This window comes from Molothrus ater, chromosome Z, assembly GCF_012460135.2.
Source record: "Molothrus ater isolate BHLD 08-10-18 breed brown headed cowbird chromosome Z, BPBGC_Mater_1.1, whole genome shotgun sequence".
NCBI classification, from domain to species: domain Eukaryota; kingdom Metazoa; phylum Chordata; class Aves; order Passeriformes; family Icteridae; genus Molothrus; species Molothrus ater.
This window is the reverse complement of record NC_050511.2, coordinates 44,880,879-45,002,774: the sequence shown is the minus strand read 5'-3', so window position 1 is coordinate 45,002,774 and position 121,896 is coordinate 44,880,879. Positions and strand designations below refer to the sequence as shown.

General features: G+C 39.5%; 2 protein-coding genes across 2 annotated transcripts in view; one reads left to right on the top strand and one right to left on the bottom strand.

The window, feature by feature from the left end:
- Positions 1-18,524: 18,524 nt before the first annotated feature.
- On the bottom strand, positions 18,525-86,774 carry GAK (cyclin G associated kinase). The gene is made up of 28 exons (XM_036402880.1): positions 86,511-86,774; positions 80,316-80,377; positions 79,018-79,077; positions 77,095-77,209; positions 76,519-76,661; positions 74,202-74,327; positions 73,007-73,096; positions 66,945-67,080; positions 66,237-66,349; positions 65,592-65,703; positions 63,309-63,432; positions 54,757-54,806; positions 54,522-54,670; positions 50,682-50,804; positions 48,779-48,912; positions 47,562-47,756; positions 46,888-47,005; positions 44,422-44,501; positions 43,889-44,082; positions 41,843-42,001; positions 40,604-41,068; positions 38,464-38,634; positions 31,682-31,816; positions 31,229-31,348; positions 28,449-28,661; positions 26,906-27,054; positions 25,683-25,859; positions 18,525-24,084 (listed from the first exon to the last, which is right to left on the bottom strand). Exons 1-28 carry the CDS (start codon positions 86,650-86,652, stop codon positions 23,983-23,985), a joined length of 3,957 nt encoding a protein of 1,318 aa, XP_036258773.1. The 5' UTR covers positions 86,653-86,774; the 3' UTR covers positions 18,525-23,982.
- A 27,336-nt stretch (positions 86,775-114,110) lies between these two features.
- Positions 114,111-121,896, top strand: part of TMEM175 (transmembrane protein 175) — a 12,241-nt gene continuing 4,455 nt past the window's right edge. Inside the window, exons 1-8 of the mRNA XM_036403540.2 lie at positions 114,111-114,283; positions 114,631-114,669; positions 115,583-115,680; positions 116,775-116,826; positions 117,668-117,703; positions 119,104-119,187; positions 119,847-120,011; positions 121,791-121,869. Coding sequence (XP_036259433.1) covers positions 114,152-114,283; positions 114,631-114,669; positions 115,583-115,680; positions 116,775-116,826; positions 117,668-117,703; positions 119,104-119,187; positions 119,847-120,011; positions 121,791-121,869 — 685 coding nt within the window. The 5' untranslated portion in view covers positions 114,111-114,151. The remainder of the gene's footprint in view (positions 114,284-114,630; positions 114,670-115,582; positions 115,681-116,774; positions 116,827-117,667; positions 117,704-119,103; positions 119,188-119,846; positions 120,012-121,790; positions 121,870-121,896) is intronic.

Below are 121,896 nucleotides of genomic sequence, written 5' to 3'. Positions count from 1 at the left end.
TAGCCAAGTCATCGCCAAGGGAAAAGCTGAAACTATGCAAGGGGCCTTAATAAGATGTGTTAGTGGCTGCAGGGAGGTCAGGAAAACAAGAAACTGTCACCTGCTAAATTATCCAAAGCAAAAGTGTTTGTGAGGGAGGAAGAAACAGCAACTTAGCTGTCTTTAGTCACCTAGGGTAATTAATCAGCCTCATCAGGCCCTGGCATCAGCAAATTCTGAAAAAGTTTTTCAAGTGTTTATAGTTTCGGGATAAATCTCTTCCAGGGCTGTGCACCTAGAATGTCTTGCTCTGATAGTTTTGTCACAGAGTAACAGCCTGCCATGCAGATGTACCCATTTCCTCCCCTATGGAAAAAGTCTAGCTGCTCCTGCATGGATCAGAGTCATCACACCTGGGCCCTCTCTCCTCCATGCCCTAAATCAACTAGGTCTTCAAGACCATTGATTTTGGGGTTTTCCCAGCTTGCTTCTGCAATGGCAGAGTGGTGTGTTTTCTGTGGGGGGGAAGCTGTCAGCCATTGCCTGCCCTGTGAAGGAGCATAGAGGATCAGGGGGAACTTGACCTGCCTGAATGTTCACAGGAGGCCAAGCCTGGTGCAGTGTCACCGAGGGGAAGTAAGATCCTGGGACAGACTATCTGCATTACCACATTTCAATTACCTGTGTTCACACCTGACCACTGCAGCCAGGCCAAGAAAACAGTGCCAGACATAAAAACTAAACCATCTAGGTTTTCCAGAGTTTCCTTTCTTCATATGGCTGGACCTCTTGCTTCCCCCACCTAACTGAGCCAATTATGATGTCTCATGGATTTCTAAGGTCTAATAAGGCAGAATTTTGCTTTAGTGTTTCTCTTGTGCCAACTGTGGGCTCCTTCTGTGTTGTGTAGCACCAACTCACATACCCAGGCAAGGTATTTCTACCTCTTATTCTGGTTTGTGCAAAGGAGGGAGCAGGGTGGTAGCCCACAAAAGACTGGCTCCCCAGTCATCAAAACTTTACATGATTTGTACATTTTAACAAACAAACATCAGCATTCATTGCTTACAGATTACGTGACTGCCATTAATTAGTACTCAACCCCCTATTTGCCATGGTGATTAGTCTGCAGGTGCAGTTCTTCCCTCTGTCTGACTCCGGGGTCTGTTTGCAGTAGGTGGTCACTGAGTTGGTGGGCCACTGCTGGGATTACGTCTCCCCCAGTTACTGCTCAGTCCTGACCTTACTCCTGGTGGAGTCTCATCCAGACAGGCCATTCATCTTGGGATTGCCTTCCCTTCTCTCTAAAACAAACACTAGCCAAGCATATAGTGTTCACAATGCAATTGCTTAATCATAACTGTCTAGTTATGATCTACATCTACTGATTGACAACAACAACAAAATTTGTGAAGTTTGATTCAGCTCTTGAGACGCCCAAATCTTGAGGGGCTCAATATCACTTCCAGCCTTTCATAGGTCCTCTCTACCTTACTCAGCCACCTGTCTCCTCAAGTCATGCAACATTGTTGCCTCTCTGCATGTTTCTTTGTACTTGATAAGAGGAATAAAGTATTAAGATGGACTGACAGTGCCACACAGAGACATTATAAGCCTGTAAATCCTATTTCTAGAGGAAATAAGTCAAGAACTCCTTACATCTAATTGCAGGCTGTTAACCTTATCTGCACTAGTAAACTGAAAAATTTCCTTGTCTGAGCTTTTTATTTTTTTTCATTTCCAAGACAGCTTCTGGCATATCCATCAAATGAGACAAAGCTTAAGCAGGATTTCTCCCTTACTTAGGCTGTTCTCAATGCCTGTGTTCTCAAAATGTAGATGGAGAATGGGACTTGGGTCTCAGCAACACTGGAACCAGCTGAGCTTTTGAAAGATGTTCAAAGATAACCAGGGCTCCTGACAGTAGAAAAAGAAAAAAACCCAGTAGTTTTGTGTCCATTTTAATAAATTTTGAAAGCTTTCAATGAGCACAAGAATTACTATAACCAAGAATCAAAAACTGTCAAGAAGATGAGATTTCTATTCAGCCCTTAGTAAGAAAGGTTTTCCATTCCTTGAATGCTTGTATTATTAGGACAGGTATCTGCGTATCCTCTTTTATTGAAGTAGGAGTCCTCCTTACACACTCTTTTAAACTGCGGCAGACTCTACCGTGAGTTTAATTATCAACATAGGCAGAACACCAAAACCACACCGTGTAATAGGTACAATACCAGGTCAAGATTTTTTTGTTGTTGTTTTATTTCCCCTTCTGGTTTGTTTTTGGAGGGTCTTTTTGTATTATTTTGCTTGTAACAGTGATTAAGCTTGGTCCCAAAAACTCTACAAGGAAGAATGAACTATGAAAAATCTTTTTTTTCAAGAAAATGGCACAGGAAAATAGATGAAGGGGCCACATCTCATCATTTTCCTATCATCTTATATGCTGGCTTCCTTAAACAATCTACATTGTTGTTATTTGGGCTTCTTAGGTTGCCCAAGAGGATGAATTACAATTACTAGGAAGCTGTGAATTTCCAGCCTCAGCATATTGAGGATCCCTTGTTCACATGCCAGAATTTTATGTCATCCAGCTTCTCCTCTCACTCCTAGCAGGTTTTTCATCTCCCTGCACTGGTAACTTTGTCAAGAAAACTGTCACCACACTTTGGCCCTTTTTGGCTGTGCTGCACCCACCTAGGTTATAGTTTCTCACACTGGCCCTCATTTCAATGTTGCAAGTGGCCAGCGCTGCCCACAATGTTTGAAGAAGGCCTCAGTCGGTCCCAAGTAACCCTGAGAGTCTCTTTCCTCTCTGCTGGCAGTGGCCATGATATATCTGAAGATCTTCTCCCAACTGTGCCCCACCAGTTCTCTGATCATTTTGTAACTGGCATGCTGTCATGCATTTTGTTCCACCTACATGACCTCTGATGTATTTCCAGCTGAACACAAAGATTCTAGCTGCTGGTTCTCAGGACCATAATCTTATCACTTTAGATTACTGAAGCTCTTGTTGTATCATTGCTCTCATCTCCTTAAATGATCCAGTTCTAATTCTTGTGCCAAAAATCACTAGTAAAAATGTAAACAAGTTACCATCCACAGGACAGCACAGATCAGTCCTGTCTCTAAATGGGCTATGCAGTCAGCACCTACCATCCTTGACTTCTATTAATCAGCCATTCCTCAGAATCCCCAGCGGAGTACCCATAAATCTGTCTCCCTCATTTTGTTGTGTTAACATGACTTTACTGAATAGACACATTCTTTGCTTCTGAAGCTCATAATTTTCCTTACTAGATGAGGAACTTAATTCTTTCCACCCAAGAACAGGTTTCACTGCCACTATGGATGGCATCCTTCCCCAGATATTTCTGTCCATTGTGCTACCCTGTTTTTATCTGGTTCTGGGTCCCCTTCCTGAGCACTGAATGCAACAAGAAAAATTATTCTTTGGCTTTTTGTCAAACCATAGCAGTTACAATCTTAGTAGTTATTAACAGTTTAAAAGTCCCTTACCAGCTTGAAATTCTGTCTGGAGAAAAATGTATCAAAGTCAACTTGGTTTTCCTATAAGTAGTTGAAGTGTGACTTAACAATGGAAGCAGCCATAAAAAAATACATTAAAAAAAGGAAAGAAACATAAACACCCTTGACAGTATAAGTATGGGAATTTGGAGCTGCAAAGAAGAATGGCAGGTTATGAGTATGATGCTTTAGGATATGCCACCTAGCCAAGTACAGCAGGGCCTTGCTGTCAGTTGCTGGCTGCTTGCAATACTTGAAGAACATTCTAAGGCAAGAGAGGACATCTATCATAGGAAGAAGGGGCTCCTGGAGAGCAGAGAATTGTGGAACACTGACATTCAAAAAGAATGAAGCCATTTCTGAGGGGGAGACTGTAAAAGCAAGAAGAAATCAATAATCGCATCATCAAGCTATGGCTCCTAGGAAGCAGTTCCTCCCTTCTGTATGGAGAGAATCTGTAGCATTTCTTCAAAGACTATATTGCATATGAACTTTATAAAAAGCAGAGAAGAAATAATCATATTAAATGGCCAAACAGTGCCATCTGGGGACTACTCTCATAAGAATAGCATGAGCAAAAGGCAGTAAAGTTAATGAAGGACCTGCTTTTTCACTCAGAATGAGCAGAACTTTATTCTGTGGGAAGTTCTGATTATTTGCACGGGGCCAGTCTTGGGGTCATGCACTGAGTGGCACACAATGCTCTATTAACAGTCAGGACTGCTCAAGGAAAGGAAAACCAACATATCTCTAAATTCAAGAGCTGTGGTCAAGCAGCAGCTTCCTTGTATGTTCTTGATAGAAAGAATTTCTTAATTTGAAGTTTGTAGGAAACAGGAGACTATGTGGAAATCAAGGAAAGGACAATATGATGTAGCACCAATGGGGAAATGCTTTCAGAGCTTCTTGTTTTACTATGCTACACAACAGAAGTTTATTTCACAAAGCCTCAAGGGCACAGTGATCCCCCATTTAAGGCAGTTCTTTTCATATGAGTGCCTGAGATTTTGCTTAAGGACTGCAGTAAAATCACAGAATCATTTCATCAGAATGGTTTGGGTTGAAAGAGACAAGAAAGATCATCTGGCTCCAGTCCCCCTGCCATGGGATACAGTAAGCACTACCATATAGATGTTTGTACAAGCGGTGGGAATATAAATGGCTTTCCAGGCTGGTGCAGATGATACAAATGGAAGCAGAGATCTCTTGTAAGGACAGCTGTGTCATTTCAGAAGTGGCATGAGGGAAAGGAGAACAAAGCACCTGCTGCTGCCTCCAGGCAGGCAGATTCAGTCTGGGCTCCTGCAGGAATGCAAGCTTGATGGTTGCCTAGAAAATGAGGCTTTTCAGCAGAATATAGAAAACCCAGAGATGGACCAAATCTGCTGATTTGGGTGTTGTGCAAACAAAAACCAAGAGCAGCTGCTTTTAATCCCAAGCTGCATATACAAAAAAGGGAAGTAGGAAAGTAGCAAAGGCAATAAATGTTTGCATTTCTTTCAGAGTCTTAGATTTCTTTGAAGGATTATGAGTATTATGTTAAAACCTTCAGTTTAAGCTGGATCAAAGAGGAAAGAGGAACCAGAGAATTTGGTCTTCAGTAAGAAGCTATGGAAGTAATGCAGACTTTTTTTTGCTTTTGCTTTTTGCCCTCAAACTGCCTACAGTCCAGACTAGCACTTGTAAAACCAAAGTAAAAAAATTGAGCTGCATCAGAAGTCTCTGCAATGTTTGGCTACCCATCTGTGGTATTTTAACATTTTCAAGATTTCAAAATGTTCAGTACACAAGTATTCCCTTCTGTTATATTTATAGGATTTAAATCACATGCTATTTATTCTATTTATTATTTATAATGCATTCATTTAAATTCACCTGCTGCGATGCACAGTTCATTTTTAATACATAGTTTCTAAGTTCAGTTTCTTTGCAAAGTCTGCCTTCTCTTGAGCTAACCCCTGGAACTGAGTTCTTATCCAGAGACCAGTGCCTGGGAAATCTGCTAAAACAACAGCACATGATCTGCATCTTCATGAAACTGCCTGACATTTAGGGTCATCACCATGTTGGTGTTAAGCCTGCTGAGACTGGAGTGAGAACAGTAGGCACTAACCTCTCTCCTTCTTACCTATGCAAGGGAAGCAGAGCAAGTCATCCCGCCACTAGGGTGGAGTGACCTGCATTTTTCCACCTTCCTGCTCAGTCTGAACAAACATAAGTGATGTTTTGACCATCTCTCTGTTGTGGCTACACTCGGTATGGTGTGTGAAGATACCATGAACCTTACCGGGGACAGATTTGTATTGGAACAGGCACTGAACAACCTGCTCTTGAGGAAACTCATAATCAGATGAACAGAAATCAAGGCATATTAAATGAATTCCCTCCAGCTTGTAGCAGTTTCCAGGCAGGATAGTTAGTTCCATGGCACACATGTCATACCAGCGCTAATGCCATTCAGCCTCAGCCAGAGTCTCCAAAGGTCCTTGAGGAAGTTTCACTCAGCATCCTCTCTAAGGCACAGCTGTGGGTATGTTCACAGGGGCTCTCAAGCACATGCTTGAGCCCTCTTGCACTCCCCACTGCTCCTCCTTCTTGCACCAACTCCTGGGCAGTTTGACACCTCTCCCCTCCAGCACAGTGATGCTACATCCTCCTTTTCACAAAGGACTGTTGTTTAAAAAGTGTGTTAACCATGGACAAAACAGATACTATACATCAGTTGGCAAAAGATGCTTTTTGCTGGTAGAACTTCTTTGCAGCTATGCCAGGGGAACTAGAATAACAAGAAAGTTTTAGATTGTCCCCAATATACAGTCTCAAAAAAAAAAAAAACCAAAAAACCACCCTCTGTTTTATTCAGTTCTTCAGATACAAAAGAAATATGTATTCAGCTCCTTTAGGAATTGAACTATTGACCTTTCTGAATGCCAGAAAGCCTAGAAGTAGGGCAGAGAGAGAATGATTATCATATTGTTGAGACAGAAGAACTCCCATATCTACTAACTGTTAGACCTGACACTACCTGAGAAAAAGGAGGAAGACAGGATGCTATTGTTAGAGCAGGATCTGTTGGGGGTCGGTTGCACAGATAATCCAGGATGGCAAAGGTTTCTCTGATGTTTTGGAGGGCACTTGACTTGTTTCAGGTGGTACACACAAATAAGTCACATTCTTACAACAGTTGTTTGCAAAATGCAGAAAGCAGCATTGACCCAAATCAGGGGGGTTTCTCCTCAGGGGCACCCTCAGAAATGTGTTTCTGGTAGAGGTGCTCAGGCATATTTTCTTCCAGATGCTGAAAGTGCCTGTGATGGTGGGACAGTGGGAGGGGGACATGTATGTTTTGTCTCAGGGAGTTGCCTCATCTCCAGGCCAGAGAGTTCATAGCCTCTCTCCAAAAAACCCGAAGAACCTGTGTTTATACCCAGTGAGGCAACCCAATTCCTTTACCAGCAGTGGTGGGATGTACATATATTTGGAAGAAACTAGAGTGCCTGAATACATTCTTGCCTGTTTCTGTGCTTCCAGGAGGCAGAATGCAGTGTTTTCAGCATAGGGAAAACTTCTTCCTAGGACTTCTGTGAACACAACTCCCTGTCCAAGCTGCAGCAGGTAATTTGACAGCAGGTGGATGTTCACACTAGGGAACTGCTGTGTCACACTCAAAGGGGCAGAGCTAAGGTTGAATAAATATTCAGACTCCCCTGTGCCTGGTTTAACAACTGACTCTTGCTTTGAAAGGAGTTCTCTGAAATACCAGATCCCCTAGAGGAGTCCCTCCAGGAAACAGCTGCCGAATGCCAGAGTTTAAAATGCCTGAACCCCTGGTGTCCAGATGCATTGTCAAGTAGCTTCTCTCTTTCTGAAAGTTGCTTTGATTAGGATTCAGTGACTCTTGCAGTATCACATACGCTAAGTGCTCAAACACCAACATAAACCAGAGATCTGAGAACAGCTTTTGCACTCCTGGGAGAGTTTCTGTGAATCTGCTGAGGAACCACTGTGTCTCACAGCACTGCAATTTGTCTTTATCTCATCTTCTCACTGCCTTCTACATCCAAGGGAAAAAAAACAAAACCAAGGAAAGCTTGTGATGCAGTCACAAGGGAGAGGTTATCCAGATCATCAGTAAGGTTGCATTTGGGTTGCCAAAGCTGAGGGAGCAATGTTCCCACATCCCAGAGTTCATGCAAAAAGCACTCTGCATTTGGGAGCTGTGGTTCACACACTTCTGTGCATTGTAGGAGAACAGCTTAAGGAAGGATTGGTTGTTACCCAGAGAGGTCTGTTTCCTAAATGAATATCCCTCATTTCTGAGGTCCAGTGGTAGCAACAGCTGAGGGTAAACATCTACCAAGGCATGCTTCAAGGCAGGTTTATGTCTCTGTGCAGCTATAGTGCCTGAGGATGCCCAGGGAGCCTTTACACCTCCCTCCCTCCCTCCCTCCTCTCTCCCTCCTCCCAGCTGCGTTTTTCTGAGCCACTCTGTGCTGCAGCTGCCCAGGGAGAGCGTGGGGCGGGTACTGCCTCCTACACCAAAATCAGGCCAGGAAATTGTGTAATTTTTGTTTCTGCACAACTAACTCCTACCCAGAAACCTACTGAAAAGGGGGAAAAACAAATGCTCTTTATTCCCATCAGCAGAAAGGAGATTTTGTAAGCTAAGTAACAGGTGTGAGGGGATGGTAAGGAGTTACTACCTGCATAAGATTATTCTTTTAACAGCTGTGTGCTTGTGGCATTGCTTGAAACAACTGAACATATGTATGAGCTCTGCCCACTGGGACTCTCAGTGGTTAATCCACAATACAGGGATCCAGAGCATTGCTAAAGATTTGAAAAATTACTTTAGGCTTTTCTTATATGAAGAATAGAACCTATAAGAAAATTCACCTCGGGGACTATTATGCTACTGGTACAACTCTAGACAATTTGAGACGTGCAAACAGGCCTTCACAGCAAGCATCAAAACACCAATTGTGCACACTGGGAGCTCAGAGAAAACAGGCCAAGCTGAGGAGGAACAAGCCTCCAGAGAAATGTTTATTGGTACTGCTGTCAGCTCTCCACTGCCCTCCTTTTATGAATCCCTTCCCAAGAAGAACCGGGTTGTGTTTGATGGATGCAGCAGCTTCTCATGCCTCAAGCACTATCTGAGATGCTGTGTTTGTGAAGGTCCTCTGCCATTCTGCAACAGCGTTTGAGGCGTGTGGAGAGAAGCCTGCTGCCCTAAGTTAGTCACAGGGAGCAGTCTCCTGTTTGGCTGTAAAGCAAACCCAGGTCCCTGGGACTAACCCTTTCATCATACAAGGAAGAGAAGGAATCACTAGATCTCATTGGAGGTTTTTGCTCTGCAGCCTGAGCAGAAACTAGTTCCTAACAGTGCAGGAGCTGGGTCAGGTGCACCTGAGAGAGAAACATTGCTCTATAATGTTAATTAGCATAATGCTAAAAAATTATACCCTGTCTTCCTTTCCAGCTGAGCTAGACTGAGATACAGCTGATGGAGAAGGGGTACACAGCTCCCAGTGAACATCTCTGAAGAGACAGAGGCCCTACCCCAAGTCATCCAAGGCCCATCAGTTCCTTCTGTGTATGTGGTGGGGCTCCAAGAGCCACAGATCCAGTGCAGAGGCTGACAGTGGAGCACTTTGAAGATTAGGCCAGGTGGGAGACCCCCTTTCCTCACTCTGAGAGTATTTAGAGGAAGGGATTTGGCTCCCAGATTGGTGAGTTTTCCATTAAAGACTCTCACAGTGATGAACTTGGTTTCCTCACTTTCCCAGCCACCCCCCTGTTGTGTCATTTTTGTATGTTCTGTTTATCTGAGAGGGGATTGAGCTGTGAAAGGGAAGGACAAGGACAGCAAAGCAGAGGATCAAGTTACAGGATACTGAGCTATGCACTCAGGGCTGTCCAAGGACAGCTTCCACACAGCTGTGCACCTGAGCACCACAGCCAAAAAATAAAGCAAACCTGAGCAGAAAAATAAACCAAGCCTACTCTTTCATACCACTGTGACTGACTGCAGCCAAGAGGGTGAGGTGGAGTGCAGGGAACAAGGGAGCACTCGGGACAGACAGAACAAGGATCACCAGACCCATTCCAGACCTGATGGCCTCAATATCTTCCTAATACCAAATAGTCTCCTAGTTTTATCATCTTAAATTTCCATTTTCTTGTGTGGGCACATCTGCATAAGTGCACACATGCTTTACACCTCCCCACAAACACAGAATCCCTTGGCAGTTTCAAATGCATCTGCAGGGAAGAAGGGAGGCCTTCACAGTGTGAGACACTCTTTAGAGATCTCTGGTTAGGTTGATTATGTCAATGTTGCAACTATATAAAACCATTTCTCACGGGTGTAACTTCAAACTGATATTCTAAAAGCAGGTTCGAAGACAAGCAGCCACTGTTACCAATGTTATCACTGTTATCAGGAAAGCTGAAGCACAGAGAGGGGAGATTAACTTGCATTAACCAGGAACAGAAAGAGCAGATGACCAAAAGGAGACCTGGAATCAGAACTAGTTGATGAGAGAGGAGAGTGATTATTAAGTCTTTCTTGGATCAAAATACAAGCTGAAGCGTTAGCAGCAGCACGCGCCTCTTTAAGTCAGTATGAAATGTTCCTATTTTCATACACAATTAGCCTCACTAGTGCAGTAAGAGCCGCCTCAAGTCTCCTTAATGTATTCATTGCTTGTGGAAAATTTCCTCTTGCATCTTTGTTACAGTTTCTCCCACAACATATCTCTCTGAATAGGTGATCATTTCAGTCAGAGTGTGAGGAAACATCTGGGCCCATCTGGCTCAATTAAAGTGCCTTGTTCTAAAAGCATAACCCATCATTTTCTGCTCATCTTGTTGTATTTTCATTTTTGTCTGAAATTAGGACACACTTGGAAACGCTAATTATTTTATGAATCATCTAACATCAGACTCGATACATCTTTTTTTTTGTTGGTGGTGTTATGCAGAGCCCTTACTTTCAGTTCTTTTGTCTACTGATACCAACACAACGCTGTCTGGCTTATCTCATTTCACAGGCTCTAAATAAAGCCTTCCTAGCACTGAAACTGGCCATGCGTATGGCGACGTGCTCTGCATCCCCAAGGCTTCTTTCTGCTCGCCGGCAGGCTGGGGCTGTGCCCTCTGGAGGAGGCAGACCGCCGCGCTGTGCGATGGCAGGACGGGGGTGCTGTCACCGCCTCCCCTGACAGCGGGCAGCGACCCGGGCTCGGCATCGCTTGCAGCCCAACAAGCCTTTCACACAGACACGCTCCAGGACTCCGAAGGACGCACGTAAAACCCGTCCTGGGGCCAAAGCACAAGCAGTGCTCACTGCTAGGCAGAAACCCTGCGGCCAAAACCCAGCGCCAGGGCAGCTCCTCAGCAGAGGGTGAGAAGCTGTAAAAGGTGTGGGGCCCTGCAGATCAGCATGGCTGTCACAGGCTAGGCAGCCGGAGGGAAGCATGTGGGAAGTGCCTATCCCTCTGTAGTACCAAGGAAAAAACAGGGTGAGTAGCAGGGCCTCTTGTGCTGTTATGTGACACAGAGGTGGGTCTGTTGCAGAAGGTGTGTAGAAGACTTGAGAAGTGCAACTTTGGACTGTAAGGAGAACATTGTGTCCCTTGCCTTGTAGCTGCTGTGACAGGAAGAAGAGCAGGGGCAGGCCTCTCCAAGACATTTGGACAGGATTTCCTGTCCAGGACAGGACAGGCAGGTACCTCTGCCTCCTGGCCAAGCATGAGGTATATCAGGGGGAAACAGCGGGAGAGCATAGAGGGCTGGTTGAAGGCACCCAGTTCCTTTTATTCAGTTCATTGTCCCATGGTACAAAAGGGTTAGCATGACACCAGTCCCTGCAGAAGGACAGATACCCTTTCTGATGCTGGACTCTTAGACCCCCATTTTCATGGTCAGCTGTTCCAATGCTTCAGGCTCACAACACCACAGACACTGTATGAAGCTTTCCAGAAAACCCAGGATATGATAGCCCTGGAGCCAAAAGAATAACCATTCAAAGACCGACTTCCAGGGGTCTAGGCCACATAAGGGAGGGTGGATCTCTTTCAGGATCCCTGAGGAAGCAGTGTGCACATTCCCAGCTATCGTGTGCCTTGTTTTCAAAAAGTTTGCTCTGAAGTCAGAGGTCCAAGACCACAGCAGGTATCCAGAACCCCAGAGCTGCCCTTCTTCCTTCAGCAGCCTCTGTTAGCCCTGGATGAAGCTCCTGCACACAGTTCCCCTGCAGCAATGCAGAGCCAGCTCCCTTGTCAGCTCCTGGTGTTGAGGCTGCAGCAGCAGGAGCAGAACCAGTTCTGCCTAGTGAGGTATTTCTGCCAGACATCAGTCCCTGGCCTGTGTAGCTGCATGCTGCCCATGCAGAGCCTCAGGGTTCAACTGGCCAGCAGTGGCTCCCACTGCTCCTGCTCCTGGTGGCTTTGCAAACTATGATATTACAAGTCGAGGAGCAGGGAATGGCTTGTGCCATCTCATCCTCCATGTCCCCAGGGCTGAAATGTCCATATTAAAAGCAAGAAAGATTTTAACTGCATGTGTTATTTGCTGGAGATCAATTACACATCAGTGTAAACAGCTGATCTCCTACTGAATTCACTTCTTTATTGTACAATTTATTAGAGGATTATTCAGACAGCTCAGCTGGACCTTACTAGCACATCAATATTTATTCTGCCCTTTAGCAAGAAGCAGAAATGGAAAGCATAATTTTCTTACTAAACTCTCCTGCTGGGAAGGCTGCACTTTGCTAATGCCACAGAAATCCTCTTTGTCCTCCATGAAGGCTTGTGGCCTCATGCAGACCCACTCCTGGGCCTGGCTTGGGAGCACAGCCCAGGTGGCACCAGTAACACGGTGTCCACATGTCCCCAGAGACACATCTGCCCAAACCAGGGATCCCACAGCACTGGCCAGTCACTGCTGTGGAAACCTGAGTTAAAGCTAAGGAGATAAGTGGAGGCATGACTGCAGCAGTACTTAATGCCAGGGGAATGCCTTCAGAATTCAAACAATTCCATAGTGAGGAAAATAGATAAATCAGCACTATTTCAGATTACTCTGACATTGGAGTTGCAGAGATAGGTAAGCAGATAATTCTGCAAAAGACGCATACCTGAAAACAAAGCTCTGCCTCAGCACATATTTGCCTAGAGTGCCAGGTGCTTTCTTGTTCATGCTTACTTCTCCAAAAATAAATTGCTTTAGCATCGATAACTGGATGTGTAAAAAAAGGGCAAACATTATTTCAGACACAGTCAAATATCAGGAAATATGAAATACATAGGCCGTAGCACCCTTACTAAAGGCACTAGAATCTAAAAACCTTGGATTTTTTAGAAGCTGCCTAAGTTATCAGAAGCACTGACCTCCCATTGCAAAGTCCACAGTACCATAGGTTGTTTCAAGGACTTAACTCCTCGTAACTCTTGGAAATTCCTTACAGAATAAAGCATATGTTTGTTCTCCACGAACAAATCACTGAAAACAGGATTTCTGACATTTCATACCTTTCATATCAAAGAGGCCTTGGATTTGCCTTTTCTCACCTAGAAATTGTAACCTTGTAGTTCAGCCACACTAACAGCAGATCTTGAGCCTCAAAACATTGCTTTACTAGACCTCAAGTTGTCAGGCCTTAAATCTATCTTTGCTTGATTTTGGCCATCAGTGCAAAATGCATGTTAAGATGCATCACTTGCAATTTACCTTAGCAACTTTTTGCCTAGCTTGTCTTAGCTGCAACACCAAAATTGTCTGATGGTCGGTGCCTGCTCTTGTCCTGTGGCTTAGAGCTTTTTTTTTTGAGATATTGCCTCAAATGCCTTTTAGTGTAAGTTTTGTTTAGCTTGTGCTAATTGTGTTGTTCTTCCTTCCTAAGAAATTGTGCCTTATATAGAGGAAAAACAGACCTGAATAATCATGGTATAATTAACCCTCTGGACCCAGAGCAGACCAGAATGTATAACCTACCAGTATGTGCAAGGTTGATATATACAAAGGTCTCCATAAAAATACCCAAGAACAAGAAGAAAAATAGCAACCATTATCCACAAAACATTTTCCAGGAAAATGCTGTGAAATGCCCATGAACAATGTACAGGAAGGGATAAGGCAAGATATTGATGAAGTAACCAGTGCTATAAACAGAGCATTGTACTTTTAGGACAAAATTTTTGCTCTTTTCCTTATGTTGGAGAAGCCAGCTCAGGAGCAATGCTGTGCCCAAGATAAAGCCAGGATATGTCCAGGTTCTTCAGCTCCAAGAAAATTCCTGTTCCTTGTCCTGTCACTATATGCTCTTTCCACAAGCCTCTTTTCCTCCTTTTTATAAGCCCCCTTTAGGTGCTGGAAGACCACTATGAGGTCACCTCAGAGCCTTCTCTTTTCATGCTGAACAATCCCAGCTCTTCAAAGGAGAGCTGCTTCAGCCCTCTGATCATCTCTGTGGCCGCCTTGGAACTCACTCCCACAGGTCCATATCCTTATGCTGAGGGCTACAGAGATGGACTGAGTCCTACAGGTGGCATCCCAGGAGAGCAATATAGAGGGAAAACTCAAAAGGTAAGGAAAACTTGCTTGATTTTCTTTACCTTGAACTTGAGTGACTTCCTGGAAGAAAATGCAGGGGTGGGTCTAGAGGACAAAGCTGGCACAGAAGGCAGGTCTGTGCCTTCTCCTGTGCATTGTCCAGTGGTGGACATGAAAACTGATGCAGCCTTTTTCCTGTTAGGGAATACAGAGGTACACCCCTGCTCTGCAGAACTGGAGCTGCATTTCACAATTCTGGATAAGAGCATGGTCTTCTAACATCTCCTTCTGTGGATGCTTCTGCAGAAACTGCAAACACTGCCAGGAAATATGTCTTTGGGAAATGTATTTGAATTTCTGTCTGTCTGTGGAAAAGGATATGAAGTATTAAATGCCACCATGGGTCACAGCAACAGGAATTCCAGTCTGTGCTAAAGATCTGCTGAAAAATTCAGCAGATTCTGATCTTCCAGCATCTGGAGTAATCTTATAATACTATTTGCATAGCACTGAAATTAAAGAACAGCATTTATATTTTCTCATTTGAAGCAGATACATTACACTTCACAGCAATGGAATTAAAAGTTGAAAGTCATCTGATTTTATTTACCTTACACAAGGTGCTTGATCATATTAAAGATGCAGTTTCCAGTCATTCATCCAGGTAAAACTCAAACTTTGCTTTTGAGGTCTTGTTGGTATTAAATCCTATTGAATTGTTGTCATTTGGGCTGAGTTTTATACCATCCTGCGCAGGGATTAATAAATGCATGTAAATTTTCCTTTGAACCTGTGGACATTTTTTTTCAGACAGGAAACATTCCAGGACAGAACTTGATTCAGGAGCTGAGTTTGAGTATTCAAGATGCTGACCAGATGAATTTTGTGGCATTCATGGTGGGGCACAGGAACACTGGTGAGAGATGGGCCTTTCTATGAGAGCGGTTGTTAAGGGTGCTAACCCTGGTCTAGTGCTGGGCCATGCAGGCAGGTGCCCTTTGCAGTCACCTGGTAACCTCACACCCAGTCACCTCAACAACCTCCCCACGGGTGAAGCAGCCTGGGTTGAACTGTCAGAGCCTCATTTTACAGCCTCCTGTACTCAGATCAGGTGTTAGGACAGTACAGCTGTTTGCACTGTCTGGAATCTTTGGGTTTCTTCCTCCCACTGCAGCTGTCTGAGTACCTGCACTCTAAATACTGTGTGTCTGTGCTGAGGTTACACCTCCTCACCAGAGGCTGAGCACATGCAGGGCACAGCCCTGGGATCTACCTGGATGCTGACTGCCCAGCCCCTTGCTCTCCTACGCTGTTTCCAGTCTGTGTGTCCATCCCCACCTGAAGTTCCAAGACTCCTGTGGTGCATATCTCCTCTTCCTCATTCTCCAGCATAGATTACTTGCTTCTGTCCACTTAGTGGAGCACCTGCTCTCATGGGTTGCGAGCTCTGCCTCCGGCATTGTCAGCCTGTGAATTCAGACATCCAAAAGCAGCTCTTCATTGCAATATGCACAAACTACACAAACACATTCAAAATGCTTAGTATGAAAAAACCTCTATGTGGCACAAGTGTGAAATGGTGATGAACACATCATTCTGCCAGCAGATGGCAATCAAAATAAAGAAACATGATTACTGGTGATAAATAATTCCACATGAAACCAGGTGCATTTTACTCAGGGGAGCAATGCAGTTGCCACCCACCACAAGGGGGTACCTGGCAGAGAATTATGTCCCTTCTGCCTCTCCCCCTTGCATTAGTTCCTGGAAAGATTTTATAAGAAACCCACAAACATTCTTTTATATATCTGGAGATGGTAAACAATTGCAGTTCAACCCTCCACAGGAGATGTGGTCTTCATGAAGTCCCACACATGGAAAAAGAAATAGAGATCTGACAGAAGCTCATACCTTGCATGTGTGGGGAAGCAGCTGCAATGTGTGCACGGAAGCAGGTGAGGAGTTTCCAGGTCTAATAGATGTTAGGCTCATGGTGGTAGGAGCAGCAGAAAAGCCTAGTGAGGAGAAGTGAGTGAGGGGAGAAAAAGGGAGGGCAGCTCCCATAGTGAAGATAGCTGAGAAAAAACCCCAAATATTGGTAATAAAATGAAAATTAAAAAAACTCTGCATTCATCCCTGGTTCCATGATGAGTCAGTATAGGCATGAAAGGCAAATTTAGCCACAGTATATAAAAATATCTCAGTGTGAAATGAGATAGAATATACACTGGGTTCAACAGCCTTAATTCAATCCATTGAAAAAACATGTAGGAGTCCAGTTCTTGTGGTTCATACATCCCTAGAACAGAACCTGGCACCTCATCTGCCTCTACAGTGAGCCACCACTAGGATGTGGATGGAGCAGGTGTGCAGCAAGAAAGGGAGAGCTAACTGCTGCAGGTCTGGTTTCTAGTTATAGAACAGTTTCTGGCTCTGCTTTGTTGGAAGCCAGTTTCCACATGAAGTCTAGTGAATCCATTGCTTTAGAAACTCCAGAAAGATGAAATCTTGGAGCTGTCAGCAAGAGAGAAGTGTTGTTCTTTCTCTAACAGCTTCTAGGAATGCTGTCATCAGTATTTTGGAATTTCATAATGAGACGGACAGTACTAGGCTAGCAGGGATCAGGAGAGGAGCAGACCCAGCAGGAGTACCAATCTCAACCCTTATGGAACACTCAGTGATTCACAGCACACACCCCAACATCCCTGCTATGCAAACCAAGGCTTGTACTTTAAATCAGCTTCCTGAGCAAGCTGGATGAGCTTTCTTCACATTTCTTCTGGCACGTTAGAAGCATGCTGGACACGTTGCATGCGGTCAGGGCTGCAGTGCACTGACAATCCCATCTCCTGCAGTTGTGCTGTCCTGCTCCTCACCAGAGCCATGCACAAAGAAACAAGCATTGCAGTTCACCAGTTAATAATGGCTGGGTCTGCCAGCACCATTTTATCCCAGAAAATTTCACAGCCATTATTTTGTGTGTATGTCCAGAGCTTTGACTAGGAGCTGAAGCCACACCAGGAGAACAGCCAGCAGCTTTACTAATTAAGGATGAGGAGTTCCTTGTAAGTTTGTACTAGAAGGGATCCTTCTAGATCAAGTCTTCACCTACCTACATGCTTAATTTTCCCATTTTCAGTGTTTTTGCCCAAAAATCTACCAGAAGTCTTTCTCTTACCTCATAAGAAAGGCAGTGCTGAGGCAGGGCAAACCATATCCTCTCCAGCATTACAGTAACCAGGTCAGGTGTCTACAATTGCAGGCTTGGAAGGCTTTGATTGCTACAGGCTGCTCTGCACACTGCAGTACACAGAGCGTTTCTGCTGCCTTCTTTTAATCCTCATTCACTTTGTTTTGTGTGCTTTGCTTGATTTTGAATTTATGGCCCTGCTAACTCTTTGTAATGCATTCTGCTTACCTGGTGTAATTACTGATGCTTGGTAGGTTGACTCTTCAGGATTTCTGTTTGCTGTGTTCTCCCAACTCAAGTCTTTCTAAACTCACATCAGAGTGGCCAGAAGCCTTGCATACGGCATAGAAAGATGCACTTGACTAACATTGTCCTCCTTTGCTGCAGAGGTGAAGGGCCAGAAGTAAGTATCAATACATTTTTCAGCAACTTTGCATGTTCGGAATAAACTGATTAGCAGCAGAAGTTCTAGCATGTTTTGTATGTGATACAAGGAGAAAGGTCTTTAAGCATCTTGGCACTGAGTAATCTATCATAAATTCTTGTAAACACAAGAGATTATTCAAAGTAGTAAGCAGAATATGAAAAACATTATCCAGTAGCAATGGCCTCTGCCTAAGAGTTTACCCTTCTCCTTGGGGAGCACCAATGGTATTCCTATACTTTTATGGTTTTAACTTTTAAAGAAACTTTCTCAATGTCACCAAGTGGCTTGTTCCCACCTATGAAAGATCCTGCTGGCCCATTCTTGTTGCAGAGTAGAGTCAAGATGCTTCTGGGCACCTTGTCAGTATGCTCCTAGCAGAAGCTCACCCTTTGCCATGCCACATTCCCTAAGATTCCTGCCATCTGCAGTTCTTCATTACCAGATGTGTCCCCCCACCATCACTACAGGCTGCTCATATTCTCCTCTCCTGCCTCAGTCCATGTGCTCCTGTTCTCTTCCCTTTTGATCACTGCTACACACTTAGGCCAGAGCTTCCCTTGGGCAATGGAAAAGCACTGCAGCAGCTCCTGTGCAAGAACCCACTCATCGCAACACTGCACTTGGAAAATGCAGCTGCCAAACCCCAGGCACAGCGCAGCAACCCTCTCCAACAGAAGAGACACTTCTCAAGAGCCACTCAGCTCCTAACACGTTCAGTCAACCTGAACACAACGAGAACCACTTCTCTAACATTTGCATACTGTTCTGGAAGACACAGTGGAAATACTTCAGGTGTTCAGGCCGTTTCTCTCTTGGTGAAGAAGGAAATAGACAAAGTTATTTTGTTTTTTTTAATTGATCACTGGTTAAATTGTAATACATTTCAAAGCAAAATATTCTGTTCAAGGACATTGTACTAAACATTAAATCTACTTTTAAACAAGGCTTAATTTGACTATTTTACCTTATATACATACAGGTATAAGTTTCATTTCACTAGTAGCAAAATTACACAGTACATTGCATTTCCTGAAAGATGGCAAAACCAGGAACTGAGTGTCTGTTCTGTCCTTCCACAGACTCCAAATCAGAAAAAAACACAGGTATTGAAAGTACAATCACAACTACAGGTAGATACAACAAGGACCTCAGAGCAAGCCAAGATCTTATGAGAGATGACAATCACTTCTAGAAATCTACATTGCAAATATACAGTACATTCCACTAGAGTTTTGGGAGTTCCCACGATGCCTCTTAATCCCCTTTTGGTAATAAAAGCTTCTATGACAACACCTATCCTTCATAAAAAGTACTGAATTCATATTTTTGGAGCATATATTGGAAGCTTAATGCAGTCTAAGCTGCAGTCCACAATAAGCTCACCCAAAGAGAGAGTAAGAAAGCATTGCAAGATTCATCAAGTTCAGAACCAGAGCTCAGCTCCTCATTATTGAGCTTCTGGGTGCGAGAGCTGCTCTGCACCAGGGACAGACTCAAAGGGTGGGAAATGATACGTTCCTTTTACAGCTTTCGCAGGTCAATCACCTGCAAGTTCTTGACAGAAAATATCAACTGAGTCATACAAGATTAATTTGAACTTATTTACAAAGCAGCCGTTACATTGCAATTGTTAGACAATTAAGGACACAGCTAAGAAGCAACAAGGTTTCCACATTTATGTTATTCCTGAAAACACTTCCGTGAGCAGCAGTGAGTGCAGAGGCCAGCAAGTATGCAAACACACTGCCACTGCTGGGAAAACTGCAGCCTGGCCTCGGGAAGTGGAATGGTGCACAGAACTCAGCAGCCCCAAAAGCCTGATGAGATTTCTGTCATGCTCAAACTCCTTTGCTTTGGTTTGTGCAAAAAATTGACCTTGTGCATACAGCTTTCACAAACTAACTGTTGCTCTGTGCTTGGCAAGACAAAATGGGATGAATTGTCCAGAACTACCAAGAACATGGAGGTAAACGAGGCATTTTTCATGAGCACTAATTACCTTCACAAGTACAACACCAAGGACTCTGCCACTGTTCCAAGAAAATGTACTTCATCAGAAAATGTACTTCACTTTTGGAGGTTTTCTGTTCTGTACTTGCTGAAGAAGCTACCACTGATTAGCAAAATAGCAGAACTTGACCCAACTAACAATGCTGAGGATCTTTTCCTTCCAGGCTTTATGTCTAACTAACCACGAACACTCTTTGCTGCTTCTAAGGAACTCCGACAGCACAAGGAAACACCAAAAAGGCAAGCCTGAGGTTGAAGACACCAACTGATTTCCTCCAGTTAAAATACATCACTTGCTTCTATTAGGCAGACTCCAGCCACACACTCTTAACACCAATTCTCCTTCATAGATCTCTGTTTTAAAAGTTATTTTGCTGGACTCCAGATCCAACAGCAATGTAACACAAGTAATTTGTAATTAAAAAAAAACTAGTGGAAACCTGCCCGAACATTTTTAAAATCTGCTTTATATAAACTTTGCAGGGGCTGGGGGGGAAGCTAAGGACTTGGTACTCCAACTTGTTACAGTCAGTCAGCAGTCTTCTAAAAGGGATGGAAAGGAGGCTGCAAACTAGGTTCTCTCTACTAGTCTACACCTACTCTGTTGCAGAGGTAGGTAGCAATATGTCAGTGGAGAGAGAATTAGAAAACAATATTTCAGAATTTCAGATGTACTTTAGAGCCCTGGTGTTTTTCTCTACTCTTCCTTCAATCTATTTTGTGCTGTTTTCTTTTTCTTGCACTAACCATCTCAGCATACTTAGTTTTGTAAAGTGAGCCCTGGTAGGCTGCAAACAATATATGACATTAGTCAGGTGTTGTTACCAGACAGAGAAACAACCAACACAGGGCAGCAGGCACCATGACTTGCTGCAAGAGTCAAGGAGATGCTTCATAAGAGAACCTCAAGTGCCTCAAGCATATCCTTGGAGCACATGCATGTGTGCAGAGTATCAACGTGCAGGTAACACCTGGTGACCTCACCTTCAAGCTTCACAGGCAGCAGAAGCAGATACAAAGTTCAGCTTTCAGGTTGTGGCTTCAACACTTCAAAACTTAACTGTGCAATGAACAATTAACATGAATGGAAAATAAAGATTTTAAGCAAAGAGAGAATCCAGCTAAATCTCTGATTAATCATTTTTTTCTGAAGCCTGCTCTATAAAAGCTTTTCAATTTGTGGACACTAAGAATACAACTACAGTGAAATATGTGTGTTCTCATTTGAGTGCACTCCTAGCTCATACAGCAGACAGACAATTAAAGACCAAGTACAAATCATAAGGTTGAAAACCCCTAATTCCCAGATTGTCTACCATTCTTTATTACTGTTTTAAGATGAATTCATAGAACTGCTGGACTTTTTTCTTCCAAATTACCATCTCCTACAAAAGCAACATTAATACTCAATAATATTTATATGAAATATACTTTAACTTCCCTCTTCCCAGGTTCTTGTACTTAATATATATGCCTTACACTAAGAAACACCTTAGGTGGTCCTCATGCTGCTTTGTGTTGCACAGAAAACAAAACTTCCATTTATTATGTTCATATTCACCACTTGAACTTTTTTTAATTTCCAAATTACAGTTTGCTTACAGAATCTTAATGAAATCCCCACTGTTTGCACATTCTTGTATGTAACACAGAGAAATGGCACAATTACAAAAAATAAAACCAAAATCGAAACATCCCATCCAAAATAGTTTCATTGTCAAGATTTATCAGTTTCCCAAACCAAGCTTCTCCCAGATTCTTAGCAGCAAAATTGAATTATGTAGAAAGGAGCAGGGCAGATAAATCAGCCAGTTCCCCCACAGAACTAGAGCTGACTAAGCCATAAAATAAACTGAGCAGCTCTGTCAACCTGACTGAAGTTTCAGTAACTATGTAATGGCTCTTGGAAGAATCCATAGCCAAACTTCTTGAATTTCCATAATTTTTAAAAGAGAGAGCTAATTTCAAGAGATCTTCAGTTCCAGGTAAAATACTTGCACTCATGTTTTCCCTGCTAACTTAAAATCCCATCTAAGGTTCTTCTCTGATGTTCCAAGAAAATTTTGCAAGCAAGAGTAGAGAAATTTTAAAAAGCGTAATGTAGACATCATCCAGAAAATGCTACCAAATACAAAAAGCAGAGGAAGATATTTTCCTCCCAACTTTCGTGTTTTAATTTTTAAACACATATTTCAAGAAAAGAGCAATTAAAAATGTATGCCTTAAAATTAAGTTGCCTATACATGCTGAATGAACATGGGTTTTTAAAGCAGTCCTTCCTTATTCTAAGCAGCCCCCTTAGAAATGCTCTATCTCTCAATTGTATATAGCACTACAGTCAAAGTCATTATATATCTGTGTTTGTCTTTTGAAACCTATTCCTAGATAACATTTGCCCTAGAACTGTAAAAAGGTCTCCCACAAACCTATCCTACCAGCAGAAGCCTTTAATTTCCATGGTTGCAGAACACATACACAAGGAATTAATGAAGTATCTGAAGGAAAAAAGATTAACTCTTACTTTAAGTCAGACAGCAAGTTACATACATCTATAAAGAAATCTACTGAGATTTAAGACTGCTTCAAAGCAGTAACTGAAATACAACAGCAGCTATGAATAATATATAACCTTCCTGATTCATAACTGATCTTAGCTTCACCTTAAAAAAAAATCACAGCAGCTTAATATATATGCAAATATACACAAACAAAACCTTTGATCAGAGGCTAATAAGTAACTGTGTTATATCAGAGTTAGAGACTAGACATTTCAAGTGTTCAGCAGTCTCTAACCCACCAGCTCTTGGGCTGGTGCAGCAGTGGAAAATCTCATCCAATGCACCTTTCAGGTGGCATTAGAATCTCATGTTTCCTGTTCAGATGTTGCTCAGCTGAACAGTTACCTCTGCTAATAATACGTCTTCCCTCTCAGTTAAGCATGCAAAACGTATAAAAAGGCAAGTGATCAAAATATCCCCTTGAATGCCCAACTGTCCAGTTTCAGGAGACTGCTGCTGAAGATTTAATAGCTAATTTTCAACATTTTCAAACTGGATATGAAAACTGCATTTTGTTATTACACAGAGTATAACAGTCATTGGTTGTTTTCATCATCCACCCCAGCACTAGTGAAAAAGTGCCTTCTGAACAGGGAATGAGAAAACATGGTAAGTTTTGTTACCAAGCTGTGTCTCTACTCACCTTGCACTAAGAAGTGCATGGAAATAGGTGAGCAGAAAATCAACAGTATACCAAGACACACCATGTTTTCACATGCACTGATGCCATGGGTATCTCAAAAATACACAAGTTCAAACATGCAACAAAATGTTTGTTAAAGCACTTTAAATGCTCACCAGATGATAATGAGTGATTTAATACTCAGACAAATCAAAGTACAGTAAAAGGTTTGTGTTCACGCTTCAAGTTTCAGAGTAAAATTATTTCTGTCAGAGTATTTGAAGTGCAATGAAAGGAACATTCCACTGAATTCAGAAACAAAAGACACCATTTAAAGAACTAGGAAAATAAGCACAGGTCAGACTACTGCAATAAATAAACAAAACAGCAGGAACATGCAGACCTCAGAGTCAAAATTTCTTTTTAGATTCATGATATATTAAAAAAAAAAGAAAAAAAAAGTGAAAAGAAAAAAAAATCAAGAACAACCCTGTCTGACTTTCTCACATGTGCTGTCTTTTTGGCTAAACAACTGTTACTCTATTGTAAAGAACACAGATATTACCAGAAAACATTATTTACAGAATGATTATCAGATTGATTATATAAAATACAGAAAAAAATATACACCCTTAGGTTTGAGATAAGCCAAGCAAATTCACTGCTGCTAACTAAAGCACTTTGAAGAAGGCAACAGGCACCAAATATCAAAATTGAATCACAAAACTACTCAAAGTAACAGACAAATTTGGGACGGTAGAGGTACAGCAAAGATCATTTAAGTTGGAATGATTTATAACTAATACTAGCCTATCACATATTACTTAGCTTCATTCAAATTCTATTTTTCTTATACAAAACTGAAGAGAAACCTTTACTCCCTGTGATTTCTTCAGCAGACTGTGATTTCTTCAGCAGCTTTTTTCTTAATGCATCTATGTAATGCTTTGTACTCTACATCTTACAAAATACATCCCCACATTTAAGTGCATAACTAGAAACTGTGCTGAAATTGTGGAAAAGCGCTTCATAAATCTCAGGCGCAATAAAGTCATAACAATGATCAGCTCCAGTTCCTGGAAGCAGTTCCGTGAAAGGTGAAGTTTCAGAAAAGGGACTTTGATCCCTGGTTTTCAAACTCTGACCATGCATCATTCAATTCCATGAAGATCATTTTGGCATATTGCTCGTAGGGTTGTCCTGTGGCCTGGAAACAAAGAGAATGCACCATAAGCATAAAAGCATTAGAAATTAGGTCTTTAAAAAAGATCCCATCCCTTTTATATTTGCTGTCTTATTCAGCAGCTACAGACTGCTCTGTGAATATAATTTTACAGAGAACTCTCTCCAACCTTATCCAAAGCTTGCCATGAGTATTTTTTAAATGAATCCAAATCCTTGGTTTCCTTATGTTACTTTCAAGCTCTCAGTTCAATTCATAAGTAATTAAAATGTAGCTAAAAACAATTTTCAAAGCTGTTCTTTTCATAAATAGTTTCACATACTATTATTTTCTTATAAAATTAAGTCATTTTTGGAATTGCTTCCTGAAAGATCTTGCAGTAGTCTACAGGGATAAAATCTGCATCCTCTTTAAGACAACTTCTTTTGAATGAAATTCCCTGGAGAAAAATCTGTTGCTGGTTGTGAATGGCACTAAGACTCAGCATGACTCGCATAGCTCTTCCTGTGTGTTTGCTTCCATACTCAAGGATACTCCTGATTCCCTGCCCATTTCACAGCTGCCCTGACTCTGGGCCAACACAATCCAACCCTTGTGGTTAATAAACATCCAGTCCCAAAAGATGGTTCTCTCCAATAAAAAAGAGAAGCCCCAGAGCCCCCTCCAGTATTCTTCCCCTTCTCCTGCTGCTTAGCTTTTGGCACCTGCAGTACTTTATCAACACATAACAGGTAAGTGGTAAAATAAAAGAACAAGGAAGACAAACATGCCTTAAACAGAGATGTGTTCTGACACTGATGCATTAAGGGCCTTACAGATAACACCTAAAAAACCACCACAAAGGTGGAAGAAGTCACATACCCAAAAACTCTGAAGGAGAGGGGGAACCAAAAAACCAAAAACTGTCATGTTTGTTATTGACACAAGACAACATAGGATTTAGACTTGCTCACTAAACCACCAGAGAATGCAAACCTGAAAATTCAAACCAGGTATATCCAGTGCTTCTCTTTCTATCTAATACAAGAGCTCAGAACAAGAAGCTACCTTGATACATTGGGATGCATTAAGTATTTTTAAAAAGACAGATGCAATGTAATACTCATTACATATTTTTCATTTGATAACTTGTTTATTCTACTAAGTTTTCTTTTTTTAGTAAAAATGGTTTAGTAAATGGTTTAGTAAATGGTTCAGCAGGTTTTTCCTACCAGTCTTGCTGTGGCAGCCTCTGAGTCTCCATAGATGGAATCTGTTTCATTTCTGTGAGCTGGTACTTCAAGTTCTAAAAGACTTGAAGTACCAGCTCACAGAAATGAAACAGATTCCACTAAGCAGCATTAAATCTGCCATCTGTCAGTCAGAACCCTCTGGTGCTCAATACAGCCCTCACTGGATCTTTCATTTGTTAACTGTTGAATTCTGTGCTGTGTCAGGACAACAAGAATAATCCTGTACTACCTGAGTGCAATAGGACACCACATTCAGAAGACAATGGAAGCACAGTGAAGAACATCCAGGGTGCTGATTGTGAAGCAATGCATTTGCCAGTAACCTGTATGGTACGGTAAAAGCAGTTTGTATTCCTCCTATAATAAAGAAGATCAGAGGAAAACACTCACCTTATCAGGATGAACCACAAGCACTGCTTTCCTGTAGTACTTCTTTACTTGTTCAGGAGTTACTAAATCTGCCATGCTGACTGGTTTCCACTTATTTTCCCCTTCCCAAAGCACTGTATGTAGAGTGGATATTAATGCTCTGATGTTTCTCTCCTTTCCTTCAATCCATTCAAGAATCTGGGAAAATCAGAATACATAGAACTGAATGCAGCACTGTAAGTATTCTCAGCCTCTAGAAACATAATCTTCACTCTCTGCAATACCATATAATCATGATTCAAGTGCAGTTGTCCTACTGCACTCACTCCCCAAATTCAACTGCCTTAGCCACTCAAAAAGGGATACTTTGCATCTATCACTGGAGAATAGCTCATTGTTACTAGTTTACTGCAGAAATTCAGTCATTGCAAGAGAAATGGTTAAAAACATCTGTTACAATTAGGTATTCTATTAATCTTATCCCTGTCAGGGCCCACAGACAAATTATTATTTGATTTGTACAAAAGCGTAAATATATTTTAAAACTTCCATTGTACAAGCTTTGTACAAAAGATAGTGTCTAGAAATAATTCACATTTACTTAAGCAACCTGCAGAAGTGCACAGACAAAAGTCCTCTTTGAGATGTCCCCAAAGTCAACTGAAGTAATGTTGCTCAGACTTTAACAGAAATATTCAAGCCATAACATAGGGATACAGTGTTATCACCAGTGAGAATGGTAACTAAATATCTGTACTTATTTCCATTTGTGTGATTTCTGTTAAAATGTACCCATGCACTCTCTCTTCAGAAAGGACACTGTGAAAACAAATTTCAGAATTCCTTCAAAGCAGATTTACAAACTTTTCTGAAGCACCATGAAGACTAAAAATCTGGAAGTGTACTAAGATGTGAAGTTATCAATGACTAACGCGTCAAAAAAATCTGAATAACAAGGAACATATTCCAGACTAGTTTATACATTCTGTCTCTGGAACTGCACCTTCTAGTAATTTCTTAGGACAGCAGCAGCACTTGTTAATCAGAAAATGAAGGTACATGATCAACCTGAAGACACCAATAATTTTTAAAGCATATTTTTGTATTATCAGCTACATCCATATTTTCTAAACCATGAGCCCTTAGTTTCTCTGTTGGTCATTGTATCCTTCTGCTCTGTTATCTAAGCAGTTCTAAGCATAAGATCAGATCTTCACTTCAATTAAAATCACTGTTAAACAAACCTTGAGTTTCAAGGGGTCCATATCTTTAGACATCTCTTGTTTTCTCATCTCAGCAATTGTCTTTGGTCCCTTTCTATCAGATTTTGCTGAAAATCCTTGATTAGATAAGAGATCCTCAAAGTCATTTTCTGAAACTTTTGGCTTTTGACCTATGAAAAGAGAAAAAACATTAAAATGAGAAGTTTCACTGGGAATACATTAACAGGGGAAATATATTGCCCTTAGATACACCTGGATGGCACTTATCACTGCCATGATAAATATCCTTCAGTGACACCAAAAGCCACAAAACTAAGAAGGATAAAAATAAAAGGGATCTCTAACAAACCTTCAGTCCAGCAGAGCAGACAACCTAACATGGTAACCTCTGACTAATACTTGCATGTCATCTTTTTTAGAAAAATGGAGTAGATCTGAGGGAGCACACATCTATCTACAATTTTGGAAATTACTCCATTTTTCCATTGTAACTTAGTTTCAAATGCTATGCAGCAGTTTTTCAAGTAACCATATACTCAACAGTGTCATTGAAAGCACGTAGTCAACACCTAAGCATGTTGAAACTTATCCAGAATAATTAACTGATAAAATACCAACGTGAATATTCATTACATAACCAACAAATTTCAGAGAACTCTGAAGAGGCCTCTGGATGTTGTCTAGTCCAATCCCCACTTCTCAAAGCAGGGACAACCAGGTACATTTGTTAGGCCCTTGTCCAGCTGAAGTCCATCTGTTTTTAAGGGAGAGTAATTACAACAACCTGTTTCAGCATTTCATCATGCCAATTGATTTTTTGCCTTGTTCTACAGACTTTCCTGTGCTACAACCTACACTCACTGCCTCTGCATCCTGACACCTTTTTCCAGATATGGACCAACAGAATTATTCCAACTTTAAAAAGTACCTGCTGTTCACTTATACGTCAGTTTAAGGGAAGAACAATCCTAATATCAACACACCAGAAAATAAAATTTTCCAAGAAAGTTCATACAGAAGAGGCCAAGCCTAACCCTATAACTCCAGGTTTGCCTACTCAGTTGGAACACGTTAAAGGACTGTATGATTCCACCTGGTCTGGTCCCCATGTCTCTTTCAAACACAAGAATTTTCAGTAATTTTACCTTGTCTTTCTCAAGACAAGCTACTCTTCTTCAGCTAGGAAAAACAGTGTATCCCTTTATCTTTGTATCACAAACACACTAACATGAAGCAACATTATCAACCATCTCTTCCCAGATGGATCAAATTTACCTTTCTAAACTCACTGATACTAAACCAGTTCCATGTAGGTGAGTAATTATAGCCTTGAGACTTTATGTCCAAACTCATGTATACCTTTGCTATCATCAGCTTGTCTGTTATGTACTGGGATAGGTTTGGGAAGGCAGGATACCAGATTTGGCCAGTGTTTTTCTGTTTTCTACCAGACACAACTTAAATGTAAAGAAAAATATGAAGGTAGAAGAGCTTCTGCAGGTAACAGCACACCCAACTAACTTCACATGGGACATTATAAGTAATACACATTCAAAAAACTTACCAAAGCTTGGGGCTCTGACTCCTCTTTCTTCTCGTCCCCCAATAACACTGAAGTTTACTGTGTAGTTGGGCTTAGCTGCTGTGCTGGACTTAGTCTGGGACTGCCATGAAGTAGTTTGTGGTTTGGAGGATTTCTGCCACTGATTTCCTAGCTTCTGAGATGAAGCAGTCTTCTGACTAAATCCACTACCCAAGAGTCCACCAGTGGATGAACCTAACAAAAAAAATACTCACTTAGTTGTTCAGTTAAGTACCTGTCACCTGTTTAATACAAGTAAGACAGTTTGGTCTTGACATATAACCACATAGCTCACAGTGTAACAGGAAAGCATGGGTAAAATGAAGTTAAGAGTCTCATTAAGAAGTAACTTGGATAGCAGGAGCTGGAGGCTTTACTGAAAGTCTTTTCTTACAACTCAAGGTTTCAAATGTCAGTTTTAGCAAAAACATGCACCCTTATCTGAAGGGTCAGGCACGTGTCAGGCTAGGAGATAATATGGCTGTGACAGTAGTTCTGCTTCCCACTTCTGCTAATAATGCAGTGCATAATAAACAACTAATTACAAAAAATGGTAACAGACTGAGATGATTTTCCAATGAATACGTTCAAAGTCTCTAGTGGTTCCTTGCACTACTGTTTAAGGAAGATGAGGAGAACATTATTCTATAGAAGCATTACCAGGGAATATACTGCACATGAGTAAGAAAAGCACTGCAGGAGATCCTGTAATCAGCCTCCTGTGGCGTAGGCCAAGCCTGTCTGGGTATACACAGCAATGCAAACTTGATTCACTCTTTCAAAAATGGCTCCTCACACTTCAGCTCTCCTGATGCCTCCCTTTGGAAGTGGCTGCTCAGACCTCTAACTTGCACAAGAGGATGTCTCCCCAGGGCCATGTACAGGATACCATACTATATCTTGAAATATCGTACCTGATAAAACCCAGTAATGCAAATAACACGCAGTAAAATCTAGGAATGCACTGCTTTTTCATTAAATCACCCAACTGCAGTCAACTCAGTTTTCAGTCATTGACAATTTGTGAAATTTACAGAAAAAAAAATTGTTACTAGTCAGAGCAAATCTGCATATTGAAAAATTATCTCTTTCAACTACTCTTTCAAAGCATTCTACGTTTATTATTGCAGTTTTCAAGGCCAACAAATTCTTCCTTGTAGGACTAGTCAATGCCTCACTGCTCACAAAAACTTTTCAACACCACACTCCTACTTTCTGATAGAAGACCACTCCTAAAGAAGATTGTGATAACACCAATCAGCACAGAAAACTATTGGTATCCTACCAGTATGCTAATACACCAGTATTCACTACTTTTAGCTGCTATTTTTTGGGGTTTATATAGCATTCATATTTAAGCAGCTTGCACTCTCATAAATTTTCTTTCAGAACAGTGTCTTGTAAGCAGAAGCCAAAAAACTCCTATGAAAAATACAACAGAATGTGGTATTCCAGTTGTATTCCAAAACTGAATTCCAGTTCTTGTGATGCCTTGAAAATTCATTTCAAGCCTGGGAACAATAACTAGGACAGTGACATCTGGCTACTGCTTAATGCAGTCATTTTTCCTATTGAAAGCTAACTGAAAGAGTAATGAATTGACCCAAATCCTGCTAAAATTAGTTTGATTTCTTTCATCTGATTCAGTGTGGGCTATACCTACATCTTCAAGGCAAGAATAAATTGACTTTTTTTGCTGTCACATTATCTGTGCATTCAATTATCTGTGTTAACCTGAATTATTAAACTAGAAAATTTTTAACATTTTTTACTGCAAAGCAGCCTCATTGGTTCTGCTTCAACACCAGAATTTTGCAGTGCTTATGCCCAAGCAACATCAAGAAGTCAAACACTGCATGCTACCTGGTGTTTCTACAAGAATTCCACTCAATTCAATACACAGTGCTAACTGCCAAGGCAACAGGGTAAAACCTCCATGAGCTCCATGAGCTCCATGAGCTCCATGAGCTAAGGGAAAAGCAGGTTTGCTCAATTCAGCGACACTAGGCTGTTCTGAATCATTCCGTGTACTCTGGGCAGCTGGTCACATTTGTTATGGCAGTGTGGGTTCTGAAATGCGAGGACTGCAGCTCATTTGTGAGTGCTACAGGACTAAATTCCCAAGTTTCAGGCCAATAAAACACCTGGGAACAAAAGTTATTCTGCAATGTTTCTTATCTTCCAGAACTCCTTGTGCCCTTCACTGCAAACTGAATGCAAGCATTTATAGTATTTTTGGTACTGGTTTCCAATGTATGGCCCTTGATTTGTGCTTATCTCGTAAACATGGTAGATGTGAGTAGCAGAGCTATGAAAGTCTACTGAATTCAAAGGAAAGTATTGAATTAACTGCTACTTTGCAACTAAAAATAATTAACTAATTCAATCCTGCTTTCATTTGAAATCCTTCAAGAACAGTATTAATCAATGCTAGGTAAGAAACCTCATGTTCGGTTACTGAATCAGCAACTCCTGGCTTCTCTTACCATCTCAACTCTATTCTCAAGCATTAATTACTTTTACTGTTCTTATATCACAGCTGTAGTTATCTTCTGAAATACTATTCTGGATGTTTAAAAATATCTGGAAGATTCAATCTTTTCTTGTTACTCACCAGCTCTCAGCAAATACCTCAAGCTAGATGTTGACAATTAAAAAGAAACACTTCCCTTTATAGGCTGTCAAAACCATTTATAGGTACAAGAAGCAAATCAAACAGTAGAGGCCCTAAAAAATATAGTCTATCAAAAGTAAGATCTTACCTGGAAGACCAGATCCCAGATTGGCAAGATCAGCAAAAGGATCAAAGTTCTGAGCTTTCGCCTGGCTAAAAGACAAACCTGAAGACACACTGCACTGGCTTCCAGTGGTAAAAGCTTGGCCTGTGTAATAAGAATACACATCACATACCTAGTCTGTTTGGAAATTGAGAGAAAGAATAAAAATAGTATCTACACAAGACCTCATGCAAACTTCCCCAATATTCTACTTCACAACATCTTTTCGCATTACAAGAATCACCATTACTACAGAGAATTGAAACACTTTAATTCCTGTGTCTTGAAATTTAATCTGAAAAACTACACAAGTATCTTACTAAAGGAGCATTTAAGCAGCAAAGCAAAAATGCATGAAAACATGATCAGCAGTTTCAGGTGATTAAACTGACCCAGTCTGGAGTATTCCTCTAATGGAAAAATTGAGTTTCAAAATACCTTCACAAACAGGCTTCAGCTGTGGTGATGCTACACTGCTGGTTGTTGAGGAATCTGCCCAAGAATCCCACCCACTTAAGAGATCTGGGTGGCTTGTAGATGATGATATTTTAGGTGGCTCTGGTGTCAAATTGCCTGCAGAAGAAAAAAGAAATGTTTTCATGTTTAAGAAAACCATAATAGTAGCATATATATTTGCCAATACCAACAGAATGTGTATCACATTGTCAGCTACACAGCTTGCTTAAATCTCTTGGTAACAATCTTAAACAGGACTCAGAAGGGTTGTACCACTGGAATTCCTCCATTTCTATTTTAAAACATCCCACATATTGCATAGATAAGGTATTTTCATGCACAGGCAATGCTATGAATTTAACAGTTTAGGTCTCCTGACCAAAAGGACTAGTTCAGGTACAGATCTAAGGCATGCTGCTGCTCCTGACAACACAGCTGGTAAGCAGAAAGCAGCAGTGCTCCATGAATGGTGCTCTTTATCACTCAGCAGTCTGGGTGTTACACAGGTGAATCCAGGTCACTTCAAAATGCAGGTTTACCTAACTCAGGCTGCTTGTGACAAAGGGGCCTCTTGGCCAACTAATACACTCTTTGAGGTGTAACACACAAATGAATGCACACAATTGAAGAGCAGGATACAGGAAGAGTGATTTTTTTCTGGGAAGAGGTTAAGAATCTCTAGCTGCATGGATAAAAACCACTTTTCTATACACCATGACATCTAAATGAAATTGTAGTATTTAAAAGCATGCAAGGGTGCTGCCACCAACTCCTGGAAAATGTCATATCCCATTTAAAGGTATTATAACTGCCATCCCTGACACTTCCGAATTATTCCCCCCTTACACACTCACACAAACTATGAGGTGAGCCATCCTCAGAATGAGAAATGCTATGTACAGAACACTCAAAACTGCATGCCAGCTTAGAGCATTCTCCTTGAGCAGAGCTTGTGGAGACTCATAGTGAGGCAGGACAGCTTTTGAATGTAACTAATGCTATAACAACTGTCAGTGTGACAGGGAAAGGGGATATTTCAGTAAAGCATATTTAGTGGTGGTCTAAGACATTTCACAAACATAGGGTCAACCTTACAAAAGCAGTAACATTCTGAGGCTTTGAAAGTCTCAACTACTACATCACAGCCTTTCACTTGTCTCAGCATCTCAGCTTTACACTCTAAATATTAGTATCAAATCCTCTTAATTAAGGAAATAATTAGAAGCAAATGAAATACCCTTACAGTACCTCAGTCTACTAATATAATTTATAATTAGATCTTATAGCTGCAAAGTGAGCACATCAAATACTGTGCAACAAATATCTGCCGAAAGCCTGTATCACAGCAGTTCTCTCTGCTGCACGTGAGGGAAAACATCAGAATAAAACACAAGTAGGTACCCACCATTTCCAGCCCTTTCTCCACACCCAAGCTTCATCTCCCTGCCTCTGAAACCATGGAAGAAACAATACATATTGGTCTCAATACTCAGGACCCCAGCTATCTGCTAAACCACAGTGTCGCTGGCTACAAATCAGCACCTGTTCATCAGCTTAGGACTTTGTTGTATGATATTCCACACCCAAAAGTTAAGCGGGCCTTCAATTACTACTAATATTAATTTTTAGGCTAGAAATTATTTTGTTCTACAGTCTCTGCTATTAAAGGTCTTTTTACAGGAGCATAATAAAATTAACACTATCATTAAATTAACTACTATGAAAACAAATTGAGAGAAACAAGAACAAATTAAATTACAGATGAATGCATTTGAAGGATTGAGAACATACTATGGGAATGAGCTGTTTTATAACAGTTGGCTTAAGAGAAGTCAAGTTCATTGCCTCCCCCACGCTGAACTAAGCAGGAAGTAGCCTACTGCTACATACAGCAGTAAATTCACTATTAATAGTAAAAGCTCATATACAACCACTACACTTATCAGAAAAATGTGAAAGTGTACAATATACTGAACAGATAACCCATTCCTCCTGAAACTGTTCTTATGCTATCTTCTTTTTAATTCTACAATGTGGGCATTATGTCAGATTTTAACATCAAGAAAAAGCGTTATCAACTTTTTGACTTTGATACTTTGACTTCTACATATTCTGAAGAGGTAAGATGAAACCATGCTGAATCTCTATTTTTGTAGCTGACACCCTGCAATTCATACAAGCACATTAAGAGAAAGGAGCAGAATTCCTAAAGAAATGGTAAAACATGAACTATAGCTCAATATTCCAAAAATGGAAGCAATTAAGATGATGAACATGTAGATCCAAACCTGGTTGTCTCAAATTTTTTAATATGCGTATTGAAAATCCCTAGCCATACAGCAATGAACCACTGGAGGTCTCGGCAAAGAACGTTGTTCTTTACTAGCACTGCTCAAACCAGGCCAAGATGCAAGAATAAGTTCGTGGTAATCAGATCACACTTTCCAGCTTCCCAAAATAAGAGACCTGCGTTTTACAATACACAACTTCACATAAGGTTTTCTTTATTTAACTTGTCATGTCTACAGGAAATCCTTTAATCACAGACAACAGGATTTTCTGTGAACCAAGAGGCTGGTTTAGTATGATGCAAGGTTTTTTTAACCTTATCTAAAGCCTGTCTGAGAACTCAAGTTCACAGAAACTAACTTCTCCTCAGGAGAAAACTACACTGATCACTCAGGTTTCTTTTGACCACCTTCCAAATCTCCTCCTATCTTTGAGGGAAGTATATCTTGACTCAACCTGCATTAAAGATGATCTGCTACTTAAAAATACAGAAGAAAATTAAGTTACCTCGTTAATACACAGCTGTATAGCAGCAACAGCACGACATTTTCCTATTACAGGGTAGAATGCCTTAAAAGACCAGATATTGTGTAAGAACTATCTTTCATTTTAAAACTCCTATGATTTTATATTTTAAGCCAACATCTGAGAAATACAAGGTTAAAGTTCTACGTCTTGAACTTGTGTTCACTGAAACATCTTTTCTCCTGGCATCTATAGCAGTTTAGTAATCATTTACTGACAAACAAAGCTTATCCATCACTAAAATTTGATTCTAGACACAGGTGCCCCAACAGTAGAGTCATCAAATTTCACTACTGCAGCTTACTTGGAATGGTCACTGCCATTACTACTAATTTATTTTTAGTTTAAAATTTTTCTCCCTTTAATGATCTTATGTTTTCACTGTCTTCTGCTCACTTAACACAGTTCTTCTGAATATGTCATTTGAGAACATGTTCTTATTTTTCCTTTTTTTCTCCAGTTACTAGTGATCCTGTCCTTTCAGGACTCAAAAAATCACATTAAGTGCAACATAATCATTAATATGCCTTACTTACTTGATAGAATTGATACCTGTAACTGGATAGAATGCTAAAGGCTCAAATACATACATCATTTCAGCTAAACACACGTAGGAGCTCTCATTTGAAAGATAAATGTAAAGGAGTACGAAATGTTACTCCAGTTCCTCCACTTCCATACAGTTTTTAAAGACTGCATTTCAATAGAGAAATACTGGGAAATCAAAGTAAAACAGCAGGCAGAAGAGAAAATGTGTACATTTTAAGTATCTTTTCCTATGTTGACAGAAAGCTTCAGAAATTACATTAAAATAGCAGGTTCCTAATACACTTACCAGGCTGCAAGTTATCAAATAAAATCAGGAGTAAGCACAAAGCAATAAGCATTGAAGTCAGATGTAAAAATATTCCTTTTTTTTCTCTACTTGCTCAAATGTTATTAACAGCTGACTGTTGATGGTGATGTCCTTAAGGCTGCAGATAAACATTTAGTAAACAGAAATCCATATTTTATTTTTCCCCACTTTAATTTAATACATAGAAGGTTTTTCTGTGTCCTCCCTGATAATAGGGTCTGGTACTATTCAACTTGGAGAAAAGAACTGGGAACATTCTTATAAATGTGTAAAAATATTTAATGTGAAGAAATAAAAAAGACTGAGACAGACTCTTCTCTGTGTTGCCCACTAGAAGGACGAGAGGGAATAGGGCACAAAGTTAAACACATGGAACTTCATTCAAAAATACTTTCTTTCCTCTAAGATCTCCCCAAACCTGGCATAGGTTGCCCAGCTGTGGAGTCTATAGTGTTGGAAATGCTAAAAACCAGAAAGGACATGACACAGACCTGAACAGCCCAGTCTACATGACCCTGCTTTGAGCACATCAGCTAGACAATCTCCTTTTGAGAGGTCCTGCCCCTCCAGTGAGTTAGATTTTGGCTGAGATCATAAAATATGCTGAGCTACCAGGGAACCACAAGGATCACAGTGTCTAGCTTCTGGCTCTGCACAGGACAGGCCCAAGAATCACATCATGTGCCTGAGAGTGTTTTCCAAACATTTCTGGAACTCTTGTCAGGTTGTCAGGCTGGTGCTGTGAACACTTCTCACTGTTCCAGTGCTCAGCCAGCCTCTGGGAGAAAAACCATTTCCTGATCTCCAACCTAAACATCCCCTAACACAACTACAGGCCATTCCCTTGGGTCCTGTCACTGGTCACCACAGAGATCAGATCAGTGCAGACCCCTCCTCTTTCCCTCACAAGGAAGTTGATGACTGCAATGAGGCCTCCCCTCAGTTTCCTCTTCTCCAGGAGAAACAGACCAAGTGACCTCAGCTGCTCCTCATAAGCCTTCCCCTTAAGGCTCTTCACCATACTCATGGCTCTTCTTTGGACAGTCTCTAAGGCTTAGTGTCTATTTTTATATTGTGGCACCCAAAACTGTCCCCAGCACTCAAAGTGAGGCAGTCCCAGCACAGAGCAGTGTGGGACAATCCCCTCTCTAGCCTAGCTGGTGATGCTGTGCCTGATGCTCCTAAGGACATGCTTGGCCCTCCTGGATGCCAGGGCACTGCTGACTCATTCAGGCTGCCACCAACCAGGACCCCCAGGTCCCTTTCCATGGTGCTCCTCCCCAGCATCTCATTCCCCAGTCTGCCTGCATCCAGGTTTCCCCATCCCAGGTGCAGAATCTGGTGGAAATAATGCTCCACAGATCAGTATTGATAAAATCGTCTATTGAGCAAAATATTTATATTTGGTAACCTCACACAGGGACAGCAATAGTGGCATAAAGCTGACAACTATACAAGTACACAACTGAAACATATGGCTCTTACTATCTAGAGGAAAGAACAAAAACATTGCAAAGGAGGCAGCAAGTGGAATCTTCTCAGTAGAATCAATCACAGCTGGAATATAATGATTAATAATATGATAGAGAGGGCAATCAGCTGAGTAGCCTTTATTTCAAAGAGGAAGCCCTTCTCTCAGTCAGACAAATGATGCATTTTTTTCTGTCCAGTTTATCTGTATCTAACACTCAGACTGCATCACTCAGATGCAGGGTCAACTAGAGCAACTGCTAAACAAAGAGGGGCAAGTCAAAGCTGCATGCAATAAGCCCTGGGAAGAAATCACTAGATTCAGGAAAAGGTGTATGATACCACCATTCCTAGCTACCTGCACGTTTGAAGTAGGTGTCTGCATGAGAAGAGACCTGGGCTTCTCTGTTGGACACAGCTAGCTCCAACAGACTCACCACAAGCCACAGCTGAGCTTCCCAAACTAGATGTCTTTGAGAAAACATGTTTTCCCAGAAAATACTGCACAGCAGCTGTAAGAGAAGGGACAGATATGACAGAAACAGCTCTGCAGATGTTAAGGTAGGTGGAGAAGGAACGGGAAGAGGTGCTCCAGATGCCAGAGCAGAGATTGCCCTGCAACACATATAAAAAACCATAGAAGAACAAATATTCACACTGCAGCCTGTGGAGTACCCTACACAGGTGGACATGTCCTCGATGAAGCCACAGCCAGGGAGAGCAGCCCACACAGCAGCAGGTTCCTGGCAGGACCTGCAGTGCCTGGGAGAACCACATCCCTATAGCAATCTCTTCCCAAAGGACTGCATCCTCCACAGAGCTGTGCTCTTAAAAGATTGTATCCTATGGGAAGTGCCTATACAGAAAGAGGGACTGAGAGTGCAGCAGAGAAGAGCCCTCACAGACTGATCACAACCCATACCCCTATGGAGAGAACCCACACTTTGCAAGTCAGATTTTAAAAAACTTAAACACCAGTAGCTCTACCACTCCACCATTTCTGCAAATGTCTGTTTCTCCTTAAAGTATGATGGGAAGACTGAACATATCACAAAGATTTTTGTTTAAAGATTAACAGATTTTAAAATAAGTGCAGGAGGAAAAGGCTTCGCCAAGAATATATCAGAGAAATGAAACAAATAAGATTAGAGTATTACATAATGTACTTTGTAAGTATATTAGCAGAATACATTCAGGTCAGGAAGGTGCAAGCTAGCCTCAGCCTGCACTTTAAGAACTGGCTATATTATAACTTGACTTGTCTTCCAAGGTTTCCAGAAAATCCTTAAAACCTAAATACAGTCAACACAGCATACTATCATCTACAAAGTAAGTTTCCAGATGTTTGCGTACCCTCAGTTATTAGATCATTGAGAGGAAACTACAACTCCTAATATATGGTTAGCAATTCTAGAAATCCTGTCACATCATAAATAATAGCATGACATTATACAGGAAACACTTGCTTCTTGGTGCATTTGCATCTGTACTTCCAGAGTACAAAGCTAATTAAAACAGCAATCACAACAAGTGGATCTATTAAGACACTAATCCACTAAGCTGAAAGACAAATGCACAGAAGAGAAGAAACTGTTGAGAAACAGAACACCAGAAGCACACTTACCTAAATTTAAGAAATCTGAGCTGGAAGAAGGTGGAAGTGAACTTTGTGTGGAAGGAACTGTATTAGCTGTAGATGTTGAGGTTGGATTAAGGAAGTCCCCAAAGAGGTCTGGACCAGACAGGGCTTGATTCTCTGAGCTTGATGACATTGTGAATGGGTCAAATGGATCGGCTAAAAAATAAGCAGAAAACAAAATTATCTCATGACAAACTGTAGAATAAATGAAGTTGAAAAAGCCTTACTCCTCTGATGGCACAGACAAGAAGCAAAGCTCATGCTAGTAACTGCAGCAGCCTTCGGTCAATTTTGTGTGGCAAAGAGTAACCACCTATTCCTTCCTCTAGACAAATGAACTTTCACATCATACAAAAAGGGTCTCAGCCATACATAATATGAACAGCTATGTCTTCTAAAGCATCAAGACTCCATACAATTCAACAACATTGTTAATTTCATCCATTTAAGACACATCTTAAGTTTGCATGACCATCTGACGCACAGAAGAATTACACTTATTAAATACTCTATAATGCCAAATCTGCAACTAGATTTGAAGAAAATGGACTATTACACTATTAAAAAGAATATGAAGTAAAATGTTCATACTACCATTCAGACTTGAAGGCATTGGCGATTCTGGGGCAGAAAGCACGTCAACCCAAGAATGAAAACCAATAGAAGTAAGACTTCAGCAGGTCTCTAGTGATCCCAGTGAAGAAAAAACTAACTGGAAGAGTATTTATAGTCAGCATGGAGTAAACATGTGACAGTCAGCTGGAATCAGGGCATTAGATATTCCTGTTTCTGCTGCCCTCTAGGGTCAAAACCCTTGAAGAGCCCAGGGAGTCCTGCCAGATTCACTCAGAAGCTGAAGAGAAGGAATAATCCTGCTGTAATACCCCAACATATCCTCAGGTAATGACCACATTGTACAGGACACAACAACAGTTCAAGCAAATTTACTACAGCATACATACAAAACCTCAAGTTTGTTGTGCAAGCCAAAATACAACAGCAGCCAAAGAGTCTCACTTCTGCAAGTATCTCTCTTAATACAATTCAATGAAATACACTGAATGGGAATGACTACAAGAATATGATATACACATGACTACTGATCAAATGTTTCATGCAACATCCATGGCTAAAGAAAGATAATGTAACAAAGGTTTCATTTTATAGAATTCTACCTATGTAAAAATGGTAAATGACAATTATTCTTCCCTGACCACAGTAACAAAGTTCAATAGTGAAGTGCCTCAAAATAAGAAAACATCTTAAATCATCTAAATGCTCTGTGAAAAATATTTCTAGTTGTCTATAGATGAAAGCTTTTAGTACCTATGAATTATCTTTGTGCAAACAAACAAAACCTTGTAATGTTTTCCCAGCTTATGTGAGTAATACTCCCAGAAATCTCACCATTAACTTTAGGCAGAGAATTGTTATTCCCAAAAAGTGACAAAGAGATGAGTATCCACTGGTAAGAGGAACAGAATCTCTGAACTAAAAAACCTTGCTTAAATACCAAATAGACAGCACTACATAGCATTCTCTTTAAGGATACTGACTTGCCAACAACATCAGTAAAACCAGCAAGAAAACATCTTTTAGCAGTATCATTATCCTACTGATTTTAACAATAATCTACAGGATTTCCAGTTGCTCAGCAGTCTTATGTGATTAACACTTAAAAATCCCACTCAGACATTTGACCTAAGCAGCATAGTTCTGTACAACTAATGCCATTGCTTTACATAAAGTTCAAGTTATGACAAGTCTATGCCTTAACAAGGAAAGTTATGGATTTAGAAAAGGATCTAGCATGCAACATTCATGTGGGAAAGCTAAGAATTCCTTAAGATACTGAGTTCCTTTGAAATGCAAAATTTGATACTTTTCTATTTACAAAAGTTTAAAGTTAACAGGATACTGGCAACATAACAGAATATCTGGGTAAGGTACAGAACTTCTCTCCTTCATGCAGAAGTAACACCTGTTCTATTCATAGTCTTGCAACAGACTGACATGTCTTCCCCATTCACCATCTTGAAACACAGTACTTATTTTCTAAGCACAATGCAAGCAGCAGTTTTCATGTGTTGCCCAGGTGACAAGTGCTGATATTAAACTCACATACCTGAAGACGCAGCTGCTGCTGAAGATGAACCCTGAGTGGCAGCTGGACGCTGACTGCTGAAAAAGAAATCTGTTCCTTGTCCAAGAAGATCTCCAGTGGGCTCATTTGAAACCTGTGACACACTGCTCACAAACAGACTGTTCAACAAGTCAGCATTACTTGATGAAGAGTTCATTTCTGAGATAGGTTGCTTCTGTTCTGCTGAAATATCAGAGTCTAGTCCCAGCAAGTCTACATTCTCTTCAGGAAGAGATTTTTGTAACGGTGCAGATGGAGCTTCAAAACTGGCTTCAAAAAGCAACTCTCCTTCTGGAGTAGAGTCTTTCTCATCAACTGCACTTCCTTCATCTGGAAATGTTGGGAACTCCTCATCTGAAGGATCACTCTCTTCCCTGTCATTAGACAGCTGAACACAATCATTTTTAGATGAACTGTCTTCTATTCCACTTTCTGGAGTTTTTCCTTCTTGAATAGGAAAAAAAAAAAAAAAGAATAACATCTTAAAATAACCAGCATTATTCTTTTGACTAGGGTAAGAGAAACTTTCACGGTGACATATGAAGTTAATTCCTAACTAACCAAAACTCATATAAGAACTGATGAAAAAGGAACTACATGCTGCCTGCTACCTCTTTGTACAGGGCAGACAAAGGAGCAGCTGACTACCATATTTGCCACTCCACAAAGATAGGCATTACAAATTTTTTCAAAAAGAGAACTGACTTGGACATTCACCTCAGATCACTATGTCTCTTAGAGTTTACAAGATTTCTCAGTAACTGCTGTACTCAATAAAAGCATAAGGAGCTGCTGACATTTTTAACAACAAAGCAGCAATCAGAAAAGGGAGTTACACATGTGCTATAAAATTACATTTTCTTAGCCCTACTTACTGATATGGACCCCACTGTCTAATCTACTTTGTTTCCTCTGTTCCTCAGCCAAAGTGGAGCTGTGGGAGTGAAAAGCTTCCTTGGAGATCTTTAAGGTTAAGATTTTTACAGAAAAAGAAAAATTTAGCTCAGCATTTAAGTTATACTCAACACGAAACCCCCTTACTTGGTGTCTATCCAAATGAAGGAGAATAACCATTTGTTATTCTATAGAGCTCATTCTTTAAATAGCTTTTCCTCATGGTTAGTGAATTAGAGATATTGCTGCCTAAGAAGGCTTAAGCATTCACTGGAAGGCATACAAGACAAACATAAACCACACAATACTTCAGAGGAAAACCTGTACCTTTCCAGTCCAGAGAGTGAAAGAAGTTGTTTGCATCAGTACTACCGCTGTGTGGGGATTCTGTATCAGTAGGTGCACTTTCTGAAGACTGCTCCAACTGGGATGCCTCTGCTTCATACTGTGCAGTTGAACCGGGCTGTCTAGGCAACTCTGGTTTCCCTATAAAAAAGAATTTAATCCAGAGCCCATAGAGAGAAACTTCTCAATCCTCCACATGGCAGCTGATACTTGTCTGTCAAGCTGACTCATGTAGGAAGACAATTATCTCCAATCTATTGCTCTGCAATTGCAAATTCCTGCCCCCACCATCTTTGAAATTAGCATTAACTTCTTTTCAACTGCAAAAACTGGTAAAGCCCAGTTTTGAACTAGGACATTAAATCAGAATCATAAAGTAAAACTCAAGCATTCTATTTACATTTGTAGGAAAATGTAATTAACACCTCACTTGTACCAACCATCCCCTAAAACATTCAAGAGCTATGAACAGTATCTGCAATAAGAGACAGAAAAACGCAAATGCAGCTGTAGAAAAACCCAGAATATGCAAAGCCAGTGAAGAACATGGACTAAAGAAGACTAAAGAAGACTAAAGAAGACTAAAGAAGAACATGGGTAAAAAAGGGCTGGTACACTGTATGATGCTATTAACTGCTTCTTATATTTCTTATTTTACTGAAATCAGGTATCAAGTGATTCTTGTGTAATATTCAGTTGCACTGTTACCTACTGCTGTATGACCTCTAAAAACCCAAGTTTCTTCAAGACAAATGAAGAAGACTTCCTAAATTAGTTAATATTCATCCACTGTTTGAAAAAAAATGGATGGACAGCTGGGATAAACCTATTTGTCTGAATTTAAATTTAGACACACAACTTCGAGAGCACTTTTTCACTCTCCTTCCACATTCTCAGCAGTAGCTTAGAGATGCTGAAAAAATATATGAAAGATCATAACTAATTAAAGAGTAAATTCAATTTTAATGGCAAGTTTATTTAAAATCAGTTCACAGCACTTACTTTTGTCCTATTCTCTTTCCACCAATCTTAAGAAATACTTTCAGTGTAATTTGAAATCCTTACATTCCCTGTATCAATCAGAAAATGGAAGTGACTTAAGAAAATAAGAGTAACTTTTACAGAGCCCCATCATCAATGATGATGTAAAGCTAAACAACTTAGCTTTAGAGATCTGATAATTGTGTTCACAATAGGATTAAGCTAAGTTAAATAGAAAATGGCCTAAATCATAATACAAACAACACATATCCTGCTTGAAAGAAATAAAGGCCAGCAGAAACTATCTTGTATGAAAAAAATGTACTTGAGATGTACCATATTAACAGCACAGGGTGAGATCTCAAGTATCACTAAAGTCACCACAGTAATCTTCGTCATGCTTCTTTATCCTCAAAATACAGAGAAGGCTTAAGAGCCTGAATGAAAATGTCAAAGCTAATCACTGATACCAGGAGAAGAAGAAAGATACTGAACAGCATTAACTGCAACTAATGCAGGCGTCTACAGATAAAGACAGATAATAAAATAGTGTCTGCTGGAACATATTAGGAAAAGTGCAGGAAATTAATTACAACATTACATGGCTATACATAAGAATGTTGATAAGAACATTCTTACCTAAAACCATTTCACTTAAAATTATGCTCACATAATTTTAAGTGAAATGATACTGGTGCCAGTTTAGCCAAATAAATCCTCTTCAAGACATTGTGCCTACAAATACTGACTGTTACAATTCCATTTGCTAGAGGTCCCTCCTGCAAATGGCCTATTCATAGCTTTGTAAGCTATGAAACCAAGCACATGTAAGCACAGTAGAAGTAAGACAAGTATAATTACAATCTTCATTACTGGAGGATAACTTAAGCTCCTCCATACAATGCATATTTTTAACTGATATTTACAAAAAAAAACCCTTTCCGATTTCTTTCAATTAATGGAACATCAAATTTTAAACAGAAGCTTCAAACACTAAGTACATTGAAAACCTTCTCACATTCTCTAGTTTTTCAATGGATTCATTACCAAATTTTGATAAAATCTCTTGCTGTTCCTCTCGGGTGGAGAAGAGGATCTTGGGATTCAGTCCTTTTATATTCATGTTATCCCAAGGCGGCTGTTCACAGCTGGGCCTATCTCTGGGCTCCACCTCTACTTCCAAATTGACTTGAAATAAATCAGGGTATTTCTCTTGTATGTCACAGGCATCCAGATCATATCTGTAAATACACAGACAAGAAGTTTCTTGATACTGATGGCTAACTGGATTACATCTACTACAGTCCAAAACAAAACTCTAAAGCAATTAATATAAGACATTAAAAATGCTGTATTTGTTTACTTTTCCCATTTTAAACAGGTGGTATTTTTGTACATTGTATAATGAACAAAACATCTCGTTTCCTTAAGGTGAGTAAACAAAAGACTCTTATTGCAATCAAAGTCATCTACTTCCTGAACTGACTATATTTCCTCTCCCAGTATATGTTGATGTTTGGCAGCTTAAGCAGTTTCAAAGACAACTTCTTCCAGTCTCCTACAAAAAGGTGTCAACATACTTGGCAAATTTCACTGTAGTGGCATTTCGGGGCACAAAGCCTGTATGGAACTGAATCTGAAACATCTTCATTGAAGCCATCTGTTGAAAACGAGAAACAGGAAACTGTATAAATCCACATGAACAGTATGTACAGTGTTCTGCCTTTAACATAATGCAAAGTATTATCAGTATTAAAACATTTTAAGTACTTGCTTTGCTACAAAAATTCCATTTAATTACAAGTATACTTTATCTTGAAAGATTTAAATGCATTTGAGATAGAATATAAATAGATCTATTACTAGCACTAACAAACCAAAAGACCTTTAGTAAGGTATGTCTCATCACTAACCTCAAAACAGACTGTCAAAGTCTAAAGTATTTCCAGATCCTGTTCTGGAGGCTAAAACTGTATAACCCTTGTTCCTTTTCTGAACAGCATATGCTCAGAAAAATCCACTGTGCCGTATGCCAACCAAGAAATACATGTACATCACATACAAAGGAATAGATTTAAAACAGTTTTAAATGTACCACATTTAAAGGGACACTTCAGAAGGCATGAAAGGAAGCTTTTTGTACAACTTCAAGTCAGCCATTCATTCTAGACAGAATTGTAGGGCTTTTGTCAACTGACTCATTTTAATCACTCAACTGTTCACAGAAAAACTACTTTCCCATGCCTGATGGGAATACGAGTGTCCAGAAAATGCTACTATAGAATATTAAGGTAGCTCCTGATCTTGCACAAATCCAAATTACAGCTCATTGATCAATGCAGCCTGTATTTGTTTCCTAGCATTACTCGCAACACCTGTGATATAGTCTTGCCAGTCCTTACAAAGAAGTGATGCAGTAGTAGTCCAGAAAATGTTATAACAATACTGAACTATGAAAGCTTTCCTTGTAAATGAGTATTTCCTGAACATCATAACCAGAAAGCAAATAATAGAAAAAGCATTGCCACAGATTAAGGGCAATGATTCCCCTCTATTCAGCACCAGTGAAGCCTCAGCTGTAATTGTGATGCCCAGTGCTGGGCTCCTTAGTACAGGAGAGACATGGACATACTGGAGATAGCTCCTCTGATTCTTCCATCCCTACCATCACTTTCCTAGAAGTTAAACTGAACTCTCTCTCTCTCTAATTAGCTGTGAGAAAGTAAAAGACATTCATAACGCCCAGTCAAAATATAGAAGAAATCTTGAAATGTGGTGGTTCATCTCTGTAAGAGATCTGCAGAGAACTTTGGGGGCAACTTATAGCACATAAAACTAAGGACACATTGAATATTATTCCATCAAACCTCCAAACCCAGATCATCACACACACTGTTGATGCATCATTTGTTATAGCTGATAGCTGAGAAAATTCTAGTCTTTTTTATCAGTGAATAAATGCCAGAGAAATCACATCAAAGAAACTCTATCATGAATAAAAGTGAGATGGTACAAGGAGTATAACCTAGCCTTGGCTAGATTTTGTCAGTTTTATGCCTTTCTCCTAATAACTTTGAACCATACAGTAGTTATTTTTGCGCATTAAGGAATCATTTCACTGATTTTAAGTCAGTGAAAGTCATTAATAATCATTTCACTTTAGTTTTAAGGTATTCTGGAAGATCTTATTGAACATGACAAGATTTGATACCTTCCTACTCACAAAGCAGGAAAAAAAAAACGGGGAAAACAATTTCAGTAAATACTAACTATATATGAATACACATCTATGTCCCACATGTACCGAAACTGGCTGAAAAACTGTCTTATCAATTTCCAGAAACCTCCAAGCTCTAAACTTTGTGCTATCTGTCCTTATCTTTTACATGGATTTCTAAATTTAACTGGGTTACTTATCTGGAAAAGAAAGAACATGCCTATCTTTTAAAAAATTTGAAGACAGGCTTCATTAACAAGTTTTTTGTGATCTTGCAATACAATTGCATCCATAGTTGAATTAAAAAAGGAAATATGCATTCTCCCTAGTAGAAAAAAGACAAGTAAGAAAATCAGCTACAAAAATGGAACCTGACTTTAGAAATAACCTATAAAACCACATGGATTTTTCTGGCCTGTTTTGCACTGGCAGTCTCTGGAATCCCACTTTTCTGCTGAGTGGTATATTTCCTTTGTTTGCAGTTTGTGTGCACAGAATTAAAAAGTTCTGGCTTGTTGTGCAACTTAACAGATAATAATTGCTGCCTCAAAAAAAGCTGGCTGGGGACTTTCCCTAGAAATATAACAATTATCAGTACTGAAGTACTTTCCAGAAATGCTTACAAAAGCGTCTACATGTACAGCATTAGGAGTGGACATTCTCAGAAGGCTTGAAAAGGTTGAATTCACAAGTGAATGAAAACCTCAAACATTTTTCTGAACCAAGAGTAGTAAATAAAGCAAAGTACTCAGTAGATAACTAGTAGTCACAAAACTGCAACCAAAAAAAACCCCACATCTTCTATTCAGGCTCTTAAATTCATCATTACCTTGGCTTGTAGTCGTCCTCCTAGAGTTGACCTGGCATGATAGATCACAATGAGAACATCTCCTTGGACTGTTATACCCAATGGAATTACTGCTTTCCCATCTTCAATTTTAAACTCCCTAAAGGAGAAAAAAACCATAATCATAGTCAATTTAGTTTAAAAAGAGATTAAATAGTGTATTACTTTAGATTTAGCCTGCTTTCTCCAAGGCCTTCAGTAGCTGAAAAGCTACGAGGACTTCAGTATTCTCTCATTTTTCTTGTCTATGATTACCCACATCCAGCAGTGTTAGTACTATTTACAATTGTGCAGACACCAGAGCTGTACAGGGGCTAATAAGCAGTCACCTTGCAGCTGCCATGCCTGGGGGATCCTTACAGTTTCCATGACTGACACATGATGTTATGCTCAGCACAAGTACATTACAGATCAATGTTCCCAGTCTTACATCACATGGATTGAGAAAAGAGTCTTGCTCAGTGCCTCGCAGGGTCCAGTGTGCCACCCCACCATCACCCCCACTGTTCTGCAAGACCAGCTGCTGTAACAACCACATTCACGATTCATCTTTTGAGACCAGCTAAAAGGGGACAGAGGAATCTAGAAACACATAAATGCTAGAATCCAGAAAAACGTAACTTGCTGTTTCAGAGCAAGTCATAATCTGTACTTACTTCATTTTGTCATATTCCTGGGAGGTAGTGGCTACTCTCTCATCTCCCACATAAACCTCACAAAAAGGCCTGCAGCCATTACGCTGCTTACTGAAAAGCGGAACGGGAGTCATGACAATTGATCTGACCAGGATGGGCTTGCTGTGAGGAATAATGGGTTCTTCAGCCATCATGTCACACATGTACTCAATGTATCTGCCAAAACCAGATGGTACTCATTTAGTCAGAGCACAAAATTCTAAGAAATGGGTGAACACATAAGCAAGTTACATCTTACTCAGTCACTAAGCATTGTTAACAGTGAAACAGTGGGAACATTTACCACCACCTCCAGCAAACAGATTTTCAAAGCTGAAAAAGGCTCAGAAGCTTTACATATAATGACTTGTAAATTAAACTAGTCACTATTTCAAAAGGTCTTAAAATGCTAATCTAGGAGAACTATTTATTTTGTATCTTATACATAATAGATCACTTAAGTCTTCCTAAAGGGTTTAAATTTGATTATTATATATTATTTTGATTATTATATATTATTTTGTGATTATTATATATTATTCTGATTATTATATATTATTTTGTGGACAACCCCTTAATTATACATGAAGTAAATGTGTACAAAAACAAAATGTGTCCTTTATACTGAATTGATACTTTATTTCCCATCCTTCAAAATCTAATCCTTTTTTAGGAAACACCCTTACTACCACTGTTACTTGTTATTCATCCTTTACAGTTATAAGATCTATCAAATTAAGTCAAATAAACAGTTTAAAACATTTTTCAAAGTATATGCAAGTTACCTCTGCATGCACTCCTGAAAAAAAAGCACACTAGGCATTTTTACTGCATTGACAAAAATAATTTCTGAGCTTGCAGTGCTGTGACATAATAAAACCTATTGTAATAAACTAGGAAACATGAAATAAGTCTTACACATGTGGAAGAAGATTTTATAATTAAGAAAGCATTCAAAAGTTCTGCACACCCTTGTTTTCACTCTTAACGTTTCTTCTCCACAGGGTATATTTGACCTATTTCTGATGGGTACTTACAGGCTCAGAAAATTCAGAACTCCCTTTAATTAATGATACAGCAAAGTACTTGGAAACAGATCTTTGAACACAGACATTATTGAAATAATTTATCTTTCTAAAGACATCCTATACCATATTCAGAATTGAATAACTACTTGCTTCAAGAGTCCCTTACAGTACCTTTTATGAGAAGGCCAAATGCCAGGTGGACAGCGTTTCATACTGAACATATAAACAGCAGCTTCAGCAGTAGTGAAGAGACGACAAAAACACAGAAAAGAACAGACTACAACAGCAGATGCTGCTCTTCCATCCTAGTAAAAAAAAAAAAAAAGTAGCTTTGTTAGTAAATCTAGTGGAAAAAGCGTTATCCAAGTTACTAAAGAACATCCCATTATGTATCCCATATCCTATCATTATTTAATGTCATGATGTCCAAAGCCTAGTGTCGTTATTTGATTTGAAGTTTGTAGCTGAGTGTGAAAGGTTTTCATTTAACTTCCACACCATACAAAAGATATTACATATTACTTTCTTGTTCAAATGTGAATAACTACTTTAGTTTAACACTATTTGAAATTTTGAGTTTATATTCTTTACCTTACTGTCACTAATACCCAGTTTTTAGGTTTGTTTCCTGGCTGCTATCTGAAATCCCAGAACACTGCTATTTTTGACTGATAGCCATGGACTTCTGCTGCAAGAAAAGTACAAAGGCTCAGAAGAACTAAACCACTAAACTCTTTACACCTCTGTCTAAAACTGTTAAGAGCTTGCCAAGAAACAAAGAGAAAGAGATTAAAACTAGCTTCTTTCTGCAGGAATCCCCACTACACACATATCCCAGATACATCCCTGTATTATAAAAGGCAGAAGATTTGGAAGAGATAATGGTTGACAGAAGAAACCTTCTCCAGGTTTGTTGGCTAGCATCATGGAACAGAATTTTTATCATTCATTTATTAAAGTTCTGCTGTACACTTTACATCACATCTGGCACAAAGTCATGTATATATATAAAAGTTTGCCTCACATGTGAGGAAAAGAAATGAGTTAAGTACCTTGAACAAAACAATTCAAAGGAAAGATCTTACAGAAACTGGTGCTAAATCATCAAATCTTCTTCTTACCTACTTGACCAGCAATCATGTGACACTGAGGTAGTATCACATTAATATAGAATTAGATGCCTAACCTCACAGCAGCATTGAAAATTATACTGGCTTTCAGGAGCTGACATCAACTGGCTTTTTACTTTCAAAACACTAGAAAACTCAAAAATATGGTTTGTCAGATTAACAAATCCTGGTTTTGACTCTGATAATGATATTCCCTATTGATGGCTATACCATATCACCAGACAGGTTTTCAATGCTTTCCAGCAGCATTGCAAGTATTGTCACATAGCCACGTTTCGTTTTTTACTCTTCAGCAAAAGAAGAATGTCAAAATTTCACATACAATTATCTTAAACAAATGCAAGAGTGACCTAATTTTCAAATTCTGAGCAAAGTATTCTTTAAATTCATTCCTCCCCCTACCATGTTTAACATGAGGTGGCTCTATAGACAGTTTTATTGCTTTTTTTGGTTATATCAAAGTTATTAATACTTTGGAGAATAGTGAAATCTACAGAGCAATCTGCTGCCAGCAAAAGCAGGTAAACCAGAAGTCTTACAGTCAGTTTCTGAAATTCTGTGGGTACAGATTACATTCTAAATGGACAGTAACGGGTTATGCAGTGTACACCCATCTATCACACAGAAAACAAAAAATGGAGCAAATACTGAAAGAGTAGAGAGGATTTTTTTTTTTCTTCCGAAGGATACTTTCCCTTAATACTGCCTGTATACTGCCTTCCACTCTAAATGCAAGTAAGCAATGGCTACATTACCATACCAATTTCCCTAAGGAGAAAATTGATGTAAGTAACTTCCCTACAAACACAGCAGGAAGGAGTTGACCCTGGGGCATCCAGCAAAGAAAGACAGTAACAATCACAAACTGAATGGATACCAGCACCCTTCTTCACAATTTAAAGCTCTATTGAATAAAGCACTTCAGACATAAACCAATTTCTTACAAGGCAATGCACAATGCAAACATTTTTCTGATCTTGTTTCAGCCATAAATGCATGTTCTTGCATATGCTATAGAGATTCTGAAGATTTGGTGCTCGTCTTGCTGGCCAGCCACATTCAGAAACCTGCAGTGAGAGACAAGAGATGTGAGAAACAGTATAATATTGACACATATACACAACCTAGGTTATGCAAATGTCTACAAGGCAATTTTACACTTGAATGCCACCGTCATGTTGAAATTAAGAAAGACACTCAAGAAAAGCAGTGTTACACAGTGTAAACATTACAAAGAAGTGCAATAAAACTTCAGTTCTGTCTACAAATCTGCTGCACAAGAAGTATAAAGAACTCAGATTACTATCTGAAATATTCTTAGAGCAAGGAGTAAAATATAACAGCTTTCAAATTAATTTGTGCACATATACTTAAGCAAATAAAAAACAAAAAAAAAACCAACCAACCAACCAACCAAAACAAAAAAAAACAAAACAAAACAAAAAAACCACCAAACCAACAAAAAAAACCCACCAGCAAAAAACTCCAACAACAGAAAGATTAGGCTTCTTTTAATATTTGTCCTTTGTTCAAAGAGCTTGAATGGTTCATTAATATTCCATTTACAATTACTGCTTCAAAACACTAACAAAAAATCAGCTTCATTACTAAGAATCTATATCCTTAAAATCAACTGTCCAGTAAGGATATAGGAGATGAAACTTGATTCTTGGGGCACTTGAAACACCTAAAGAGTTAGATATATTAAGAATTGAAAAGCAAGTTACAAATGAAGCTTTTTGTATTTGTTTTTAGTTTCAACTGCAATTGCCAGATATTGAAGACCAAGTTTTCCTATCAGCAATATGTCTTCCTATCTAGATAAAGAGTTCAAGGGTTATTCTGATATAAATTACCTGTACTGATTATCACAAAAAACTGTGTTTGTCCAAGCACAGGAAAAAAGACTGAAATAAACAGTGTAAGTCTCTTCATCATACTCTTGTATCTTAATTTAAAAATAAGGCCATTTCAGAAAGCATCACTTTGCAAGAGATTTAAATGGCACACTCCTTTTTTAGTGCAAGCTTATGCAAAGTCACCAGTAAACAAAGAAAAGCTAAAGCAAAAATTCCTTTATATCCCTGTTCACCACAGGATTCAATGTGGGCTTCAGTACATATCAAGTATTACAACAGTAGTGTGTGCTGGTTTCAGCTGGACTAATTTTCTCCATAGTAACTAAATGAGGGTGTGTTTTGCGAGGGAATCAATTTGTATTTGTGACAGAACCAAGTATTGATAACACAGGGATTTTTTTTTATTGGTAAGCAGAGCTTAGATGGAGTTAAGGTCTTTTCTGCCTCTCACATCAGCTCACCAACAAGCAGGCTTGGGGTGCACAAGAGGGAGGGGACACAGCCAGGACAAGTGACCCCAGCTAACCAAAGGAATATTCCATAACATAGGACATCATGTTCAACCCATAAATCTCTGGGAAAAAGAATGGAAGGGGAAACAGTCAGAGAGATGGCATTTGTCTTCCAAAGGAATTATAATGCACGATGGAGCCCTGTGTTCCTGTACACCTGCCTGCCCATGGGAAAAGGTGGATAAATTCCTTGTTTTGCTTTGCTTGTACCTGTGGATTTTGCTTTACCTATTAAACTGCTTTTATTTCAACCCATGAGTTCTTTCTTTCACCTTGTGATTCCCTCCCCATTTCTACCAGGGAGGAATAAGCAAGCAGCTTGGTTGCTGGCTCAAGTTAAATCACAACACCATAAAAGAATCAAATTGAAGTGCTGCAGCTTCAGACCAGAACACAGCCTAAAAAAAGTGTATTCAAAAATGCAAAAAGTACTGACTTTTTTCATTTTAATCTACTATTTACTTTCCACTCAAACACTAGGTTTCCTACAAGATGTAACAAAAACAATATTACCTTCTTTTTCATTAGCTGTGTTTTCAGCTCTAAATGTCCTGACAATTAGCAGAATTATGGACAGTGCCCAAACTCCCAGAGCAATCCATTCCAAAAAGGATTCAAAACTAGCAGAGAAGCTAGTTTCAAAACTACCATTAATTTTAACCAAGATTAAAGAAATTTGTAGAAGATCCATACAGATAGAAAACAGCAAGAAACTAGTAATATGTAATTTCATAAATACCTTCTAAGGAAAGTGTCATAATTAAAAATTTTAGAAGCTGTTCTCCTCTGATCATGTTTAAAGGCTTGCCATAATCATCTTTTGTCAGTATTAAAGTAAACCTAAGCTTCTTTAGGTTCCTACATGGCTGCTGTCATCCAGCACTGAACAATTAAGTTAGTCAGTATTGCTAAAAATCTCAATTTCAATAGGCAGGTAAGAGTTCCAAATACAATTAGAGTTTGTTTTCAAGTAAAATAACTGCCTTCCTAAATACTCCTAGACCATAAAGTGATCATGAACCTGTAATGTTTAAACTAATTATGACCTACTATGACTTCTGAACAAAATCAAGATCATATTACCATTCTTAGTACCAACACATCAGAAATACCAGGTGTACAGACACCTCAGATTTGCATAACTAAAAAAATCCAATGTTAAGCAAATTCCCAGTCACAGAATTTATCATTCCACAAACAGAGACTGATCACTTTGCAGGATGTGGAATAAATCAGTTCACCACACCAGTCTCTGACTTTCCAGCAATCTAGTGCTAAAAAGAATTGCTGAACATTTTGCTTCGAGGTACCTGCTACAAATAATCATGCGGTAGATTTCCTGTGTAATCAAGTTTTTTTGCCTTCCATCTTGAATAGCCTCTGCCTGAACTTCATATTGAACCAGATACACATAAAGGAGCTGATTGCATTCATCCAAAGAGGCAGTAATGGTTTCTTTCAGGTGTGAAAATACTTTATCTTGTTTACAAGGAAACAAAAGAAAGTGATAGCAATAGGAAGAATTCCCTAAATATACCTCACCCCAACTTTTGAAGTCAACTCTGGTAACTGAAATAATGCTAAGGATGGCTCTGTATAATAAGGCCCAAAAGGCTTTATTATTCTGTAACTAATAATGGTTCTAGACTCTCTTCTTGGCAGACAGTATTGTGCGGAAGAGGCATGATCACTTCAGACTGTTAAGGTGCTGGACAACTCCCTACACAGTAACAGTCCCAACTGTTGAGCCAGGACAGTCAAGTTTTACTTAGGAGCAAACACTGAAGCCCAGTATCTTGGCACCTAACAAGATGTTCTCAATACCTTGTTGCTGAATGAGGCAAATGCCTTCATATTAGTATCAGAGAAATTGCCAGGAAGGATAATGGAGGCTCAGGTAAGTTACAACAATACTGAAGATGGTGGGAATAATCAGTCAGCTATGCTGAGTCATATGGGAGTCAAATAGTATGTAATGGGGCAAAGAGAAACTCCAGCGAACAGGTTATGCAAATCACTATGTCCTTGACAGAGGAAAATGGTAGAATATAGGAGAGATTGACATTTTAGTAAGACTTTCATTACTTTAAGTATTCTCCACTTAAATGTGAAACACATAATGTACATGAGGCATGTTTTCAAAGATATTACTATCCTAGAAAAAACAGACTTTAGTCTGTTTAAGATTAGTAAGATTTTTTAAGATTAAAGATTAGTCTGCTACCAGTTAAGTTTGGTTTTAAAACAAGGACAAGGAAAACATAGGTAACTCTTTGACCTTGTATTTTTACTTACTCTTTGGTCATATTTTTGATTAACCTACTTTAACCTATTTTACAATAAAAATCTGAAGGTATAATGAAAACATTATGTTTCAAGGCCTTTTAGAGAAATACACAAAAACTATACAAACCCTGTTATGGAATCTTGAAGGCCTGTATGTTCTTGGAGAGAGATTGTACACAGCATAATGGCCAGGATGTTTAGAGTCCAGACACAACCGCACATCTTCTATATTATTTTTGATGGCAGATTCCACACCTTCAGCTGGAAAGGACATCACTGAAGACAGAACAAAGAGCAAGTGAATTTTTTCAAGTATTAAGAGCAACGAAAAATTATGTTTAACAAAGATATAGATATCATACCAGCAATTCTGGAAGTGATGTATGATATATCCAAGTCTCCTTTTGCATAACTGAAAGAAAACACATTGGTTTTAATACTGGGACATATTCAAGCCGTAAGTCTAAAAGTCAGAGCTCTCCGGTGGCACTCACCACTACGAACAATGTTTCAATTCTTCCATCTGAGGCTCGTTACATTCACATTTCTAGAGTTTCAAAACTGAGCTTTCAGAACAGATACTGTGTTTAAGCAGTTACTCATTTAAATTAGTTGCACCAAAACCATCTGTGGGTTTTTGCACAGATACCTTTAATCTTTACCTCACTCCTCTAGCCCCTGCTCTCACTGATAAAAATGCACCGAAGGGTGTCAGTTTGAAAGCCTAATGATGATACATTAATATCTTTAATGAAGAATGTCTCAACGCTTAAAAGAAAGACTACTAGTTGAACATCAAAGTTTAAATTACATAACTCTGGCATGTTACTATCTATCACAGATGGCCATGTTGCCCAATATCCAAATTCCATATGGGCAGTGTTAAGAACACTTCCCTGTCTAGCCATTCAGGAAGGACTCTGGCTGTCACACTTGAACCACCACCAGACCTGTCATTGCCAGAACTGAAGTCCCTTTGTAGCTGGAGAGCCAATGGGTGTCCCGCTTGATTCCCTGCTCCCTGCACACCCCACACTCACATAGGCAGACCAGGTCTCCTTACCAGTCGGACCCCAGGCTTCCCATAGCAGAGTCCCAGATCTATGGCTGCTTAAAGTAATTTAATCCTCCTGGCAGCAACAGAGTAAGAGCTGGAGCTGCTGCCTCCCAGGAGGAACTCCCAAAAAAGGAAACAGCGAGCTTTTATACTCTCATAGTTTATGGGTGCCAAAGTCTGGGGTCTGGTGGGCTTTTATGCCCTCACAGTTTATGGGTGCCAAAGTCTGGGCTCTTCCTGCCGAGTCCTTGGCTCCCACAGTGCCTCAGTGTCCAGTCACCTGGCTGGGTCACAGGCCCCTGTGTCCTTTGCCTTTCCAAATGTTGGCAACTCCTGACCTCTTGCCTCAGGCTCCCGGCCAGAGCTCAACCTGCAGCTCCCACTGCAGCTGCACCCCGAGCTACCTGCACTCAACACAAAGAGTACCAGAATCTCTTTCCTCATTTAAATAATTCTTACAAAAATTCACTTCCAGAGCTCCCATAAGTGAGCAAGGCATTAGTCACTACTCATCTCTCTCTCATACAACTGTGCACAGTTTAAAAGTGCAGACTTTTCAAAAAAAATCTCCCAGTAATACTTAGGTCAATTCCCTGCACCTTTACCTAATCATCCACACTATTATGAACAATTAACTAATTTAAGACCACTATTACTTTTTTGTTTCTATGGTATCTGCTATGTAGCAGAATTAAAAAGCAAGAGAAAAAAACTGAAGAGAGCCAATGTAGGCCAACAACCTCGAGTATAACTACACAAGTCTGCACTCCTGGAATGGCAAAAAAAAGAACAAAACTCACCAACAGAATTTGATTTAGACTAATGGGTGAATTTGATTTACACTACCTTAAATACCTCAGTAGCCTATTAACTCCAGAATATCAAAATGTCATTAAAACACTGTGATGCATATTTAATTAATTCAGAGGCACTAACAAAACTTCTGTATCACAACAAAATTTCAAGACACTGCTTAGAAGAGCAAACCTAGGAGACTACACTCAAATTTTGAAATACCAAGAAAGAACACTATGTTTTGATTCTTTACTGCTTGCTAGTAATGATGGAGGTTAGAGGGACTGATTAAAAATACATATTGTATATATAACTGTATATTTAATATTCAAGGATAGTGAGGAGGATTTTAAGATTGGAGAAGGAAAATCTTCTGTATGCAATGCCATTTAACAGTATTTATGCAGAATAGCATAATCAGTGTCCTAGCAATGATAACGACTCACTGTCTCAAACTAAAACCACAAGGGAGTTTGAGTCTCATTAGACATAGCACTAAAAAAAAAAAATCAACAAAACCCTCAGCCTTGAGAAACCTTGCATAAGGATGTAGACAAATGGGCACAATTTCAAAATTTTTTGCACCTTTGGAAGGACATACTTCATCATGTAAGCTCAGATGGTAATTCTGCTGCAGCCAAACTAATTAAGGCAGAAATTTACATTCAGAGCTAATAACAATTACTTACTAAAATTTGTGATGGCTGTAGCCCTTTACAGAGATGAAAAGAGTCAAATGCTATTTCTGGATGACATCCAACAGTTTCAAGTAAGAAAACATGTAATCATTCTAATATCAAATTTTTTTTTGGTATCAAGGTAAAGGGCCAACTAATACCACAGCTGTAGAACACAGAACCATTATCCCTTCAACACTGTAACACTGAGGTTAAGCAGCAACTTGTAACATTTGGCACAAAACTATTAAGAGCAAAAAACCAACAGTACTCACACCCATTCCCTTGGGAAGACTTTCAGATAATGACTTCTTACTACCAACACCACTCAACTGAGCTTTGGTTTTTACATTTGTCTAAATTAAAAAGCAACATTAGAAGCATGGATCTCATCATACACACATAGATGTAAGAGTGCAATTTAGTATGTCAACAACAGAGCACAGCATAGTCAACCCAAGCTTTATATTTAGCAGGAGTATTCCAAGTATGTTACTATTACACTGAATAAGCTTCAGAATTTTTGCATAGTTTTAATTAAAATGAAGGTTCTTAACTGTAAAATTAACACAAGTCTCAAAAAAATCACCATATCCTTGAATTCATTGAACTTTATTCTGAAGATTTCACAGCTATTTCAGTAGTAAGACCTGAACACATGGTACTCCGTTTTCAGCAGAGTGTTGTATGTCAGAATGGTAACTGAGATTTCTTTAAACAGTAAGAAGGCGATAAAAGCATGTATTCTTCACATTGTTTAAACATTCCGATGCATTTCACGATAAAATTATCTGGCTAAAAATCACAAATAAGGTCTTTCCTTTCATATCCTTAACAGCAGAAATTTCATTTAGATAGCAGTTTTGCTGGTAGGTTATAACGAAAAGCATGCAAACATAGTCATACATGAAGTGTTTTCAGCCTGTGGTCCAACATGGGAAAACACTATGTTTTTAAGGGTCTAATTAAACTCAAAAAAAAAAGTATGATATGACACCAACATTTAGCACTTATCTGATGATACAGACTTCTTCAAAACTGGGTCTACTTCACTGTGGGACAGGACTAGACTAGTCTAGTCTCTGTATGGAGGCAGGGGGTTATTTCCTTACAATATCTGATGGAGGCCTCCAAGGAAGCTGGAGAGGGACTTTTTGCAAGGGCATGTAATGACAGGATATGAAGGAATGGCATTAAACTGAAAGAGAGCAGATGGATATTTGTCAGGTCCAGCTGTCTGTCTCTGCCCCAACACGGGTAGAGTGGTTCTTGGGTGGCACGCGTTTCAAAGGACGAGTCTGGACTCTTCAGCTTTTCGGTCTTCAGATTGTTTATTGTTTCTTATCTACAAAATTTTCTGTCTGCCCAACAGAGGTCTGATCTGCAAGGCAGCCAAGGGCACTCATGACCACTCAAGGGACGGTCATGTCTTTTTATACTAAAATCTACGTACATGATATTTACCTTTATTTTCCAATACTTTTCACCCATGTTAGCAAGTGCACCTTCACCATAAACCAATCCCCAAGTGCCAACATCACCACAGAAGATGGAGGACAAGAAGAAGAAAGAAGAAGGACGAGACACGCCCTGATCCCTCCATCTTGTCTCCATAACCCCCCTGTACCAAAAACCTTAAAGTTTATATTTCACCCTATAAATGTGTCCCTTTTACACCCTTCACTCTAAAGTGATTCTCAAGTCCTCAAACTGCTGTCACTTCTGTGGATGGATCAAAATCAAGCCACCAAACACTCTTGGCAACATTCCAGGATTTCCGAGACCCCCAAGGGTTCTCCTGGCAACTCTGGACATCGGGAGCGATGTGCTGAGTTCCCACAAATATTAGTCTGGTCTAGTTGAAGGTGTGCCTGCCCACTGCTCAGGGCTGAGAATCAGATGCTGCTTTTACTCAAAACTACCGTTTGATTCTATGAAATGAAGCAAGTAAGACATGAATTCTGATTTTACAGAATAAATATCAAAGCAAAAATAGGAAGTTCTAACCACATGTTAAAAACTTCTCACTGTGTAAATGGTTGGCATTATCATTCTTGCCAGAGACTAGATGCACCTAAAGACCATAAGTAATAAACAAAAGACCATTCCAACAAATTAAAAACAATGGAATTAAAATTAGCAACTAAACTCACAAAATAAACTAGAACAAAATTCTACAACAGTACCATCTCTTTACTAACAACTGAAGATGATAAAGAACCAAGAATGACAGACTAACCAGCACAGCTACAATGTGAGCATATAAACCATTAAATTAAATACTGCCCTAACACTAAGCAGTCTTCCTCCAGACATCTCTACACTTACAAGATTGGAAAAAAATATCTATCCATCTTTTTTTTACTTTATTTTTTAAAATCCAGGAAGAAAACAGCAATAAAATTCACATCAGTCTGTTCCCACTTGGTTTTGCTTCATGAAACTGAATTAATCATGCAACTACCTAGTGCAATGCAAATATCCATTAAATAAAATATTAAACAAGAAACAAAATTACCTTAAAAGCCAAGAAAGCAAGCATAAAAGGCAGCTAATTGTTCCTAGATTCCTACATTATAATCTTTTCAGCAAAAGAAATTGTTCTGACAAAGCAAATGAACACTGATCACAAGTTTTGCCTGCTGTTTTCAATACCAGTGAAGATTTGATCCTTAAAACATTTAGCTATGTTTTTTGTAACCTGTATGGATGCAGGCCTCAATAAGCATAAAAACTGGTACCCAAAAAAGAGCACAGAAGCTCCACAAGCGAGGAAAAAAAAGTTCTCTGAGCTTAACAGGGAAATGCTGTGGGCTGCACAGCTGCAGGCTGAGCTTTCAGGCACGTATGGGCACATCTCCTGGATCGAGGCTCCTGTCTGTGCAGATGGTGCCACTTCACAAAGCAATGCATATCTTCTCCATCTCCACCTGGTACTTGCTTTTAAGGCAGTTTGTAACAAGAGGGCTGAACCTCCATTGCTCTTTGTCCTCTCGCACATATCTATAAGCTGCTGCATCTGCCTGACCTGAACCTGCAACAGAGGTTATGACACTTGCAACTGAGGTGGACTAGGGGACAATGAAGATAGTCCTCATTTACTCTCCTGTTCCAAGCACCCTGTAATGTGTGTTTCAGTTCTCAGATTTTATCATTTATTAGGACTAATAAGAGACCAAAATCACAATCAAGCTAAAGGCAGCTACAGAAAATAAAAAGATAAGTTTTTTTATCACACCAACAAAATACTTAAATCTTACACTGTAGTTTGGATTCGGCAAGATAGAAGTCTGTCTGCAGACAAAGGAAGTAACCCTGTAATTCAAAAAAGCAATGATAAGTAGGAAGGAGAGAGCCTACCTAATGAAATGATAGAATCCAAAAGTGCTTAAGTGGGGTGAGGAAAATGCATGACAAAGAAGAGATATTTTAATTTTTCCAGAATGTCTGCTTCTTATGTTGGTTGAAGAGTTTTGGAAAGGCAGTCAAAGATGAAACAGCAGAAGAGGTATTCTCACATCGCCGATTGTATCAGCTATATCCGCAACACAAGTTTGTGAAGGCAGAGAATGAATGTGACAGAAACAGACATGCCCTATAGCAGATGCAAACAAAGAATTAACAATTCAGCTTGATTAAAACACAGTTTAAAAATGCACAAGCCCAGTGGTGGAACTCTCAGCAGAACAGTGAATGTTAAATGCTAGCAATGTTAAAATACTAAAGGACTTAAGTCTACCTTAGGCTCTACAGAACAGTAAGTATTGGTCATGTTAATTCATGTTTTGCCATTTCACTGTTAAATACAGCAAGGATTCAAAATAAAAGGCAATACAAAGAAGGAAAACTACACAACTCAGGGCTGTTAAATAATATTGGTAAATTACAAGTGGAGAGAATTTGTCTTTCAGTCACTGGAAAAATAAGTATTAAAGCAACTGATTCTCACTAGCAGAACTACATGCTTGGAGCATTTCCTCTTTTCGTCTCACTCCTCAGCCCAATGACTAAATCCACTCAGATAACACAGGAAAAGAACCAAGTTGTATGGAGACAGAGGGTGCTCCACAGCACCAAGATTTGCTTATGATAGTACAGAACTTAAACAAAAATTTGACAGTTTCACATATTGTGTCAAAGGTGATGGTCAAGAGTCACCTAAACAAAACCCTTTTTCAACCAACTGAGTCCAAAACATCTGAGAGGGACTGACCTCCTCATGATCAATCTTGGGACATAGCATCCACTGTCTGACAGCCCTCTGTCAATCCACCATAGTCCACACAAATGTGTAATCCTCAGCAGCTTGAAAAGGTCTCTGGCTAATTGATCTTATTTGGATATGACAAAAGAGTATATACCCTCCCACTAAAAGCTACGAACTAGTATGAGATCAAACAATTACATTTTCAAGATACTCAGTTCTAGTAAACGTCCATATGTGACTTACTGTAATTCCAACAAATGAGGTAAAAGTAGTGAGTTTTCCTTTGACTAATATTTAGTAAGTTCCACAAGCCATGCAGTAAGCTGTTGTGTTCAGCCACAGAACACTAACAAGCAACTGAGAAGAGGCATACTAATTCTCAATAATAAGACAGATGCAAGACTTATTTTAGGCAGTCACCATAATCTAAACAAACAGTTGTAGAGAAGAGCATGAGAACTGAACAGAATCTTTTCAGACAGCAAGTACTCACTGTCCAGTACTTCAGAAGTTGCTAGATGAGCTCTGCAGATGTGGTTGGATGTACAGTTACTGTTTTATTCCTTGCCCACTACACTTACTATGGAAGCAAAGGAAATCACACAAAGCAAAAAGCTACACCCATCTGTAAGGTAAGAGAAATAAAAATAAGGTGTAGGCACAGCATAAGCCACTCCATATTAAAAAGACAATTTTAGACAGTCCTAACCCATTGCTAGAAAAGGGAAAACTGCACAAGATGAAATTCAAAAAAGTGACTAAACTTAAAGCCTTTAAGGAAGAAACCACTTGCAAGAGCAGGAAGAGAAAACTGCTTCAAACATAACTAAGTGATGAAGGTGCACCCAGAAAGTCATGTGGAGTCAAGAGAATAAGAAAGTGAAGTGTAGGAGTACTTCAGATGGATGTAGTGTACAATAAAAACATAGTAAGATCTAAGAGACAGCCATGGGAAAGTAGGGCTTGTAACTTTGTCAAAATTGCTTTTCATCATGCAACAGTTTATTCTCCTTGTACACCTCCCTGCCCAGTGTCCGTCCATGTGTTTTTTCCAGGGAGAAAAGTTTAATGCCACTGTCCCAGTTACTTCTATAGAATGCTTAAGGACAACCCAAAGCAGTGCAGCTTTTGTAACTTTTAAAAAATAGAGGACCTGGACTTTCTAAGCCATATTTAGAAGTTTTAACAGACTAAGCGTAAGAGCCAACAGCTAAAAACACACTTGAAGTGGATACAGAGGTGCAATATCTACAAATCTAACTTACCTGACCATTATAAATACTTTAGAGCAGTGCTATGCACAAGTAACACTTGAATTCTGAAAAAAACCTACATATGAACAACATATTTCACAAGCTGTAACTCAATATCTAAAGGAATACAAAGCCTACAGTGAGACTTAGAGTTCAGTATTCTTTTGGAGGCTCTAATTCAAAGTATTCAGTAGTGACTTACCTGCTCTTACTTAGAACTCTTCGTTTCTTAGAACTAAGAAAACTCTTTAACACTGCATAGAATTTTATTATGAGCCAAAAATGTATAAATTGTACAGACTGGTTAATATTGGTCATAAGGAGGTAATAGAATTATTTGAAATTGGACTGATAACCTGATAAGAAAAAAAAAATCACACAATACAAATCTGAAAACATATACCTCTAAACATGAGAGTATTCATACATGCAACACAGGGCACAGGAGACAAAGAGTGCCTCTCACACTGTCTTGAAGGCATAGGATTCCACCTGGAAACCAAACTGATGAGCATATTTCCCTGCAGGTATTTTCCCCTCCTCACATATTCTCTTGATTTGTACATTTCACCACTCCATCTTTTTAATTCCTCTTTTATTCATGAAGGCCCTATCTAATAATTCAATTCTCCATGCTGCTTCAGCCCCCACCTGCTCATGTCTCGAAAGTTTTCAGTATTTACAGTAGGGCAAGTAGTATTTACAGACAGGCTCTTTACTGCAACATTCTCAATTCTAGTACATGACTGTTGAAGTAACTTTTGTATTAATATCATACATAAAATCTCAGGGGGTAGCTATCAGTTATTACAGCTCAAACTTGGACAAATATGCTGAATATACCATTTCTGGAGTAAACTCTGTGCCTTCATTTAGAACTCTTATCAGCACAATTTTTTATTTTTTTTATTTTTTTTTTACTCACTTGGCCACAGACTGGATAACTTTAGAAGATGTATCCTTAATATTAGTGAAAAATCGCTCTGTTCCACCCCTCAGAATATCAAAGAACCCTCCATAAGTCTGGTCACATTCCGCAACGGTCAGGCCTAGAGTAGTTGAATAAAAATAATTGTACTTTATTATGGAGCCCATTTCAGGATATGACTTAAAGTATGTTGCCTATAAAGCTAGAAGGAAGTGAATGCACATACAGGCTACACCTTGCTGTAAGGCTCGCAGTTCTAAAGTTCTCCTTAACTATGACCTATGCAAAAAAATAGTACTTCCAGCAGTCAGGAAGTACCAGTGATATACCTAACACATTGTTTCATTTGCTGTCTGTAGTTATGAGAAAACAAAGTAGAAAATTCTGGAAGTAAGGCATATGTTTCATAGTGTCAATGCAAACATTGCCTTTCTTTAGTACCAGTTTCTAAAGTGCAGCTTATCATAAGCAGATCTACTTAATCATCTCCAGTAGATACATTTTAATGCAGGGCTTCAGAAGCAGCTGGCAAAGTTAAGCTTAAGTTTTAAGCACAACATCCCAGATAGCACAACATTACAGCACAATATACCTATTAATATGATTGTATACAACAAACAGTAGGCATTCTTGCACAAAACAGATGACCAGACAGACTTTTGATTATAATTGCATTAGGATGTTGGATTCTATCCCAGAAATTGATATACACGTTACTAGTGCAATAAATGTTACCCAATTTTAACATTTCCCCTGGAAAATTAATATCCCTTGTCTCATTGACAGTTCATCATAATTAATATCAAGCAAGAAATATCAAGCTAGAAGGAAAACTGAATACAATATAGTCCCTTGATATCTCCTACACTAATTGAAGTGCTCCATATTCAGATATAATAGTTAATACGGGTGCAGAAAGAATAGTAAAAAACTACATCTAAATAAGCCTATCAAGCTTATTTTCTTTACTATATTAAGTATTTTCAACTGAACATACTCTGGATTACCTATTTCTACAGACTAAGTATGTCAGCTTTGAGTTGTGTCATTTTGGAGACCTTTTTTTGATTCCATTTAGTTCTGCTAATCCAACAACTGTTTTTCTCAGATGGAACCCCAACTCCTCCTCTTTACCACGGACATCCTACAGTGCAACCCTCTCCTGAAGTTTGGACTGGACAATGTTTCCATAATTAGCTGGATTCAAGGCAGCACCAGCTACAGCTGTTCCTGAAAGTGCTGACTGGATACCCATTAGACTAAATGCTGCCTTTTTCCTTTGAAGCTGTCATACATGGTTCTTCTGGAAGTGAAAAACTAAATAGCTTTAGACTACTGTCACTGTCAGATGCACTTCAAAATATCATGGGGGGTTCAAGGTCTTTTTGGGCAGGAGAGAAAACAAGAAAGGTGGACCCAGGTGCTTACGGAAGAATTTCTTCCTCATATAGGTTTTTTGCAGCCTAAAATAAACACATATGAGGTCAGCAAGTTCCAAGCATTACTGAACTACTATGGTCCATAGCCAGAATATCCTTACAATTTCTTCTGCATTTCTTTATTAAGCTCTCTGTATTTAGCTAAACATTAAGCCCGTTTTAACATAAAGTGATAAGAACACACCACAAATAGCTGCTATCTTTTTATGTAATAATACATCTGATGTTAAATAGTTCCTCTTGAAAAACAGAGGCAATTGTCACTTTTTTTACCTCAGAAACTCAGGCTATGTCCTGATTTCAGTACCTTCTGCCACAAGGTAACAACATTTCAATTAAAATACAGAACCCAAGGATTTTTAACAGCTTAAATTCAAACTCCTATTAAACGCGGCTCTTTAGACAATGCACTTTCAAATATCTTTACCTCATTTAATAAAAAAATTTCAGGGTATAAAATAAGCTATTTTCATAACCTGAAGACTCTTCCTCTACAGCTCTTATTTGTTTGACCATTACTGCTTCTCACAACCACACTTTCATCAAGTTTTAGTTCACTTATGTCAACACTCCTACCTCTACTGGTTAATAGTGCACTTTAAATTATTTTCCATAGGAAACATAATTTTTATCTTGCACAGCAATGAACTTGAGAAATTCATACTTGCATATCAACATAAAATCAAACCTTGAAAAAAAAATACAAGGCTAGAAGCAATGATATAAATACCAAATAGCTAGAACTAGAGCAAAATATCTAAAATCCCCATATTACTTTTTTTCCCCCATGGAATATATGCAATTGTCTTTATACTAAAATGACATCTCTTTTTGAACATACCTGCATTGTACATATTGTTGAGCTGCCCTGCAGGCTTGGAGCTCTGCGAAACAGACGTCACAGATGTCCGAGGCTGAGCATTGTTTCCATAGCCTCCATTCTGCTCCAGGAGCTGAGGAGAATAACACTCCAGATGAGAATTTTCTTGCTAATTTAGCCATCTTGCTATGCTTGGCAAATTACTGCTCCTTGGTGAGAACAAGCAAACTTAGGACAAAGCCAAAGAAAGTTAAGATACACTAATTAATGCAAATTAAGCATTAAACAGGAGAGCCTAAGTGGTTTCAAGTTAGTGTAAGAAGAGCCCTCATATACAAAACTTTTCTGCGCAAGTTAATTATGATAGAACACAGCATGTCAAACAGAGTGCTAGCATACTAAAGATTAAACCAAGAGGATGAAAAGATTTTCAAAAAGCAGTAAGAAATACTAAATTTCTTTTAAGGTCTCTGTGCTTTAAAGGGCATATTTTCAAAGATCCTACGAGTGATACTGATCAATTCAACTGAACTTCAAAATAAATCAGTGCAAAATTTTCAAAATATGAACAAACAGGGGACCTGCTCTGAAATCTTTTACTAAATGCACATACACTGCAGAGGACAGAAAGGAGGCCTAATCAATTACACTCCTTAGACATTTTACCTCTGTGATGGGGGATTTAGGATTGACATTCCTAGCTGCTGCAATCTCCTGCAGTTGGTTCACGAGTTCAGTGATTGACAATCTCTCCTCTGGGTTCACTTTCAAAGTAGAGCCTAACAAAAAGGAGATCCAGACAATGTAACAAACCCTTCAAAGCTTTTCTCCCAGCTGATAATAATTTTCAATACATTCCAGTGCAATAAGCAAAGACCTGAACAGAGTAGAGAAACTAGCAAATCAATATCCAAATATAATTCTCATAATAGTATTCAAAGAATACACCTTGGGATCAGTTAAAATAAAGAATATCAGAGGTAACTTTGTGTCTAATACTATTGCAGTCAGATACATTTCTGGAACAATAACTAACAGATTTCTGGAACAATAACTAACATTTCCAGTAACCTATCTGAAACCTAAAGCAAACAATTTTTTAATCAAGTCAAAGAAACCAAATCAAAACACCGGTTGTTTCAATGGACTAATTCAGATATCAGGTAAGACACTTAAAAGAAACTAAAAAAGCAACTTTCACATAAAATTTCATAATTTTTCTATAATGGATTAGGATTATTAGTAAAATAAGAAGTTGCTGCAGTTTACCTTTTTCATCTTCACATATCACTAACATTTAACTATCAGTAAAACAACTGTTAATAACAACATGTATCTACAAAGACAACGAATAAAATAACACTGTAAACTTACGAATGAGATCATGAAACACAGAGTAGCGGGTGTCATTTTGTGGGATGACATATTTCCCATTGACTATGCGAAGTTTAGCTCCATCTTCAAATGGGTGTTGCCTAAAGCACAGCAAGTACAGGATACAGCCCAGAGCCTACAGAGGTAAACAGAAATACTGCATAGGATCATGGGGACCTTTAGGCTGGAGAAGATCTTTACGATCCTCAAGTTCAAATGTTAACTCAGCACTGCCAAATCCACCACTGAACCATGTCCCTCAGTACCATATCTACACGTCTTTTAAATGCCTCCATGGATGGTAACTCAACCACTCAACCACTGCACTGGACAGCCTCTTCCAGTGCCCAATAAACCTTACAGTGAAGAAATCTTTTCTAACATCCGACCGAAACATCCCCTTTGCAACTTGAGGCATTTCCTCTTGTCCTATCACTTGTCATTTGGGAAAACTATTCGTGTCAATTTTTAAAAAATCATTTAGAAGTCATTACAAGAAATTAATTTTATGAATTTCAAAGCACACAAAAATGAGTAGTCTTGCCATACTGAACATGTTCAAGAGCAGGATTATTCTTTCAAAAAAAGTTTCACAAGTTTTATTTCATATCTCCATCCTGTGCTGCAAGGTGACACATTTTATTTGTCAAGACAGAATTTATGTATGTTGTTATGCAATACAGCCAGATGTAAAAAAGCTAGATGGTTATGTAAGTGTTAAGCAAATTGCTTAAATAACTCTAGGGAGACACACAACACTCTCTCTAAAACACATCTTCTGATAAAGGTCTGAGGAAAATAAGCCAAAATGACAGTCCCTTTACTCCCTACAGTCAGATGGCTATTGAACTCTTGGAACAAATAAAATTTAAGATCATTTTATGACAAGTTTATTTAAGCCTTGAAAATCACAAAACCTGGACTACTACATCCTGGGGACTTCCAAGTTCCTTCCTGTGTCCAACTTGAGATTTTTTGTAACCTGAGAAGACAACAACTAACAAAGACAGAAGTCAGTTCTGAATTCTAATCTCTGAAAAATCCAGGCGTTAAGAATTAGCTAGCATAACTGAATCTGTAACTGAAGTAAATGTAAATTGATACATGTGCTTTCAAATCAATTAAGATATTAAATATGCTGGCAGAATTATAATATCATAACAGAAACATGTTCCATTTCACCTATAAAAGTTTGATTATAAAGAGCCCAATGCCTCCATGTAACTGTTGGCACAATGAGTTGAAAAATTCCTCCTCTAAGTTTCTTCTGAACCCCAGTATGTATAGTTACTTAAGCATTTGATATTTTATAGCCCTCACAAATGAAGCAATCCATTGAAGATGTTCCCTAAGAAAACAGCCCACTGCCTCTAGCCCTCTGTGTGCACCATCTCCAACTGCCCTTGGTTCTCAATTTATCCCAACAACTTCTAAGGTCTGAAAGTTATTGAAGTCTCTGAGGTGTAGGGATTTAGTTAATCCAAAATACTTTGAAGACCAGGACCAGAAATAAAGTACATATGTTAATTCTGTATATTCTTGCACATTTTTGTCAGGCTGTAGAAAAAGCCTCTGTAATGTGTAGCATCATACAGTCCACCCTAACTAATCCAGCAGAGCAGTACAGAAAATACCATCTACTCTTCCACAAAACACTTGCTCACAAAGTAGATCATCATTCAGTTAGAGGAATGAAACTACTCCCTGTACAGTCCAAGACACTCTGCACATCAGGAGAGAGCACCCACAGCCACACAGGAGAGAAAAGCTCCAAGGCAACCAGCTGAATACACAGGAAACAGAGGCCACTCAGATTTGATTTTTGCTTCAATTGCTGGAGAATGTTTTTCATTTCCTCTGATCTACCCATAACTTAGGATTGTAACTGTGATAAATTTTGGCTGTTTTAAACACCATCATTCAATTTGGATAGAAGGTAATTTCAGTTACAGCACGGCAAGTCCTCAAAGCCAACATCATCCACACAGCCTCAGCACTGCTACACTTGACATGAGTCCATTCCCAAGATGTTGTCCCAGAGCTGCATAGTCCTTCTAGAAAAGTTACCCAGATCCATCTAAGCACTCACATGCCAGAAGGTAAAAAAGCAGAATGACAAAGCAATCAAAAATAGCTAGGAGTAATTTTTTGACCTGCTACTGGGTCCTTTACCAGCAACTAATTTAAATCTTCCTTAAGGTGATAATGGGGTTTAAAAGTTTCAGATAGTGTTTAGGGATTGAGGGGACAAGGAAGGGGTGGGATTGTTTAGAACAAATTAAATTATTGTTATTTTTCCCCTGACTAGCTTCAAGCAACAAGCAGCACACTAAAGTTCTACAGTATAGCTGCAGGATGACACAGATATTAGACTGAAGTAAAATTAAGTCAAATTAAACTAAATGAAGAGATTGTTCAGCTCACATCGAATTAAAAGCTGCAGGAGGTCTTGCATGGACCATTAAAATTTTTTAATTAGATATTGGTTAGAAGAACCCAGCTTTGAAATTTTGCTCCTTAACAAACATTTCCAAAGTCAACTCCTTTGCTTTTTCAGAAATCTTTGAGAGTCAGAGGGTATGAAAGGCCTTTCAAGCATGGAGAAAAATCACTTGACAAGGAACAGCCTGTCACTTAGTTGAATTTGAGTTTAGGAATTCACATTAATTTTGAAAACAAGTAACTAAAACATTTGGATTTAGTGTTTATTTTCTGATCTTTAGACTTGGGTGGGAAATGTACAGAAAGCAGTCAGCCAAGTCTAAGAAACTCTGGACTTATAATGACACCTAATCACATTCCCATTGTGGAGTCAATGTGGTTGATAATAACCTTTCATCTGTGCTGCTGTTCTAAGACAGACATTACTTCCTTTGTTTTTAAGTTCACACAGTGATAAACACACAGACTCAAGAGTGTTAATCACTCTAGCTGCTTTCTTTGAAAAATTGGGTTTTTTATCCTAAGCACAAAATACAAATCATTTATGCTTCCAGAGACAGGACCATATTCTACTGCCAAATACTTTTATATTTTTATTGAACTCAAAGCATAAAGGAAAAAATACAGAACAGTACGTTCCAACTCAGGAATGGTAAATGAAACAGATCTTCCCAAAACAGGAGACCACCACGTTAACACTAACATATACAGAGTTATTTTAAACAAAAAATAAACTGCAATTACCCTTTTGAGTAAGGCTTTTATTAAACACATTTCTAGTTTTGTTTTTGACTGGACATTAATAAGACAAACCTAGATGGGCAACAAGGTTTGGAAGGAACTTAGGAATAGAAAGAGGATGCATCATCTTTGGAAGGAGGGTCAGGTGTCTCCCCAAGTATTTTAGGGGGTTGCTAGAGCATGTAGAAAAAAAGTTAGGGAGGCAAAAGTTCAGTTTGAAATTAATTTGGCATCTTCTACAAAGGACAATAAAAAATGTTTTTATAAATATATTAATGGCAAAAGGAAGGGTAAGACCAACCTTTGTTCTCTACTGGATGTGGGAGGGAACTCAGTAACTGCAGATGAGGAGAAGGTGGAAGTGCTTAACACCTTCTTTGCTTCAATCTTTACTGGGAAGATGGCTTGTCCTCAGGACAACTGTCCTCCTAGGTTGGCAGATGGTGTCAGGGAACCCGTTATCCAGGAGGAAACCATGAGAGAACTGCTGAGCCACTGATATTCATAAATCTATGGGCCCAGATGGGCCATCCCAGGGTGAGGAGGGAGCTGGCAGATGAGCTTGTGAAGCCTCTCTCCATCATTTACCATCAGTCCTGGCTCACTGGGGAGGTTCCAGATGGCTGGAAGCTGGCCAGTGTGACACCCAATCACAAAGAAGGTGGGAAGGAGGATCCTGATAACTATAGACCAGTCAGCCTGACCTCAATATCCAGCAAGGTAAAGGAACAGTTTATACTGAGTGTCATCACACAGCCCTTACAGGATGGCCAGGATATCAGACCCAGCCAACATGGAGGGGGTAGGTCATGTTTGACCAACCTGGTCTCCTTTTATGACCAGGTGACTTGCCTGGTAGATTCAGGAAAGGCTGTGGATGTTGTACCTGGACTTCAGCAAGGCTTTTGACACTGTCTCCCAGAGCACACTCCTGGGAAAGCTGGCAGCCCAGGGCTTGGACAGGAGCACTCCTTGCTGGGTTAGGAACTGGCTGGATGGCCAGGACCAGAGAGTTCTGGTGAATGGTGCTGCATCCACCTGGGGCCAGTCACCAGGGGTGTCCCTCAGGGGTCTGTGCTGGGGCCAGTTCTGTTCAATATTTTTACTGATGAAATGGATGAGGGTGTTGAGTCTTTCATTAGCAAATTTGCAGATGACACTAAGCTGGGAGTGTGTGTGGATTTGTTGGAAAGTAGGGCTCTGCAGAGAGACCTGGAACAGCTGGATGGATGGGGAGAGTCCAATAAGATGGAGTTTAATAAGTCCAAGTGCCAAGTCCTGCATTTTGGCCACAATAACCCCCTGCAGCGTTATAGGCTGGGGATGGTGTGGCTGGACAGTGCCCAGGCAGAAAGAGACCCGGGGATGCTGGTCCACAGCCGGCTGACCATGAGCCAGCAGTGTGCCCTGGGGGCCAAGAAGGCCAATGGCATCCTGGCCTGTGTCAGGAACAGTGTGGCCAGCAGGAGCAGGGAGGTCATTCTTCCCTGTACTGGCACTGGTGAGGCCACACCTTGAGTGCTGTGTCCAGCTCTGGGCCCTCAGTTTGGGAAGGACCTTGAGACAGTTGAGTGCATCCAGAGGAGGCAACAAGGCTGGTGAGGGGCTTGGAACACAAGGCCTATGAGGAATGGCTGAGGGAGCTAGAGTTATTTCATCTGGAGAAAAGGAGATTCAGAGATGACGTTACAACTTCTCTACAACTCCCTGAAAAGTGGCTGTAGTCAGGTGGGGGTTGGTCTCTCTCCAGGTAGCAACTGACAGAACCAGAGGACACAGTCTCAAGGACCAAGGGAAATATAGGTTGGATATCAGGAAAAAGTTTTTTATGGAAAGAGTGACAAAGTGCAGAAATTGTCTGCCCAGGGAGGTGGTGGAGTCACAATCCCTGCATGTGTTTAAAAAAAGACTGGATGTGGCACTCGGTGCCATGGTTTAGTTGAGGTGTTAGGGCATGGGTTAGTTTTGATGGTCTTGAAGGTCTCTTTCAGCCTAGTGATTCTGTGATTCTGTAATCCTGGCTCAGGCTGACAGTATTTAATGCACGTGAAGAGACCAAACAGTCAGAAAAAATGTGTTTTATTTGTGTTTCTTCACATGCAACAAGGACATCACCAACAGCTGTAGAAACTGAACAAGAGTTTCCACAATATCTTGCAACTAATTTAATAAACTGAATGAAGCTCCAAGATTCCATAAATTTTTTTTTAAAGCACCAGCATTACATTTTCTCAATTTGTCTTTTGATACATTGCTGATACAGGTAAGAACTGAACAGCTTGACATCTGCCTCTGCAAACTGAGTTGTTAAGCACTGCACTACTGGGGAGTACCCCAGTACTGCAATATTATGCAGCTGGAAAAGCTAAAGCTGAGGATTTAATATTTACCTTTAATTCTCATAACAGATTTTTTAGTGAATGTGAACAGCTTATCACCCATTCTGCACAAAGCATGAATGAGATCTGCATTGTTCTCATTCTTGATATGTGTCAGTATTTTAGCTACATTCCATACCTGGAACATAACCATTTTGAACTCAGCCATAGGCTGTCCCAGGTTTATATGCATGGCAGGGCACAAAAGGCAATTTGAATCTAAGGACTCTAAGTATTCCAGATTTATGGTGGCAAGCTCCAACTAGGCAACAGTTCAAATCTCAGAGAGTTCAGCATTGTCTCTCAAACAGAAGTCAAGTTTGATCTGGGAAAAACCCTTGCACTGTACATCTCATTCGTTTAACATTTAGATACAGAATCCATACTACTTAAGTTTATTTTGATCTAAGACATCTAATCAATAAACTAACACAAAGCCTGCAAAATCAGTTTCACTATGACATGAGCAACTATGATGAAGCAAGAAAAAAGACTCCTTACCCAAATGTCCTGCTTTTCACCAATTGGGAAATTTGAATACAAGTCTATCATTTCTGGTGTCCTGTACATTGGTGTTGTATTCCTTGTGATCTGGAGAAGACAGAATTTATTGAAACAATCTTGAACAATGAGCTTTAATAGCATTCAACCAAGGAAACATCTCTCCATGTAAAATGGATAGTACACTCATTTTTAAAATAATTTCAGAAACACTTGTCATGGAAAAAGCCATCAATTGAATCCCACAATAGTCACAACAGCTTTGACATAAGGTCACAAGAAGAGTAGGACTCAAATAACATTGCGATCATCAAGAGTCCTTCCAAACAGCAAAGCACATAAAGTGACTGTTCCACATGAGGCAAAAATGGACAGGAACACTAATGCCAAAAATCAACAATAAGTCAATTAGCGAATTCACACTCCAGTGCATCTTTCTCACTTTCTCAGCACACTTAATGACAGTGCAGACACATCCAAAGAGAAACTCTGGTCATAAGAATATCTGGGAAGACCTTTTCTACCATCTTTTTACATAGACTATACAAGACAGTGGTATGACATCATCATTTCATCAGTGCAATGCTTTCCAAGAATACCAAATTGCAAAACAGGGGCTTGTGATGTCAGAAGTTGTACGCATGAACTTAAGTGCATTTCTCCCTCTGATGTACTACACCAGATTTACTAGCATTACTCTCAACTCTAAACTAACAACAAGGGCACTTTGCAAAAGCACACTGCATGCTAGATTTGGTTACTGTAGTCCAAGGCACTGCAATACTGCCCATTCCTATTCTGCTGAGCAGACTTGCCTCTCATTTACAGATCATTCAACTGAGTAAAAACAGATCAGAAGATGGACATCAGTGTGGCACAACCAATTTCTTGTCCAGTGCAATTAGAAGAAGCCCTAGCAACCATTTTAATTTTCACAGCAGATTGTAGAATGGACACTGACCGTGCTGAAGTGTTTCCACATGTAGCTACAGAACACAAGCTATGACTGTAACTGCAGAGGGCTTTTCAACTCTAGCAAAACAAATACAAAACCAAAACTTATTTATAAATAACACTCTAACTGAAAAAATCTTCAGTTGTCTTAGACGTGTCATGAATTAATACTAGATTAATAGTAACAGTTAAATTATTCCACTATTGATATTAGAATTAAATCACATTAAAATAGTCTCACCTCTTCTTCAACCACTGCTCTCTTCTGCGCAGACCAGTTGTAGTCAGGATAGTAAGCTATAGTTGTAGCACTACCGAAGTCACAAAGTTTAATTGTCCCCTGATTACTAATAAGCAAATTTTCCACCTTCAAAAAGATGTAGAGAAACAGATTAAAATACATGTCTTTTTTGCCCTAACACACATGCTTTTATACATATCATCTTACTTGTGCATACATATGAAAACTAATCACTTCAGCCAAAAGAATTGTTTACAGTAAAACAAAGATTTCAGACATTACTGTAGTTTTATATGGTAGCAATATAGTCAAGTTTAGAAAGGAAGCACCAAGCACACCATGAACAGGAAACATTCCAGAGACCAAAAAATAAACCTCAGGGGAAAAAAAACAAGTAATTTCATTAGAGCCTAAGAAAATGCCATTTTTTCAGATGAGAACTTGTAGAAGCAGTGTCTTAGAATCCAAATGTTTTCAGGCATAAAACCGAACACTGTTAGCTCAGCTGCAGTAGGATGAAGGTTAGGACTGCTATAGGCAAAAACAAGGAGGTACTAGTAGAGAAGGAGGCTGCTAAGAGACACCCATAAATAAGCAGCTGTGACCCTGTGCAGAGACAGAAAACAGCTATTTGAGAAACATGTGCTCCCTGGATAGCTCATCATCCATTATCCCTGCCTTTTTCTTCTTCATAAATTAGAACTATTGGGAAGATGTACTTGGAGTCATAATCACAAAAGGACTGAAAATAAAATTTGTACCTCTGTATAAAGTTACAAAAAGGTGTCAAAGTTAATTGGCTCAAAATTCTGACTTAACAGTTTTCTATGCTGCTGACCTTAGCTTAGACTGCTAAAAAGGGTAGCACAGTTAAATGATCCCTACTTGGCTCTTGGCTGTAGTAAGGCCTCTGCCTCTTGCAGCACAACAATCATTTAATCTTGTTTTGCATCCTCTGCAACATAAGATCAGCATAAACCAAATTCCTGTCTTTTCCCATGTTTAGGTCTGTCAGGAAGACACATTCCTTGAGAATAAACAAAATGGTTCTGAATTACAGCATTAGCTCAATGTCTATGCAGCTGGCTATGAAAGAAATTGTGTATTTTTTTGTAAATAGGTTTTGTTTTTTTTTTCAGAAGAGAGATGCACCTTTTCTACAAAAGCTAGGGGCTGGCATATAGAAATTTCAGTGAAGAATGGTTAACATATCTTTGACACAACTTAAAAGCCTGTTCAATGGTGCCAAGCAAAAAAACCAGAAAAGTGCTGTCACCAAAGCTAGGTTTATATTTATGAGCTACACTAATAGCTAACATCAAAGCTTTCATCAAGAGTGTTGAAAATAATTAACACACTTTCTTCTAGAAGTGGTCTTATTTTCCTTTCCCTAAGGTAATTAAGTACATGAACAAATTTTCCTATTTTTATTTTAAATGAAATCACATCAGGCTGGATAGACATGTGTGAAATTTAGACACTATTCCAAGAATAAGAATCTCCTCTGACTTATTAATTTATGCTAAGGAAAATTCAAATATATTCATAGCACAGCAGAATCTCACTGATGATGAGGGTTTCTTCATCTAAAGCATATTGGACAGGTAAAGGTGAACCCCTGTCTTCAAAATACAAAATTCAAACCCAGGTAACCTTTCAAACCTCCAAAGCTCCTAAAGGTAGAACACTTTCTACAGCCTATAGATTCCAGGTAAAGGCTAATTAATTAAAAAAAAAAAACCCAAAAAAAACCAAACAAAAAAAAAAAAAAAACCACAACCAAAAAAAACGCCTAATAAACAAAACCTAACCTGAATTATGCTTACCAAATTTTACAATTCAAATTAAAAACAAGCACAGAAGTACAATGCAAGTTACCAGTTCTAAAACTAACAGGTTACTACACATTCTCAATGGCAATGTAATCCTTCACAAATAATTCAACATTGTTCTCCTTCAAAGCTTTACCCATTCTTTACCCATTTACTTACCCCAGAACTGCACTTCACTAGTTGTAACTGAATATTTTATCAAAAACAAAATATTTAGGCTAACTCAATCAGCAAAACATGATACACACTACTTTTCTGCCAGCTTGTTTCAGATAAGACTACAAGCAGTTTCTAAACAGCAAGCACAAGGAGAAGAAGTTGTTTGAAGAGATGTAAGTATTTCAGTGGTGACCTTCACAGTCAACGCTTACAGCAAGGTAATAGATCTAAGCACTATGCTCAAGAATCGTTTTTAACATTGATCCATCCCAACAGGCTCCTCTGCTGTTCAGAAGTTCAGCCTTTATTTAAATAGTGTAACATACCTTTAAGTCTCTATGAATAATAGGAGGCTTCTGCTTATGCATATGCTGCACTGCTCTGCAGGTCTGATAAAAGATCTTCAAAACTGTGTCACAAGAGATAGGTCCTTTGGATTCTACTTTCTTTAAGAATTCCACTAGCTGTCCTGCAGGAAGTGAGAGAAATTCTCATAAGCACACAGAGAACACTGCAAATTCTGAAAGCTTGACACAAATAGACCCTTCTCAAGAAAGGCTTACAATCTTGAGTTGTATTAAATAGATTTTCTGAAAATGGCAAGTCCACACTGACTGCAATGACAAAAGAAAGAGTGCTCTAAGGAACTACTCCTACACTCTTTCCTTCTCTGACTAGTCTCAAACACAAAAAACTTAATCATTACCTCATATTTAAGACAAGGTTAAACTGTAGTCTAAAAAAAAACATGATCTTTATCCTAGAAAAGATAAGTTTGAACTCTAGCTCCACTGAACCATGCTATCTTCTACAATCATTCCAAGCTTTTAAGTTAACGAGCAACCTGCACAAAACAGCTGCCAGAAGAAGTGTGCACTAGTGGGCAAAGAAATAAAGCTTACCTTTACACAGCTCTGTAAGCAGAAGAAACTCTCCCTGCCCTGTGTCTGATTCTTCTTTTCCTATAGATGCTGCAGAGCAAAACTGGACAATGTTGGGATGACCTGAAAGTTTTTTCTGGAGATAACACATTCAAGGAAGATGACTCCCAAGTTCATTGATACTATTGCATCCAGTATTTCATTTGAAATATTAGAGTAAAACCACAGAAAGCATAGTAGCTGCAATCAATACCCTAAGTAACACAGGGAAATACATACCTCAGCTGTAAGAAATCTGAGAAAGGAATCTAAGGTAATGTAATAAAAAGATTAAAAAAAATTAAAATCCTTATGATTATGGCTTAGAAGAAACTGGACTCAGTAACAAGGGTAGTTCTTTTTGTCTTTTGACAACGACTGCCTAGCAGGAGTAGCAGGGACATCTTCTGATTATCAGCTGCTTCTCTAGATGGGTGATCAAGAAAGGGCAATTGTATCCTCACCTATTTTTCCCAAAGAAGTGTTAAGTATGCCATGCTTCAATTTTAAGTAATTAAGTTCAAAACAATTAGAGGTCTAAAAGGGCAAGGAACTCCCACCATTAGTAAAAATTTTTCATGCTAAAACCTTTATCATGTTTCACTCTCAGTTCAAAAAGTTGAGGTATCATTTTTGAGCTATGTAAAGGGGAGTGCAGTATAAGTGATCCCAGCTCCTGCCAGTGGAAGTTATGCTGCATTATGCCTGCCTGTGCATACACTGAGACTCGTGCCTGTGAAACAAACGCAATCTATTTACAGGATTCATTCACCAAGTCTGAAGAGAGAAAAGCAAAGACTTTCTAAGTAGAACAAAACTATTAAAAAGGGCAAGTTGGATCCACACAATTCACATTAATCTGATCTTATGCATCTCTCCACAACCCTCTATTCAAAGCTGCAGGAATTAATTGCATTTCACAGTCTTATCTCAGAAAGTTAGCAACAAAGTTACCCTTCATCATGTTGTACACCTGTTGTGAACAACAAACCACGTTAGTGACCCTAAACTGTGAAAAACATCCAAAAAACATTGAGCTCTTTACTCTTGGCAAGATAATGCCAGAGTAGATAGAAAATTTATGGTGCTATGGTACTCTGTCCTGGAAGTGTACTTCTCATAAGTGGTGTTTAGGCTAAGATTTTGCCAAACATATCAGCAATCATAAAAAGATATGTTTGGGTAGCTTAAATTGGTTCAGTGGGTCTGCCTGCTAATTCAAAATGAGGCTGAATACTCAGAAGGGAACACATCAGCATACCACAGCTGAGTAGCTGACTCTTGAAACAAACTGAAGGTCCAAGACAAGCCAGGCCAGGGAGAAAATATTGAATTAACTAAAATCAAGGATTTAAAGAGATTACATTATACCCTACTATCTGACATCACTGAAAATAAAGAGGACAGCAAGGACACTGAGAAACATCTGCTTGTTTCCGATGCACGTAGTCTCTGAAATGTCTTCCTTAAAAGCTAACACTACTTCTTAGAGCCAGATGTATCCAAAGCAGAAATTATTAAACATTGAGAGTAAAAGCAAAGAGCAATAAATCCAGTCCATGTGAGGTAATTCTATTTAAAATCTAAGTATCATGTGAATTTAAAAGGTCTCTTGACGACATTCACAGACTGCAAGAAAGCCCAAGTAACAATTTCACTTCCTGCTATAAGTACATGGCAAATTCTACACTAGCTACAAAAGTTATTTGCACACCCTGTATTACTGCAATTTTTGAAGAACTGAACTTTCTGTGTGATTCATGATACCAGATTCATGACAAACCATGAACCCAGATCTGCAGAATGTCAGTCCTCCTAGGCAGTGTATGAAGAAAAACAATCTGTACAGCAATCTTTTGTGACCCAGAAATCTCAGGCAGTTAAATATGTTACAGAAAAGGATACCATAAAACAAACTTCCTGAATGATGGCTTTGTTCTTCTCCTCTTCATTAGACAACAATCGCTGTTAAAAAAACCAAAATAATTGAGAAGATATAGTTACTGAAACTTACAGAATAACAATGCATAAATTTTTTTTTCACAGAATATGAAGGATAAACTATAGTCAAAAACCTAAAGAACTGTAATGGGGCAGTAAACAAAACTGGCTTATTGTACGTTTTGACATTCTGTCATAAATAATACCCAGTTTTCCAGTTACCTGGACTATTCAGGTTTAGTGATAATTAAGCAGCTGTAACTTTTGACACACTTTAAAGTAACTGTTCTGATAGTTCTGATACATAAAGCACTAAAGTCTCCTGGCTGCAGCATTGTGGCCTAACAAGGAAAGATTCACCTTCTGTCTGAAATATTCAGCAACAACCTTCAACTCATTCTAGACTAACTCCTCCAGGCTTACATAGCCAGGCTTTTTCAATGGTATTTGTATTATCAGTAGCAAAATTAAGCATTAGTGTTTCCCGTATTACCTGGATTTGCAGTCAACATTTGACTACAAGCAGCCTGAGCCTTCTCTACAAAAGTACCAGTTTTACAGAACAGAGGAAGTATAGTAATGGTTCACCTTTCACCTGTTATTTTTTAATGGGGCTACTTCTAGAGGACCTTTTGAACACATATAGTATACGGCTTTGGTCATATATTTTCTTACTGTAGGATGTGGAATGAAATGGAAAAAGACAAAGTTATTACTGGTGGTATAATGCCAACTTACCTCTCCCACCCCTCCTACAAATACCCTGTTTACAGCTGATTACTAGAAGCCTCTAGAAACTGAGAATGCAGAGAAGTGTGCCTAGGCCACATGTTTAAACAATGAGTCAAAGTGCAGAGCATTATTTTTAATACTAAGGAAATTTACTCTTAAAGTAAGAAGATAGGCTAAATCTGCTTCTGATGAGTGAAAAAGATTCCTGTACTCCACTTCAGGTAACTATGAAATATTCTTTTTACCCATGCATCAAAATGTTTTGGACTGCATTATGACTTTCTACACCAAATAAAAAAATAAAGACCAGCAGCACCTAAAAGACCAATTCCCCTGTTTGTCACCTAAGTACGAAGTGTAGGGTTCTAACTGGAATAACCATTCTATATAGTGGGCTACAAACACCACTAATAGACTGCATTTTTCCAAGTTACTTGCTCAGTGGCACACATCAAGGACTAACTGTCATGCTAAAATATCAAGCTGAAAGACAGACCTTACAAACCTATAGTGAAGTAAATTAATATTACCTTCAAAGCATAATCTTTGCCACTTCCAAGATCTTGAGCTTCATAGACAAAAGCAAAACCCCCTACAAGAAGAAGGCGCAACACATCAGTTTTAATTTCAATATTCAGGTACACCATTCTTGTTAGTATAAGATAATCAATACATGAATTTAGATACCTTTCTAAATGTACCAAGCACACATTTTTCAGCATCTGGTCAATACAGCTGATATTCAGCAAGAGTTCAGATATTCTATTCCTTTCTTGTACATAAGCAAAGAGCACACTGACTTTGTTACTTTCCTGTATTTTGTTAAGTCTGCCTAAGCAGATTTCTTATTAAGCCATTTTTTTTAAAGGTTCTCATAAAACCAAAGTGCAGTACAGCAAATATTACCTGATAAATTCAATAAAATGTTTTGGTATTACACTGCTAACACTTTGTGTAAAAAACAATAACTAAGGAAGATAACTGCTAAACACACACCTCCTGTTTTTAAGATAACTGTCATGTCAGAAAGCATTTTCAAGCACTGAAGCACACATAACAATAATGGTAATATTGTTACTAAATTGTAACGTGTTATTTCATAAAATATTTCCCTTCCAACTCCTTTTGTCAAGCTATTTTATCAAACACTTCCCTTTGCTCAAGAGCACTGTGCAAACCTCACTGAGATAGCAGAAGTTTGAGAGTAAATAACTAGCTTAAAATACGCATTTCTGCTTCAGTGATTGCACCTTATTATCAAGTACTGAAATGCTAAACAGAATGGAGTTCATTAAACTTTCCAGATCTTCAGAGAAAAACCAATGGTATCATGCCTGGTTAATTCCTACTCCATTGCACCTGCCTCATAGAGAATCCAACTGCTGGGGCCTACAAGCTCACCTTTTACAACTATGTCCCTCTCAAAACATCAGCTTCAAGTAAGTTTCCCATTCTGTCATTTTCACTCTTTCACCTGAACACATTTCAGCTCCATACAACTCAGATCATTACATGTAGTGTTTGGTTTACTACTACTGCAGCACTATAGCAGAAATCATGTTTAATTCCATGGATTTTCTGGGATACCAAAGGAGTTAGAGCATGTTGTAAAGGTACTTGTAACTTTTTTTTTAAGCCATCTGCTGTTATTGAAAACAATTCTTAAACAAAAAGTAAAACTAGTCCTACTGTGTCATTCTTAAAAGCAGTTTCATTTACAGTTTGATGCTGCTCCCTTGAAAAAGTTTTATTAAAAGTATTAAAGCAGTTTTAATATTTGCTTTATTTATTAGCAAGCACTCTAAACTTATCCTTTAATATACCCTCAGTAGGGACAAGTTTACTGGCAAAACTTCTTCTCTGCCATAACAGTTTACTCCAAGCCCCCCAAACAATATATTCTGCAAACATTCAGAAAAAATAATTTAAAAAGCACTTTCAACAAACTCCCATACAGCAGATTTAACTGAGGCAAATGGTAAAATGGAAGTTAAGCGAAGAACAACTTCTAGGGGTGTCTAAAGAATCTATTGGGGTGTTTTCACTCATTTTTTTAAGCTCATGTAAATGCTTGTACGTGTTTTTAAGACAGTTTTCTGAGGATTTCTGTATGAGAAAATCATCTTAGTATTCCCCCATACTGATCACTAGTGTAGAGATATGTACACACCCATCCCAGTTATTGCCCAGTGAGACAGGTTTTGCATTGCAGAGGCATTCCAGAGCCCCACTCTCAGAAGACAGCCCAAGCCCTCCAAGGATGTCTCAGGTAGTATTTTCAAGTTCAGAAATTACAGCAGAAGAAAACTGGGTTTATTTTTTTTCCATAGACACAAGCTCTCACACATCAAGGCTCACTACAGAGCACCACACCATCTCATGAAAATCAGGAACTAACTCCACCTCATTTGCTTTATTTATTAGCAAGCACTCTAAACTTATCCTTGCACCACCACAGGCCTCAGGCAGTGCTCCTGTCAGTACTTCATCACTCTCTTACAGAGATTTGAAGACACTTGCTTTTCCAACCAAGAGATTTGGATTCTCCCTCGAGTCAAACCTAGGGATCACATAATACTGAATAACTTCACTGTATTTACACAGCAAGTTGGATTTTAAACTGCTCTTTTTTATCATATCCCTGTTTTACACATCTTCACAAATTATTTTTTCAGCTAAGCAGCTTCAGTAAAATGACAGCTAGAGAAGCATCAAAATAGAGACATCAAGCACATCATAACAGTGCTTGCTACTGTAATTCACTCACTGTTAACTAGTCATGAGAAAGTGAGGGTGTAGCTTCCTGCTTGTAACTATTTGATATGACTTGCCTACTCCCCTCCCAAATACTGACCAAATTTGTTTCGATATCAACTTTCAGTGGTTTATGTTTCAACCATAGCTTGGTTGAAACAGTATAATTCTAGCCTGGAATGTAAGTTACAATGCATTTTAACTGAAAGCTTTTCTATCAGAGTATCAAAACAGAAAAGATGCTCTGTTAATTGTTGCCAAGCATTGATTCACAAGGTTTTGTCTTTGAAGTCCAGTCATGTATTTCTGTCCACTGCCAAGTCCTAGTAACATGCTGAAATTGCCTCAAGAATGAAGGATGGCCCAAACTTAAAGATCTATACATTTTCCCACACCCTTGAGAAGCAGAGGTAGAATGTCTTCAAACTTTGAGCTCCCCTGCAAGCAGGAATTGCTACAGCCAAGAAACAACAGCTTTACAAAACAGAACTGTTCTGCACCATGTTGAAAACATTGTCTATGTTTACAGTAAAGAGAATGGAAGCTGGACAGCTGCTAGGTCAGGTGGTTTAGTTGTTCTTTAGGAATCATCTTTTTTTCCCCTATCTGTCAGCAAATAAAACTAACAATGTTCATAGAAACTTGGCATTAAGCATTCAGTAGGCCTCTGCTCCTAGAGGTTTACAAAATAAATCCACCCAAAAACCTGGACTTAATTAGGTTATCATTATCCTATGAATTCTGTAGCTGCAGAAACCATAGAATTGTTCCTATAAGTTTGGCAAACTGTAATACTGTTTGTTCACACTCAAAATACTGAAGAAGCCCTGAAGTAAAGAAAAAAAAAAAGTTGCTTTAATTGCAGAAGTTTCACCTTGACAGAAAACAGCTTGTAACAAGTCACTGACCTATGTGGATTCAAGTTATGACATCTATTTTTAAACTCAAAAAAAATATTAATGTCTGCACCCATTTAAATCTGTAGCCTATTGCTATCTTTCTGACTAAGGAATTATTTTTTCATTATTTTAAAAGCTTTAGATTTAGATCAAACATTGAATAATGCATTCTTTTTGTCATCATGTTCCTCTTCTCGTGTGCTTTTTTGTCAATTTTTGTTACTCAAAGGAAGCATAAGATTTCAGTACATGTGAAGAATGGTTGTTAAATGTGTGCTACAGAACTTGCTTGTTCCCCGTTTTTCACACAGTCTGGTTTATTCTAAATTGTTCGGTCTCATATAAAAAAGAAGCAGCAGTATTAGGCAGGAAATCTGTGACTATTTTATTGAAGTAAAATTGTGTGGTGGTCTGTGCACTTAAGAGGAGGATCCAAGAGAGCCATGACACCTGAAGCCACCATCATAACAAGAGCAAGTAGGGATTGTATGCAAAGGCCCCCACCAAAGTCCTCTAAAATCTTATCTATAGTGAGCTACTGAAATGTCCAGGCAGGGAAAAAAAACAGGATACCATATTCTAGAAGTGCTTAGTCCAGTCTGTGACACACTTGGTCTGTTTTTGCATTTAGAGGTAGTATCAGCCAAAGAGATCATCACCAGCTCATCCCCCACTGGTTGCTGTCAGCCTCCTGCAGCAGCACACTATATTATCAATCAGCCCAGTCCTACCCCAGCACAACACCTCTGTGAAACAACGAGGAAATTGCATCCAAGCAACCTGTGCAACAAGTCTCAGCCTAGAGCACAGCCAAACATGGATTTGCACCAGCACTGGTGCACACTATAGAGCTGGAAGGAGTTGTGGGCTAGGGGAACAACTGAACCCGTGGTACTACATGATAGTGTGCAATGTTAAACCACAGGCACTGTTCACACCAGCTACAAAGCTGAGTGCAGGAGCCCACAGAAGAGTCTGCATTGGCTGATGACACACAGCTCACTATGGATTTGAAATCCAGATTCAGAAAGTAGCACTTGACTTTCCAGAAGGGAGTCTGGCATGAAAGAACTGATCTAGAAGAAAAACAGATCCCATATTTGTAACCATGGAAGGGAATACATGTAAGCCACAGTTGTGGATCCATGTATCAGAAGATATCACAACATGTCCAGAGTTGAAAGATAAATGCAATTTGAGCAGCAAGATAAACAATACACTACAGACAAATTCAAGTCTGAAGATTGCAGGAGAGGCTGGGATTTCTATATTTCACATCTGTTTTACCTTTATACTCAATATACTGCAAGGGCTCTTTTAGATGACCTACACTGGCTAGAAAATTATATTTTCCAGAAAAAGTAAGCAGCTAGCCCAACTTCAGTTAGCAAAATAAGGAAAGAAAACAACATAAAATAAAACCATAACACTGAGACAAACATGGAACACAAAGCAACAGTTACAGAGAAATTGTAAAGAACTGTAGAGTTAAAGCATGTCTCCATTTGCTTTAAGTCATCTAACTTGGCATCTTTCCCCTGACATTTTACAATGCCTGTGTCATATTCTGGAAAACAGTAGGCTGCTGTCAAAGTAAAGTATTAAAATACCTGCTCCAGAACCAAGAACCAAATAGTATATATGCCTCAAAAATAGCTTCCTGCCCTAACTTTCCTTTGTCCTTCAGTAACTGCTGTGGTCACTGCTGGCAAGAATTTTACAGTATCAGCAGCACAGACAGTTCTTTTAGCATTGACATCCTACTCAGTGCTTACATTTCAGTCGCAACTCTGACCATAAAGAAGCTGTAAGTCAAGGCTGAAAGCAGAACAGGAGGACATGACATCTAGTACTGTTTAAAATGTAACTTACTACATAAGAAACTGCCAGGCTTTCTCTAAGATCATATGCTGAAAGTGCTTGAGCTTTCAAGTGACAAATTACCCTTAAGAAGATAAAGCAGTGAAGACCTAGTTGTTGTTTTACAGCTCAAAATTTTATAAGTAGATTGCAACTGTTTTGAAGTAGCTAATTCTAACCAAATTTTTCTTCTATGCTGATCAGCAAGATCTTAACAGAAAACTACTTAGTATCAGATAATTACGAGAAGAAACTACAGAAAGAAACTCCAACAACCAAAAGGAGCTCTAAATAGAGTTTTGAAGTATTCAACATAAATAACATCAACCATCTCTACAAAGTTAACGGAATATTTAACTGCAATAGTATAGAAATGTCCACATTTTAGTCTTCTGAGAGTAGCCTTCAATGGTTCTTCTGCTGGAGGAATAAAGTATTTTCGCTGATCACAAGCATTAAGACAATCCAAATTTCTTCTAAGTAATTTGCATCTATCAAACATATGTTTTCTAAAACAGATTAACAAGCCATGTGCCAGGTAACCTACCCAAAACTTCACTGAAACTAGAAACTGCCCAGATATTTAATTTCCTGTACTCTACCAAAGTCTATGTGCACATCAAGACCAGCCTTCTGACACACGTGTTTAAAGCAAACACATTTCCTGCATTCCGTAGTCTTCCAATCAACCCCAAACAACAGAGGCAACCTTGCATGTTTGGCATATTATATATTGTCATTCAAAGGAAGAAAAAAAAACCCCAACAAACAAAAAGCCCTACGCAAACCAGAATTTTCATGAGGTCCTTGGTAGGTTATAAAGACCGTGACAGACTACAAACTCCTCTGAGTTCTGTTATGTGGTGAAGGCATTTTAAACCACGAAGCAAGCGAAGAAACGGCGACACAGCACAGCGGCTCTCGGTGGCTATTCCTGAGGCGGGACAGTAACACCAAACACTGCTGCGACCCCCGGGCCTAGGGACACCGGCTCGGCTCGGAGCGGGCGGCACGGACACCGCCAGCCCTTCCCCAGAGGCCGGAACCGCCGCCCGCCCGCCACCACCCGGGCGCGGCCTGCCAAGGAGGAAACCCTCCCGGTCTAGGAAGGAGACGGGGAAAACGGGAGCGAGAGGCCCGCGGTGAAGCCCATCCCAGTCCCGCAGCGCCGGGGTCCGCCCCGCACGGCCCGGCCCTGCCGCCCGCTCTTACCCTCGGCGATGACCCGCTTGATGCGCAGCTTCATGTCGCCCATCTCCACCGTCTGCCCCACGAAATCGTTCTGGTCACGGCTGGCGGCTCCCAGGGAGCCGGGGCCCGCCAGGAAGTCCAGGGCGGACTGGAAGAGCGACATGGCTCCCAACAAGCAATGCAATTGATTGGGACGGGAAGGGATGGAAGCAGAGTGGGATGAAGCTGGTGGGCTCCGCCGAGCCTCCGACAGCCGCGGCGAGAGCCCGCCTGCCTCCCCTACCGTCTGCTCAGCCGCTCTTCCCTCAGCTCCGGGCAGCTTCCGGGAACGCTGCGTCACTTACGCGCTCCCGGCGCGGCCCGCCCGCCGCAGCCCGGCCGGCCGCAGCCCCGCCCCGCGGGAGGAGCTCCGGCTCCCGCCCGGCTCCGCTCCTGAAACGTCCCCTCACCGACTCTTGCTCTCGCCCGGGCTCCCGCTCCTGCCGACCGCGGGGGACGCGCGGCGCTTTCCCTCTCGGAAGGGTCGCCATTCCCCAAGCAGCGGTGTGTTTCCACAGTTTAACACTTTGGTTGGCAGCCGGCGAGAGATAAATGTTCTCCTGTCCGCCGGCGCCGCTGGCACTTGGGCAGCACCTGCGCTTTTCCCGCAGAGCATTGCTGCCATCCTTTCCCTGTTCGTCTGCCCTCGGGATCTTCCCACGCCTGTCGCTTTTCCCCGCAACCGTGACGAAGCTGCCCTCCCTGCACCCCCACTGCCAGCACCGGGAGGCACGGGCGGGCGTGGTGGGGAGCGCTCTCCGTGTGTCACACTGTCGTGGTTTGACACTGTGGGTGCCAAATGCCAGGCACTCACCAGAGCCGCTCACTCACCCTCCTCTGCTACGGCTGCGCAGAGGAGAGAAAAATTTAACGTAGGGTTCGTGAGTTGAGATAAGGACCAGGAGAAAATACTCCAAGGGCAAAACAGGCTCAACTTAGAGATACAAAGTGAGTTTATTACTAACAAAATCAGAGGAGGATAACGAGAAGTAAAATAAGCCCTTAAAAATAAGCCCCTTTCTTCCCCCAACCCCTCCCTCCTCTCCACCGACAGCAGGGAGACAGGGCATGGAGGTTTTGGTCAGTTCATCACCCGAGGTTTTCTTCTGCTGACCCCCTGTCAGACCATGGGGTCCCTTCCCACAGGAGACAGTTCTCCGTGAACTTCTCCAGCATGGCTCCAAATCTCTGAGCAGCAGTCCTCCAAAACTGCTGCAACCTGAGTCCCTCCCAGAACTGCTGTGGCGTGGGTCACCCTTCCACGGAGTGCAGTTCTCTAAGGACAGGCTGCTCCAGCCTGGGTTCAGGGCCCGATCTCTCCACAGGGTCACAGCCTCCTCCAGGCACCCACCCACTCTAGCACTGGCACCTCCCCCAGGGGCTGTGGGTGGATCTGTGCATCCCCCCTGGATCCTCATGGGCTGCAGGGGCACAGCTGCTTCACTGTGGTCTCCCCACGGCCTGCAGGGGAATCTTGGCTCCAGTGCCTGGAGCAGCTCCTGCCCCTTCTTCTCCACTGACCTTGGTGCCTCACATGTTCTCACCTCATCTTTTTTGCTGGCTAGAATTAAAACTGCGCCCCTACTTTTCTTTTAATGTCTTCTTAAAGATGTTATCACAGAGGCATTACCATCATCTCTAGTTGGCTCAGCCTTGTCCAGCAGCATGTCCATCTTCAGAGCCATCAGGGATTGGCTCTGCCAGATATGGTGGAAGGTTCTAGAAGCTTCTCACAGAAGCCATCTCCGTGCCCCCTGCTGCTACCAAAGACCAGGCCATGCAAAACCAACACACACACGAATGTTGAGAATAGCCATATCCACAGACAGTGTCAGTCTGTGTTTTTACAGGCCAGGGTGACTCCTCTTTGTGTGTTTGGCAGATCCCAAACTAGTCAGTCCATTTCCAGAATACTACCTATGACCTGAGACAGCAGATCACTAGAAAAAAGGCTTGCCTCCAAACCTTATGCTTCAGAAATAACACCAATCGTCAAGATTCTCTTTCAGAAGTTTAGTCCGTACTGTCTCCACCTTGCTAGCAGCCATCCTTTTGAGACAATCCCAGACATCTCCAAATTCTGTAAGATTTCAGGTGGCCATGGCTACTTTCTCCTGCACAGATGACTGGTTCAGTTTTTTGAAGTTATATTTCTCAGTCAGCTTCCATAAACTAAGAACTTGCTCTTCTTCATGTGCTGTGTAAATTACAGAGGCATGGTCTCTTGTGATTCCCACACTGCTCTGTAATGCTTTATCAGTCAAGAAGTGTGGTTTTAAAGGCAAGTAGATTTATATGAAGATGCCACATTTTCATACCTTTAATTAAAAAAAAAAATCAAATATTATAATAGAGAACTTCTATCTGCAGCAGAGGTCAGCTGCTATTTTTCTTTCAATTCTCCCTGTGAGAAAACTTCTTTTGTTACTCAAGTAACTCACACCAGCATAACTTCCTTGCAGAAAATCATCCCTGCAGGAGCATCTTACCTTCAGACCTGCTTTGGTTTTCCTGATTATTTTTTTCAGGCAAATGCTGTAATTATTTTTTTTACAATCAAACACTTCTGGTTAGGCTTGCTACACCATATTGTTCTACTCACTATCCCTTGTATCATTCACCTGCACCTTCCCCTTCAAAGACTCATTAATAAAAGGCCACTGGAAAAGAACAGGAATTTCTGTAAGGAACCACAGAAGCAATCTGTCTGGTTTTGAAGGTCTAGGTTTTATTTTAGTACCTTTCTTGTTCCCAAATGGAAGACTCTATCATAGATGGAATATGAGGCAACTGCTTCATATTTGTTCAGCCTAAATGAAGATTGAGGTTTCTGATGTAACTTCAGTAACGGACTGAGTGACCTGGGCTAAAATAACCTCTTTTGGATGTTCGGGTTTTTGTGGGTTTTTTGCTAACCAGCTTTAATGCCATGATAAAATTTCCTGACTATTCCACTGCTAAGCCTCACATTTATCTCAGCTCAGAAGAGATGTCCCAAAGTCAGAAGAAACAGATAAGGATGACATGGCAGCAGGACTTTGTTTCAGCAGCAGCATGCCTGATTGAAATGCCATAAAATGAGTTGTCTGAGAATCTTGTTTCTCTATCAGTGTGTACCTTTTTAATGTATAAAAATTAGTAAATAAAATTCCATCCATGAAAACTGATTATATTTAAAACTTTATGGTTTTCCTGCTTATGCAAAAGATTAACTGTTGGGAAAGGTTCTTTACACAAATAATCAAAATTCCAGTTCAAAAATTATATGCAGGTAGGCCCTAAGTGTGAGGTTTGATAATAAAAGCTCAACCAATTGTTGCTTGAAACTGCTCAGATAGATCAGTCATAGCTTACAGTGGGAGCTTGTTCTTAGAAAGATTGCATGAGGAGTAACTATGTTAAACATGAAGGAGGTATAAGAAAAAATGTAGGATAGTCAGCACGAATGTTACACTTGAAAAAATCAGGATGAATTTGTCACGCAACTTACTGCAGGTAAGATAGAAAAGCCTTGATATGATTGCAGCTTTTCTGGATTAAAAAAGTTTAAAAGAATACTTGGGTAATATTTTACTGACCTGTGGTTTTAAATATCCAAGATAATACTGGAGAGGTCAAGCAGATCATTCAGTGAGTCCAGAAGACTCTACAGTGGTGGGAACTGACCCCATTTTCATTTATTGCTGAGGCAAAAGTGTGATAAAATGCTAGTTTTTAAGAATACTTGATCAGAAAAAAGTATTCTTTTTATTTATGCAGCTTGAGAGGCCTATGGGATTTTTTTTTAATTGCTAAAGGTGGTAAGGCTTAACCATTTATATGTTGGCACAGTTCCTGTTGAAAAGCAGAGGAAAACAAGGTTGTGCCAACTGTTACTAGTCTGCATCCCAGTTCTGACAACCACACTGTACCTCTAGTGGGATGCTTGAGCTTCTGATTAAAATGCTCTGCTCCAGCCTTCCCCTTACAACTCTTGCATAGTCTTCTTTCTTCTACAGCATCACCCAGAAAGTACCACAGATCATTCTGGCCAAAAACCTTGGGTGGGGAAGGTGGTAAGGAAGACTTTCCTCTTGTGTCATAAGGTCAACGCAGGGCAGAACCATAAATTCAGGAATTATTAAATGAAAAGTTCCTTTTTTCTATTACCATGTAGTAAAGATAGCACTTTAATTTTCGTTCCAGTAATTGCTTTCAGCTTCTAAGGGATTAAATTAATTAAACAGCAATGAATTAGCATTCTACTTTGCATTTATCTATATAACCCTTAATCAAAATATAACGAGAAAATGGCACACATAATAATGTCTCTGTAGATCTAGATAGGGTTCATTAGGTTCAGCACAGCTGAAAATCTATTTTAGAAGAACATCTCAGAAGAAAGATTAAATACTTCTCAATGTTTGTACTTTTTATTGCAATTGCTCTTGTGATGTAGTCCAAAAGAATGAGTCATAAAACTAATCCTCACACAAAGCAAACACAAGAGGCTTGACCATTCTTAATTTAGTATCTTTGATTTGCATGCAGAGACCCTCCATTTCTTCTCAGATCACAAATATACCAAAGGCACACTTAAAGCCAAGCTGGCACTTCTGACCAGTCATTTACTTTCCTAATTGGCTAGCCTAGGTCTGAGTGAAACTGCACCCTTTTGAAAGATTTAGGCTTAGTTCTGCCTCACACAATCCAGCAAAAATCAGCAGATTTGGGAAGTGAACAGCCAGTACTACCTCTGTGTTACACCCAGGTAATTTTGTGCAGCACACATTTTTTGTTCATGTTACTTTTTGTATTTGTTGCAATACAAATGAAGTGTTGTGTTCTTCTGATGTACTTTTTTTTCTTATGCAGATTATCACCTGCTATATGTTGGGAGATTTTTATAATGTGCTCTAGCCACATATTTCAAATAAGACCCTATTCATTTGATATTAAAATAATGAGGTTAATAAAGCAGTATTTGAAACATTTGGAAATAGAGATTTTTCAATTTATCTCTATGTATGAATGCTACATTCTAATTTCACTAAATAACTGCTGTTATTGATTTGGGAACCCTTTCTTTATAGCTGAGTTTCCAGTTTAAGTTATTCTTTTCTGATAACAGGAAAATATGCCAATGGTTCGAAAAAAATTACTTCACTGGTTTTGTGGAGCAATAGTTTTGTCTCTAGCTTTGGAAGAGACAAATTAAGCAGATGTATCTTTTCTCTGTTTGCTGGCTTCAAACAAGGCATCTTCTTTATCTTTTTGCTCTTCTTTAGGAAAATTTTATATAGGGCAAATTAGCTACCCTGTATAAATAAAATTAATTTACTGGTTATTAGAAAACTCACTGAAATTTGTGGATAGGGTCTCTGGAGTTTGAATGTGCACTGTACCTGTTCCAGTCTGTAGTTAGGGATTTCTTGTGCAATTGGTGCTCCTGACTTCCTTAAAACACCAAATAATGACAAGGGAAAGAAAGATTTGGAGTCTATCCAATTCCTTGAAGAAAAGGTCTTTAATTTTGAAGCCAGAAAGGAAAGTGAACGAAGTGTTTCAGGCATGTGTTCTTACTGTCTGAAATACACTGTTGGTTTTTTGGGTGGTATTGCTTTACTTGTTTGTTTGTTTGATGATAAGCCATGTTTAACAGACACCTCAATTGAACAAATAATTTCTTTATTAAATTTAACATAAGACTTTTTATCAAAATGGTCTTCTTTTATGAGAACCAAAGCATCAGTGTTTCACTTTGGAAGGGTGAATTATTACGACAGTAAAATTGATACTAGCTGCAATTGAGACAGCTGTAAAATTGAGACTATAAGCCCATTTACTGAACTCTCTTTCAAAAGTCATTATAGTCATTTTACTGTGTGGTCATTTCTGCAATCCCCTGCCATTTAAACATTGTTCCCCTACATTACTAAAAGTAGAAGTTACTCTGACATTTCAGAATTACCAAGCTACATTACCATTTCTTAGGCAGTACCAATTTGAACAAATTTTTATAAAGGTTAATTATAGATTTTTATGCCAATGTGGTCATATGCAAAATAAAATAGATTATTTTCAGGCAATTATAGGGTCCAGGGTCCTGTGATGAGAAACAAAACTTGTCATTAAATTTTAAAAAATGCAAAATTGCTCACAAAAGAATCACAGAAATTAGTTTTGTGAAACTAAAAGAAAAATGTGCCTCATGTATAGGTCACAAGGACTGACTGCAGCACTCCTGTGCTAGATCAAGTTAACTGTGCCAGGACAGGTAAAGTGCAGGTACAGATGTATGGTGACCTCACTTCAGCTCTGGTCTATCAAGGGAGCAGGGGATTGATCAGTTTTTGCAAAGGAAGAAGCTTTTTAAAAACTTGCTTGAGACTAAGAATATAATCAGCTACTTGCATTTGGTTAGACTTACCACTGGAGCCTTTATCTTTCTGTTAACAGGGGCAAGGTATCTGTATTGCTTAGTTGTTTATTAAAATTTCCTGGTATTACAGCAGTCATAGCCTTCCAACATTGTGTCTTAGTTACCAATTAAATGATACATTTGCTTGCCAGAATTGCTATTTTTGATATTCAAGCATTTTCATCCTCTCTAGTCCTTAAAGAGAAGATAAATGTTTTTGAATGCCCTCTCTGCATTTTCAGCATTCAGCCAGAAAAGTAAAAGGAAAATCATGTCCTCCAAGTGTTTTTTACATTTTATTACATTTCAGAAGTGGCCAAAATAAACTTAATTTAAAATTTATACAACCAATTCCAATTCATGGAACATTCAATTTTAATAGAATGACTATAAATGAATAAAAGAATCACAACATAGGAGTTCATCAATTTTCAATGATACAACTACAAAATTATAATGTTCAAAGCAAACAAATAACACTGCATATGTATATGTAGGATTACAATGACCAATGTTCAGAAATGGGTGTTTCTACTGATTTGTTTAAATGCAACTGAAGCACCTTAACTAAAGCTGTCATCGTGGAAGTTCTGGCTGAAATAATTACAGCAATTTGTGCTATTTCTGCTCTCCTCTTACGGGGAGCTCCTAAAGCTACCTCACCCACTTCGTCCACTTCAGTACGAAGTTAATTGAGTAAGCAATAGTGGACTTCCCTGGCAGAATAGAAATGGCATCAATATCCTCAACCATTTTAATGTCTGATCACATCAAAGGCCTAAATTATTCACGTTACCCAATCAAAGCTGATTTAATTGTGAATATCTCCTAGATAAAGCTGTGTGCATTAAAACTGTAAGGAGACAGTAAGGAAAGTTAGAAATCAAATACAAGTAATTTTCACAATGTGGTTGCTCCCTTAAAAGTGGAAAGAGATAGTGTTTCTTTCCGTTACTTGAGTATTTCAAAAAATGTCTTAGAGGTCCAGGTCTATCAGGTTTGGTGAAAATCAGCAAAGAGATTAGGAAATTACTCAGGACTGAGAAGATGAACCTATACCCTTAGGTCTCAGGAAGCCATACTACAAAAAGACAAGAAGTTCTGTTGCCTTGAAGTTTACATTAAAAATCATATGAGTTAGTCACAAATGAGAGAAAAAGAGTGAAAAATTCTAGGGTCAAATTACAGCTCACTGGATTGTAAGTTGGTAGCTGCTGATAAGGACAGGTACTCATCTGCTCATCGCCTCCAGTCCTTTCTTCTCTCAAAGAAAAGAGTAATTCCCATGCTACTTTAAATGTAAGGGTTGTATTTGTCTAAAAGACCTGCTATTTCAGGCCCAGAAGTATTCCAGAAATGGTGGGCTGCAAAAGGCAGTGTTAATAAGTTTGGGATCGCATGTTCTGTCTTGTTGCATGGTAGCCTCAGTGAAATTTCTAATCACAAGTGAATTTTTACTTCAAGAACATTCATTTCATGGCTGACCTTATTCTGGTTTTTAAATTTATACAGTAGCTCAATTACAATAGTTTCATTACAGCGGTTTGGACCTTAAGAGAGCATTTAAGAAACAATTCCTTTTTAGTTAGGTTTTGTTGACTCCAAACTGTGACATGAAGCACCAAAGCCTTTCAGCTGTCTCACAAATTGTTTCCACCTGAATTTCAAAGGTGCAGAGCCCAACATTTCTTTCAGCAAGAGCCAACGTTTCTGTTGCACTTCACATAAGGCAGAGATTTGGAGCCTTACACACCCTGTAAACAGTCTGGAAAGCCTAACTATGTCTAATGTTAAACTTGAATTCTGCTTCACCAGGCTCACTACCACCTGGCTAATGAAATGCAACAGCTCACTACTAGGGTTACTGGTAGATATACATGGTGTAATTTAGGCTGGTCTTAACTTACTTGAGTTACTTAGTACACTTTGTGACCCAATTTATCAATTGGTTCTTGTATATTGTACTGGGTGCATGAATGAGGGAAGAGCAAAAATTATATCAATTAGAGATTTATGATGAAGGTGACTTTCTTGAGGTTATAGGCCAGATAACTAAATTGCAGCAGAGAGCATTAAAAATTATTCCATACAGGAAATACTAACATTACACAAACCTTATAATAGCTCCAAGGCATAGATCAATGTTTTTATGGACAATTTCAAGCAGTTCTTTTTCAGATCTACCTGATGTTCCATAATGGAAAATGGAGATGGCAACAGGGGGTGAGACAGATAGCATATGATAGATGTAGAATACAAGCATGCAACCCAAATACAATTAATACGGTCCTTCCTGCCTTTTGCTTAAGAGAAAGGAAAGGCTTATTATATGTATCAGGGTGGAGTTTTCTAGTGTCCTGTCACCATAAGGAAAGTTAGGAGATATCTTTTTTGCTATTTTTCTTTTATGTTTGAAAATTATGTTTTCCTCAGAGCCTGGTCAAATGTCAGACATACGTGATATTCCTTTAAAACAAAACAGGTACTTTTTGTCATCCTCAGTTACTGCCACTCTTCATCCTTCAGTTTCCGCTAGACACAAGGATTTAATGCCTTAAAGATTGGAGACTCTGAATTCTACAAATATTTATGGCTTGGTTTTGATTTTTTCCTTTTGTTTTGTTTTACAGAAACTGTTCTAATGGTGATTATCTTCCCCTTAGCTAATTGTGAGATTATGACATCCATTTGCCATTAACCAATAAGCTGACAATTCTTTGCAACACTAAATAATATTGTGTTAATATACATCTAATTAGACAGCAGTTACCTCTATTATCAACTTTTTCCTTTTGTTCTGAGAGGTGCTTAACATGAAAATAATATCCATAGGACAGCCAGCTTAGTTGCCAGCCTCAGTGAAGGCTGGCAAGGTTTCAGTGTAGCACACAAATAGTAATGGGCTGAAATCAATTTTACATTTCCATTTCACACATTATTCCTTTTGTTAATCTTTAATCTGGCCTTTGAAGACTTCAAAGGACATTGGCTTTTTGGTCTCCTGTCTTCCCATTTATCTTCATTGCTAGTATCTGAGATCTCCATAATTTGCTGTTAAAAATACCATTATTTTCTTATCTAGAGACAGGTTCAGGTATCAGGTATTTAAAGAGAGACTTTGAGAATTACTGGAATAACAACATTCCCACCAACTAAAAAATAAATGATGTAGATGTTAAAAATTACTCTCAAAATGTGTATACGAAGAGATCAGAAGCTTGTATTCTTTCCTTCGAAAAAAAAATTGTCAAAAATTTGATAACCAAAACTCATTTGTGCTTGGTTTATTCCCAATCTACCCTTTTATTGACAAACTGCAAACTATCAGGTGTCAAACACATGCACAATATCTGAAGCAAGAAGGCTTGTTGCTAATTGGAATATCTGGATACTACATTGTGGATCATAATCACATGCAGTGGGCTTCTCCTCTGCTCCACAGAGAAAGCAAAAAGATTTAAACACACCACTGCAGCAAAACATTGGCTAGATTGCTGCTACATTTTACTTACTTAGGACATAGGAGCTACTCAGAACCAGTATTTATAGAAACTAGTATTGCAAATTGCCTAGACAAATGTCGCTTTAATAGTCACATTCTGTTCATGTGAAAGTGTCAAAGTGTCAGTAAAATAACTCTTTCTACTTCTTTGACTTAGTTATCAAAAATTTAATGCACAAGGAAGTGCACTGTTTTTTGTCTGAGCATATAGGACTAATGGAAGTTGTTCTTGGCTTAAACTCTAAAACAGTTGAATTTTGCTTTTAGTCAGACCCTGTACCAGAGGAGAATACTAGGAACAAATTAAGGTAACTGCAAGTGCAGCTTAAAACAGATTAGTTACATCCAATATGACCATACTGCAAGTTGCAAGTTGAACAGCTACATCTAGGAAGTGCTCCCATGACTGTAATGTGCTGTGCAGCCAGGCTAGGGTGCTGGGCATGCAGGTGTGTGCAGAACACCTAAAACACAAGGATGATGCAAAGAAGTACCTGGACTTGGGATGACAAAGGGGTCAGAGAAAGAACATTCTGAGAATGCAGTCTTTGTTTCAGGACCATCCTGGCCCATGTCTTTGGCTTCCCTCATAAGGCTTCTAAAAAATTCCAAGAGCCCCATTCTATTATGAGAAAAGAATTCTGAAACTGGAGAGAGGCTGTGATGGTGATATATACTCTGAGACAGAATTTGTGTTTCAGGACTTCATGTATTACTTTTACAGTTGCTCTTATCTGGGTTAATACTCTTCGACAGAGACCAGCTTTCTCCAGAGATTTTGCAATCCAGCAGGCTGCATATGCTGCAGAACTATCAACTTGGAAGGGATCTTTTCCAGAGAATGCACCTCCACCATGGACTCCCAGCCTCCATACCTATCAAGAATGAGCTTCTGGTCAGTCAGTCCAGCATCAGCCTGATGGACAAATAACTATTCACAAGACAAACAGCTCATCTAATCCCATACTAGGTTATTGAGATTTATGATGAAGGTGACTTCATCTCAATCTCAATCTCAATAACAGCTTTCTTTTCTATTTGTCATGTATATGACTCTGTTCACAATGTTCACATTCCCATGCTTAATGAAAGAGTTTACTAGGTGGCTGGAGTACTCTTCAGAAATGTACTAAGCCATCTGTGCTGCAGTCACTTTTGAAAACCTTTAACAATGCAGCACAACTGTAAGAATGACCAAAAAAATGCTCCCTTCAAATCAGCAATGATGAAGTGCTCTCTCTGGGTTATTGGTCAAAGTCTTCACTCAGCAACACTTTGATGAAGGCCAAGAACTTAGAGAGACAAAACCAGATCACATAAAATCTAGAAGGTGAAAAAGCTTCACCTAGATACACATACTAAATGGGAAGCAGGGGCTTAGTGAAACTGCAGCTCAATGTTTTCAGCATAAGAGTACTGAGAAATTCTCGCTCAGTTCATATTAATGGTTCACTGGTGACACAAGTGATACTACACTTTTTCCTTCTTTCTTCCTTCCTGTGCCCTTGATAATGGTCCCAAATTCTTACATAGGTTTTGTCTGCCTCCTACTACTTTATGAGTTGATCTAACTTGCTCTACCAAGAGAAATATACTGCCTCTCTGTCAGATTAGTAAAGCTGACAACTGCATGCTGATAAATGAACTCCAGAATGCTGAGAAATTCCATCCTGAAAGAGGATAAATGTCATTAATCCATTATTTTAAAATCTCCAAGTAAGCAACATGGGAGCAAAGCCAACATTTATTTCTCAATTAATGTGGTATCCCTTCATTATTTCAGTGTGATTAAAAGCACACCTCATAGTTTTAATCCTTTTGAACTCTTTACACAAACACTTTTGTGTAACATAACTTTTTACAATTTCATAGCAGTGACTTTCTTATCTAATGCCAACACCTGGAAAGCAGAACAGTTGTTAAATTCTAACGACTATTGATACTTATTATGTTAAGTATTCCTTGAAATTCATTCAGCTTTGTGAGTAATTTCAGTGTAGATATCAGATTGTTATTTCTGGTTTTGATTTCTATTGTGGAAGTGAAGAGACACTGCCAGACAGCCACTTTAGCACTTAACTTAACAATTGGGTTTCCCTTATTTAAAATACTTTCCAGAAGCAAAACAAAGACCCAGGAATGTGTACATGTGGCTCTCCGAGCAGGTATAGCTTCAGTTTAGGTGACAACTGTCCAGTAGGAAAGCTCCAGTAGAAATAACTGAAGCTTCCTTAAAAATGCAAAGACTTTTTGGTTAAATGTCATACATTTCAAGAGAACATTTACAAGCATGTGGTGAAGTCCAAGTCTGCATAGGCTGTTGTTTGTCAAAGTACTATACCTTAGGACCACCTTCTACAAACTTTTCACTTGGAAGGACTAGTGAGGAAAAAAAAAAGGACGATGAACACTCAGGGCCAAAATGATCACTCAGGGCCAAAAGCACCTTTCTGCAAGGTGAACCTCACAGTTATTTTCTGCAGCTAAATGTAAACAGATGAAAGGAAATGGGATGAAAAATTATGGATTGTTGTCAATGCTTAAACTCACTGTGGGAAGGTAAAAACACTACCAAAAGGGTTAACTACAGGGTATTGCATGCATTGCCACAGAGAAGTAAAATAATGACACCAAAGCTACAAAATCCTTTGATTTTAGCAGCTAAGGCTAATCAATCTGTTTTGCTATGTTAACATAATTTCAAAGTGTGAATTAGCAATAAATTTTGGAGAGCCCTGCTAAAATGAACAACTGTAGATCATATGATAGGCTGTACCTTTTGCTCTCTTCTACATGGCTTAGGCACATGCAAGTGTAAATCAGCATTGTTCCATCCTTAGTACCCATTTTCTTACAAACTAAAGTGGTCTCTCTGTTTTCCTGTTTTTTAAACTTGCTTGAATAGATATATCATATATCAGCCTGTTGACTTGTTCTGTACAATCCTAACAAGAGGCAGGGTCACAATCCATGTGGTATTGCAACAAGAGCAGCAATACATTAAGTGCACTTGGTGAACTTAATCCACACTAAATTACAGAAATTAAGAGTAGAACACTTTGCTGCTCTGGAAACAGCACATGAATGCTTTGCCTTTCCTGTCCTGCAGGTTTCACAGCCCAGAAAACAGAGAACTTACTGTCTTTGAAACAGCCGAAGTGCATCACTCTTACAGTAGGCTCAGTGACTAATCCACTGAGTGCAGCAACACAGCTGTCAGCAGCTGGTAATTATTCAGAAAAAAACCCAAACCTGATTGTTGGTAATGTTTGTTAATGTTCCTTATCTCCAGGGGAAGACAAGGAAAATAGAAGTATTGCTTTGAAGAGACCTGCTCAGACAGTGATAGAGTAAACAAACATATCTCCTATATCCAAACATACCTTATGAAACTCACATCACCTTGGAACACAAGAATGACCGCACCATTTTTGATAAACATAAATTCTAATATAGTAGCAGACAGGGTAAATGATTTCTGCTCCTTCTCACCTTTACAAAGTGAGTTGTAATATGCATACTGTACAAACCTGTGTTTTCCCATCTGGTCTGACCCAGGGCCGTGTTCCATTCCATTCCAGAGCCCTTATGCTTGCAATCAGTTTGTGTGCCCAGAGACTGATAAAGACATACATTACCTCAGTTTCATCAGTGGCATAGCCTAACATCAAACCCTGCATTAAAAACTGGGGAACTGCATGGAAAAATGGGAAAATAAGCCACCCATTTCCATGTTCTCTTTCCATTCTGCACCTGTCTTTGTCTCATAGTACTTCAGAATCACCCAAGCTTATCAAGAGACAGCAGTAATATCCAGAGTTAATACCTTTCACATTCAACCAGCCCAAAATTACATTTATGTGCAAAAATTACAGCCACAACAGGGGCTGGTTCCCCAGAATGGCTCTGCCTTACACATCTGCAAGATCCCACTGCAAAGGCTTCATTAACATAAAGCGCATCAAGACTGCTCTGTCTTATCCCCACAAATGACACAGAAATTTTTGCCAGGCTAAAGGACTTGAAAGATCAGGAACTTACTGACTGATCTTAATTGTTGCTCTATCCTGTTGGGGCCGCTGAATATGGGGAAAGTCACTTTCCTTGAAACTGGTGAAGGCTGTGTTCACACTTCTGGTGATTAAGAGAGTGCACAGTGCTCAACTGCTGATCCTTGCAATTTGCACAGTAGCTTTTAAAGAAAGGCTCCTGTCCATTTTAATTTTAACTGCTTGTACTTAAACTAGATGTAAGTACCTGGAATTACCTGGTGCCCTGCTCCAAATGTCATCATTAGTCTTGCCATGGGAGACAGCCTTCTTGATTTCTTTATACTGTTGTTCTAGGGTCACTAAAACTGTGCAAGTGTTAAAGTCCAGTCTCACTGTAAAGTTATCTCATATAATCCTGAGAGTTCCCAAATTGCTAGAGAAGTTTTCAAGGATTATCTAGTTATCTTGGCTAAAACTTTTAAAATTCTATGCATGTAAGTTTCCTATACTACATTTTTATTGCTAACAGAAGCAATCAGCACATTTATTTAACAGTTTCAGGGTGTGGGTAGGTTAGTGCTATTAAGCCAAACTTGAATTTTTGAAACTGATAGGATACAGGTAATTCCACAAGATACCTGCCAAAGCTTGTTATGCTTATTATGCTATTGTTTGTTATGACATTGCTTATTTTGACTAGGGTTCAAACTGTTTGGTTACTAAACCTGGGAGAGGAGTTTGGCAAATGTTACCAGAAACTGGTATTCAGTTTTTCTTGTACTATGTTGTAGAATTCAATTGAATTAGAGGAAAAACTACACATCATACATGAAAAGGGAAGACTGAAGGGGAGTAGTGATGTAAGTAGTTCTGCTGCTGGAAGGAAACTCCTTCAGGATGCATATAAAGAATACATGAAGAATTCCTTTGGTGTGAGCTTCCAGTGTCACAGGCTTGCCCACCCCAAGGACAAGGAACGTCAGTGTTAAAGCTTTCATTGTACAAAGCTACAGATGTAACCACCTTCTGACATTTGGCCAAATACTAGCTCTCTGCATCAGAAATGCAAGAGATACCTGACACTTTCAAGAATAAGTCTTCTACAAACATGCCACCTTAAAATAGCTCCATCAATATCATCAGTGAGAAATATATATCAACAACAGTTGTGAGTCTTCTCCCAGGCCTGAATACACATTTCATTTTATTCTTCAGAAGACCATAAAAACATTACTTTGGCCACATACAGAACAGACCCATGAATGAACACATGTAGGATCTCATTGGGGAATCACAGAGAATCACAGAATATTCTGAGTTGGAAGTGACCTGCAAGGATCATTAAGTTCAATTCTTAAGTGAATGGCCCATCCATCATTTTAATCCACAATTGGTATTATCAGCACCATGCATCTCACTCACCTTTGGAAGAGTCATGGTATGCTATCCTCTTAAGGATCCTTCTTACAATTTGTTAATAATTTACTATAGCCTGGGATGTGATCCCTCCACAGAGCAAAATCATTCCTGTTTTTGCCACACACAAAAGAAAAATATGTCAGTAAAATCTCAGAATTTAATGTATGCTATTTTACAGAGAGATCCTGAAGATTATTCTGTGAACAAAGGATTAATCACAAGGGAAACTCAAAGTAAGGCCTTAGGACACTTACGGGTCTTTGTGCAATGACTCCTCTCTTTAGCTGATATGAACATTTAAAAGCTGCATGCATTCAGGGTCTGTCATAGCCAATTATCCTATCTTCACATTGGCCAGAAGCGGATGTCTATAAGAACAGATCAAGTATGTAGGGCTGTTTCCCCAAATACAAGAATTTCAGCTCAGTGTTTTCCTGAAGCCAAAGGAACATAATTTATTAACAGATGGTGTTACCAGTCTTCGATATATTTTTATTACAGTAATTCACCCAGTTGTCCTTGGCAACCACAAAAACTTTTATCTTTGACAAGATCCTGGAGCAAGAAGCTGTGCAACTTCATTAAAGATTTGTGCAGAATCATTTAATGTTTAATTTGTTGTTTGTTTCAGGAGTCCATCCGGTCTGCAAATCTTTCTGTTTTATGTAAAAACATAGAGCAGACAATAACAAAAAAACTTGGTACAACAATATGATCTACTAGGTCTATGTCATCATGTCACACCTGTTTCTCACATGTCTTGCACAAATTTTTCCTTGACATTTTGCAGCATTCCTCTGTTACCATCTTCAACTATTCAGCAGTTTTAGAAGCATAACTGCCTGAAGTACTGAAATACAAACTTCATCAAGTCTAACACATATGATAAACCCTCTCCTCACGTCTCACTTCTCACATCTGTGCATCAACATGAGATGTTTCAGATGAAAAATATTAGATCATTGTGTTCATGAAATGCAGCTAGTCCTCTGTGCTGTAACTATGGCCTTGGTGGCTTGTTCAAGAAATAAAATCACTGCATTTGGAAAGCTCTTTAGGTACATTCCCTTTCTATGTTCATTTTCTCTGGCAATCAAGATCATTGCAATTTGGCAACATGTTCACAGCCTCTATTGCAAGTGACAACATCCGTGCATAGTCCTAATGGAAAGTCACACAAAATAGCAAGCCACCTTGATCAGAATCACATTCAAATGATCTTATCCTTCTGTAAACAAAGGGCATTGCCCTAACTTCTCTGTGAAGACATGCGCTTTGACATACATCTTTCCACACTTCACTTTTTCCCTGATTTTCTTAGATTCCTGAGTAACATCTACCCTGATAAATCTACTTGTCCATGATACCACCTAGTGTACTTCTTACATTTCATAACTTTTAGTTTGCACTGGAGTACTATGTCTTTCCTTTATTCTGTTAATTTTTTGCAGCTTTTGTCCTCCTTTTCCTTCTCTTCTGAATCAGAGTGCCACAGCTGAGCTCTTTACTGGCTGTGAAAGTCTTGACGGGCAGCCAGCTATTGGAGGAATTCTGGAACAAAAGACATTATATCAACATTGATTACATGTTGTACTTCATTCATCTGTTTTTCTGTCTGTATTGTACTTACCACAGGCAACCTTGTCATCTGGATCAATTCTGAGATGAGCATCTAGAACAGCATCACTTATCTGATAAAATAGCTCATCTAGAAGATAAAAATAAGACAGATATCACATTTCTTTCTTGTGATAAAAAAAAAATTCTTAATAAAATGTAATTTCCTGTGATTTAGAGACTTAAGATTTTTGGACATCAGCCCAGAAGCAATTTTATCAACTTACACCTTGAAAGGTACGTCTTACCCTGTTGCCATTTCTTGCCTCAAGTCAGTTCTGACATTTTACTGTCACCTGCACAGGCCAGCAACCTCCTTGGTGAGGGGACAATGAAAAATACCTGCAAAGGCATCTGAAATAATCAGGATAATTTCAAGAAAATTAAATACTCTTGCAGTAATTTTGGAAGAAGTATTTAAGCTAAGACCTTTCTTTTGCAGTTTTGCATTCTTCTCCTCTTTTATTTTAAACTTTGTGTTGCATTTTCTGTGTGCATTACCTGTTTTCATCTGCATCTTATAACTGTCAGACATCTGCACTTCTGCAGGTGTTTATCCCTTCTGTACCTGCAGTGTGGACCTCAGAAATATCATGTGTCAATTTTTGTGGATGACAAGAGGAATTGCTATCCCTACAAAGAGTACATTATATTGAAGTCTGCTCCTGCAATTATGCAATGCTATCTGGCTCGTTCAGGTTCAGAAAAGCTTCTGCAAACATTTTCTCAGGGTCAAGCATTGCCCCCTCACCATGTTTTAGTTACATTTCTGAAGTGCTGGTCTTTCTGCTTTGGGGAAAGAACACTGGAGAAAAAAGGTTTTACCCATAACGTCTTTAGCACCTCTCACCTATTTTCCACATGAGACCTGAGTATACCAAATGCATTTGGTTTGTTAAAAGTTAATTAACAATTTGGGGGACAAATTTGGATTGTCTCATCAGGATGACTGAACCAGTATGAGCAATCCATGTTATTACTTCAAAACTACAAGCTGAGAGAGGTAGCATATCTGCGAAACCAACATGAGGTATATGAATTAATTTTCACTCACCACCATTACAAAAAAAGCCATCCAAAATATGTTCAGCCACACAGGCACACAGCTGGATCTACAGCTGCATCTCTGTATTAGTGAGCCAGATGCCCACATAGTTTGTGACAGTCATGTTATTATACTTGTAATTGCCAGTTGAAAATAGCATGTCTTGAGGGCCTACAGAGAAAATTAATGAAGAGGCATAACTGAATATCCACTTTAAACTACTTATTTACTTTTACAGATAATCTGGCCCAGGAACCACACAAACACCAGGATGAAATTATAAATCAAGAGTAGAGTTATTCTGTATTCCAAAAGATCTGTAATTCAATGCAGGGTTTAAGTATAAATAGAAGTTTAGTATGAGAATGGTAATTATCTTTCATCACAATCTAAAAGCAAGGAAAAGGCAGAAATGCTAGCAGGTAGTTTTGATGAACCGTTTTGCCATCCATACCACCACACTCAAATACAAAGTATAACCAGAAGAAAAGCCTGAATGTTAAAAATAAATGAGGTCCTTTTATTCACATAGGCTACAGTGGTCTCAATGTCTTAATGAGATTTCCTTATGGAAGTGCACTGGTTGCTTCTTCACTGACATAATTTTCACAACATGAATTAGCAATTTCTGTAGTTTTTACATTTTATTTCTAGCATTTTTCCCAAGAAAGTTAAAGGTAAGCATGTAACTGCATTTCTTAAACATTTCCAAAGTAAGTCCAACCATTTAGGTTCTTGGAAATAAGCAAAACAAAACCCCCACCATCCTGATAGCTGTAAATCCTGTCTTCAGCTCCTTGTGCTGCATTATTTCCCACCTAAAGCATTATCTTCCTGGAATTTATTGCTACTCAAAGGTTAAGAATTCTGATCAGTTCCGTAAGTTATATTTCACCTTCACTGATAAAAATGTTTCACTGCTTGAAGACACAAGGATGTAAGATGAAAGGCAGAAAAAAACATGTAGTCATAATTTCAGACCCAGAAGTCATTTGAGTAAGCAAGCATAAAATCAGGAATGCCACGTCATCTGGCCAGGCTGATACCCTGAGCAAGATGAGTTCTGATGACTGAGAAACTCATTCCCACCAAAGGGTGCAAGGCTCAAGCAGGAATGGCATAACCTTTAACCACTGGTAAGTTTTATTGCCCATGTGCACCATTACAATGTGCAGTACGCTGGTTTACAGCAAACGAGGGCTAGCTCACAATATGGTGCCATGTGCTGCAGAGGTCTAGAGCTGGGAGGCTGTTCATTAGGGGCAGGGCAGACCAGCTAGTATAGCTGGTCTCACATTGTACCATTCCCCTCTAATGAGTAAGAATATGGATACACAAGAAAAAGTCACAACAAACCTTTAGTGTTTGATACCACTCTCTGTTTATCACTATTTTTTTTTTCATTTCTTCTATCATGGAAAAAGTAAGACATTATCTTAACATTAAAATGCTCAATTTGAAAGCACTACCTTTACTATAAATTTGAGTCATTCCCATGTGTCTTGGAGGCCCAAACTTCCTCCAGTGACTCAGTTACCGCAGCTTCTAGATAAATATTATTGCAAACAAAGCTGTATGACAAATAGCTGAATTTAGTGAGCAACAAGAGTTCAAGACCTGGAAAATACAATGGTTTTATACATCCTAAACTTGTTGTAAACTTGTGGTACCAAAAACATGACAAATAGACATATGCAGTATTATAACAGTATCTAGAATGCAGCTCTGATGTGAATTAATGCTTAATATTCCAAACATTCCAGAGAATCAAAGATCACCTATAATATACTTGTGCATAAAATGTTTTTTTTTTCATTAAGTGATTTTTTATTACAGAATAAATAAAATGAAATTGCAACACTAGTACATATGGCAGCTCCTTTTCTACCTGTAGACTGATCCATGCTTTTCTTGAGCAAAAGTTTACATTACCTATGTCAGATTATATTGCATGCTAAACAAATAAGACCAATTCTAGTCAAGTAAACAAAGACATTAATCCAAAGTCTATTGGAAATAAATAATTTGTTTTTTCTTTTCTCCATTGGGGGAGATACCACTGAACTTTCATCAGACAGCATTCTTCTCTGTGAGCATCAATAAAAGCAAAGATACAATCAGCATTTTTACTTACCAGAATGTCCTTCAGCAACAGATTCTTAGGTAAAAAGAAATAGTTTTTCTTTTTTTTTTTGACATGTTTCAATATCTTTAGCAGGCCTGCAAGTGAGAAAGAACCAAAGCAACTGGACTACAGAAGAAACACAGGCAGGTGAAGTGGAAAGGTTAATGTCTTAATGCAAACAGCTGAAGTCATTGCTCCTCCTGTTTGTTCCCCAAAGGTTCAATAGGTAAGACTATTTGGTGGCTTTTTGTAAGGTGGCTTATCGTAAGGTGGCTTTTATAATGCACTGCTACAGAGACTTCTTTCCTAAGACTTTGGTATGGGTAACCTCCTAAACTATGTAGAAATGTATCATTATGAAAGAAATGTGAACATAGGTAATCCAAAGTTCAGTGCTCTTGCAGACTTCCCTGAGCCTCCATTCTTACTCCTTATTCTAAGTGCTAACTAAAGAGCATTATAAGATATTAACACAGAACACAAGTTTTATTTGAATTTGTAGGATAAATGATGCTTTCAACTAGGCATAATGTCCATACTTTTCACTCAGCTGCAGTAGTAAGCTGTGCAGAAATGTATCTCTCTTTATGTGAGAACAAATGTTCAACACAGTTCCAGGTGGAAGAACTGGTCTCTCCTTCCACAATACTGTGGCTAAGTCAGGAGCTGTAGAGCAACAAAATAACACTCTCTGTAGAAACAGGGATGAAGACGGTGGGTTCATTACAAGTTCATTACCTTGAATTCTGAAACTGAAAGCTATACCCTAGCTCAATAAATTTTTTATTTGTTAATGGTCAGGCTCTCACAATTCATTTTAAAGACTCATACTTTTTGTCTTGATGGACACACACTAGTAGGAAGCAGATAGACTCAAGTATCCAAACTAAGCAAAGAAGTGCCGTCCATTTGGAAGCATTTTTTCCCTTTGGCTTGTTTCAGAATATAGGGCAACAACACACTGGAGCACCTGAACCCAGCAGTGTCAAAAAGCTGCCTAGGAATAACAACAGTTGTGTCTGGTCTTAAAAAACCTTGTCCTTCTGAGCAGCTCTACACTGCTGCTATACATCATGGTGAGTTCAGCTTCTCTAAATCATTTGTCGCTTCTGAAAATGATACTCCAAAACCTAATCATGTTAAACAGCAGCAAGAGTGGTAGTGAAACACAGGTGCACCTTGCTGACAACAGAAGGATTTACAACTGTCCATCACAAGTAAACTACATTTCTTACCAGGCCACCAGCAAACATCTCACAAGAGATGTGTGTTCATCTGAAGTCTTCAATGCCAGGAAGAGGCAAGACTTCACCTTAGGACACTACTAAGTAACCTCACTTAGTAGTGAGGTACATGAGGTAATAAAATCAGTAATGAAGGCAGAGCACTTAAATAAATGAGACAAAGCCAACCCTCAAAAAATAAAGCAAAACGATATCTCAGCTGCAATGATTGGAGAAGGTACAGCCTGTGGCAATGCAAGTGATAGCTAGTGTGCTGCAACAGGCCAGTCACTAACAGGGAAAACCACCCCTCTGGAAAGTGATATGTGTAGAGGACTTAGTTGAAGGAAAAAGATCATCTTCACCTTTTTTGATTTTGTCTTGCCTTTTTTTTTTCCTTTAAATCCTAGAAACAAAAGTTTTCAGCACATAACACCAAAAAATACCAGTTTTCCAGAAAACACTGGTTGCTTAAGTGTTTGTGGAGAAGTGCAATATAGAGGAAGAGTTTAAACTGTGTTAATAGCTATCACAAATGCCCTGTGAAATCTACTTGCTATTTCATTGCCTTTCTTTAGTTTCAGAATTTATTATGATACAGTAGAAAATTATATTAGCTATACAGAGATTTGTGTGCCTGGAAATATTTCAATTCTGTGTAATAAATACATGGTGAGCTCAAGTTACATCTTGACATAAAATACTTCATACAAAGCATGGAAAAACATTTGAATGAATGATTTTAGTCTCCTCCATCAGGAATTCATGTTATGCTGCATTCTAAAATACTTGTGCTTTACATTGTTCCATGTGAAGAGGTGATGGAATGGCTCATCCTGAAGGATACCTCTATCCAAATGGACGACAAGAAGATGATCAGGATTCACTTTTATTTAGCAAGGATTCACTAAAGGAAAATCATGCTTGACCAACCTGATTGCCTCCTACAATGGGACAACTACCTGGACAGATGAGAGCAGTGGATATTTTCTACAGTGACTTCAGCAAGGATTTCAATACTCTCTGATGTGCTCAGAGGTAAGCTCAGGACATGGAAGATGGATGGATGGATGGATGGATGGATGGATGGATGGATGGATGGATGGATGGATGGATGGATGGATGGATGGATGGTGAAATGGAGGGAGATCTGGCTGAATGGCAGATCCCAGAGAGTTTTTAATCGGTGGCACAGGGTCTGTTTGGGAGCATGTCACTGGGGGTGTCCCCCAAGGTTCTATGCTGGGCCCAGTGATTCATAGCTTGTTCAGTTGGATGAAAGAGCAGATGCTTCCTCAGCAAGTTCACTGATGTTACAAAGTTCAGAGGAGTGGCCAACACTCCAGAGGGATGTGCAGCCCTTCAGAAGGATCTCGACAGACTGGAGGAATGGGAGGAGAAGAAACATCTGAAATTCAACAGAGGCAAGTTTAGGGTCCTGCACCTGGGGAGGAACAACCCCAGGCACCAGCACAGGCTGGGGGTGACCTCCTGGGAAGCAGCTCTGTGGAGAAGGACCTGGGGGTCCTGGTGGGCAACAAGCTGTCCATGAGCCAGCAGTGTGTCCTGGGGGCCAAGAAGGCCAATGGGACCCTGGGGTGCATTAGGGAGAGCATTGCCAGGAGGTCAAGGGAGGTGATCCTGTCCCTCTGCTTAGTCCTGGTGATGCACATCTGGAGTGCTGTGTCCAGTTCTGGGCTCCTCAGGACAAGAGAGACATGGAGCTCCTGGAGCAGGTTGTGTGGAGGGTGACAGAGATGAGAAGACTGGAGCATCTCTCTTAAAAGGAAAGGTTGAGCCTGTTCAGCTTGGAGAAGTGAAGATTGAGATGTGATCATACCATTGCATAGAAATATTTGAAGGGAGGGTATCAGAGGATGGATCCAGGCTCTTCTTAGTATTGAGCAATAGGACAAGATGCAATGGGCAGAAACTGATGCACAGGAAGTTCCACTTGAACATGAGCAAGAACTTTTCTACTGTGCAAGTAACTGTGCTCTGGAACAGGTTGTCCAGAGAAGTTGTGGAGTCTCTTTCTTTGGAGATATTCATAAGCCATATGGACACAATGCTGAGTAATGTACTCTAGGGGACCCTGCTGGAGCAGAGAGGTTAGACTAGGTACCTTCCAGTGATCCCTTCCAACCTTACCTATTCTGTGATTGTATCTTACAAAATATTCTCATTCAACAAATACTCCTTAATAGGATATACTGCAATTCCAACCTTGAATGTAAAAGGAAAAAAATACATACAAAGAAAAGTAAATTTTTCTGAGTGCTGCATCAAGATTATAGAAATATAGCAGAAAATAAACCCTCTGGCATTCCAGCTGGTCCTGGGAGACCAGAGGGGCTGGGTGCATCTGGGCTTCATTTCTCATTGTAAACAACCAGGCACTGTAAGTCTGGTCATGTTCAGTGGGATCCCAGGTGCAGAGATAGCAAGGGTTACACCAGAAACCCGGCCACATTAGTGGTTCCAGATTCACGAATAGTGTGGTTCATGAATTCAATGCTGGAAGTTTGGTCGAGCTCAAAAAGAACTTTCACAAACACAGATGAACCAATAGTGTGGTTTATAGAAACAATGGTGTTCTGGTTCCAGCCCAAATCAGCAGGAGGGGAGGAGGGGCATGGCCAAGAATCAGGTTATTTGGTACCACTTTATAACACTGCCTGTAGTGGGGAAAAGGGACTTTCTCACTTCCAGGGGGAAGGGCATCTGTTTTTGGAAGAACAAAAAGTATGGTGGTGTGGGGAACCTGTCACGCATTGTTCATTCTCCCAGTTCATGGTGAGCATTTTTTGCATGCAAATTATTCTCTTTTCTTTATAGTTTTGTTTTTACTATTGTTGCTGTGAGTGTTCATTATCATACCTTATCTCATTGCTGTTTCCAGCAAATTAGTCTTGTCTCAACCCAATTTTCACCTTTTGTACCTTCAATTCTCAACTCCATTCCTGGAGGGGTAAAAGGGAGGGGAAGCCAAGCAATCTGCATGTGGTTTGGAAGAGTCTGGGGGGGGGGAACAGAGTTGGGGAGTACCATTTCTAGACCACAACAAACAGGTTGTAGATTCCTGTGAGATTGCTGGGGATAAAGGCTGTAGACCTGGAAAACATAAGTGTATAGGGTATGTGCAAGTGTTCCAGGTGCTCCTGGATGCATGCTCTGATACAGCTGGAGGCAGATATCTTACTAAAGAGGTGTTCTTCTTGGGAAGAAGAGCCAGTCTATAGACTGGTCTGCATGGTAGGGGATTTCAAATGCCCATTTCCACTTTTCAGAGAACTGGGGGTGAGACAAAAGTATCCTGTTGCTTTTGTCTTAAATGGTGGGGGAGGGTAGACACTTAATATATAAATCAAGGACATTAAGAATTACAAATAGAAAAACTGTGGGGTTTAAGCAAAATTGAACAGAACCAGTAGTATCACTCCTTCTTCCATTGCTGATTGCAGTGATAATTGTCATCCAGCAATAAAAGTCATCCAGTCTCTGCCTGGTGATCTATCACTCCCATCAGGTGCCTATCATGCCCACATAATCCCTTCACTGAATATCTCCCATTATATCTCATGGCTTTAGGTCTCATTCCTACATTATTTGTGCCATGGCTGCAGTCACACCTTCAACTCAGTGCCTCCATCACACCTGTACATAATCAATTTTTTGGGGTATCCCTATAGGGCAATTCCTTATCCTGCTGCTGAACACCTTCCATTTCCATCCACCCAGATGTTATGTGCAGCTGATGGATCATTACACGTGATTTTACATAGCTGGCTATTATTAAAGTAAAGCAGTCAATACTTAAAGAACCACAGGGTGAAACAGTCTACTAAAAATTTCCACAGCAGTGAGTGACCATTTGAAAAGGGTGTCCCATCACTGATGCTCTCCATCCTTCTTCCAAGACACCTTGTATTTCATCTGTATTATGATGGACAGTGATCAGAGCCTTTTATCCATTTTCATGGGTCTGTTTTAACAGTTGTTGTAAATCATCATGTCATAACAACTGTAACATGTGACAGGACCTGGATAATTAAGGACACAATTCTAACAAAAATACAAGCATGTATATTCAAGTGATTAATTTTATCTCTGGCAATATTATCTACAAATACATGATCACAAAGGGTTCACACAGAAATACATTCTTTTCCAATATGTCCAAATATAGAATCAGAAGTTATCATGGATATCCATCAGGACTTTGAGCCATTGACCATGCAGAAGGTAGTGGTCAATGTCTCAGAGTCCTGATGGACATTAGAGACAAGTGGTGTCCCTCTGGGGTCCATACTGGGACCAGTGTTGTCCAATATCTTCATTAGTGATACAGATGAAGGGATTGTGTGCACTCTCACCAAATTTTCAGATCATACCCAGGTGAGTGATGTGGTTGACACACCTGAAGTCTTCCAGAGGAACCTGGACACACTGGAGAATTGGGCCCATGGGAATCTTGTGAGGTTTAACAATCCCAAGTGCAAGGTGCTCCACCTGGATCAGGACAATTATAGTGAATGAGAGGCTGGACATGACCCAGCCATGAGCACTCCCAGCCCAGAGAGCCAAACGTGTCCCAGGCTGCATCCAAAGCAGCGTGGGCAGGAGGGGAGGGAGGGGATTCTGCCCCTCTGCTCTGCTCTGGTGAGAGCCCACCTGGAGCCCTGCATCCAGCTCTGGGGTCCCAGCATAGGGAGGTCATGGAACTGCTGGAGTGAGTCCAGAGGAGGGGCACCAAGATGATCAGAGGGATGGAGCACCTCTCCTGTGGGGAAAGGCTGAGAAAATTGGGATGGTTGAGCCTGGAAAAGAGAAAGTAGGCTTCAAGCATCTGAAGAGAGACTACAAGAAAGATGGAGACTTTAGGCAAGACCATGTAGTGACAGGTCAAGAGCGAATGGCTCTAAGCTGAAGGAGGGGTAGGTTCAGATTAGGTATTAGGAAGAAGTTCTTTACTATAAAGGTGGTAAGGCACTGGAACAGGTTGCCCAGAAGCTGTGGATGCCCCATGCCTGAAATGTTCAAGGCCAGGCTGGATGCAGCTTTGAGCAATTGGTCTAGTGAAAGGTATCCCTGCCCACTGCAGCGGGGTTGGAACAGTCAATCTTTAATGTCCCTTCCAACCCAATCCACTGGGTGCAAATGCTTTGCACAAGACCATGCAGATGATGTCAGCTCTCCCCTCAATGATCACCCCTATAACCCCATTGCAGAGGGCCACTACACTCGGCAGGCATGATTTGCCCTTAATGAAGCCACACTGGCTGTCACTAACCACCTCCTTATTTTCCATATGCCTTACTATAATTTCCATGGCGATTTCACCAGGCACAGAGGTGAGACTGACTGGCCTGTAGTTCCACAGGTCTTTATTTCACAAGATCACAGAATCACAAAATGGCTAAGGTTGGAAGGAATCTCGGCAGGTCATTTGATCCAACCTCCCAGCTTAAGCAGGATTATTTTAGACTCCATGGCACAAGATTGCATCCAGATGGTTCTTGAGTATCTTCACTGAAGGAGACCCAATAACCTCTCTGGGCACACTGTTCCTCTTTGTGATCACCCACACAGCAAAGAAGTTCTTCCCATACTCAGGTGCAGCTTTTCTGCTTGCTGTATTGCTTGGCACCATGTAGAAGAGCCTATGTCCATCGTCTTGGCACCAACCCATTAGATATTTATAGACATTCCTGAGGTTCCCCTCTCAGTTGCCTCTTCTCAAAGCTGAACAGGCCCACCTCCTTCAGCTCTTCCTGGTGAGAGAGATGTTCCAGTCCCATTATCTTTGTTGCCCTCCACTGTACCTGCTCCGGGAGCTCCATGTCTCTCTTGTACTGAGAGGCTCAGATTGGGACACAGCACTCCAGATGTGCCTCCCCAGGGCTGAGGAAAGGGACAGGATTACCTCCCTCAATTGCTGAAATTCCCATTTTAAAAAGGGAATTTGTCTGAGGAATATAAATTGCTTCTCTAAGAGTCATGTTTTCCTTTGCCTCTTCTGTTGATGTTTCCTGACCAGTCCTGTGTAGAACACACTGTCAGTGTCACTGGATTCAGGATGTTGTTTGTTATGGAAAACGGACAGGTGAACTGGAACGCCTTTTAAAGGCGGGGTTGCTCCTTCAGCCGCGGTGCGCCCGGCGGCTCGACCACTCACGGACATGTACCGCATCGCTTCCGAGAGCAGCCTTCCTCCGCCCCGCAGGGGCAGCGGGCGGCTCCCGCCCCTCTGAGGGCGAGGGGAAGCGCCGCCCCTGCCGCTGCCGAGCGCACGGGGCCATGTCGGCTCCGCGGGCTGCGGCGCGGGAGCGCGGCCCGGGCCCGGGGCCGGAGCCGGGCGGCAGCACGCAGACATCGCACCGGCTGCTGGCCTACAGCGACGCGCTGCTGTCCATCATCGCCACCGTGATGGTGAGCGCCCGGCCGCGGGAGGCAGGGAGGGAGAAGCCTGGGGCAGCCGCGGCCGGTCCCGGCTTTCCGGGTGGCGCCTGTCCGGCCCGCCCGGCGCCCCCGCGGGGCCGCGGCCGCCGGTGCCGCCCGGCTCCGCGCCCGCCCCGCTGTCGCGATGTGTCGGGGCCGTCCCGGAGAGGCGTCGGCTGTGCCGGCCGTGGCGGGCCGGCCATGGCCAGGGAACGGCTGTGACTTCCAGAGCTGCTCCTGGCTACGCGATCCGCTGGTACCTGAAGGTTGTGTGGTTTTAGGGAAGTGCTCAACAAGAAAAAGAACGTCATGTGCTAATAAACATTTTGTTATTTCAGATTTTGCCGGTGGCTCACACAAAAATACATCCTGACCAGGTATCACGTGCCGTTTGTTGTTTCTTGTGTCCTCGCAAGTAGATGTAACATCCTCGTTTAGCACGTAACATCCTCGCCATAGATTATAATTAGTTACTTTTCTATGAGAGATGCATTGCCCGTTTGGCCAAAACATCTTTCAGAAAGGATCTGGTCTTCTTGGTAATAAACCATCACTGAGAGAAGCTTACATAGCACAATCTGAATGCTAAAGTCAGGTTCATAATAAATGTAATTTGAATAAACAAAGGTGGAAAAAGAAGACTACAGAAAAGAAATTAATTCTGAGAATACCCAGGAATTTTAGGAAACAATAATTTGAGAAAGTTTACAGGTTTTTTTCTTTTGTTTCTATTTATTTTTCTACTCTTAAATAGACATAAATCTTAGTTTAAGAAGCTCAGATAGATCTGTATTGCAGCAAATATACTATATGAGTCTGTTTAAGCCACTGTAGTCATATTTGGAAAATTTGCTGAGGTTAAGCCCTCTCCTTACTGCTTTTTAACAATGGTCACATGAAACTTCTTCAATGCTTCTACTACAGAAGTCAGTGCTGTGAAAGTAAAAGAGGCATATTGTGTCCAGTCCTCTGAAATGCTTTATTATAGTAACAGTGATGAGAGAATGCATAGATGAGTAACAAGGTGAATAGAGCATTGGGAAGCCCTTTTTTACAGATTGATGAGATGTGTTGATACATCAAATGCCACATTTCAGCCTATTTTACAAGTTCCTAATAAACTCTTTTCTCTGCAATGTACTAACGAGTTTGTTGAATGGGAACTGCATTCTTGGGAGGCATTTTCCAAAAATACATTACGTTGTTGTACATCTCTTTTTCAGATGTTGGTAATAATTTTGTAACATAACATTTATATTTTGTTTCCTTGGGTGTCACTTTCTGTTTCAGAAATTAGGTGAAAGTGTTCAGCAACTTCTTCTAGCAAAAATTGCAGTTTACTTGATGACCTTTTTAATAGTCACAGTGGCATGGGCAGCTCATGTAAGGTAGGAACATGGTGTTTAAATCTAAAGTTAAAAGCTAGAAAGTGCAGGAGATAACCATGTCTCTGATGTATTTCTGTCTTGCTGCCAGACTTCTGAATTGTCTTTTGTTGATTAATATTAGAAAACCATTGTAAAGAAATGCTACTCTTAGCAGTGAAAAGCTACTCTTACACCACTGTCATAGTCATACAGAGTAAAGCAAGCATTATGTATCTTTTAGAGTTACTTTTCTTCTTACCTTGAAGGCTAGATGGAATTAGACTTCTAATTCTGCTGAAAAAAAACATGAATTTGTAACTTGCATGCTCCACAACAAAGGAACTGATATAGTACAGCTGGCCTAAAACTCATCTCTGTCCTCAGCAGTAGTTGTCGCCAAGTCAATTGTAATGTTGTAGATTCTGTACTTCATAGAGCTGTGGACACTCCCACCTGCCATGTCTTGGTGGTTAAAAAGAAATTGGCATGCAGGCATCATGCTGGAACCAGGGCAGTTTTTGATTGCATTTTGAAATTTACAAATGTTGCTATGCAAGTGGATTGGCTGCATTCCAATAAAGGCGTGCAACCTGTAATTCAGTATTTGAAGCTGATATCCCACATCCATTCCTTTACTCCAGTGCTTCTCTTTGCTTGTATAAGTAAATGCCAAGGTACAATCTCAGGGTTTCGTGGAGGGTGATGGGTCCTGTTCATTCTAAGTGATAGTTTTGTGAATGAGGAGTTTCATTAACAAAATCTGGGGACACTTGCAAGGAAAGCTTTTTCTTTGTGTGCTGTCTCTTCAGGAGAAATTATTCTAAGCCTTAAAATTTTGAAAATACTCTGCCATTCAAATAGAAACCAGGTTCTTAATAACTGCTCCATGATTGAACTTCATTTTATCTCACTTTTAAGATTTTTCTAACAAATTACTTTCATATTTGAGCCTCATGAGTTTTGGTGGGGCACCTGGAATACTTGTATTAATTCTGTGGCAAAGGAAATTGGGTTCCCCCATACTATCATAAATGTACAATTTATATGTAGTGCTGTAAAATATATTTTGTGAGTTGGCATGTTCATGATAACCTTACTCGGCCTTGCCTTGACAGGTTGTTTCAGGTGATAGAACATATAGATGATGTCCTGGCTCTTCTAAATCTGGTGAGTGTTGTCATACAAGCTGGATGGTTAACAAGCAGATACAGGTCACTTTAATGTGTCTGTGAATATCCAAAAGTTTCTACATTAAATAGCATAACTCTTACATATTTCCAGGAAAATACAAAGATCTTTACTTTTGCTGTGACTGATTGATAACTTGCTTTTAACTTGCAAATGTTTTACTGTAAACCAAAAGAAGCTCTGCAGCAGGTTAGTCTGAAGTTCATCTGGGGGAACTGTGTATTCTGCAATGTTGTTTCAAACTCTGTTCTCTGAAAGTATGCAACCACACAGTTATTCTAATTTTGTTAATAAAAGCACTGTTGGAGCTCCATGAGATAAAACTAGAGGAAATTATTATAGAAGAATAGCCTAAGGCATCTAATTCTTACCTAATGTAGCTTTCAAAGCAATGTGTTTCTTTATGCTTTTGTTTGTTGGGTTGGGTTTTTTGATTTTGCTTTTTTAGATGTGAAATATTTACAATCAGCTATTAACGTTCTTGACAAATCAGAAACAACTGTTTAGAAAGTGTGGTATATTTAGCATTTAGAAAGAAATCTCTTAAAAACCATAGCAAAACTTTTACCTAGGGTATTGGTAACACAGAAAGCTGTAGTGTTTTCTACAATAAGCTTGTACAATTTGCATAGGGAACATGGAAGATGTGTACAAAACCAGCCATTTGCTGTCAAAACTCAGCAACTTCAGAAATATGGGTATTTTTCATTATGCAGCACAAGTATTTGATCTCCTTGCAAAATACAAAGCAAGCAATGCCCTCATTGAAGATGTGTCCAGAAAACAAATAGTGTTTCAAAATGCTTTTTTTCTGTTTTAGGCTTGTATGATGATCATAACCTTCTTGCCATATACAGTAAGTAATTTTCTAAAATCTGAAATTTTTTTAAATTACATTGTTTGTTTCTTCATTTATTTGGAAAGACTTTACCAAAGTATTCAGAAACGCAGGAAAGTGTTGTTATAGTATAAACCCTGAATCCATTATTGTAGTTAACTGTTGCTTCTTTAAAATTCATGAAGCTATTTTATAACCTTCAAATACTTCATGTTCTAGACATGGCAGAAAATGGGTATTCTAGCAACAAAACTTACAGTTATGGGAAGTCATAGTATCAGAGAATAGTTCAGTCTGGGAGGGGCTATTAAAGGTCCTATAGTCCAACCCCTGCAAAGATCAGGAACATCTTCAACTAGATGAAGTTTCTCAAAGCCCCATCCAACCTCACCTTGTACGTCTCCAAGGATTGGGCAACTGTGCCAATGTTTTACCACCTTCATGGTAAAAAATTTCCCATGATTTCTTTTAAGAAAGCAACTGTATTGAAGAAGGTTGAGATTATCTGATAAGAATTTTGGTAAGATAAATAAAACTGTTTTTCAAACTCCTCCTTATATGGCAGGACATTTTCCTTTTGTAATTTAGACCAAGTTTGTGGTATCACTTCTGATTTGCTCTGCAAGGTTGATTCTGGCAGCTGAGGGTTTATGTTTAAAATCTGCAAAATTTTTGGTCATATGACCTTAAAAGAATATTTGCAAATGAATACTATATTAACAGAACAAAACAGTTGATTAAAATGCATCTTGACAGTTGTATATGTAAGTAGGACAGGCACCTGTTTCTATGTGGATATGTATGTCTTACATGTAGTCTGCAAAAAATTAGGCTGTGGTCAGTAAGACGATCTTTATCAGCAAGAGAACATACTTTTCATTTTGCCTTGAAGCTGGAATTATTTTTAGAAAGCTGTCCATGTTACCTTAACACTACACCCTGCTTTTCTTCTTCTCCTTTTTTTAAAATTTTTTTTTCCTTTTTCATCCTCCCCTAAAGAAGCTGCAGAAATTAATACAACAGGGAGCCACGGAGGTAGACAAAATAAAAGATTCAAAAAGGTATCCTAATATCAAGAATTTTCACAGCTATGACATCATGTCAACTAAAACCAGTTAAGCTTTATGCTCAGGTACAAGCCACTCTGGAGGCACTTTATTATGGAGGCACAGTGCCAGAATGGCTAAGGTTTAGCACTGTCAATGCCAGAGCAAAACCATCTCTCCAGATGCCTTTGGTTGGGATGCCTGCATGTATTTGTGGCTAGAAATAGCATTTAGTGGAATTATGATGAAATGCAAATTATTATGTAGATTTATTAATGTTTTCAATATTGAATGAAGAGTGCTTCTATTTCTCTACTGTTATTCCTACATTGCTTCTTAATTAAATATATGATCTTGTTGATTTTTTTCCAGTTTTCCTTAATGGCCTCCTTTCCAGGGGTACCTTTTGGCATCTTCCTCTTCAGCGTTTGTGCTGTTGTCATTGGCCTTATACAGGTATTGGAGCTATCCATTAGCATTTTCACTTTTACATAGACTTTCTTGTGTAGAACTGAAATTAAGCTTCTTATTGAGTGGCATAAATTGCTAAATATGTTATTTGTATAGCATTCTTTTTCAAAGTTATGCCCATTATGATAATACAGTACCTGTATGTAAAAAAAAGTTCACTGTCCCGGGAAGCTGTTTTATGCAACTAAATCAGCTGATCTCAGTGTTCACAGAATTCCTTTCCCACTCTTTGCCTTGGGGAAAGAACAGTTGAGTTTTCCATGCAGCAGTGGGTGAGGGAACACAGGTTTTCAGTCTGAAGTCCAGAAGCATTCTTCCTCCTGGTGCAGTGCTTTGTTGCTTTCAGTTCCTCCTTACAGAGGTCTTCATTCCCCTTCATCAAGGATCAAAGGTCATGACAGACTCTGCAGAGGAGAGTCTGTCATGACACATAAATCTTTGAGTGTCTTGTTAAATCTCACATAAATCTTTGAGTGTCTTGTTAAATCTCAGAGTTTCTAGGACCAACTTTCCATATGGGAGTGAAGAATAAGCTTGCAAGTGTTTCGGAATGTGTTGATTTATAGTTCTATGTCTTATGTTTGAAATCCTTCATATATTTATATGCAATAGTAATAAGTTCAGTAATGCTCTTTTCCTTGCAGGCTGTGATAGTAGCATATGGATTCTATCACCCACACTTACTGAATCAACAGATACAGGAATCTGAAAATCAGAATTTCTATAAACGTCATATCTTAAAGATTATCCTGAGAGGACCAATTTTATGCTTTTTAGCAGCCATCTTTTCTTTTTTCTTTATTCCTTTGGTAAGTTCTCTCGGTTAACAGAAAACTTTGATGCAGCAGTTTGTATTAGCTGTCTTTAGGACTGTGTATGAAAATAGCGATGTCTGTTAATTATGCACACTTTCTCCATTGCTAGTTCTAGTATAGTAAAGCCTCGATCTTGGCCTTATTATCGAGCAATGCAAAGATGGTCCAGGAGCCCCGTCCCTCTGGGAGACAGAGAGCCCAAATGCCCAGGCAGCTCGCAGCCGCGGCTACCCTTAGCAAGCTCAGAGATTGTCAACTCTTTAGTGATTATCAGCTCTCTTAGGATCTCAGCTCTTTGCTTGCTTGCTAGGGTGCCCTTGGCTGAGGCTTGAAGCAGATGTGAGAGAGGAGAAGGGGAAGCCCTGGTGTTCCACAGTGATGGTTTACTGGGGAGTCTGTGAAGGGTCCAGCGACAGCTCTTCTTCTATCGAATGGGCTAAAACAGCCCCTTTTAATAGGGTAAAGGGGGATCCAAACTCGTCCAATAGTAGGGTTAGGGAAAAGTGGGGTTACAGAGATAAGCTTTGGGGCGGGGGGTCAGAGACAGGAACTTATTTTGCTGTCTCATCATGCCTCAGCAGTTCCTACTGTTAAGCCTCAATCCTCCATGGAGCTTTCCCAAGCTCTATGGAGTCTGCTACATTCTAGGGTGTTGTTTTTTGCATTGAATGTATTTAATCACATATATCACTGTAACTTGATCCATGAGTTTGTATAGTGTAGAAAGAATATTCTGCTAAATTATTACTTGCTGTGCCTGCTTTTTTGTTTGTTTCTAGCAGGTCTTCCAAACTCTATGTTAGTATCTTGTGCACCAGAAGTAGTTGAGGAAGCTTATGTGAAATGAAGACCACATTGCACAAGCTGAAGAAAAGTGAATGCAATTGCTGCACTAACTTAGGGTGTAAGAGCAAACAGAGAAGGGAGACCAGTTAGGCCACCTGCCTCTCAAGGACTGCTTTTACGTGGTCTTTTTCTCTTCCATCTTTAGTTGTCAGTCAGTGAGTTGTTCCAACTTATTAATATAGCTTTAACTCTTTTCTGGAACCCCTACTCAGAACTGAAATCTAGTTTTTGAATGTATGCTGAACTTCCATTGCTCTTGTTCTTTAGGAAAAGATGGATTTTGAGAAAGATTCCACAGGAATTGGCAGTATTTAAATAATCCACAAGTTTGTGAGAAATCAGGTTGCTCTTGGTGAAAGGGGTAGTTATAAGTCCAAACATGAAAAGGCCTAGTTTTGTCTGAAAATATGTTTTCCTCTTCTTCCTCACTCTGTTCACTGTAGTTTGGTTGTTTGTTTTTAATATTAACAATGGTGAAATTACTCTCCAAGTTGCTCCAAGTTGCTTCTTGCTTAGACCTGTGCAAAACATGTGAACCACTTAGGACACACCAACGTGTTTTTGTGACGCAAATAGTAAAATCTTAGAGTGTCATGAATTTGAAGAACCATAAGGATTATGTGCAACAATTCTTCAACTTCCAAAGTAGTTATTCCTGCACTTTTTGTCAGCAGAATTATTTCCCTACTTGTTTTAGTTTGCTTCATTACTGGTACTAAATTAGCTAGGAAAAAGCAGTATTTCGTTCCACATGCATTATTCAGGAAGTGAATGAGCATTTCAACTGAGCCTTTTTCTTTTTGAAAGTCAAGATTTCTTTTTCTCAGTGTCATTAGTTCTAAGATTGAGAGTTATAGTTTCATACTAAATCTGGAAGGCAAATTATATTTTTGATAACTATAAACTGTTCGTTTTCTTCTCCAACAGTCTTATGTACTTCTTGGACTTGTAATAATTTTTCCGCATCTCAGTCGATTAGTTACATGGTGTAAAAACAAAATTCTTGGTAAGTAACAAAATTCCTAGACATATG

Coding starts and splice junctions, on each gene's coding strand:
- GAK (XM_036402880.1), bottom strand. CDS start 86,652: ATGTCGCTCTTCCAGTCCGCCCTGGACTTCCTGGCGGGCCCCGGCTCC. Junction 79,078..80,315: donor GCAAAGATTATGCTTTGAAG/GTAATATTAATT, acceptor TTTTTTTAACAG/CGATTGTTGTCTAATGAAGA. Junction 47,006..47,561: donor CAGGAATATGACAAAATGAA/GTAAGTACAGAT, acceptor TTTCTCCTTTAG/GGAGTTTAAAATTGAAGATG.